The sequence below is a fragment of the Phragmites australis genome, chromosome 23, assembly GCF_958298935.1.
Source record: "Phragmites australis chromosome 23, lpPhrAust1.1, whole genome shotgun sequence".
Taxonomy (NCBI): domain Eukaryota; kingdom Viridiplantae; phylum Streptophyta; class Magnoliopsida; order Poales; family Poaceae; genus Phragmites; species Phragmites australis.
Window position 1 is genome coordinate 21,605,990 of NC_084943.1, and position 132,111 is coordinate 21,738,100.

Here is a 132,111-nt window from a genome sequence, read left to right on the forward strand (position 1 = left end):
GTCGAAGTTGACTCCAATCTTTCGGATTTCTATGAGTGTTGTGTGGGTAATTATAGGCAGCCACCTGAGCAGTAAGGCAAGCAATTAAGCATATTGCACATTTGTTCAATTAAATAAAGTTTAAAATTGATAAACTATGCTTATGTATGTTTGCATATGTCGAGTCGAGATCGTTACAAGTGGGTAGATCCTATGTTGAATACATTACTTCTACCTTGAATTGTTGTTCATTCTTTCCTTGTCGCCTTGAATATGTTGTTGTTGTCTAGATTCCAAGTTAAATCGAAATGCTTAGCAATGCATAGGTCATTCGGTAGAAGTCGAGCAGTGAATTGTTTCATCGTTCGCGAGCATAGGCATTATTTATTTTCGTAATGATCATAATGTTGGATATGGGTTGATGATGGTTGTATAAGTGGTGAGTATGAGACGAGATGTGGGTGGTGCTAGGACGTGTTTATCCTGTTCGGATGTGGAGTTCCCTTAGGTAGGTCGGACCGCTTGCATCATTTAAGTATCGATCGTCGATGTAGTCGGCTTTAGCACTTACCGTATTCACCACGTGCCGATCTAATGGCAAGGCGAGTCGAATACCTTTATAGCTGTGGTCATTTGGGGTCTGAACATCGACGGTGTGAGCGGGCGAGCTTGTAGTGGTACTAGTTTGCTCCGGGAGTAGTTCTAGTACCGCCGCGCCAATCGATGCATGTTTCAAATGATCAGGGTTTATTGGGAAATATTGACATGAGTACCCCTTGTATGGATCTGTGTGGTTATGCAAGGCGTATGATCCTCAAGTCGTGTGGGTCCAAGAGTATCCCCTGTAGGGTGTAAAAATATTTTGAAATGCCGCGCTCTTGGTCATGAGTATGCTTATGTCTATCTGCATCGGTCATAGAGTTTTCACTTGTGGTTGATGGTTGGATATGTGGGAGATGGTTGAGTTGTTCTTTGTTACATGTATGTTCATAATGGTTCCAATTATTTATGTTCAGTTTGTTATTGTCGGAGGATGAACTCCTCAAGCGGGGATCCTGAGGGACCCGCTTTGAGATTCGGCCGGGGGGATGATTCTGAATCTACCTCGTACGTGAATTAAATGAGAGTATGTGGGATGCAGGCGGGACGGATGATCGGATGCTATTGGGAGTAAATGCTCGAGGGATTTTTAGACAGGTTCGGGCTGCACGGAGCGTAATACCCTACTCCTGTATGTATGCTATAAATATTTTGGGAATGCCTCTCTGTAGATCTCTTGTGTTACAAGTTTTTTGTCTAAGTCTAGAGCTTCAGTCTTCAAGTGCCGATCTCTCTGAGCTTGTTTCGGTTTGTCCGAGTCCGTTCAACTTCCTGAACTTGTTCTTCTCCGGGGTGTTCGCCCCCTTCTTATACCGTCGAGGAGGCTTGGCGTGCCCAGAAAGGAGGGCATGAGTCCCTATGAGCCCTAAATGGAAATCAACCATCATGGGCTGCAGCTCGGCGTTACAGGGGTTGAAAAGTGCATCCCCGACCGGTCTTGTCGCCCATTACGCATGGCTTTAGCCGTTTGCAGAAGGGGGGCCCACCGGGCAGCCGCCGAACCACCCCGCATGCCCACTCGGTCAGAGCGGGCCTAACACAGCAGGGGGGCAGGCGATAAGCCTCGAGCCCAGCGACGATATCCCCAAGCCATGCAGGATGACGTGCGATGGGACTCGTCGCATTAAATATCCCCACGCATCCATGCCAGGCGGTGGTAGGGACTGACAGCAGGCGTGGGGGGAGTGGTTGGAAGTGACAGGCCACACTCCATCTTAAATGCAGCATCGGGCCTCTTACCAATTGACACCTCACCGCTGAGCCCTTGTGGGGTCCACCGGCAAAGGGGCTTCTCAAGTCCTCGGGGAACTCGGGTACTCGGGGACCACTGTTTATGGCCCCGAGCGCCCTCTTTCGGAACTGTGTCTTCTCGGATCCTCGGGGAACTCAGGTACTCGGTGACCACTATTCATGGCCCCGAGCGCCTTCTCCCGGAACTGCCTTCTCGGGTCCTCGGGGAACTCAGGTACTCGGGGGGGCACTGTTCATGGCCCCGAGTGCCCTCTCCCGGAACTGCCTTCTCGGGTCCTCGGGGAACTCGAGTACTCATGGACCACTATTCATGGCACCGAGCACACCTCCCGGAACTGGGTATTCTCGGACCTCGGGGAGACAGTCCTCGAGGGAAGGCGCCACGTGGCATTCTGCTGTCTTGGCCTCAGGACTCGGGGACCCCTGGTTCCCATGTCACCAACAGTTATGGCAAGGTAGAATTATGTTGTTATTGGTTGAGTTAGTTGCTCACACCTATGTGTCCATATTGTTTACCGCTTATGTCTAACTTAACTATGTGGTTTTCCCTTGCTAATGGTTCAATGCACAATCCTTAGAGTTGAGCTATGTATATGTGCTCTATATGGTTTAAGTGTTACAAGTACCTTTGTACTCATGCCTGAATTTTCAGGTGCTGCTGGTGTTTGGCCACTTCGTGCGTGCCGATCAAGGTGGCAGGCAAGAGTAGTGCATCCTACTCTCGGAGGTCGTGCTTTTGGGGTGGAGCCTAAGGGCATGTGGCTCCACTCTCTTTTGTTGTATAGGTTTATGTTTCCGCTGTGTAGATGTTGTTATCTTTTGATGTAAATTATTGAAAATGGTTGTATGCTTAAGAACTTGTAATATAAATATTAATTACTTGCTCTTTCTTAAGCTATGTTGTGATGCTAAATGTTGAAAGGAATGTGTTTCGATCTTGGGCACAAAACACGTGTCGGAACTATCGGGATGATATTCTGTTTAATCATCGAAGTTGTGATTATGAATAATGATCCTCCTAGTGATTAATTAGAATATTATTTGGACAGTTCCCCACAGTATCTTGCCAACTTCAAGCCGAGCAAACCTTCTCTGTAAACTTCTTCCAGTGATCATCGGGTCATCTGGTGAAGCACTATAGATCATCTGGTATGAACATCATATCATCCAGTGCATGTATCATTTGTGACTTCTTCACTTGATCCCTCTTTGAAAACTTGTTATGGTATAACCTTTCGGTATTCATCAGATAATTCAATGAAGCTTTCGGTGAGTACAAATCGACAAAGACTTGTCCAATTGAATCCAAATTGTGTCCCCACTTCGATGGCTTCTTTTTCTCGATGTATTGAATCTTCCTCTAGGTCTATTAATACTAGATAACCCTACTATGCATCACTACTAGATAACTAACATAAAGACACTAGATCAAATTACTAAACTCAAACATCTCTTTATAGTACTATTAAAGAGAAACAAACATATCTACAAACATCATACTCTCAACACAAACATATCTACACAAGAGACTACATGATAACACAAACACAAATACTAACGCATGACTTCATAGCTTGTCACACCACGTCGCAATTCATGGTGTTAGTGGCCCCACCAATCCACTGGCAGTTCCGATGGAGAGCTGCTTCCCCGCCGTGATTTTGTTCCCCCTCTGCCGTCAACATGTGCTTGACTTAGCACGCTAGACGAAGAGGATAGAGAGCAAGATGCTGATAAGGGCAACGAGGCTCCCAAACTGAAATTACATTGGTGCCGATGAGGATCCAGAGCTGAAGTGGTATTGGTGCGGACGGGTGGGGTGGAGAAAGACAACCCCAGGGCGCATCCCTCGTGAGTAAACCTATTACATATGGCAGCACACCTAGGACTATAAGGATGGATGTACATAATGTTCTATCTTTTAACTTTTGTTCATAAATATATGTCACTCTAGCTCCAATTTTCTTTTTCCAAAATGCATGCAATCCTTAAAGTACATGATGTTGCAAACAAAATAATTCACAAGCCATTTCTGCTCGACCAATATCTCAAAATAACTAGGGCCCCGGTGTGACCATCTCTAAATCTCATAGGCTAGGTAAATTTTTTTGCATTGTCTGTCATATTACAAGAAACCAAACTCTTTTTCGCATAAATATCTTTTATCTAGAATAATCTCCTTAAAATATCAAACTCTACAGAATTTTCTCCCCTTCGTATTGGTGATGTGGTGTTGGTCCCACCATAACTGCAAGTTGTGTGCAATTCTTTACTGTTGTGGTCACATCGCTTGCTGCATGACACTTGCTTAAATGGATAAAATTGTTAGTATTCGAAGGCACAATTTTCTCTTCTTTTTTCCCTTTCTTTACTCTAGCTGGACAAAATTGTTAGTGTTCGAAGGCACAGATATTCTTTACTCTAGCTGTTTGACGGTTGACACTCGTCTCCCAATCTTTCAAACTTTTACTTTGTTCGAGATGAGCTATGCAAACTGTGAAGTCATGGCCGGCAGCATGGGTCGGTCAAATCAAACCTGTGACCTAGGTAGCCCCTTCCATATATTTGAGCCTCTCATCGCGTTGGTTTGTTCAGTTTCTTCTACCTATACGTTCCGGAGTCGTGCGTCAGATCAGAGAAAGAGACTGATGACCGGTCGTTGCTTCAGTCGATTAATGCCATCTACGCAAGGTCTCCACGGCATCCATGGTGTGATCGATCTTTTGGAGGCTGGAGCTGCACGCGCGCGACGTGGCGACGACTGATCGATCAGTGCTCTGCTAATTTCTTGGACCACAGATCGGTGTACTATGATCACAGTTCAGTGCTGCTATATTTTGATTTGATCACACTGTACGTACACTCTTGACAGCAAAGTCAATGCGCGTTGGTATGTTTCATTCCAGAAGCACGATCAGGCATGCAATTGCATACGCAGCAAGCAACATTGATTTTGATTAAGTGCGATATTGCATTGTACTCCCTCTATTTCTTTTGATGGGGCGTATTAATATTTGAAAAAATCTTTTAAAATATGCTTTGATCATTAATTCTCTTATAATATATCATCAATTGCTGCAACACTAATATCTTATTAAAAAATATGTGAAATAAGAACCTATTGTTACATCTTTTATACATTAAATATATACATAATTTAACTAATTGTTGATAAAAATTTATGAAGTTGATTTTTCATAAACCTGGTACGTTTTATATTTTGATATGGAGGGAGTACGAGATTAAGTGCAAATTGCATGCACCTAATGAAACTTAAACTTTGATGTGGATGCTAATCAACATGAGACTAGAGATGCAACGTGACCACTACTCTTAACTCTAAAGAGTCAAGTGGACAGGCGGAGCATTGTTGTAGTTAGAGCGGACGTGGCTCTCTCTGACCTAATAAATTTTATGTATTTTTAGTATTTTATAGTGTATTGTAGATTCAATCGCTAATATTTTATTGATTCGACATCTATGATCAAATTGAAACTCATTTAGTTTTATCGGCCCATTCTCTGAATTTCGATTCAAAGTTTCGCTACTGCCAGTGGCACTCTCTGATGTTTCAGAATTTCCTACAGGTAGCGCATGACTGCATGATCAGGAGCAAGGTATCCAAAAGAGTTAACTCTGATATGCATGCTACCAGCTACAGTGGCTGCCCGCTAAGTTCGCAGGGGAGCTCGGAGCTCACCGGGACGTGAAGCTGGGCCTCGCCGGTGGAGGAGGGCCCCTGTGGGACGTGAAGGTCGTCTCAATGACGACGGCATGTACCTCGGCCACGGCTGGGAGAGTTCACCCACGTCCACAACCTGCGGGATGGCCACCTGCTCGTCTTCCGCTACGATGGCGCCGCCGCGCTCAACGTCATGATCTTCGACAGGAGCACGCGCCGCAAACGTTACCCGCACGCCGCCGCCGCCGCCGCCGCCGGTACATCCATCTTTGATCAACGGATTCTGTTCACATCATGGTTGAAGACAAAGAAAGAGAACATGAGCTTTTTTTTTCCCGTGCCCAGGTGGCGGAAGCACCAGCGCCGGCCGAAGCTTGCTGTCCATCGTCGAGCAGTCGTATTTCGTCGTGACTCTGAGGCAGTGCAACCTGAGAATGAAGCAGGAACAGTACCTGGTGATTACGTAGCAGCAGTACCACATCAAATTCTTGTATAGATTGATGACAGTCGCCGCTTGCCTTGCCTGGTGGTCACTGATCATGCCATGTCGTCTCAGCTGCGCCGACAAGCTCGGCGGGGACAGGCGTCATCACATCAGTGCCGACAGCCTCGGCGATCTCAACGGGGACGAGTGTCATCTCATCAACGGCGACAACCTCGGCGATCTCGGCGGCGTCGTCGTCCTGCTCGGCGGACAACAATATCTCGGCTCGGCCCGTTCGGCTGCATGCAGACTCAGAAAACTTGCGCTCGCTCGGTTTGGCCCAGTGCTTTGAGATCACTGTTGCAGCCACGTGGCGGGCATCCGGGGCGTGCTGCATGAGAAGAGCTGTGCAGCACGCCCATAAAAAAAATTTCCCGATAGATCAGCAGCGCATACCGGCCGGATGCCCGGATCGATCAGTAGCATGCACACAAGCTAGGCGTGACCGTGACAGCAACGCCGAGCTACGCTGGCAACACAATTCAATGGCGGCTACCTAGTTTCTGCATGCTGGCTGCACAGGCTACTAGCTGCTGCTGCCATGGTGAGCTCGCTTTCAGTTTCAAGGATCGGGGCTGCAAGCAGTATAGCTACACCCATCTAGCTAGATCAGGACCACCGTTACACAAATGAGAGAGAGAGAGAGAGAGGAGCAGCAGCGGCAGCGGCAGCAGCACTGAGCAGGGACGAGGCTGGTGTTTCTGGTGTTGGTTAGTGGCATAAGTTATGGCGTTGTGGTTAGGGAGTTATTACCGCAGGTTCTGCAATCGTGGAGAACGGTGCTTGTCAGGGATCGATGGATGCTGCTGCTGGGTTAATGCATATCGCCGTCAGAAATCCTGAATACGGCAAGGCAACAGCGATGCCCCAACCCTCAACACTGTTAATGAGAGAATATGGGCACCAACTAACCGTACCAGAATTCAGAAACCTGCTTGCTGCCTTCTCGGATCTCACCTAGCCGAGTAGCCGGGTGAACTGCTGCGTGCGCAGTGTAGTTTTCTTATCAAAATTAATATTGTTTGCTTGAGATGCATTTCTTTTCTGGAATCTGAAACTTTTTTTTTGTCTGAGATCTGAACCGAAGCTATGTATGCTCCACAAACTTCACTTGCTTCCAGCAGTGACGATTAATCCACCTGTTCCCTTTCCAGATCGAACGGCTCGATCTGACACGCATCTCTTACGGCTGCAAGGCGATTTCATTGGAAGCTGCATCCTTCTTCAGAAACCGTTTGCTGAAAGAGTACATGTATTGGTCAGAAGTTAATATTTCTGACGCGGCCTGCAGCTAGATTTACACCACCGCCTAGCTCCCGTTTAGAAACCCGTACGTAATACTCCTAACTCGGCAGTTATAGTTATATAAAAATTAGTCAACTTTGATTGATTTGCTTATAATTCTGCAAGCAATTAAGCATGGACACACGCATGCACCTGCAAGAGTACTAGTTTACCACAACGCTATGCACGCGTGCCTGTGTAAAGTTGCGAATGTATAAATATACACAAGATACTCCCAGAAAGATCTTTGGTTTACAGATTTTAATCCATTGGATGCATGCAACAACGTAGTGGGAGTAGTGTGCTAGAGTAGTAGGTAGCAAGGGACAAGTAGCTGGAGCTCGCGGCCACGGCTTTTGCTTGTCATGCGGGTAAAGAAGCGCGCCACTTGCATTTGTAAGCATGCATGCATGGCATGGCATGGCATTGGGCAATGGCATGCACGCCCCACCCCTTGACCTGATGGACCACTCATGCAATGGAACGGTATCACCTGACTTCAAGCTGGAGTGAAGTGAGATAACTTCGCCTCCATCCTGAGGCGTTTGATTCCATGGAGGCATTGGATCAAAGTTGAACGGTGAGGATCTAACGCAATAGTTACTCTGTTATAATATTTGATGTCAGAATACGGTTTACCTCCTCTCAATTTATTGTTCAACTCCGAAATATTTGGCACACCGTGTATCGAATACGGCACTGTAGCCTATATTCGACACACCGTGTGCCGAATATCAACCGTATTCGGTATATGTTGTATCGAATATAGGCTACAGTGTCATATTCAACACATGGTGTGCCGAATATGGCATTTACCTGCCGTGCGGTCTTTGATGGCATGTAAAGTTCATATTCGACACACTGTGTGACGAATACAGTACTATAGCCCATATTTGACATACGGTGTACCGAATACGGTTAATATTCGGCACACAGTGTGCCGAATATGTGAATATGATCAGGTTCATGGTTTTTCAACATACAGTGTACCAAAATTTTATTTTTGGTAAATAATATGCTGAATACGAATGCTAAATTGTAAATATGATAATATGTTATCTATTTTGATAAATACGTTTATGTATGTTGTCTAATTTTATATTTTTGCCGTATTTTTAAGGGACCTGGCATGCAGTGCTGTTGTGGAGCGATGAGTTCAAATTGAGGAGCTAGCAAGGTGGCTGTGGTCAGTGAGCTAAGAAAGGACCACTGCGTAGAGGGGTCCTGGAGCTTGGTGAAGGTGGTTATATTTCTACAAATATGTGGGATCGTGATGTGCCAGATTGGAAAGCGAGGATGCATTGCAGTGCAGTGCAGCTAAGCTAGGGTTTTCCTCTGGGCCTTGGGAGGACTACTGAGCTCCATTTCAAGGACGAGAATCTTTACCAGTTATGAACAGGATGCTCAAACCTCGAGCTTTGATGGGACCTTTCATCTGCTAGTAGGTGTATGTACATCATATAGCAACTTGGTCAGCTTATTACAGCCTTACAGGTACCTGCAAACTGGTCCTAGGCAGCAACATCGATCTACTTGCATTCAGCTAGCATATATAGACCATATATGGTTCTACCCAAAGATTAGCTTGCTTATCAATTTCCTGGTACTGCTAGATTACTTAACCTAGAAAATCTCTAAAGCCAAGCCCCGAATCATGCATCACACATGTCTTTGTTATACAGATTTGTCTCATCTTCTTGGAGGCGCGTCTCCCCGGCCCACAGGTACATATCTGAAGTCACGCGGAATAACAGTCACTGACAAAACAGGACCTGGTTGGTCGACTTGCACTAGTCAGTTCTTTTTTATTTCTGAACGAAAACTTGCACTGATCAGTTTCTGTCGATATTTTTGCACAAGTATTTCATGCAAGAAACCATTCCTAAGCAAGTAAGCATATATACACAATGTGAACATAGCTAGTATACTGTAGTGAAAGAAAGAATCATTATGTTCTTAATTCGGTCCATGCACCATTTGCGAGCTATGGCATGCTGGACAGTTGATAATCTTAAACACGTTTGCAGGAGAGGAGGCAGCAGAATCGATGGATCAACAGCACCATGCTAGCTTCCTCTGACTCTAGCTCGTCATGCTCAACATATATAGTAGTATTTTTAAGGGAGCTAGCATGCAGTAGTGTTGTGGAGCCATGAAGTTCAAAGTGAGGAGCTAGCAAGGTCGCATGCAGAAAGGTTCACGGGGAAGGGTACAAGTGAGAGCGTTGGAAGCATAAACTAGCTATCATAGGCCTGCGTCTGATCCTATTGTTACGCATGCATGGAAAATGGCCTTGACATGCATGTCTCGTGCACCGGTTCAGCCTGAAACTTTTTTTAATACTTGCTGTACATGGATTTCAATATCAGAGAGAAATCAATTTGAATTGTATTTTAGTTTATATGGGATGAGTAATTGATAAGGTTATGAATTTAATAGGTTGATTTATGAGATTATAAAAGTATGTATATTATGATCATCACTAGCCAAAGTTACAGAGAAAAAATGAGTTGGTGTGTTTGTCTCTGAATCCAGAAAAATTATACACGCTAAATAGTCTGTTGCGTGGGATTTTGAACACACTAGATGGTCTGGCGTTCAAATGGAGTACATGCTGAAGCATTTCAAACTAGAGACAGAAAATGAAGCGCACATCGGATGATTCGGTGATGAAGTTACGTGTACGCTGGACTATTTCTTGTAAAGAGATTGCAAAATGGATTTTGATAAGAATATACACGCGAATGGTCCAGCGATGGAAAAATATACACGCCAGAGTATTTCATCCTAGAGGAAAAAATTGAAGAGTACACAGGATGGTCTGGCGATAGAGTGAAGTGACTTTTCTTACAGAGAGGTTGCAAACTAACTCTGGTGAACTTGTACTTGCCGGATGGTCCGACGCTCAAAGAGATGAATGTCAGATGCTTCGCCAGAGCATTCTTGTAGAGAAGTTGCAACATGGCTGATCCACAGAAGAAGTACACACCGGATGGTCCGACGTTCAGAAGCTGACAACACCGGAACATCCAGTGTTCACGATTTTTCTGGAATATATTTTAACTAAGGATTTTAAATTATAGACTAATCTATAATGAATGTGGAGATATGTGCTTGCTTGTCTAATATTGTGTAGATGATGGATGCAACTAGTTGATCGACGGTGGAATGATCGGGGTCAAGTAGGGTGCTTAGTGTCGGACGATCAAGGATGCCGGACGGAGTCGATGGTGATAATAGCTGTGCATATGGAGGTAAAGCAAAGTATGAGGAGATGAATGAAGACGATGTGCTGATAAAGTCAAGCGAAGGGGATGTCGAGGCAAGTGACAAGACAGTTTGAGGGATCAGAAGCAGGAGAGACTTGTCGGCGATCAAGATCGTAAGATGGAGTACACGTGTCGACATCGGATGCTTACATAAGGTGTATACAGGTGTTAGTGAGTCATGCTTTGAGAAGCATGAGAGACAGTTTCATGGTTTGACCTTCAAACCGGGGAAGACTCGAGTGCACATGGCATCATCGTGAAACTTGCATCGAGACGAATCTAAGTTATGAAGGTGCTACATTTATCTGATGGATGGAGCGAAAAATTGATCAAAATACCTTAATGGTAAATAGGAGACCATTGGAAGTGAGGGTATTTTAGAAATAAGAAAAATTAAGGGCTAAGCTACCTCTCTAGTCCTATAAATAGAGGGGTAGGATTATGTGGAGGGCTTGAGCCAACCATTTGAGTTTGTATGCTATAGTTTTAGAGGAAAAGAGATATATGAGTGTTTAGCCTATGTGTAGTGAGAGCTTTTGTGAGTGAAACCACTTTATAATCAGCCTAAAAGAGGGTTGACTTTTATAAGAAATGAAATGGTTGTTTCCTCCAATGCTTGTGTTCATATTCTTCTAGTTTCTTTTTTATTAGCTCCCTTACTTTGTTGCAAGTTTTTTCCTTTTTATTGTGTTTTTCATTTTCGGTTCAAGTCCAAAGTTTTTCCATCTTGTGAAGTTGTTTTTCTTGTTATCAGAGGCATAAAATTTCATCAACGTCAACGTCAAAAATTGAACTACCTTGCTTCTAGACCATCAACGTCAAAAATTTCATCTTCCGGTGATCTTTGTTTTGGAGCAAAGTGTTCTTCCTTCAAGTCACATTCTTCTTGTGGCTATGACATGTGGTAAGAGTTTTAATAGAAGCTAGTATTCATCTGGATCTGTGAGAGCCAAACTTTCTTTGAGGATCTTTTGTTGTAGCATGTCTTTCTTAAGTTTTTACTTCCACTCTTGGTTTTGAGGTGAGTTGGGTGACAAATAGGAGAAGGCCATTAAAAAATTTATGAGGCATCTATTCACCCACTCTAATTGTTATTCTTGATCCTACAATTAGCAACTACCTTCTAAGTTCTAGAAATTTCATAAATATTAATTATGATGTGACTTTGTGTGAAAAACAAACACAAATCCAGTAGTATTAATATAACATCATGCTTGAACTCGAGCCGGTTGAGAATTGTACAAAAATTTGAGTAGTGAAGGTGTACACCACACCCCACGCCTCTCATGAACTAAGCTAGCCTAAGTTTGGCATTTCTAAAATTGTGAGACATGGTCAAGGGCGGACGCAGACCAAAATTATAGGAGGGGCTAAACATACTATGCTAATATAGTTCAAATATGTCTCATATATAAAATTAGCAAGTTCCATTCTTCAAGACAATTTCATACGCAAAGATAAAGGATGAAGTACAAAATACATCAAAGAAAGAATAAAAGACGGATAGGCAATATGTTCGTACCAAATCAGTGGATAACACGTGTGTACATGACGATAGCCCATTAAACTTCATGAGAAGCAATCTGTAAAAAAAAGATAAATTATTTATAAGTAATGTCTTTCAAATATGGCGTTCTTTCAAATTAGAAGAGAAATACAGAATGAAGCATACCACTAAATTATTTTTTGGCACTAACATATGGCGTTCTTTCATGTCTTCGAACTCTTGTATAATTTTTTCATTGCTAATGCTTCTAAATATCTCATTCTCAGTGTAGCATATTAAAGTCATTAAAATAAAATTAATCTTTGCAAGATCTCTACATCCAAGAAATTCTTTAATTCTCCTAATGTTAAAAATGAAGCTTTGAAGTTAATTCCTTAGCAAACAAATAGTCAACTACTGTGAAATCTTCAGCAAGTCTTACAAGATTATCCACATCAAAACTAGAGAAGGAGTTCCTTGGATTAAGAGAAGTCATGCATACTAATAACTCCAAACTAACTTCATTAAGCGGTGATTCATCTCTGACAAATGGCATTGAAGGCAGCAATGAAAATCTCAACATGGTAGAAAATGCATATTTGTTAACTTTTTGCCTTCTACATGAATACGACCCTCTAACATTTACTTTTCTGTCCATTTTTAGCACTTTAATCTCATTTTTGTCACAGAAGGACTCCACTCTTCTGAATAATAACTCCCATCCATTGTCCCTCATATCCTGCAAACGATCTTTCACATCCATAATTAAACTCATTGCTTGAATGATGTCTTGATCATTCCTTTGCAAAGCACGTGAAAAGTCATCTCTAATGCTTAACAAGTCTATCATCAAAAGCACAATGAATACAAAATTAAACTATGTATTTTACTAATTAAACCAAATTCTCCACCATTACATGTGAGTTTAACAGAATCTTGCTTTACAATCTCAAGCACCTCCAAGATAGCTTCCCATATTTCGAAAATACGAAACAATATTTTAAGATGTGAACCCCATCTAGTATCTCTAGGTCTAGCTAGGCTACATTCCTAGTTCAATCCTCTTCCAATGCTAATCTCACCATTCTCCATTTTTTTTTCTAACAACACATCATGATGCTTTGCAAGTAAGACATCCTTTCTCATACACGATGCACCCACATTGTTCACTATTAAAGGAATATAGTTAAAGAAATATGTAATAAATGGACTAGAAGTTGCAACATTAGCAACCACTAACTGCAATTGATTGGCATAACAATGCACATATAAAGCATAAGGATTTTCATCTCGAATCAATTTATGCACACTATTAAATTCACCTCTCATATTTGAAGCTCCATTATAACCCTCCCCTCGAAACCTAGAGATGGTTAACTTATAACTGGAAAACATACTGACCAAAGCTTCTTTCAATACAACAACTGCACATCTGTTGACATATTGAAGACCAAGAAACCTCTCTATAACCTTTCCTTGATCATTCAAAAACCTACACAACCCAATTTATTCTATGTTAGTATACTTAGTAGTACATAAAACTTAAGTTATACAAAAGCAATAAAAATGCAAAGTAAAGTATGGACTACTAACCTTAAAATCATAGCCATTTACTCCTTTATTGATACATCTCAAGACTAATCAATAATCATAGAGAAGTTCATCCATAATCACTATTGTGACTATTCGTGCACAAGCTTTCATAAGGTCCTTCTGAATATGATGAGATATCATTTGATACGGTGTAGAACCTTTCTCATATGCATCCTTAACCTTCTTCTTTTGGTTTTTGTACCAATTAGTCATCTCTCTAAATTTACCCTTATTGAGAGAAGTATCAAACTCATCATGTCCACAGAAAGCACCACCTTGATCAATGAGATATCTTCAACATCTAAACAAGAAGTCAAGCGAATCTTGTAACGAATTTCATCTTCCTTGCTGGTATTAATAGTTTTTTGCCACACTTGTTCTTTGGTTCATAAAGTCATCACACTTCAGCCTTGTATTGTTATGAGTTTTTCAATTATCGTGTCTCTCAAAAGTACAGAAAGTCTTCTTCCAATTGACATAACCAGACTTCGCAAAGACATCACTCCTAAAATTTTCAAGCTTTCCTGGCTCAAAGAAAAGATAACAATACAAGCAAAATGTTGCATCATTTGAGAAACTATACTCCAGCCAATCATGCATCTCAAACCAGATTTTTTGAAAAGATCTTCATTCACCACTTTGTCATCTACGAGGAAATGTATGATTAACAGATTGAGTTAGACCACTCAAAGCATATGCCCTTTTTTACTTGATCTCTAATTTTAAATGCATAGTTATCAATTGGTTTGCAATTCCCTTAGATCACCAACTATATCCGAGAAATGAAACTCCACTTTAGACTTCTTTGGTGGACTTGTGCCCTCATCAGTCATCAATATTACTAGTGTTGGTATGGCTTGAACTTGAATAATATGTGAGCAATGTTCTTTTGAATATGTTGCAAATCTACATATTTATCATAAATATATCATAAATCACATGCTATAATACATGTTATAGTTACAGAGTAAATAGTAATAAGCAATTTGGGATTTGGTACTTGCGCACTGGCACTACAATATGACATTAAGCATTATGTACCTAATATCTTTGCTTGCTTCGCTTGTTGTCGGCCATGCCGCTGCTATGGCTGTCACCCACGTTGCTGCTCTGGTTCGTCGAGCAACCCAGCACACCCTTGTGGGCTCATGGCCTCGTCTAGCTACATCGTTCCCACGCCCACGCCCACGCCCCGCCGTGCTTGTGTCTCATCGCCACGCGCCCGCAGGACCAGCCTCGACACCGCACGGTTGCAAGACTAACCAATTAGGGATTTTGAATTTCTGATATAGTGTTGTTAGATGGTTGGATGAGTTATAGATGAAATAAGCTATTGCCTATTGGGCTATCCCTTGTTGGGCTCGGTGGAGATGGCCCAGTTTTGAAGTTGCATCCCAACCTGCCGATCAGCCCATTCTCTGGTTGTCTTCAACCTCCACCAAGATCTCCATTTTCTTGCCCCCTTTTCTCTCTTCCATGGTCGTAAACATGAAGGGGGGCTCCAGAGTGCGGTTGCCGGTTGGGGCTCGAGCCCCTACTACTGCCCCGTTCAATTCGCCACTGGACACGATATATATAAGGTTGGAGAATTGTCTCACGCCATGATACGTACTACTCTCTCTAGTCAAAAATATAACATTTGTGTATAATTCACGGTCTTCAATGTATAACTTTGACCACTTTTTTCTATTAAAATTAATTTGTAACTAATAAATTTACAAGATTATGAAAATATTCTTCAAAACAAATCTACATATACGGTTTTTATGTTTTTAAACTAAATATTTTAAAAATTACTGATAATCAAAATTTTAAAAATTTAACTCAATCTTTTTCAAAACCTCGAATATTTATAATGGGAGAGAGTACGTTGAAGATGCCCTAAGCTTATGCCGTTAGCATAAGGTAGGACAAAAATAGGATCGAGTGTGCACATATATTATTTAAGCAAATGTCCTCACCTCGTTCTGATAAAAGCTGTTAAGAATAAGGAGGTCTAGGTGTACGTGCCATGCACAGGCAGGCTCATTGCTCAGTCTTGAGCCTGTGCACTGCATTGTGCCGCACCCTACTCTCTGTCTCTGCAGGCATGCATGCCATGCAGCTACCCTAGTGAGCTAGCCGAAACACTATATATCTAGCCTTTAACTATAACCGTATAAAAAAAATAGGAGAGGGAAATATGAACTAACACCAACTTGCTTGCCATGGACACTACTGCTGAGCTGCTATACATTGCTCCCTCTATAAATACAGGCCCCCTTGGCCCAAGGCGAATATCAGTTCTCCCGTTCTTTTTTATATGAGATGAGATGAGACTAGTGGTGTGTTCTTCTTGGATTTTTTTTCTCGAAAGGACGTTCTTCTTGGATCTCACTATGTCTTTCTGTTTGATGCTACTGATGTGCGAATCGAAGGGCAACATTGCTATTTGGAGTTTCCTCTTGGATCTCACTTTGTCTCGATATCTTCATTCTCTCCTGGTGGCACCTTCCATTAGTTTGAGTTTCTCCATGTTTTTGCACTTTGATTTCTTGGTTTTTAGCATGTTGAAATTAAGTGAGGGATTGGATGTTAATTTCTTGAGAGAGGGAGGAGACAAGGTGGGAGACAGACCGGGATGGATGACGATCCTGGATGCAACACAGATAATGCTCATGTGAATGAGTGAAGCTGCCAGCATGATCTAGCTTTGATTGGCATTATTGGACATGTAAATCATTGTTAGATCATGCATGACAGCCTCATTTCTTCACAATGTTGGGCATATATATGTACATATCTCTGCGGAAGGGAAAGGTTTTTAGGGTAAGTTTATGTCTTGTTGCTACTTTGCTCCATCTATCTGCTGTAGTTATGCTGCAGGTTTTGGAGGGCAATCCATGGTGGAGCAGCAAGGGAAGGAGGTGTATCCTCTTCAATATTTCTGCTTTTAATTTGTTTACGAAAGCAATATTTCAGCTTCGGTTAAGTAGTTATATTATTGGTGAGGACTATTAACTCAACGTTTACAATTTTTCATGTAGCATTTCTGCAATGAAATAGCTTAGCCTTTCTTAGATCATGTTGAAGCGTATAATCATGCCAATAATATTGCAGCTGCTAAACATCCATGCAATAATCAATCGAAAATTAAAATGGAGCTAGCATATTCGGGGTTTTAGTGACCCTACGTACCACCTAGCTAGCTATCTAGCTGTCTCTTACTAGGCCAGAAGTTTGATTAAAAGTCTAACAGAACACTTGACCATAGTTACCACTACATTATTATTAAACTAGTATACAGATGATGATTTGATAGCTACACGTAAGTTCTAGCTTGTTCCACATATGATAGATACTGCTTTTAATCTGGTAGATCTAGATCCTGTCATTTCTCTTCTCTAGAAACGTTCCTTCAGAAAGAAAAAAAAAAACAGCGGTAGCTAGATTTTATTTTGAGAATCACAAGTATAAAGTACTACACTGTATACTGTATAGTGCCAGGTTGTATTCGGCTGACATATTCAGCTTAAAGTCATAAAAATAATTTGGTTATTTCGTTGGAAATTTTTAACTTGAGCTTAGATATATTTGAACTATTTCTTTTTCTGTATCTTCATTTGGGTGTAACAAGAATGGTACTATTAGTTTTTTTCAGAAAAATAATGGTACTACTAGTGTTTCACGGTTTTCTCTTAGTATGTGAACTTAAAATCGCTTTGGAAAAAGTCACTATAAATCAGCACCTTTTCTACTCCAAATGACTTGCAAATTAATTTCTGCAACGCTCTGTCGCTCTCTCTCTCTCTCTCTCGACAGTCGACACCAAGGCTTATCCTTGTAATAAACGTAATGCAAATGGAAAATAAAAGAGAACCGTTCCCAGTTTCTCACGGGTGCGTATATAATTTCAAAATTGTAGTTGTGTCAAGTTTCAAATCTTTTGATGGCTTCTAGGTAGGGTTCTACGGAATTTGCATAATTTCTATTTTTTGAGCCATTTCTAGCTGATATGTACCCGCTTCTCACTGCTTGGTCTCTTTTATATATATCCCCTCTCTTCCCCTCCTCCAATTATTCCCATCTCTCTCCCTCTGTCTCTCTCTCTGAGGTTCTTATCTTCTTCATCCATGAGGAGGTAGTGGTGCACCACAAGTTGGTGAAGCTGCCAGCATGATCTGATGTACCTCTCTCTGATTGTAGTCGACGAGGGGAGAGAGGAAGCATCAGGTCATGCTGTAGTTTCATCTGCTGGTGGCAGCACATTGAAAACCCTAGCTGATTCAGTTCCGTCTCTCAATCGAAGGATAGAGTCGCATCAAGTTCTTGCAAGATGGATGCTGCCCGCGTGCTGAGGAGCTGTGTAATCACATAAGGTCAGGTCCAAATTACATAATAGGTGTATCGCTAATCGGTCAGATCGGTAAGTGATGAGTTCTGTTGGTGTTTCTATGGAAGGATCCTATCGGTTTCTTTTGTTGCTTCGCTTGCTTTCTTTCTTTTGTGCACAAAAACGAATTTCGAATTCATGGGGATCGAAATTATTCTGATTCTCTCTCTCTCTCTCTCTCTCTCTCTCTCTCTCTCTCTCTCTCTCTCTCTCTCTCTCTCACACACACACACACACACACAGCTAGCACATCGTCGAATTGATGCACACATGCCGGTAGCATCTGATTTTTTTCTTAGTTGCAATCTTGAGATGTTGGGATAGAAATTTGATATGCATATATACATGAGCTGATCTATACTCTAGATCGAATGGTACAAGTCTGTGCTTCTTGTCAATTTCTTTTCTAAGTATCACATCTCTTCCTACTAATAACTGCAGGTTTAATTTAATTTCCTTTTGTGGCCGAAGATCAGCAAAGGAGGAAGTGAAAAACTAGTTTTAAGTGCCCGATCTAGTATCTGTGCTTACCCCTATATATTTGTTTTCTTGTTGTAGATACCATTTAGAAGGTTCCAGTACCCATATTTGTTATCAGTGTGCCTATGATTCACTATTTATCTAGTTAACAATAACTGTGATGACTGTCAAGTGCCGATTGTTCAAAAAAATCAATAATTGTGATGCAAATATATAGATCTCATCATGGTATCACAAGAATCCATATAACTAACTTGTTGATCCATATAACTAACTTGTTGATTAAGGAATCACAAAAAAGTAGGGGGCGGGGGTGATGAAACTGTGCTTGTTTTCAACGCCCTAAAGAAAAAGGGACGACTTTCAGTGATGCTTGCTTGCAAGATATGCCTACAAGAGTACAGTTGAATGATTGCCTCTTCGCTTCAAGGATGAAATTGTCCATCTTTTCACGACCCTTGCATGATTGTCCACACTCTTGAGTTTGTACCATGGGATATTCACTCCACCAAATGTGAAACAAGGACACCCTCTCTCTCTCACTCTCTGAAATTGGTTGCGATTTTTGGTAGGCATCTCTAACCACCGCCCTCTCATGGCTCATGCCATGGCCGGGCATGGATCCAAGTACTACTACATCTGCCACAATGCATGCATGGTCCCTCGGAAGATTCATGGGCCACGCATATGCACAAAAGCTTGAATGCAAAGCTCCAAGCCCTCCTTTACGGCGATTTGGTTGGGCAGCAGGTTTGTTACAAGATGCGCACAGGCTTGTCGTTTCCAATATTCTCTTGTGTGCCTTCGTGTTTGTGTGTGTGCAACTTTCAAAGCTAGTGGAGGCATGATGGTATTGTATACTCTTTTCTTTTTTATTAGTCACATTGATATGGTCTCCAATAAACATATTGTGTTAAACATAGTCATGAAAGTATTTTTATGGCTAATTTACTCATACCATTTGTATGTAGAGTTATAATAGTTTTGAGTGTGTGAATTATTAGAGTTTTTTTAAATTTTAAAATGACATTTATTTTAGAACAGAAATAATATCATGAGTGCCCTCTTCTTCTTCCGTCTTCCCCGTCACATCGTGCATGCAATGTCGGTAGCCTTTGGAGCCATTTCCGCATGAATAACTCCATCATGACGAGGCCTTGGTTGCTGGTGGTGGCGTGGAGCGCTGGCCATGCAAATGCAATCGTGTGTCTCCAAAGGGTTGCCGGCCGCCTGCCTTAGCTGCCCGGCCTTTTTCTCCCAAGGATCCATGCCTTTGCTTCATCCAAAACCACCGTCGTCTTGTTCTGAATTTCGTTTCCTAATTGCACATAAGTCAATGGATCACATACGTGGTACATATTCTTGCCGTGCCATGGCAATGAATCATTGTCGTCCTCCTTGTAGTATGAGACCCACGGGTGAATATCTCGCGAATTAAGTTAGTTCTACCGAATTGAAATACGTTGTCAAAATCCTTTGACGCAAATAGGCTTTTGCAAAAGATACATAAGGTCTGTTTGTTTGAGCTTTTGTTTTTGATTTCTTTAAAAAGCTGTGCTTTGGTTTTTTTGAAAAGTTACTTTTGGATTTCAGCTGTTAGATTTTACAATAATTTTTTCGTTTCTCAGCCACTATTTCTCAACAAAACTACTCTCAGCTAGCTTATATCCTCAAAAACAGTAGACTTCTCCAAAAATCATTTTCGAATAAACCCGTTTATTTACGTTTTTGACTTCTAATCTTCCGATAGAAGCCAGAAGCAATCTGAAACAAACATGCCTATAGTAACCCTGTCTGCGACTACTGCCTCTCTAAATTTGATTACTAGCTTAATAATACATGCTTGCATTAATTGGTCGTATCACCATAGTATTGTTAGATTTACCGTGAAATGGTATTGTGTTTACAAATTTTATCATAAATTCTGTATAAGTTGTATCTTCACAGTTGCATATTGAAGACCTTATCGATGACAAACAGGCGGAGTAATGCAAAACTTGGAGTGGAATTTCATTTCATCATTGGACCTGTAAGTGCTTCCTTTCTGTGCAATGTTCTGAGGTGTTGTGGTGACGTAGGCCCATATATGTTATTGTACTGTGTGGAAGTAGCCTCGTAAATTCGGCCCACACAATGGCACAAATGCTGGTACGTGCCGGCTACTACTGGGCCGGATATTTGGGCTGTAACGGGGCCATTCCCATACCGAATCGTGCTTAGGGTAAATTTGTTTTAACTTTAGATCGTGAGAATTCATTTTAGTATGTAAAATTGTAGATTATTGATTGTAAGATTTTGTAAGTATAATTTAACTTATAGATTTTGAGAATCAACTTTTATATTATAACCGTTTGTTTTTTCTTTCAATTTTAAGGCTAGAATCCATAATCAGAATTAAAACTAAATTAGGTTTTAATCTCTTTACACACTGATAATCACTTCTGTCTCTCAGTAGCTGAAAAAATCTACAATTTCACAGTAGATGATCTTGTTGGGACGACCCAGTCCCTCAATCTTCTTACCAGTGATGGTTCGCGAAGGATCGACCCATTTCACTCCTCCAACCAAATCACAGAAGTTTGGTCCGAACTCTGAAGTTGGGGATCAAACAAACCACAAACACTTGGCGGCCAGCATAAGCAGTGCTAGTAAGTACAACTAGTGGATTGACGTGTTTACGTCGTGCTTATTTTTTTCACATAGCATAACAAAAAGAAGACGACTTACCAATTTTAAACATCTCAATATTTATTTATGAATTTATCAATATTTAACATATTTATTTAATTATGAGAAAATAATGGTATTTTCATGTATGCACATAATTTTAACATGTAGACGACAGTAATACAAACCTAATTAAAATTTTCATATTTTTAGAGTATTTTGATATTTTTCTGTGCATTTTAGATTATTTCAGCTGATTTATCAATATAACTATTACTCCTTTTGCTATTTTTCTAGAATTTCAAAAAAAGTATACATACATAGATGTATACATATATATACACGTGTGTGTATATATATATATATATACACGCACGTGTACATTGTGTATGTATACATAAATAAATATGCATACATATTCATATATATATATAAGCCGTGGATACAGTACTTGCCCTCCTAGAATCCCTCTAAATCCTGACAACAGTGGTACTTTCATGTATGTACATAATTTTATACATGTAGACGACAATAATACAAACCTAATTAAAATTTTCATATTTTTTGAGTTTTTTTATATTTTTCTGTGCATTTTAGATTATTTCATCCGATTTATCAATATAACTATTACTCCTTTTGCTATTTTTCTAGAATTTCAAAAAAAGTATACATACACAGATGTATACATATATATACACACGTGTATGTATATATACGCACGTGTAAGTTGTGTACATAATATATGCATATGCATATATATATGTACATATATGTATATATATATATGTATATATATATATATATATATGTATATATGGGGCCATGGATACCGTACTTGCCCTCCTAGAATCCCTCCCAATCTTACCCTTTAATATATGTAATACCCGGCTTTCGTGAAATCATCGCAGCATCCAACAGGTACGGGAAGAGCAGCCGTCCCTCGAGACGAGCACAATGGTATCCCAAGTTCCAACGAAATTCCAACTGATTTCAGAGTCCAAATCACCGGCTGTTCGCCTGTTCTTAGACCACCTTTTGACACTTTTCAACACTTTACAGCGTACACAAGTATAGAAAATGCGAAAAGTTCTTTCAGTTTGCGAGATTATCATCCAATTCTGAAGTTGTGAACTTGCCCTGGGTGCACTGTTGGCAAGCCTAGCTGCTAGCCAATGAGAAGTGATGCCCTGCATACTCCAAGACCTGCTGCTACTACTACTGCGTCTGCTTACACCTGCGGATGCCATGCTACAGCTTAATTTCGCCTTGCAGGACTGGCTCTAGCTGTCCAATCACGTCTCACAAAACAACTGACTGCCTCAACTGATCATCATATGAGATCTTAAAGTGTGTCTGTTTGTTAGAATTTGCCGATCGTCCGGTAAATGTGTATAATATTTAAAAAATGTATTTACTTATCTGTATCTACTGTTTAATTTGGTCCCATAAATACAAATATATGTCTTCAGCTTGATTCAAGAGTGAAGTTTGATTCAAACTTCACTCCGCAGTTTAGGTCAACTTATGCAGTCTCTTACATCTGCTCAAATAGATAGGTTCAATTGTCAGTGTCATAAAATTATCTTCATACAAGTAACTAATCACAATCTCAACCCTTGTATCCGCTTATGCGGTATCAAATCCGGTCAATCAAATATAAACTCAACTCAATCTATCCATAAATATACAACCAACCAAATACTTATCTTTTCAATAAATATGACTCTACTTAGCCTGTTTCCACTTAGACAGATTATACGATTCAACTCTATGAAATCCCATCTTGTAATTTTTAATAAATCTTAAATGCCTAACATGCGAAAGGATATTGTAGTTCTTTAGTCCTGCGTCTCCTTCACCTTTTAGTTCATGAGGACTAGAAGTACACGCGCACTCGTTCATCTTGACATCTGCGTGAATAGTCTACTGAAATTAGGTCCAGCTGTCTATGCTGGTGCGATCTTTTTTTGCAGTTTAATTCTTTTGCTACGTGGGAAAATGGTCAACTGGCGCGCCGTATGCTGGCATGGGCTGACGTTACACCATGTGCGGGCATGGGCACGGGTGCTGGACCAAAGCGAGCGAGCTGTGCGGCAGGCGTCGCGCCACATGGCGTGCGTGAGCTGTGGGAGATGTGTGTGTATATATAAAAATATACTCTCAGGTATACATACTCCGCCTCTAATAGGTGCTCTGACTCATCGTCCTCGAGATCATGCATCAGGAGAGGACTGATAAGATTTTAAAGGAGCGCTCCGTGCAATTGCTCGTGATATGCTTCCTCGTCGTCATAGGCTTCTCATGGTATGCCTCCTGTTTGTCGTCGTCTTCTGCGTCGTTATCACGGGGACTTCTGCGTCTCTCACTGTTGATCGATATGTTTGCTACGATTAATCTTCTGCTAATCATATTTGTCATGATGAGCGATACTCAATTGTTTCTGTTATTGAGTATATTAGAGATGTATAGTTTTATGTCTAGTTTATACTTTTGCTGCAAAATAACGATGATATATCAGTTCTTATTCATGATTTATCTAGGAATTAAATTAAACTTAAAAATAAGTTTCTATCCAACAACGCCACCTGTTGCTTTCTACTCGATCACAGTCAAAGATTTTGGCTAACATCATCTTGCTCCGCAGTGGGAACTGAACATTCAGCTAGAGCAATCAGAATTCAGAAATGAGATCAGCAGCTAACATCAGAGCAGAGCACTTGAGATTTTCCTGCAGCGACCACGAATTACAGATGCTTGTTTGTATTATATTACCAGCACTTGAGAAACAGCACCAACACAGTGCAAAGGTCCTCTACTCTAGCAAGCAATCTAGCTACATGATCCTGTGATCAATCACTCACTAACGATTCGCACACCCAATGCCAATGCCAATGCCAGTGCCCATGCTGCTTGGTCGGCTGCCACCAGGGCCGACCGAGGAACCGCGTCAGAACTCAGACGAGCCGGTTCCGGCCGTCGACGATACTGAGGAGGCGCGCCACGCCCTTGGTCCACATCTCGTACTCCCTCTGGCTGGTGCACTCGAACTCGATCACCCGCTGCTCCGCCGTCCGGAGGCCGAAGTAGCGCCGGTGCTCGCCCCTCTCCAGCAGGTGCCGGCCCGGCCACGCCGCCACGTCCCTGCACACGTCCACCACCACGCCTGCAGTTGCACAACGGCACGGTCCAGCGTCAGTGTCAGCCAGTGTCACCGGCGACCAGGACACAGAGACAAGCGTACCGCCATCCATGGTGGTGCACGGCTTGTTTGGAACTTACCCTTCTTCTTCTTGGTGATGGTGCCTCCAACGTGCCGGCTCTTCATCTTCAGCATCACCTGCGAAAATGGCGAACGTAACTGAGGATTGGGAATTGTCGCAGATTACAACGCAAAGTTATGACGACTCGAGAGCATGAGCTCCATGCCGTACCACGCCCGTCCGGTTGATGTACACGGAGACAACCTTCCAATGCAACGCTCCTGCACATTATCAGCATCCTCATCAGCACGCGGCGCCGGCGCGGCACTAATGTTCATCGTGCGAAACCGCGAGGAACATCGATCGGTGTGGTCGGGGTACCTTTGCGGGTGCGCTTGAGGAGCTCGGTGCCGCGGGCGAGCAGCTCCTGGGTGCAGATGCCCAGGAAGCTGTTCTCCTCGGTCAGCACGAGCTCGTCGCTGAAGCTGCTGCTGCTGCTGTCCAGCTCCCTGTGATGCTGCTGCTTCCACTGGCCATTGTGCTTCTGGCTGTGGTAGTGACGGTCTCCCCTTCCTCCTGCTCCTACTGTGCCCTTCTCCACGGGGATTACTGCCGCGACGTTCCACGCATCCTTCAGCGCCCTCGCCTTCAGCGTCGCCGCGCCTCGCAGCGCTGCAAAGATCAAGAAACGCAACGCGATCATGTCACTCACTGCCGCCGGTCGATGCGAACAAGGTGCTGCAGGTTTGGTTGCCATGGCAATTGGCAAACCTGTGGCGGCGGCGGCCGTGATGGTGACGACGTCGCCGTGGGTCCTGACGCTGACCGCTGAGCCGACGACGGCGGCCAGGTGCCCGCGCTCCGCGCCCATGGCCTCCGCGGCCTCGACGCACTGCGCGGCCACGAGCGTCGCCGCGGACGCCACCGCCATGTCCGTGCGCGCGGCGCGGTCGTCCTTGCCGGACCCCGAGGAGGCCGCAGCGGTCGCGGCCGCCACGGCGGCCACCGCAGCGGCCACCGCCGCCACCGAGACGGCAGCGTGGACCTGCGCGTTGTGCGCCCGCGTCTCCTCCTTCTTCTTCTCCTTCCGGTCCTTGAGCCACCGGCCCACTGTCTTGCCGCCGCCCCGGACAGTGCTCGCCACTCTGCAAAACTGCAATTTTTGGGCATGACAGTTGCACAGTTAGCTTCCAGTAGTGTACTTCAGCTCATCAGAGATAATTGCTTCCGTTCATCCTACAATTCTAACAAAACTTTGATCTGCTTGGAACAGCTGAACTGAAATACTATCAAAATACGCCTAATAATTGATAATACACACAGTACGAATAATTCGTGCAAACTGCAAAAGTGGGGCCACCTTTTACTGACCACTGCAAATCATTGCGTTTCCATGACATTAATATAGGCTACTAGGGCACATTGATGGAACTGTGAGGCGTGCATGCACCAGTGACCACTGATCAGTGTGCCATGAGAAACACAGGAAATGATCATGGAAGCAGTAAGCAGTAGCTTTTTCGGAGAACAAGATTAGCCATGGAGCAGACAAAAGACTGAATCATTGGATTAGAGAACAAAAGCTGGAGGAATAACACTTGATTAGGGGTAAGAAAGGCAGGAGAGTCATGGCATGGGCAAAAAGGGGGCAATTAACTAAAGGTCAAAGTGAGAGGGGGAGCAATCGTGCCTTTTGCTTGGAGAGAGAGAGAGAGAGAGAGAGAGAGAGAGAGAGAGAGAGAGAGGCACTGAACATGTTGCAGTGTTTGCTTGTGGAAGGAGGAGACCAGCAGGACAGAGCTGCAGCTTGCAGTGCTGGAATGGCAGCAGCTACGTGCTCTAGAATCAAAGCTTCTTCCACACCAAGCAAGCACCAAAGACCATCACATCGCACCGCATCATGGTCAGAGCTACAACAAGGGTACAGTAAAGTACAGTACAACAATTCAGAAGGCAAACACCACATACACACCACAACAACAGAGGAGAAAGCAATGGGAGCAATGCAGGTCACTGTACTGAGATCACAGCCTGGTTTTCTTCAGTTTGAAATGGGCAGCAGAGTGAGGCAGAGGATCATGTGGCTATCTGTGCGGTGCCAAATTGCACGATCTCATCTTTGACCATGACATCTCATGAGATTTCTGTTCCTAGTAAGGCCAAAACTTGACTAGTAAGAATTGGTCAATGGTAAAGCCCAATCACTGAAGAGGCCTTATCCTAGTCCAAACTGCTATAGTCCTATTCATAATCCGAGTGGCTATTTCATATCTGCTTCAATTGCATGAGTCAATTGCTAATCTTGACTGTTGATAAGCTGTGACAGAAACTAGCACTGGTAAAAAGGTAGCGCACGCCTATGAAATGATAAAAGAAATGAAAATGAGCAATCATCGTTGTCGGAGCACAAAGGCTCACACTGCAGCAGTGACAAAGAGAGAAATGTAGCACAAGGAGAAGGCGAAACTAGGGAAGGTAGAGGCCGGCATGCATGTAGGCATGAGCAAGAAGCAACCATGGAAGAAAGGCATTCCCATACATGTCTTGTCTGTCAAATCTTAAATCTACAATGCATTGCCCAATGATTTTACATGCACTCACTTAGCCTATAATCTGTAAATCCACAGAGAAATAGAATAAAAGTGAAGTATTTCATCGGATGGAGATAAAGGAGTATGTTCGACAGTTCGAGTTCTTTTTTCTATCTTTGCTCCTTTTCCCTCTCTCTGTAGAAACTTTTGCAAAGAAAAAGCTGCATGACTGCAAGATCAAGGCCGGTGTTTTTGCTCCAGCTAGCTGCACAATTTCTGCTAACTAAATTTATTTACCAACATGAATGTCCACAGCTTTTTTGAAACTGTCTTTGACTTAGGATGTTACAAGTAGCAAACAAACAAGTGCTCCATTTCCAAAGAAAAAAGAGCATGCCCCCGTTGGAACAAAGGAAAAATGGATGAATTTTAAAGGATTTGATTCCTATAGGAAAAATTCTTATGGAGGCCTTTGGAACAAAAGATTGAACCTCTAGAATTCCTATTAAATTCCTATAGAATGGCTTGTTCCATAAGAATTTTGAAGGATTTCTAGCATGAGGTTCAACCTCATGGAAAAATTCCTTTGATTTTATCTATCTTCTCTCGCTCCTGTGTTTTTCCTTTGTTGCATCCAAGTGATCTACTAGAAGTTTTCCTGCATTCTAGATTCCTATAGGATTGCAAATGCCAGACAACTATAATCATGTGTTTTTCCTATTCTTACATTTTCAAAAATCTTACGTTCCAAAGATACCCTCAATCAGAGGGACCAACATCAACCAAATAACCAGCTCATACAGACTACAGAGTTCAGTGGAATGGTCAAGACAACCACAAGACAGATACACCATATCTGAGCCCAGCTGCCCAGGCTAACAGAGATACCAAACAAAAATCCAGTGCTTAACAAGCAGAGGAGATATCAATTAAGCAGCTAAAAGTACTACTGCTACCATGTGTCTTTTGCCAAAGTTGTAAATTGAGATGTCAGAGATGCCGTTACAATGCTGTATTTTTAGCCTAAATTGAAACAAGAAAGTCCATGTAGATTGCAGGGACAGGGGGAAGAGAGACCTTGGTGTCGTCGATCTCCGGCGAGACGGGCGGGCTGTCGGAGAGTGAGCCGCCTCCATTGAGAGGTCCGCTGCTGTGGGAGAGCCGGCCGGAGGTCAGCGGCGACACTTCTTGCTGCCCAGCGAAACAAGACATTGATTAGCCTCAAATTTAGTATCCCAATGGACGGAAACAAGCATCAAAGGCGCAACAGGAACATAACAGTTCGTCGGTGGTTTGATCATCAACTCGGATTCAGCTGCGCAACTAAAAAAAGACGCTGTTTTCTTGGTGCTCTATTCTGGTTTGGTTGTGGAGAGAAAAAAATCTCATATTTGTCTGCTTCTTGTTGTCCTCAATTTACTCCAGGAGTACAGGGAAGTCAGATATCAGATAGTAGCATCAAAGAAAGCAAGTACTAGCACTAGTCGACGAGGAAAAGTAGGAAGGGTATGTGAAATCAAACCAAACATTTAGGACGACGAAACAGAATCACACCAACCATTTAGAAAAAGGACTCAAAGAACGCCGTGTTGAATTTAAAAAAGACCAGATTTTTGTTTGTTTAAAGAAAAGCAGGCAAGAACGCACCGATTGCGCCATGATTCTGTCCATGATGAGCTGCGAGGTGGCCGCGGACGCGAAGGAGAAGGAGCTCCCGGGGGTGGGTGCTCCGCTTCCGCCGCCGTCGCCGTCGAGCTCCCCTGCGACGTCCTCGGCGATGGACCCCGCCCCGGCGCCCAGCGGCGGCGCCGGTGGCGCGACGGCGAGCGCGCGGGAGACGTCGGTCGCGGACGCGCTCCAGGACCGGGACAGGAACTCCAGCGGGTCCCGAGGCGGCTCCGGCGGCCGGAGCGGAAGCTCGCCGCCCGCTTTTCTGGCTCCGGCGTCGTTCATAGGAGGACGGAGCGGCGGCCGGCCGGCGGTTGCTGTTGGTGCGTGCGCGGTGCGGCCGTGTGGTGCCGGTGCGTGGGCGCGGAAAGGTCGTGGGAAGCGGAAGGCAGCGGTGGTTGCTTTTAGGAAGTGGGCGGTTTTATAGAGGGGAGAGTGAGAGCGTCGGAGACTGGACTCCGAAGATGGGTTAACCGTTTGTGCATAAAGGTTGTGTGATGTTTGATAGCGTTTTTTTACCGCTTTGGATCACGGACAAGGCTAAAAATTCACTATATTTTTTGAGAGATGAGACATTATTTTAAATTTGTAAGTATATTATGATGATTTTTTTTAATATAGCGTTCGTAGTTGATCATATAGTGTCGATTATATATGTTTGGTTGCTCCTAGAGTATAAACTCATAGGTAGGTAATAGCTCAATAAAAGATGCAGAGTATGTAGAAGTAGACTTTATTAGCTAAGGGTTTATATTTGATGGAGTGGATGGCGGTTGAGTGATGACAACGATAAAAGAACCATGGTAGAAGGTGATAGAGACAATTATTAATGGTAGTTGTAAAAAGTGATTACATAGAAGAGGTATATAAACTTGGTAAGTAATTAAAGAAGTGATTTTAATTTTGTATGGTTAACTAGTTTTGAATTTATCAGTCAAAGGTATGACGATAGAAGCGAAGGAAGTTAATGTATTGGTGACGATAGAAGGTGGATAGGGTTGAGTAATGGAGACACCAATATTGATGGGTTGCCGATAGTAGTAAATTAACAATAACATTGCATATTTTTTTGTATGACAACATTGCATGTTAGAGGTTGCAGAGAGCCAAAGACTATAAGTCCACATATGAGACTATACCTACTCACGGAGACAAAGATACAAATATGAGAAAAATCAAAATGTAACTAATTGCACAAAAAAACATGAGTCCACATATGAGATTGTACCTACTCACAACAACAAAGATACAAATCGGAGAAAACGTAAACAAACAAGCTAGTGATACATTGCTAAACTTTGCCAACAGTATGGAGTAGTTAGATACAATATGATGTAGTAGTACACTTAAAATACGCTTGCGCACAAGACCTCTGCGAAAACGGCAAGAATGGAATAATAGATGATATACATTGGCGTATTTACTAAAATAGATAATATATTAGCATATTTATAAATCTAGCACTTGTATTCGGCACTCAAATACCTAAAACTAGATTTTGAAATCTCAAAAACCGAAAACAGGCCAGCCCTACATTTTTCGGCAACAGAGGTGCCAAATATAGCACTGATCACTGTATTCGGCATCTCAGCTACCGAAATCTCCGTGTATTCGGCAACTGAGCTGTCGAATACAACAAACAATGTCGTATTCAGCATCTCAGTTGCCGAAATCCGCCGGGCCCGTGTGCCGTCACGTCGCTGCCGAAAGCCGCTGTCGTCTTGTCACCGCTCAGTCACGTCATGTTGCCCGGTTTCGATGCTGTGCATCTGTGTGCTACTGTTTTTTTGCTTTCGGTACGTCGCGTGGTGGCCGCGCATGCTATAAAATGAGGAGAGCAGTAGCGCAACGCAAAGGAGGAGAGCAGCAGTAGCGCAAAGAGAGAAGAGCAGCAACAGAGCGATGCGAGCAGAGAAGCAGCAGCGCGAGGCTAGAACCGAGAGGAGCAGCATCAGTGCGAGGCCAAAGAGTGAGGAGAGGAGAAGCATCAGCGCGAGGAGATGAGCTCTAGCGTTTGTTGAACAGTTTGAGAATGTTACCTCCAGTTACAGTAAGTACTTAAATTATATATATAATTAATATTTATATTAGTAATAGTAATTAGAGTAAGTAGATTATTTAATCCGTTTACTTATATTTATTAAATTATATGAAGATGATAAAATAGAGTATTTAGATTATTTGAATAGTTTGATTATATGAATTTCATTAGCCAGTGTAATTAAATTATTTACCTTGTTTAAAAACATGAAATTTATTAATAAGTGTAATTAGATTATTCTCATTATATAATTGTATGCATGTCATTAACTAGAATAACTAGATTTTTTACATAATTTAATCAGAATTATTAGAGCTATTTGATTAATCTTATTAATTAGTGTAATTGTATTTATTTGATTAATTAGTTTAATAACTTAGATTAAGTAGAGTAAAATGATTAATCGGATTATTTAAATAGGGTGAGTATTGTTACTTATTATTTATCGAGGGTGTTATTAATTGTTTACCGTACATACATTTAAGTAGTTATTTTATTACATGTATATTTGTTTATTACATGTATATTTGTTTAGTAAATATGATATGGCTTTTCATATTTATTATGGAGAACATCCTACTGTTTTGTACGGGATGCTTATAACAATTCAGAACTGGCAGCATATAGAGAGTCCGGTTAATTTACCTATTGACCTAGACGGCCTGAAATCATATGCTATGAGCTTTTTACGTGTGAATCGGTAGTCTCATACTGTTGTCCTAGAGGGTGTGCGGCCACGAATTATTCTAAACAGCTCGGTCGTTGTTCATACATTGTTCGAGATGAGTAGGAATAACACATGTGCTTTGTACTCACATAAGATATTGGAGAAGAACTTTGATATAGGGGTGTACGTAAATATAGTGCCGTGACTTGTGTAAGGTGATGCAGTGACTATCGTGGAAGGATCGGGCCAGCAGGTGATGCATGAAGAGGATGGAGGGCATGTTAAGGAGGGCAATTCCAGTAGAGAGTGAGCTAGAGTGGACCCTTCGAAGGTAGATGCAGGATGCATAGATAATGAAGTCGGTGGTAGCGGGGATGAAGAAGCTGCTGACAACCATAGATAGATGACTCATTCTTTAGCTCTCTCAACTACAATGTCTTTCTCGGCTCCACAAAGCCCACCCAAGAAGCATCGGAGGATTTTCATCCCCAGAGGGTCAAACCGCCGATGTGCTTCTGTGGTGACCCTTATAGGCTTCGTGAGTCTCAAGACATCTCCTACATATATGACCCACGCTTTTTCATGCGTGCCAACTACTAGTACGACAAGGCTTGATATGGACCGTATGAGTACCCACCGGTATAGCAACATAGATCACTTATGTGGCACTTTCTATACGATTTCATGCACTATCTTACTAATCTCCGATCTTATTTTATTTGTCTAGTCTCCTCAACCTATCTGTGACTTCATGGAATGGTTTAATATGGAGCAAAATGAGCATCAGAAGTGGTAGGTCGATATAAGCATGTAGTGGAGGAGGGAAGCGTACGAATATCGAGAGTACCAGTAACAGTAGGAGGAACTATGGCTGAAGCGTCAGGATGAGGAGCGCATGAGGAAGGCAGTGGAGGAGCGCACCGCGACTGAAGCTCGCGAAGAAGAGAAAGAAAGGAAGCGGGAAAGGACTCGTCGCGCTAAGGCGGAGGGCCCTGATGCACTGAGAAAGGGCAAATGTCCTAGGTGCACTCAGTAGAGAACATCTATAATAACTGGTCTATTTTTATTCCCTAATACATGATAGGTTTAGTAGTAACACGCTATTAAGTTAGTCATTAAGCTTACCATATATGCTAATGTTTGTTTATTATTGTATGTAACCTCTATATCGGATTATAGGATAATTGTCCTTTACAACTACTATTGTTTGATAAATTCAAATTTGTATCATCCTAATGTTACTTCACAAAATTACACCCATCAATTTTCATCAAGTGGATAAAGAAATGTGTGAAAAAATCTCTCATCGCTGCTAATTTAGCTAGCTACCAGTAGGCTGCAAAACTCACATGCACCCAAAGCACGGACAATACGTGACTCGACCGGCGTGATTTCGGCAGCTCAAGTGCCGAATACGGCATTGTACGGCATATTCAGCACCTCAGTTGCTGAATACAGAGAGCTTTCGGCAACTGAGGTGCAGAATATGGTGAGTAGTACCGTATTCGGCAGCTGAGTTGCTGAAATCAGTGGGCTCGAGCTGCTTTCGGATTTTAAGGGATGGAAATCGGGTTTTCAGATTTTGAGATGCCAAATACAGATACTAGATTTATAAACACGCTGGTATGTTATCTATTTTCGTAAATATACCGACTTATATTGTCTATTTTTTTAATTTTTACCCTAGGAAGACAATCATAAACACCTGGGTCCTACACGTGCGAGGTTGGATCCTACTCACGGTGTGACACGTTGCAAACTAAGCTTGAAGCTAGTGCTCTTGCAGCGATAAAAAGCCCCTGCTAATTACACAGTGTCACCAGCAATGGCTCCGTATCCTCCCGAATTACACGGTGAAGCTAAGAACAATACCATAACGTTTAATTATTCGCATTTTTGCCAAACTATCCACTCTCCAAATGCAACGATGTCACGATGTGGTGCTTAATTTGTCAGTTGTCTTGTTTGGTTTGACGATTTTGGATCCCTGACTTACCCTTCTTGGACGGGTCCTCCCTGACCTCTCTTCACCCAGAAAAGCTTCTGCTTTTGTTCTCCCCCTCTTGGTCGCTTCTGCCGTTCTGGGAGAACCGGACACTGGCTTCACGTACACACTTGGATGCTCGTCGCAACGGTGACGCTTTATGTTAGGAAAAGCTGCAGATGATACAAAATCCGGGTGTTGAGCTGCATTTTTGACTTTCCAAAATTGCAAACTGCAGTCGTACGTCATGATGTTTTGTGTTGTTCAGGGTCGCTTTTTCGGCTTAGTTGGAGTAGTTGAAGGTGCTGGAATGAAATTCTTAAAGCAGCAACCGATTCTTATCCATGCGGATGGCAACCGCTGAGCTTTAAAATATGGCAAAGGGATTTCTTTTATGGTCTAGATTTTTGCTGTGAAGGTATTTTCGTTCTCTTCAGTGTTCTAATTGTTTTTCTTCACAGTTCCTGTCACAAAGGGATTTTCAAGATTATTCTATTCCGAACGTGGTTACCTTATCTTTACTTTCACGATTCATCTCGAAAAAAATATATTGAAGATGAGAGAAAATAAAAAAAATAAAAATAAGAAATAAAATCGAGAAAAGAACGAAATGAAGGAAATATAATCAGAGATGATCTTAAAAACCGACCAAAACATGCCATGCATCCAACAACGCTAATAATACAAGTTCCTAGATGAAGCTGAGGGCATGTCTGGTCTGGATAGAGAGGGTTTGGAATTTTTTTTAACACCGAGCCCTTTCTCGGAACTTTTTTGGAGGCTTTTTAACAGGATGCGACGCATGGATCGACCCCGGCAGGCTCGGCTCATGCATGAAACTCTGCCACCGGGCATCATGCCCGTTCGCAGAGAGGGTTTGGATTTAAATCGTGAACTCGAACCAAATTTCGAGAATTCGTCTGTTCTCTCTCTGCTATCTGTTCTTGTTCGTGACCCACAGTCTTGCTGCGACAGCCATCGTACGACGACACAACACACTTGGCAATTGGCATCGGCAGGCATCTCTTGCTCCAGTCTCTGTCCGCTAGCTAAGCCTAGCCCGATCGGATCAGGTTGGCCACTGAAACGCTCATGCACAGTGCTACGCAGAACAGCTGCTGCATCGGATTTGCTGGTGCACGAGAAAGGAGCTAGGGAGAAGACGGTGCAGGCCGCAGCACGAAAGGAGGAGGGGAGAAGAAGCGCGCGGCGATCGTCGCCGGACCGGCAAGAGCAGTCGCATTCAAGCCATGAATCCTGAATGATAGAGCGAGCTAGCTCTCTGTTCGTCCAGCTGCAGCCCCATGCGATCACTAATCAGCCACGGCCGTCCACACGTCCGCGCCACGCATTCGTCCGCTCGGTGCTCCTTGCTCTGCAGCCGCAATGGTCGACAGGTCCGTCGCTCCGGCCCCTTCATGCTCGAGCTCCATCAGCTAACATTCAGCTGATCGATCAGCTAGACCTCTATCTAAATCGACCGATCTGCACGAGAGTCCCGCGGCGGCATGCACGATTGGCAGGGTAGCTTCAGGACCACCATTTCGATGCGCCGCCATTGATCGCCGATCGCCAAGGATTCTTCAATTCCTCGCTTGGTCGGATCTTCGTTCGCTCCTCCGTTGCGGTGGATCTGAGTCGCAGCTTAGATTATTGGAATTAGATGGTGTGAGATCGTGAATGCTAGATTATTGAAATTAGCGTAGTGTTTGGTATTTTGATGATGTTCATGTGTGTTTTTAATACGTGCAATACACTCATGTAAGTTATACTACGTGCATTGACGCGGAGGCGAGTCCATGTTGGACGAGGAACAGGACGAATGGTACTGCGCCGATAGTAGTACTGTAGCGACCGAGACCAGTAACCGATAGATCAGAGAGGGTTCTTCTTTTTAGGGGAAAAAGATGAACTCATCTTGGGTTTCGTGGAGACTCTCTTTTAGGATACTTTGAAGATGCATCTGTAAGCTCATACACGCGTTAACGATTAAATTTTGTAAGTTGATGGATTGGTAATTTTGTTCATTCTTTGTGCTTTTTTTTTTTGTCGCTCCGTGTTGATTTTCAATGGATCTTTTGGTTAACGTGATTTGTCTTGATTTGATCTATCTAAAATCATCTTAGAGTATCAAGACAAGGTTTTGAAAAAAAAAATTGGTTGGTTAGGTTTTTTAATTATCTCATAATCGTAATTTTATGGTTTAATCTATTTTCGTCGCTATCTGTCATAGTCTATTTGCGAAAATCATAACTCTTGATCTATATATTCGATTGACTTAGATTCTTATTGAAATAGTTTTATATCTTTGTCTAAGTTTCTACTGTTAAAATTTTAGAGCAATCGGATTATCGAATCTTTTTTACATTATTTTTAGTGACGTGATAGCAACCTATCTTGAACTGTTTTTATATTAAATTGAATATTAAATTGTGGTGAATTAAAATTTTAATTTAGCCTTCGTAATTATTCACCCCTCTAATTTTATATTTTACGTGTAATGGATCATACAGATGGCCACCTGGTCCCTGTGTTTTGGTTACTCTCGCACGTGTGGCGTCCATGCGTGTGTGATCTCCCACTACTGCAGCAGGGAGGAGAGGCAATATCCTTTAGAGTAACCATCTTCAGTTTGAGTCAAGGTCTGATCACTCGAACGTCAAACCCTCAACACGAAAATTTTACTAGGACGTGAGGATGTATAGTTTATCGGGATCGTTTATTTACGTTGAGATTTATATTGAAGAGGTAGATAAAAAAATTATAAAATATATGAAAAAATTAATAGATAAATGAATATTAGATGAAAGGATAGATAGATCGTGAGTACGTAAAGAAATATGAAGTTGCATTTCTCATCGAACCCTACCCTTTCCTGGGTCAATGGGGGAGAGATCTCGCGCACTGTCAAAGGACATAGCTAGATTTGTCGCATGCTGTGACATATGCCAGAGGGTTAAGGCAGAACATCAGAAACCAGCAGGATTATTGCAACCACTTCCTATCTCAGTATGGAAGTGGGATGAAATCGGGATGGACTTTGTTATGGGATTGCCCCGTACTCAAAGAGGACATGATTCTATATGGGTCATAGTAGACTGTTTGACCAAGGTAGCTCATTTTATACCGGTAAAAGTAACTTATGGAGAAGATAAGCTAGCACAGTTGTATGTGGACAACATCCTCAAGCTTCATGGTATCCCAAGTAGAATTGTGTCAGATCGCGGCCCCCAATTCACCATAAGATTCTGGAAGAGCCTACATGCCACCTTAGGAACTAAGTTGGACTACAGCTCAGCCTATCACCCACAGACCGATGGGCAGACAGAACGAGTGAATCAAATCCTGGAAGACATGCTAAGAGCTTGTGTGCTCACATATAGAAAAGATTGGGAGAAAAGTTTATCTTATGCAGAGTTCTCTTATAACAACAGCTATCAGACAAGCTTGAAGATGTCACCCTTCGAGGCATTATATGGGAGAAAGTGCAGAACCCCTCTTATGTGGTCTGAAGTCGAAGAACGCTGTCTCTATGGACCAGCCTTGATAAAGGAGGCTGAAGAGCATGTAGCCAAAGTAAGAGAGAACTTGAAAGCAGCTCAAAGCAGACAAAAGAGTTATGCCGACACTAGAAGGAGAAATCTTGAGTTCGAGACAGGAGATCATGTGTATCTGAAGGTATCGCCGATAAGAGGCACACGACGATTTCGGATTCGAGGAAAGTTAGCACCCCGATACATTGGACCATACAAGATATTAAGCAGGATTGGTGCCGTGGCATACCGCCTCGCACTTCCAGAAGAAATGGCAGACATTCACAACGTCTTCCATGTATCACAGTTGAAGAAGTGCTTAAGGATTCCTGAAGAGCAAGTACCGATAGAAGTGATGGACCTTCAACCGGACCTACGGTACCAAGAGCGACCAATAAAAATATTGGATACAACAGAGCGACAAACTAGAAGATCTGTGGTCAGATTCTATCAAGTACAGTGGAGCAACCACACGGAGGCTGAAGCTACCTGGGAGCGTGAAGATGATCTTCGGAAGGAGTTCCCCTATCTCTTCGAAGAAGAACCTCAAATCTCGAGGACGAGATTTTCCTAAGTGGGGTAGGTTTGTCAAATCCCTAAAAATTTCCCCCCCTTTTTCTCCCTCCTCTCTCTCTCTCTTTCCCTCTTCTCTCTCCCCCCGTGACTCGCCGTCCCATCGCCGCGCGCAGCGCCGCTCGCCGTCCCGTCGCCACCGGCAGACCTCGCGCCCCGCGCCCGAGCCTCGCGCCCCGTGCCGCTCCGAGCCCCACGCTGCCTCGCTCCGCGCGTCGCTCCGAGCCCCGCCGGCCGCTATAAAGCGGTGAACAGTGCCATCCCCTTCCTCACTTCACTCTCTCTCACATCATCTCTCTCTCTCTCTCTCTCCCGAGCTCTCTGTGCCGCCGCCCTCTCTCCGAGAACCTTGCCGCCGGTGAGCACCACCCTTCCCTTCTCCCTTCCTCTCTCCTCTCTCTCTTCCCTTCCCCGAAGCGTACCTGGTCCTTCGTCGCCGGCCGCCGCCGTTCTCCGTCGTCCGGCCGCCGCTGCCTCTCCGGCCGAAGCCGTCCTCTCTCCGGCCGCCGCCGCCCCCGGCTGGTGCCCTGCCGCCGCCCTCCGCCGGCACGGCCGCCGCCGCCGGCGCCCCGTCGCCGGCCTCCGCCGACCCCCGCCGCTGCGCCGCCGTCGCCCCTCTCTCTCCCTCCCGATTCCTCTGTGCCCAAGCCGAGCCGGCCGCCCTCTTCTCTCTGCTCTCTCTCTCTCTTTTATACTCCCCTCCTGTGTGGCTGGCATGTGGGTCCGGTTAGAGCCGAGCCGACTCCACCGAACCGAGCTGCGAGCCGAGAAACCGAGCCCACCGACAGCAGCCGAGCCGAGCCCGAGCCGAGCCGACCCCAGAGCCGAACCCGAGCCGAGCCGCGAGCCGAGTCCAGTCCGAGCCGACTCAGCCAAATATTCCTGGAATATTCTCCCCTTTTCTTTTTCTGATTTTTCTCCCGGCAAAACTTCCGAAGCCCGTTTCTCCTCCGTCCTAACTCCGTTTTCGTCGATTCTTCCACCGATATTCATCTAAATTCGAGATCCATCCAATCATGTCAATTTCATAATTTTTGTAAATTGTTTGGTCATTATTTTAATTGCTTGTTTGATTGTGCCTTTGTCGTTGTTGCGGCTATTAGAGGAAGGAGCATTCGAGGACGACCCCGAGGACCCGGAATTTGAAGGAGCAGGCGAGGACTTCAACGAAGGCAAGTCCTACAACCGTTGACCATGTTGATCCTATGTTTTTAAACACAACCAGTAGAGCTATTGTTTCAAATAATAGGAGTATGCATGTTTAGATTAATAGTTATGATTCTTAAAGAAATGCTAGAATAGTTATAACCCAGCTTGTTTATCCCATGCCTTGTCATTGTTACCATTATTTCGTTGAAACTCTAGAAGATTCCCAACATCAACTATAATGATTGTTTGGAAGATTGCTTGTTTACTAGTATGCTTAGGATTGCTTTGCTCAAAAGAAAGAACTAGATTATTTACATGTGATAATCATGCTTTACAAAATGAATGGTGTGTGCTTGGTGCTTGGTGCGTGTAAAACTTGTGTTCTTGGGAAAACTTTAGAGTAGTGTTGACGAGGGTGAGTAAGGTGCCCCACAAAGGTGGGAGCCACCTTGGAGCAAGGTTCGCCTTTGTGGTGTTCTTGCTGGGAGACTCTTACCTCGGTCATATAAGGACCGGTTCGCTGTGACATCTCACCTAGTATCCACTCGTACAACCACATGGTCTGTATGGGCAGGACTTGACCTAACCCCTCTGACTTAGTGCGGTACCCACCCGGAGGCCGGTAGTGGCAATGGGGACCAGGAGAAGACTTGGGTAGTGTGTAGCCCAAGGTCCGGCTGGTGATATTGTTGAGGCTAAGTCAAGCCTTGGGATTGCTAAGTGATCTTTCCCGTAATTCTTCTAAAGCCCCTAGTATCTTAGTGCCCCAATGGGTGGATATTGTGGTTTCGTTGTGAGGTCGTTACATCTCATTATGACGGCTACACCAGTTGCTAAGGTGGGAGCCTGTGCATATCTTGTGGGTAAAGTGTACAACCTCTGCAGAGTGTTAAACCTATCCGGATAGCCGTGTCCTCGGTCAAGGACATGCTATGGTTTGGTCACAATGATTAGCTTTTTTGGCGTGAGTAACTCCTTGACGTGTGAATGAGCTGTGTGCCAGTGTTTTCTAAAAGAATGGTTTTGGCTTTGTGCCCTAAGCCTCCTGGACTGTGTGTCCGCTGGCAAAGTCTTGTGGGAACTGACTGGACGGGCGTACCTCCCCCAGGACCGCCAACCCCCATAAGCTCAACTTATAAATTTCTCTTGAAAGTGTTTTTTTTAATTAAAAGTTAGTCTTTACAAAATGAACCCTGCATCAATAAAACTAGCTTTCCACAAAACCTAAAAGACTCTACAGCCTTATCCTTGAACTACCCTTAAGCATCTAATTTCTCCCCTTGAGGTAGGACTTGTTGAGTACCTTATGTACTCATACTTGCTAATTATGGATCCAGATGATCCAGAGGCCGACTTCGCCGAAGAAGGAGATAAAGATTAGAGAAGCCGGTTTCGTCTGCACTCAAGCTGCCTGTAGGGCTTGGGTCGCTTTTGTGTATTTCCGCTGTGTTTTGAGGGTTTGTAAGATTATACCTTCGGGGTTCTATTGTAATGAACTCTGTAATGTGCTTTATTATCGTATTTATCCGATGTATGACTATGATGTCTACTTCTGTTAGAGTTCGTGCGTACCAGCTACTGATCTAGGGACTGATATGAGCTACACGAGATGACCTCAAAGGAGGGGTACGACACGCACGGTTGCAACGTACAACTGCAGTTGGTTGAGCAGCAGAACACCCAGCACGCACCCATTCAGCCAGCCGGCCTTGCCTTCCATTCCAACCAACACTCTCCGTGCTCTGTCCTGATCCTGACCAGAGAAGGACATGCAAACACCATTGGAACGGATGAGAGACGGTCAGCTCACGAGAACCACCATCCGAGCCCGAAAAGCCTTGTGCAAAATTTGATGAGGTTCACTCCAGGCTGTAAATAAAGAAGCCTAACAGTTGTCAGTACCACTGGAAGCTGCGCTGCATGAGCAACACTGGCCCAAAATCCAAAATTAGATAACAAACTTGAGCAAATTTGTCGAAATAGATAATATGTAATTATATTTATTAATTTAACATTTGTATTCGGCACACGGTGTATTTCGACACATGGTACCGAATACGGCACTGTTGCCTGTATTTGACATACCGTGTGCCGAAAAACACTTTTTCGGTACACAATCATGTCGCGTCTACTTTTTCGATACACGATCATACCGGTACCTAAAAAAGTGTTTTTCGGCACACGGTGTGCCGAATACAGCATCATTTCCCGTATTCTGCACACCGTGTGCCGAAAATGACTTTTTCGGTACACCGCGTATCGAATACAGATACTAAATTAATAAATACGATTACATGTTGTCTATTTTGGTAAATACGCTCATATATATTATCTAATTTTAGATTTTTACCATAACACTGGCATTTTCAGTGATCTCAGACAAACGAGGGAGGGAGCAGAATTTCAATTCCTGGCTTCGAATCAAATTCTCCATTCCAACTGAAGCAGAACCCCAGATTGATTGCCCAGCTCCAATTCTCCACTGACCTGTACTCGTCCCTGACACAGTTTCCCCAAGGTCCACCGTAGCGCCATAAACCCCACTCCTCCGTGTCCACTCCACCCTCGTAAAACCCCTGCTGCGCTGCTCGTACAGACCAACGAATCAAAGGCACACGCTGCTAACGTAGTGCAGTACTATCCATTCATCACCCATCAGCAGAAGATTCAGGCTCGTCACTCGGCATCAGCGTTGCAATGCATTGGATCATGAGCCAGGGAGCAGTTGCTCAATTCTGGCGAATTGAGGATCATCGGAGTAATAAGGAGAGCAGCTTGATTTGCGATCTTCTGCTGAGTTGCCCCATGTGTGCCTTCTGGAAGATGAGTGAGTACTGTTGGTTGCACTGTTGCCATTGGCCATTGCTGCGGACCATGAATCTGTAGCCGTGCCAACATTGATCGCTTGGTTCATGGAAGAGATGGTACTCACCAGCCAGTCACCACATGCAAGCTCTGACCGGCCCTTAAAACCTACAACCTCTGTTCCATCTCATACGGGGACCCTAATTGGCTGGCTAGGACACTATTCTTTTGATTTGCTTGTTTCATCGTTGTAAAAATTTAAGTTGCGAGTCATTTGTGGTGGTGGGTACAAAAATCACAGATATTTGCTCAGTCCACTGAACTCGTGGGAGAACTGTAAATAGTTGCTCACATGGCTGAAGCAGCAGAGAAGAAGATATGCGAGGCAGTGGAAGAATCGAGCAGTGAGCCTGAGAGTGATGAGTGATCAATCATAGTAATATGATTCACTAGATCACTTTCCACTTCTCAGAAAGCCCCTGCTGCTTCATTCTGTTATCTCTGCATTTGCAGCTGCCGCCGCCGGTGCAAATGCTTAATGGCGGAGTAGCAGCAACTGCTGCTTTGTTCTTGTACTAGTGCGTCTTCTGCAGATGGGCAAGGCAGGCAGGTGGCTCAGAAGCTTCCTCGTGACCAGCGGCAGGAAGGACAGGGACAGGGACAGGGCCGAGACCGACAGCAGTCGGTGTCGTCGGCGGCATTGCCGACGCCGGCGTCGACGCAGTCCGGGAGGGAGAAGAGAAGATGGAGCTTCCGGCTGCCGGCGGCGGCCACCAACGGAAAGGTCGACACAGGCGCGTCCGTCCAGGGCCCGCTCGCGTCCTCGTCGTCTCAGTGCCTTCGGAGGCGGAGGTGCATGTGGTGGCGTTGCAGGACCAGCAGGCCGTCGTTGCCGTCCCCGAGGCCGCGGCCACCGCGGCCACGGTTGTCCCGCTCCCGCCGCCGGCGTCAGAGAGGAGCTGCGATGGTGATGATGAGGAGACCGCGGCGGCAATCAAGAGTTCAAGACTGAAAAGAGAGAACGATGATTTAAAGCTGTATCTCGCGCACCAAATAGTGTTTTTTAATAAAGGAATGTCTTTATTCTGGCCTATGTAAAAAGGTTTGTATTTAACCATTCATTATTACACGTTCTAGCTATATATTTAAAATAAAATAGTGTAGAGTCCGGTTTTCAATATATTGGCAGTTGTGTGTCGTATCATATACAAAAGCCTCACAACAACAGAGAGATCTATCGCTAATACAATTATACAACAAGTCAATGGTTTAAACTAATCCATCGATACATATCTATACGTGCATATCGATTCAACACCCTCCTGCAATCACAACGTCCTTGAAAAAGTGTAACTGCTTTACCGTGAGTGTTTTTTAAGCCGTCAGTAACTTGATCTTATGATGGAATAAATCTTATGTTAAGTATCTTTTGAGCTACTCGATTTTGAATAAAATGATAGTCCATCTTGATGTGCTTCGTTTGAGCATGAAACACTAGATTAGCTGAAAAATATGTGACATCAATATTGTCACACCATAGACAAGGTATTCTAGGCTGCTCAATATTAAGCTGCTTTAATAGTGATTGAACCTATATAACTTCTGTTGTTGCATTGGCAAGAGCTTTATACTCAAATTCAGTGCTAGATCTTGATACAATATATTGTTTTCTTGCACTCCATAATATGAGATTGGGTCCAAAGAAAATAGTAAATCCTCCTGTTGATCTTCGGTCATCAGGACACCCAACCTAATCAGCATATGAGAATACACTGATTAATGTTGATAGCGACTTTCAGATCACTAGACCATCTGTCAAGGTATACTTTAGATAACGAAGTATCCTTTTTATTGTTGTCCAATGATCTTCTGTTGGAGCACTTAAGAACTAACAAACTTTATTCACTGAAAAGGCTATATCAAGACGTGTCAAAGTGATATACTGCAAAGCTCCAACAATGCTTTTGTATTTGGTTGCTTCTACAGGATCAAGCATCTTCCCTCATGTAGCTGAGAGTTTCTCTAAAGTTGTCATATGACTAGTGACTGGTTTACAATGAGTCATGCTTGACCTTCTCGATACATCATTGATATATTTAGTTTGTGACAAACTGATGCCGCCACCACACTTCTTCACTTCTATTCTCAAGAAGTAACTTAAGTCACTAAGGTCCTTCAGTGCAAAGTCTGACCGTAGTTTAGCAAGAAGACCAACAATGGCCTAATCTGACAAGCTTGTAACTATGATATCATCAACATAAATAAGCATGTAAACCACAACCTTGCCACGGTTAAAGATGAACAATGATGTGTCAGCACGAGAAGGCACAAAACCAATCTTCTGAAGCTTAGCACTTAACCTTGACTCCCATGATCTAGGCGCTTGTTTTAAACCATATAAGGCTTTATCAAGATGGCACATATGTTGAGGCAATTTCTTACTTTCATACCCAGGAGGTTGTCTCATATATACCTCTTCTTCCAGAACACCATGCAAGAACGCATTATATACATCCAACTGCCGAAGACTCCAACCCCTTGACATTGCTAGTGACAAAATAAGTCTAATAGTAGATGGTTTCACGACAGGACTGAATGTATCCTCATAATCAACTCCATACCTCTGTTTAAGGCCCTTCACAACCAGTCTAGCTTTATATCTATCAATGCTACCATCAGCTTTTCTCTTTATTTTGTAAACCCACTTGCAGTCAATGATGTTCTAACGTCGATCTTAAGGAACAAGCAGCCATATTTGGTTACACATGAGAGCTTTATACTCCTCATCCATTGCTCGCTTCCAATGAACATCACCTAGAGCGGCTTCCAATGAATCAGGATCCTCATCACGGGAGCATGAGAGTGCATGAGGACGCCCTGAAATATCTGTACGGATAGTCCCATCAGTATACACCTTGGGACATGTAATCTTGTTTTGGAGCCGTGTTACAGCACGTCTTGGAGGATCAGTTGCATGCACACCAACATGAATAGGCGCATGCACAGTAGTAGCTGGACTCTAACTTGGGCTCCTTCCATTAGACTGCATTCCAACATCATGTCCCTCTATTGGGTCCAGCCCATGTGATGACTTTACACTAGCTGATCGAAGATGGGACTGGACCTCAAGCTCGGGTGACGCTGGATTAGAAGCCGCAATAGCAGGTTGCCCAGGAGCAGGTAGATGCACACACGATGATGGCATGCATGGATTGTCTGTTCCTGTACACAAGGTCGATGTAGAGCTTGGCGATGCATCTGCATGCTGATCAGAAGACTGCAACGAAGAAACAAGCTCAACAGAAGCATTAGGGTTAGGCAATACATTAGTATGTTGGTCATCATTCCCATTGATCAAAGATTCTTCAGAACGAAGCCGAGGGCTGGCCATTAGACCTAGAGCCGCAAAAGGAAAAACATCTTCATCAAAGATTACATCACGCGAAACATAGACTCGGCCATTTGACATGTCCAAACACTTATAGCCTTTTATGAAGAAGACTATAGCCTTCTAAAAAACACACATCATTTGGAACGGAATTGGAGTTTACGCTGATTATATGGTTGAAGATTTGGCCAACAAGCACAACCAAAGTTTTTAAGAAAGGAATAATCTGGTTTTTCGCCGAACAATTTTTCAAGAGGTGCTGAGAAATTAATCGTTCTAGTGGGTAAACGATTAATGAGAAACGTGGTTGACAAAAAAGCTTCATCCGAAAATTTTAAAGGCATTGAGGAATGCGCAAGTAAAGCTAAGCCAACCTTAACAATGTGACGATGTTTTCATTTAGCGGAACCATTTTGTTGATGTTTGTGTGGGCAAGAAACTCTGTGAGTAATGCTAATACTATGAAAGAAGGGGTGTAGTTTTTGATATTCACCACCCTAATTTGTTTGGACACAAATGATTTTTCGTCAACTAGGCGTTCAACAAGTGTTTGGAACTGGAGAAAAATACATAGCACATCAGCTTTACTCTTAAGCAAAAGAATACATGTATACTTGCTGAAATCATCAATAAAACTAACATAATACTAATTGTTTCTAGCAGATTGAGAGGCAAGTCCCCATACATCAGAGAAAATAAGTTCCAAAGGAAAAGATGAAACTTTATTAGACACTGAGTATGGCTATTGATGACTCTTAGCCTATTGACTGACATCACACATTGACTCACTACTTGATGTGCTAACAAAAGGTAAATTATTTAACCTAAGAACTTGTTGAACGATATTGAACGATGCATGACCTAGACGACTATGGCACCTCTCCTTGGTAGGTTTGGCGATACAGAGAGCACTTCGGTGTGTGGCTACCGAACTAGACTTGATAGGGTAAAGACCACCTTCACACGGGCTACGAAGAAGGGTTTGCTTCGTGTCTTGATCCTTAACAAGAAAGTGATTCAGGTGAAACTCAAGAAAAGCATTATTATCAAAAGTAAGGCGATGAACTGACATAAGATGTTTTGCAGCTTTAGGTACATGTAAAATTTTCTTAAGATGCAAATCACGATCTAGGGTTTTGATCTTAGTATTACCAACATGACTAATACACATACCTAACCCATTTGCAGTTTGAACTTGTTCATGACCGTGATACTTGTCACGGATCATAAGCATGTCGAGGTCACTTGTGATGTGGTCAATTGCTCTAGTATTCGTGTACCAGTTTGTGTCAAAATCATATGTCGTAGTCGTAGCCAAATTCACCACTCAACTGGTTTGATCTTCATCAAATTTGTACCAGCACCGCCCCGCATTGTGACCGATCTTGTCACAAATTTGACAGACCGGTCGATTATTGTTGGAGCTACCACCATGTTGGCCACGTACTTGGTTGTTACGCCCTTGATTACGACCGCGACCGCCGTTGTTTCGGACGCGAATGCGGCCACGGTTTCCACCGCGTGAAGATAGGTCAGCAGAGGATCCTGACATCGCTGAGAGACCTGACGAAGCATGAAGCTGTTGCACCATGCTCTGCGACTCAAGCCGAGCCTCGAACGACAAGAGGACTTTTACAGTACACCTAAATGAGTGCATGCCGTTCATTTTTCTCATCCGGTGGTTTAGATTGGCCCAATGATACTCTATCGCCCATCAGTATCATGGGTATCATTAAAGAGTATCATGGGTATCATAAAGGTAGGATTGGAAACAAAAAACTATGATAAACTTGTAAATTATATGTTTAATTAGGAAAGGTCAAAACATTAGTTTATTCTTCGGATAAGCTTTCACTTATTCTGTTCATTTCATTTATTAGGGTTTTCACCCTCCGTCGATCGGTCGATGATGAGTGGTGAAGGTCCGAAGTTCGGTCAGTCAATGACGTAATTACCCCTAAGGGTATCAAGATAATTACAATAATACCTACTAAAATGGACGGTTGGATCACAACAATGATACTCTCCACCATCTAGTATCATGGTGTACTGTAAAGGTTCTCAACGACAAAAGATGCGCATACAACACATTGAGACTGACTCCATCGAGCCTTGTTGTCATCGAAGTGATGACAGGATTATAATTTGCATCTAATCCAGAGAGTATATAGGAAATCACTTTGTCTTCACGAAGTGGCTGCCCTACGGAATCCATTGTGTCCGCAAGTGGCTTGATCTGATTAAAGTAATCGGCTGCTGAAAGATCATTCTTCTCGAGGCTACTTAACTGCATTCGAGTCTGCATGACTTTTGCTCTAGATTGTGAGGCAAACATGCTTGCTAGCATAGCCCAGACTTCAGCAGACGTGGAGAGCTCAAGGACATGCGTCAGCACCTAAGAGGACAAGGTAGGGAGGAGAGTGATGAGCAAGAGTTGGTCCTGCTGCATCCATGCGATGTAGACGGGATTGTGCACCTCTATCTTGACGCTGCCTTCTTTCGCAGTTTCGGTGATCGTCTCCGGTGGTGCAACCACCGTGCCTTCCACAAGGCCAACCAACTGTTGCGCACGCAAAAACGACATCAGCTAGGTCTTCCATATGAAATAACTACCTCGCCCTAGCTTCACGTTGATAAGATTGCTAAACGAGGGAGCCGCTGGAGTAGGGAGGATACCGGCAGACATGGAGAAGACAATAGAGGTTTTAGACGTGGAGACACTCGATTTGGAGGAGCTTTCAGTTGTCATGGCTGTTGGAGGAAGAGAGAGGCTCTGGATACCATGAAAAGAGAGAACAACGATTTACCGATGGATCTCGCGCACCAAATAGTGTAGAGTCTGGCTTCCAATATATAGGCAGTTGTGTGCCGTATCGTATACAAAAGTCTCACGGCAACAGAGAGATCTATCGCTAATACAACGAGTAAATGGTTTAAACTAATCCATCGATACATATCTATACGTGCATATCCATCGGTATTTCAACAAAGATTCAGTCGGCCTTCCGATCGTACCTGGTAAGCGCGATTCTTGCGTTGCATTGCGCTGCGTCAACCGGTTCTTGGTTTTGTGTGCAATTCGATGGAGTGAAATGATCGGCGATGCGCAGGCGAGGAAGGCGCTGTGCGCGCTGAGAGGGATGGTGAAGCTGCAGGCGATGGCGAGGGGCCAGCTGGTGCGGCTGCAGGCGAACATGACGCTCCGGCGCATGCAGGCGCTCGTCGACGCCCAGAGGCGGGCGCGCGCCGAGCGGCTGCGGCTCCTCAAGGACGACGGCAGGCAGCTCACCACCACCACCACGCCGCGGCCGCCGCAGCACCCACGATGCCGGAAGCCACTGGTGAGCACCGCCGTTCTTGAAAGCAATTGATCAATGATCATGGCACAGGAAGATGACGACGTGCGGTTGGCCGTGCAGAAGGTGGTGGAGAGGGGCTAGGAGGAGAACGTCAAGATCGTGGAGGTGGAAGATGGAGTCGAGGCGCAAGGCGCGCCGAGGGCATGCGCGCGGCGCAGCGGCACCTGCTACTCCTGCACGGCCAACCGCACCCCGGCGAAGGCCGAACTGTACCAGAAGGTCTCGCCGACGCCGTCGGCGCTGACGGACGCGAGCACGCGGACGCTCAGCGGCCGGTACGACGACCTGTCCTTCACCTCCGCGTCCGAGCCGAGCCGGCGCAACCGTGCGGCGGGCAAGGCGTGGCACGCCGACCACGTGCCGCTGTTCCCGAACTACATGTCGAACACGGAGTCGCCCCGCGCCAAGGCGCGGTCGCAGAGCGCGCCGAGGCAGCGCCCTGCGGCGTCCGAGTCCGCGGCAGCCTCGCCGTCCCCGTCGTGCGGCGACCGGCCGCCGAGTGGTAGCGGCGGTGCATGGCGTAGAACATCTCTGGACCCGCTCGATCTTCCCGGTGCGCGGCGCGCGCCCGCGCCTCGCTCCCCGGCAGCGAGTGCGGGTCGTCGAGCACCGTGGTGTCCTCGGCCACCGCGGCAGCTCGCATGGCGTGAATGACCGTCTCATATTCTCATCCGTCTTGGTGAGTGAGGAGAGACTGAAGTATCAATGTCTTTGCAGTAGAAGCTGCAGGACCTGAAGAATGGAGCCTTCAATTAAAGTGTCTTTGCAGTTTTTGCCAGTTTTTGTGTTTCGTTTCTTGCAAATGTAGACTGGAACAAATCCATTTTATCAGCAAATGATTCCATTGACTTTGACTTTGACAGCAGAAAGCTGAATCTTTCTACAGTGGCTTTTCCATCATGTGCAGTGTTAAGCGTATTGGAAGGAAAGAAAACCGCTAGAGCCGCCGTAAGTCAGATTTGGCGAGAAAATTTGATTAAAAATTGCCCAAATCACATACCGGTAGCCGGTAGAGTTCACCTTACTGTGGATCGCTAACACAATCCTATGTGCAAAAAAATATCAGTTGAAAAGAATAATATTTAGTTAGTTGTATTATCTAGATAGATCGAGCTAAATTTTTATTTGGTTAACTGAATCGATATTATATGAGTGGATGTAAGAGTTAATATTATAATTGATTATTTGTATGTAGATGGTTTTGTGTCATTGACAAGTGGTCCCGTATATTTAAGCATATGCAAAGCCTGTATCCAATGGGCCAGACTACGGAGTGAAGCTCGAGCTTCAGTCTTAGGTTAGGATGATATTATATATTTGCAACCATCGAGCCAGGCTGCAATTGTAAATGCACTTAACCAAATGAGCTTTTTTTAGATTCTAAGCATCTGTTGGGCTAGGATGTTAGAGATCCGAGGAACCAAACACATCCTAACATGATTGCATTAACCGTCTGATATTGTGAAACCTGATCATGTGTGGTCTCAGTCGTTGTAGACATTCAGATTTCAAGACAATTCCAATGAGCAAGATTGTAAGGTAATGTTTGGTTTAAGGAGTGATAACGCAAATGAAAATGAAATCAAATCACACGAGAATTAGAGGTGGCACAGGCGATTGCAAGGTTTGTTTGGTTCCATAACGTAATGGTATTAGTTATATACCAGTTTCGGTAGAAAATTGCAGCAACAAGCAAGGCTTGTGTCGGAACCTCTGTCCTGCTCCAGGTGCCAAAGAGTGAGGTGGCCACTAACCTTCGTCTTGCTCTAGGCGCAAGAGAGTGAGGTGGTCGTGGGTGTCGACCAGCGCAAACAGCGGCGACGTGAGGATCCACTTCGCATCGAAGACCTGGCGGCCTCCATCATGTGTACAAGCCGAAGCTACAGGAAAAGCATCCCCCGTCTACCACACTAGCATAGGCGTAGAAGAGCAACACGATACACATCTAGTCCTACCCCTGCACGCCTAGGTAGAACTCTACCATGTTGGCGTTCCCTTTGAAATAACAACATATCAAATCCATCCCTAGGTCTCTTTAGTGGTGACGCGATGACAAGAGTCGATCTTGGCCTTGTAGAAGAACACATCTGTGCTTTGGGGTACTACTACCATATGAGTACGACAAAAAGGAGAAGGTAAAAGCAATTGTTGAGGTTCTCATCATCAAGGTGGCAGCGTCGGTTGCTGGTGGAACTGTTAGCGTGGGGAAGGTGGAGGTGCAAGCGAGTAGTGGCATTGTCCTGAGTCTCCTAGTAACATCACGGTGTTCTAAGTCTCCCAGCGACAACAGTATTGTGATGCAATAACAGAGGATAACGGGGTATCAATTTTGAATGGATTGTTATCTAATTACACGACAACTGATTACAGGCCATATCGAAACAAACACATGTAAGTCTCCCAGCGACATCACGGTGTTCTAAGTCTTCCAGCGATAGCAGTATTGTGATGCAATAACAGAGGACGGCGGAGGTATCAATTTTGAATGGGCTATTATCTAATTACACAACAACTAATTACGGGCCATATCGAAACAAACACATGTAACATAATCGGTTACTATCTATAATCTGATTACGCTACAAAATGGTGAACCAAACACTAGCTAAGTGTAACTAACTAGCTACATGTACATGTTCTTTGCGTTTTCAACCGAAAACCTTCTTCTCGTTGTCGAACACGTATTCCCCACGTGAAGGCGGGGCTCGCTTATTACGTAAACCATCCAAGTACGTGCAGTGTCCTCCAACCCGCCGGGCGGAGGGAGGGACCGAAACGCAATACGAGGTTCCTATCCAGGGGGGAAAAGCGAAAAAAGAAGCCCGGAGCCGCGGCGGTTGGCGGGCCGGGGGGGGTATATATAATATATGCAAACAGGGGAGGAGGCCCTTGCCGCGCGCGCGCATCGTGCTCCCGCGGAAGGCGAGAGGCCGGACAAGTGAGGCGCGGTAGCGCGTGATCGATCCGGCGGCCCGGCGCTACCATCGCATTCGCTCCACTTCCCTCGCGCGACGGACGCCGCGAACCCTGGCGCGGTCGGAGATGGAGGAGGATGACGCGGCGGCGGCGGAGGCGGTGCAGCTGATCGACGGCGAGGGCGAGTTCGCGGGTGAGCCGGCGGAGCGGTTCATGGCGGCCGCTGGCGTCGCCGGGTGCGGACTCTCCTACGCCGTCGTCTCCATCATGGGGCCCCAGAGCAGCGGTACGCACGCACCCACGCGCCCGCGCCATACATCCATGGATCTAGCTATCAGCTCGATTGGTTGGCCCGTCCGATCCTGTGGCCCTGTGCTCGATCGGCGGGCCCATGCGCGCGCTGCCCACCTGTTTGACGAAATGTTTCGGCTCTGGTGAATTTCTGTAGACATTGCGTTAGCGACCGTGCATTTGGAATTGATATGTTTCATGATTGTGTCGTCGAATGCTATTCATACGAGGGGTTTGGCACGCTGGGGTGATCGATGCTTGTGCATTGGTTTTGCATGGATCGTTGGTGCTGTGTCACTGTAATTCAGTTGATTTTGGTAGTATCATGCAGTCAAACGACTGTGCGATCAAACGGTCTTTAGTGCTTTCCCAAGGCATCGCTCCATAATGCATGTCACATCTAGATCAATTCGGGAATGGGGAGTAAGAACATGCATTGTCAAAACTGAGAACTTAAACTGGCTAATGTTACCCTGCAAACAAAAAAGACCTGCAAATGTTTCGTCGAAACAAAACCTAGAGAATGTATGATTGCTTTATTACATTAGCTTTGCTAGCTAGTACATCAGTATTAATATGTACGCCTAGTATATGACATTTCTACTTTACTAAGGGCTCGTTTGGAACGGAGGTTTCGTGGAGAAATTTTGAAGGAATGACATTCCTGAGGACAGAACACTGTTCACATGCTTGGAATGGTGGAATGCATCTGCCAATTCCCGAAATGCAGGATTCTGAAAATCCACTCTAAGCTCGTGGTTTCGCGGAAGCCCGAAGGCGAGCAGCAACAGAGAGAGGGGATTAGAGGGGCGAGCTCATAGTCTAATATTGTTTAAGAGTACTCAATTAGTCTGATGAGATTATAACTCAAGGCTAACTTTCCTGTACTATTTCTTTTCATGTGTTCCAAACACCTAATCTGTAGAATTCCTGCATTTTCCGTTCCTTTATTTTACTACCACATCCATTTCTCGTTCCTGTGTTTTTCATCATTTCTCTGTTTTACATTCCTTTGTTCCAAACGGGACCTAAGCTAAGGTGCCATTTTCACAGCCTTCTTATTCCTGAGTCACCAAGGTTTTTGTGCTTTTGTATCGTCTAGTGTTATTTTCGCTAAATGTGGGTAGTTTATAGAGCGCAGGGAATGGAATACGCCCCAGTCTTATGATAAGGCGTGAGAACCGAGGCCCGAACTCTGGCCGGCCAACCCCTAACTCTATTTAGGGCACTCAACCAACTGAGCTAACACTCAGTTCTAGAATGTGGGCAGTTTGCAACCTTAATTGGTTACAGGCGTGTATTTTAAAGTAGGGTGCTTGTACATGCTTTTTTTCTGTGAAGCTGTAAATTTGCTAACATGAATATGATATAGATTGAGCAAACATTGGGCGATGTTTTTCCCGGTACCTGATCTCTACACTCTACTGAAGTATTTTGTGATTAACGAATAGTGTCAAATGTCTTGCGATTCTACTTAGCAAGCAGGAAACCTTTTTGTCTTTTCTGAGATTGAACTATAAAAAGTTCTTTTCAGTACATATTCGTTGGCTGAAGCCCACTGAGCTTTAACATGTATTTTTGGCAGACGTGTAGGCTCTCTGCCCTTTTACACAAAAAGATAATATAATGCATGGATTTTAGTAATAAGGATTTAACTTAATCTTACTCATACCTTATTACTTTGAGCAGGAAAGAGTACACTGTTGAACCAACTCTTTAGAACTAACTTTAGGGAGATGGATGCATTCAGGGGAAGGTATATACCATTTCCTTTTCTCCACATGATTATAAATTCGTACATTAAGTTGTTTATTTCATTTATTCGTGACTAAATAATTGCTCGACTATTTCTTTTCCTTTGCTATCCATTTTCTCCATTTATTTTTCATTAAAGTGCAACTCTAAAGTGTCCACATGATGATAAATTCGTATATCAAGTTGTTTTATTTCATTTATTTGTGACTAAATAATTGCTCAACCAGTTCTTTTCCGTCGCTGGACACTCATAGCTATCCATTTTCACTATTTCTTTCCCATGAAAGCGCACCTATAAAGTGTAGGTGCTATTAAATTTCAATTTCTATTAACTTAAGCATAAAGCATTGTGTTCTATTTCTGTTTTTAGGAGCCAAACTACCAAAGGCATCTGGATAGCACGCTGTGTTGGTGTTGAGCCTTGTACCGTTGTACTGGATTTGGAGGGTACTGATGGAAGAGAGAGAGGAGAGGTATGCATCTGTACATAATTTAATTACTATATTCAGTGTCATTTAGCAAAACTTTTGGAGCAGCAGTGTGCAACGGTAGAAAGCTGTTGGAAGTTTGTAGACTTACTGAGTATAGTTGTCCAGTTTACCTGATATGGTTTTGCATAACAATCACTAAACATCGGAAGTTGGACCATGCCCGGATTAGAAACAAGTAGTACTATATTTTTTCATTTGATATTTCCTTTAGTGCCCAGCGAGAAAACTTAGAACTTAGATAATGAAAGCAGAGAAGTTTAAGAAATTATACTTGATATTAACATAAGATGTTCTGTTTTTGTCTTTTGTGCTAATACGCATGTGATGCATGCAGTCAATACATGTTCCTAACAGTAAAAAGATATTCAAAATTCATGCTCAGTTAGTAATAGTGCTTCCTTTTCTCATGTAGTGATTCTACCGTCACTGAACAGCTCAAGCTTGCAATATTTGGTTTACGAAAATATTATTTTTACATTGCATTGTCACTTATTTTTACGTTCTTGTCTTCAAGTTAATGCTATTCATCTTCCAATGAACGAAATAGAACTTAAACTTCTTGATTAGCATAATGTTTTAAAAGGTTCCCTTACATGAGAGATGAGTTAAAGCAACTTGAGAATGGCTTGTGGATGAGGCTTTTTTATGCATGTTGCTTTAAGGAGGCCATTGGCTAAACTTTGTTTTGATGTCTCTCTGTTTCTGTCTCATTTTAGGATGACACTGCATTTGAGAAGCAAAGTGCCCTATTTGCTCTTGCAATTTCAGATATAGTTCTAATTAACATGTGAGTCACTGTCTGTGATCCAACTATGTATAAATGAGCTACTATTTTGATATTTGTGATAAATTCCCCTTATCGACTTATTGGTTTAAGCTTTAGTTACCACAATTATTACTGATTTTCTATTACCGTCATGTGTATGTCTATAGGTGGTGCCATGATATCGGTCGTGAGCAAGCTTCCAATAAACCACTTCTCAAAACAGTATTTCAGGTACTGAGGTGTAAGTGTACTTTGTTCTTTCAGGTCTACCCTTACGTGCAGATGGGATATACAGTCCTGGTGTATTTGTAACATTTGGACATCTGAGTTTGTAGGTCATGATGCGTTTGTTCAGTCCTCGGAAGACAACACTACTATTTGTTATACGTGATAAAACCAGGGTTTGCCTCTCCATTGTTATCTTGCTTTTGTTGAATGAATTCACCAAAAGTATTTTTGTAAAATCTATTCCACAATACAATCTTTGCTCCATTTACTTGGACTAATCTCAGACACATCGTTGTTTTCATGTAGACTCCACTTGAACATCTAGAACCAGTTCTACGGGAGGATATTCAAAAGGTGCTGGCATCCTTTTTCTTTTCCTTCCATCTTTGTTCTAGTTTGCTGGCTTCCTATAGTTCTAATATTGTCACAGATTTGATCAGATATGGAACTCGGTTGCCAAGCCAGAGGCACATAAAGACACCCCTATCAGTGAATTTTTCAATGTAAGCTATATATTCTTGCTGTACAATCTTGAAAAAGAAAATTATGATTTTACTAGAACATCATTTGTCAATATGAAGGTGGAAGTCACTGCATTGCCCAGTTTTGAAGAAAAAGAGGAACAATTCAGAGAGCAGGTACTTTAAAGATCGCTTGGAACTCATACTGAAAAGAAATTTCTGTATGGAAAGCACGGCAGAAAGTTTTTAAGTAATTATTTTCAAGAACCTTACTTTTACCTTGACCAGGTTCAACAACTTAGGCAGAGATTTTCAAATTCAATTGCACCAGGAGGTCTTGCAGGTGATAGAAGAGGAGTAGTTCCTGCTTCAGGTTTTTTGTTTAGTTCACAACAGATTTGGAAGGTTATCCGAGAGAACAGGGACCTTGATCTTCCTGCTCACAAGGTACACTTCTCTTTCCTGCTAGGCACTAATACCCATGCTGGATCAGTATTACCAATTCTCGTTCAAGGGAGGCTAAAAAAAAACTGTTTCAAAGGGTCCTCTGAAAAATTGTGGCTTAACAGTCATAGAATCTTCTGGCAAACAGATGGCACGGCACTGGCAGTGACTTGTGTCTACCTGCATAATGCTGATACTGTTGATGCAATGTCTTCTCACACTTTTTTTTATACTCCTAAAGAAAGGTGCTCATCTTGAGCGCGACACAAAATCAATAACTCATACGAAATCTATCAAATCTGACCAGTTCAAATAGTTAGCTGTGAGTAGAGACCTGAATGTTGTGCCTAAGTAACATCAACAATTTAGTTAAAGAGATTACTCAAACTTGTTTATTGATGATTTATTTCCATTTGCTTCATCGTGCAAGGTAATGGTTGCTACAGTTCGGTGTGATGAAATTGCAAACGAGAAGTTTGGCTGCCTAATATCGGACAAAGTAAGAACTTTCCACTTTAAGATAATGCAAGTTTTGTAGAGGTTTTGGGTTTACTAATGTGTTTGCGATCTTTTAGGAATGGCTAGATTTGGAGAATGCTGTCCAATCTGGTCCCGTACCCAGTTTTGGGAAACAAATTAGCTATATTGTGGACGTTCACATGCAAGAGTAAGCCCTTGAGTGATTTGAGTTGACTATCTGGTGGTTTGTTAAGCATGATTCCCGGTGCTTGCGACTGTACAAGCTATCAAATACCCCTTTTTGTTCTATACATCTGCTGATAGACTGATACACATGCACTTCATACAAAAACTTTCTACATTCCCAATACTTCTGCTCAAATGTATTTAACCAAAAAGAGCAGGCCGGTGCTAAGATATTATCAAATGATTAATATTAGTTGGTCTCTCTGTTTTCTGCAATTGTATTTACAAATGCCTGCATATTTCTTTCTCTGTAACCAAAGTACTGCATTTAAGCTAGAAGTTGGTCCTGATTGTTTTGGCTTGGTCCTAGAGAATTCAATATTTAGCTATGACATAAATCTTTCGTTCATGAATAAAACATAGAGATGTGGTTCATTATTTTTTAGGTATGAAAAAGGAGTTAATTCAATATTTAGCTATGACATAAATCTTTCGTTCATGAATAAAACTGAGAGTTGTGATTCATTATTTTTTAGGTATGACAAAGAAGCTGTCTATTTTGATGAAGCTGTTAGGAAAGCAAAGCGACAACATCTGGAATCAAGAATACTGAATGTAAGGCAGTCTTGTACATTATTATTCTTTTCTCACTTAAGAACAGTATATCTTCTTCTTTCCGAAGATAAATAATAGTGCATATCCTTGTGAATTAATTTTTCTGTAAGAGCCTTGCTACTTCCAAAAATCCATCTGCTGTTAAACAGTAGATGCCAAGATTCTTTCTTACGTGTACCTTCTGCTAGTCGTTTTTGGCATTATTTCATTCAGTGTCTTTTGCTGTACTGTCACTAATTTTGCGCTAATTCCTTGCAGCTTGTTCAACCTGCATTTCAGAAAATGTTGAGTCATCTGCGCACGAAAGTTCTAGAAAAATTTAAAACTGACCTTAATCTATCTTTGGAGAGTGGAAAAGATTTTGCAGCATCTGTTCGAGACAACACTGAATCCTGTCTCAAAGAATTTGATCAAGGGTGTGTAGGTAAAATTCTTACACTCTTGATTTGTACAGTGGATAGTATGTGTAAATATTGTATGCCCAGTTGATCGTAACATTTATTCCACACAGTTGATGGTAGTCTTTATTTCCTGACTCTTGTACCTATATGACCATCGAAGGATGTACTACCCATTGAATCCTTAAATCGAAGTAGCCTGATGTCCTGCTTAGAACAACAGTAATTTGTATATTGGATGATGTTGCATCTTTTCTATCCCTATATTTAGTTAAGCTATGCAATATGCGAGGCCCTTTTTTGCCTGCCTTCTTACATGAAGTGACACAGTAATCTGATAAACCCTTTATTCTAGATGCTGTAGTGAAGCAGGCGAACTGGGACTACTCGAAAATACTAGAGAAAGTTCGGCGTGATATTGAAGATCATGGAGTTTCAATTCGTAAAAGCAAGCTATCAGAATTGACAACCCATGCTAAGGTTAAGTATGGCAAGCTGAAAGAAAGTTTTTTTGTTAACTTATCAATGCATAATTCTCTTCTGGATTTATCTGCATATCTGACATCATTTTGTTTACCACATGGCAATAATATCAGGGTTTTTTTTTACATGCAGGAGAAACTAAGAAAAGCACTCGCTGAACCTGTGGAGTCTCTTTTTGATGCTGCAGACCAAACAACCTGGGCATCAATAAGAAACATTTATAAACACGAGACGGAGTCCATCCTACCAGAGTTTCTGAAAACCCTTTGTGGGTTTGAAATGAAATACGCGCCGGCTGAAGAAATGGTGTCAAATTTAAAGGATTATGCCCGAAGTGTCGTGGAAAATAAAGCTAAAGAGGAAGCTAGCAAAGTATTGATTCATATGAAGGAGAGGTTGACAAAATTCTCTTTTGTTTGTTCCTCGTATCAATCCCTTTCTCAACCTTCTGACACTGTTTCCTATTGTTGCCAGGTTCACAACGGTGTTTAGTCATGACAAGGATTCAATTCCAAGGGTCTGGACAGGAAAGGAAGATGTCCGTGCAATCGCAAAGGATGCTCGATCTGCGGTACAGGACCATGCTCTTCCAACATGAAAAATAAATCCTCGGTTCTTTTATTTTCTTTTCTATTTGTAAAATGCACTTACACTTATGTTGCAGGCTCTCAAACTTCTGTCTGTAATGGCGGCCATTCGCTGGGATGACGAACCAGATAGGATTGAAAGCATCCTCACTTCAACACTTCTGGACGGCTCTGTTGTATCAAAGATTGCAAGTGCTGCTTCTGCCGATCCGCTTGCTTCTACTACATGGGAAGAGGTAAGTTTGTGTTTGTTTGTTCTTTCAGCAAGCATTGAAAGTGTATGTATGAAGTAAACATCACTTTATGGAACTCTGGAAACAGATTCCTCCAAAGCATACAATGATTACTCCTGCTCAGTGCAAGTCACTATGGAAGCAGTTCAAAGCAGAAACTGAGTTCGCCATTACACAAGCAGTATCCACACAGGTGTGCATTTCATAACACAGAGCTTTGATTTCTGATATCAGTTATTATGATGTGAGTTTTTTCCTAGTGGGTGAAACATATTTCTACTTCTCTTTTCAATATTTGACTTGATCTTTTGTCTTTCACTCCAGCAAGCTCACAGGCGCGGCAATAGTAGACTGCCTCCTCCTTGGGCGATTGTTGCTATCGCTGTTCTTGGTTTCAATGAGATAATGGTGCTTCTGAGGTACTTGGCAGCACTACGCTTTGTAGTTCTTTACATGCTGAACAATTAGATGACGCTGCTATTCTTATGTGCTGTGCAGGAATCCCATATATTTGTTCTTGCTATTTGTGGGATATTTATTGGCCAAAGCTCTAGCAGTGCAGCTAGATATCAGCAGAGAATTCCAAAATGGTGTGGTAAGGTTTGAACACTTTATACGAAGTTAAGCTTAAGAACTGCAGTTATTCTCATCGTAGTATGTTAAATTCTGTAAATAATTTGCACAGAAGCTCAACTCCTTCCTGATGCCATACACCCCTTACGTAATATCGGCAGCATAGTGGTGCATAGGCGCCCAGCGACCGGAAACCTGCACCACCAAACAAACTACTTTGCCAAAAGAAAAGTTGATGCATACTGAAGAAAACTCGTATCACCATTGCTTCTTTCTTTCTTTCTGAGGTTTTTCTATTGTCTTGAAGAACAACAACAGATGGTCCTAAATATCGATAAAACTTCTGAGCAGAACTTCAGGATAAATGTTGCGCATGCGCATTACTAATGACAGGGCAATGTCTTCTTTTTTTCAAAAGGACGACACCAGTGATGCTGATGTTATTAAAGAATAAGAGAGTTGATCTAGTTTATAAGAGAAATTAGATCCGAAAACTTTAACAACGATATAATTGATTTAGGGTCAACTGACAAAAAACCCAACAACTTGAGCGTCCAGACAAACAAAAACCAAACTCTACTACACACCAGAACAACCAAACGGAGCCCGCAACCAGATCATCGTTGTCAAGCTCGTCGCATAAATACGACCAAGCAGCTCTGACTTCCCAACATAGACCTTAGCCTCTGTCACAATGTCCTCTTGTCCCCGCTCACGGCCACCACAGAACAGCGTCAGGGGAGAGAGCTACAACGTGTCACCGTTGCCAAGCTTGTCGGATGTCCCGATGCAGCAGCTCCGATTCCACCACAACCCACTTGATCCAACGCATGTCAGACGACAACCGTGAGGAACAGGCGCAGCACCAACAGAAATAGAGACCTCGTCGATAACTTGCCCCCGCAGAGGCCCACTGTGGTCGCAACCAACGCCAAAAGGAGGTCCCCGCCACAACAAAGCCGACGGTCACCAGGATGTGATGTGGGATCCTCCGAGACAACGCCTTCAGGGAGGAAACAACGCCCAAGCGTCATCGTTGCCCGTCCGGCACGGACAAGGTTTTCACCCGAGAGATCCCACAGCAAGAGGAAGAGGGGTGGGGCACTTTCAACAACGCCTCCATGGAGGAAAGCGGCGCCAATAGGCGTCGCCGTCGTCAGCCCGGCCAAATGCCGGGCAAGGCTTTCACCCAGTGCACCCACACCCCCACCAACATCTAAGACTCCGCGAGCATGGGCACCCCAAGCCCCCACCCGCCACGAGGCTCCCCGTGGGTTGGCCCGGAGAGAATAAGTAGTCTAGCAAGGGAAGGAGCCGACATGGCACTGAGGGGCAGAGGGCAACCTAAGGCGGGGCTGGACGAAGCCTCGCTATGCCTCGCCACCGGCCCGCCATGCTGCTGGCCTGCCAGAACATTAGCAAGCGGAAGCGATAGCCGCCATGGCGGGCGTGGAGACCGAGACACTGACCACGGTACACGACAACTATGGCCGAACCCTAATCGCGCTACCACCGCCCCGCATCCACGCCGCTGAGCAACATCAGGCAGGCACCACGCGGATCCTGGCTGCACTGGCACAAAGGCGGCATCACTCTAACACTAGCAACGAGGAGATCCACCGCGTCACCGCGTAGCCAAGCGCCGCATGACCGCCACCACGTAGCCAGGCCACAACGCCATAAGACCGCCACAAGCGTAATGCCAAGGTGTGAGGTGGCGCGCGGTAGCCGACGCGACAGTGACGACCCCGACGTGCCACAGCGCCGAATCGCAACACCTGGCCGGAGACCTCTTCGATCTACATCGGCGATGAACTCCACGGCGGATCTAGACCGGATCTCGGCCACCACCGGCTGGATCAACAGCCGCTGCGCCAAAAAAAAGAGAGGGAGGGAGGGGAGAAGGAGAAGTTGGAGGGAAAGGGAGGGAGCCGGCGGTGGCTGCCGGCGAGGATCAGGTGGCTAAGTGGTTTTGAGGCGATGTTTCACCCCTCACGACGCCCCACTTGCGGGGCGCCGAGGGGTTAAATTTTTTTAATGTCTTCTGAGTCAGTGTCTTGTATTTATTAGCTAAAGTATGAATGGTATGTCAGTGCTTCAGACCTTCAGTTGCCTCAGCTCTGTTCATTCTGAAATAAGCTAAATTGATCTTATTACGCAGGTTCCTGGAGTTATCTCTGTCTCAACAAAACTACTCCCGACAATACAGAACCTTGTAAACAAAGTCGCAGCCGAGCAACAAGCAGAGCACCCCCCTCAGGCTGCAGAACCGCCACAGTCACAGTCGCAGCCACCTCCACTGCTCCTGAGCCCAAGAAGCCCCATGAGCGAACTGCGGAGGCTGCATATGGCGTCGAGCCCGGTGCGCAAGGTAGCATCGTCGTTTCCATCCTCACCATCATCGTCGTCCACTGTGTCATCACCTAGGAACAGGAACATTGCTGAGGACCAGAAACTAAGGCCGGTAGTAGGAGAGCCTGACAACGAGTCCAACAGCGCTGACTCTATAGTTTGATCCATCTGGGGGGAGGGGGTTCACTTGGTGTGTGTGTGTGTGTGTATACTGTCAAATTAGAAGGTATGGGCCTTTTGTTATGCCCATTTAAATGCATATAGTACTGATCGTAGCAACTATCATTCTTCAGTAGATATCAAGAGAGAAATAATGTAACCCTTCTCTTGCAATTCTTTTTTGCAAGGAGCGCTAATCTGTAGATGGACAATTGCTACCTGACACCATTTTTCAGCATGTATAGAAGGAACTACCAATTGAGAATCCTAGGATCTTTTTAAATGGGTTAAGAGGAACCTATATCCACACTTTTCAAGTCTTTTGGATGCTAACATTGTAGTCTCTAACTGTTTAAACGCTACTGAGAGTTGCTCTTCCATGTATTACTATATTCGTGCATGGTTATTAGTTATTTTGTTACTCCTAGGCCCTCGAAAAAACTTAATTACCAGGATCAACGCTTCAAAAAATTACACATGGACTGTACTACTCTTACTCTCCCGAGATGCAAAGGACAAAGTCACTCACTGTTCTCTACATCGTGTGTGCCTCTGGGACGCCTGCAAGGAGCCAAGACATGCCCCGTGCTCCCAGTCTCCCATGATCCACGCAGCCATTGTTTTCTCCTCTCCTGGCACGGAGATAAGCCACAATGTCACGTACAGGTGAAGATTACGGGAGACGGCGCGGCAGGGCACATGGAGAGATTCGGCGTGTACAAAGCCACGGTTTTTCTGTGTGCCCTGCCGCTGCTTCGTCACATGGCTGCTGCCGTTTGGTATGGTACCTAGCTAGCTGTGGCTGACTGAGGTCACAGCTTCTTCACAAGCATGGCTTAGCTTACCTACACATATAGCACATACAAAGGCTAGGTACATTGTATGTGCAGTCTGTGATGTCTATCCATCATCCAGGCATGCACTGATAAGTCAGAAATTCAGAGTGACATAAACATTTATTCTCTTATAATTGGAGTGTGCCTTGAGAAGAAGGCATATATGGTTTGTCAGAGGAAGCTGGGATCAGGGGATCCAAGCATAGGATTGATTCTTCAGCCTTGCCTTGAGATGGGACAGACCCAACCTACTGCCAACTGGATCTCCAGACCTCCAAATTAGTACTACATGATTGCAAGTGACACATGATTACAAGGTTCAAGATCTTTGCCAGATCCCGGGTTCATCTTATACAATTCTAAAACTACTGGTGACTGAATTTCCTACTGCAAAAGGGTGACTAGAAGATGGAAACTTGAGTCAGGGCAACAGCAACACTGAGGTGGTGTTGCCTCCCAGCAGCTAGACAGACTTCGGTCCTAATACCGTTTGAACTACCTGAGCTACGTCTCGCATTACAAAACTGGCAATTATGTCGATGCTGATCCGAGAATGAGAGGTTATGATGCCGTCTCCTTGAAGCTCTTTGTGAGCCAGATGGCGGTCTCCCTAGGAGACGCTGTCTCGGGGCCAAACGGCTTCAGCAGGATCCCCAGCTCCTCATACCTCTCCTGCTGCAGAAGCTGCGCGCTGAACTCCAGCAGCCCTTCCAGTGCCTCGGCGCGCTGCTGGTACGACGAGGTGTCGAACCGCTGCTGCCTGGAGTCATTGGACCCCCGACTTGAGGCGGCGGTAGCATTGCGGCCTGACGAGTCACTTCCGTTGTCCCCATCGGTGTGTGACACCTGGATCGTGTACTTGTCCTTGGTGATGGACCGGTTGATGCAGGGAGGTGTGGAGCACAAGCCGTGAGCCGAAGAGAGCTTGTTGATGGCGACAAAGGGGTCCTCGGATGAAGCTAGTGGGAATTCTGCAATTCTGTCAATTCGAGGTGCATTGACAGAGACATCTGGGGAGTCTAGCCGGTCGAGGATGCTGATGGTGCGCTTCTTTGGTGTTCCATAGGTTGGCAGAGGGAGGGATGCTCTTCGAGCTGTTCGAGCGCTTTTGTTTAGAGGTGTTCTTGAGGGCAGCTGTACAGGGGGGAATACAAGTTCGATGAGTATCGGACTGTATGTTTCGACATATAGGTAAACATGGTCATGCAGATGCAAACTCACCATGAAGCAAAAAATTAGCATAAATACACTTTTACTCAGTAAACAAATGCATCATGATAATAACTTAATTGATGAACATCTACTATGAGGACCACCAGAGCTCAACTAAAAGATAAGGTCATTTACATCAAAGCTGTATGAACATGTGCATCTTGTAATCGAGAATCATGGCAATATTTAAACAATAGAAAGCATAAAGAACATAGAACAAGCTCAATGTCAAAATACCTCGCTATGGTTTGTTCTGGTATAAGATGTTTTTGGAGGATCCAGCCGATTTCTAGTTGTGAATGTGTTGGCTGGAGTACTCTTAGGAGTCCTTAGAATGCCTGATGTCTTTGTTATAATGGCTTTACTGGTAACCTCGTCATCAACTTGACTGCTGTCAATCGATAGCTCTTTGACACTCTGAGTAGTTGTATATTCTTTGATGCTCCGAGTAGAGCTAATAGAGTTTCGCTCAGGAGATGGTTTGCAAAATGTTACAGTCCTCTCATTTCCCAAAGAGTTTCTTCTTGCTGCCCTTCTTCGTATAGAATCAGTTATATCATTAGGAAACGCCATCTTCTTAACTTTTGTTGTCAGAGATTGATAGATTGGAGATACGTTGCGAGAAGGACTAGACTTCAATTGGACTTGAAGCACATAAGGCTGAAGATGTGGGTGCTTTAGCAGTTCTGCAGCCTGTATGACAGTTAGGTAAAAAAATTCTATTAGGGTAAACAAATTTACATCAGCACAAATAGTAGATTAGTAGGTTGGGCAGTTGGGGGGGGGGGGGGGGGACTGAGGAATTACGCTTGGTCTGTGCTCTGGACTTTTCCGCAGCATGCTCTTGATGAGTCCCCTACTGTATGAAGTAAAGCTTTTTCAGAACCATGCTCGTTCAGGCAAGATGACATAAAAGATGAAAATAAAAGGGAATATAATTCAATAACAAACTTACAAGGCACCAGAATATCTTGTGGGCAATGGCGATACTATCGACTTTGTGATCTTGTTAATCAGAGCTTGCATGTCCTACCAAGAAATGATGAAATCAGATTCCAAATTTCATAGGGCTGCATGATTATTAGGACAGAGATCTACTATCCAATTATATGTAATTACGAATATTCAAATTGACTTGGTTACAGCATATATGCAATGTAGCGGGTGTCTAGCAATATGTTCATAAGAATTCCTAATTTACTAATGTAAATGACAGATATCCAAGACAAGGCAAATAATTTTCTAACTCATAAGCATATGGAGTGTTCAGTAATACAAGTATGAATGACGTTTTTGGCTAACCTTCACATTGCAACAACATATAAACTAATTGCATAGATGTCTCCAGAAAAAAGCAAGTAAAGGACTTACAAAGGCTTTAAACGCAGGCTTGAGAGCAGTCATTTCATATACGCAACATCCTGCAAGAAAAGCAATTTAAGTGTTAAATCGCAACTGTGCTATCCAGGCACAAAACATGATTTATGACACTGAAGTGATACATACCTAGAGACCAAATATCGGACTTGGTACCATATGGTATATCAGCAAGAAGTTCTGGGCACATATAACTTGGTGTTCCTACCACCTTTGTTAGAGCAATAGGTACTAAGCAACACCATCGCATACATGAAAGAAAACTCAAATGTTCAAGTATACTTACAGAAGACGCAAGATCATCTGAAGTTAATATTTTTGCAAGCCCGAAATCACCTGTATTTTAGACACTTTGAAGTAAATTATCACCAGAATTGCTGACATCATACATAAAGTATTATACTTGTTTAGAGACTAAGTCACTTACCAAGGCGTATGCTTTGATCTCTGGCAATAAATATATTGGAGCACTGAAACAATTTGAGCAGTTTCAGTAGGCATACTAATACAATTACATTCCTTAGAAAAATAAGTAAAGTTGCATCATGTGCTCCAAATCAAGCACTGGTACTGACCTTCACGTCTCGGTGAAGAATGTGATTTGCGTGCAAATAATCAAGAGCCATGAGAAGTTGCACGAGCCACTTGCAAAGTTTCTGCAAAATGAGAAACAGTTGAGGGTGCAGACATTGGTCGCAGCATAATAACCGAAGATGTCAAAACAAAAGCAAGGCCAAGAAATGCACCTCCTCAGAAAAATGGTTACAGTTAGTTCTTTTAATAGCTTCAGCCCTGGATCAATACAAATTGTGTCAGCTAAGAACCAAATGACCACGAACACGTTATTGAAAAGGATTTATAATCTCATATAAATACATACATGTCTCCTCCCTCACAATAACCTATAACAATGCAAACGTAGCAACCCTGAAAGTTTCAAGAAAATAAATGAGATGTCTAATAACAAAAAGTGAAGCTACTTCATCCTACCATGCAATATGGTACTATTTATTAACTTCCTATGATTGGTCCCTTCACCTACCTTTTCCACCCATGAATCTTTGTACTCCACAATGAATGGGTTTCTCACCGTCGCGATAAGCTGCATCTGCAAGAACATTTCCCCCAGATCAGTTCATCACTTCCCAAACTTAACATGTTATTGTCACAATAAAACATGAATAAGGCAAGCTTGGTGAACAAAAGGCATTCCTTGAAATCATGGCTAGGTACCAAATGATGGAAGAGAGCATACGAAGATGAAGTGGAAGATGCTAACCTCCTGGTGGGCAGACCGGCGAGTGCGGTCGGTTTGTCGTGCAAGACGAATCTTCTTCAGCACATACCTGCACAACAGAGAAGACAGAGCTCAGCAACCTAAAAATGACTGAAAAAAGAAACATAAGCCCACAAGTGAAGAACAGTGCTAGTCAGCCTCACTTCTTCTTCTCCACCTTGTGCCTCACCAACAGTGCAGAGCCAAATGCTCCTTTCCCAATCTGCTCCAATACCTCATATTGATCCATCCTTTTGGAGCCTGAACCTTACACACTGCAAGTTATAATTTTTCTTCACTGTCCTGGAGAAAAATCAACACTTTGTTTAGAAATGGTGAAGGTGGAACAACAAGTGCGTTAAAAATGTACTCTAAAGTCTGAAGTAAGGAACACCTTTAATTATTCTCGGAGAAAATTAAATGGAAGAAGAGGAGGAAAACGTGAGGTCACATGAAAGAAAATGCAACAAAGGACTAGTGACCTGAAATTACGGATGCGAAGACACTTGGTGACAAAACTTGCCGACAACCCCAAAAACTGTTCTGAAAACAAAAGGGGTAGAAAAGAATGGAGCTCTGAGCCGAAATGTCGGCCTCAGGAGCACATCGATTGAAGGGGAGGGGAGAAAATTAGCCCCAACTCCTACCAACTTATAGTTGAAATATTCTAGCAATATATTGACCGAATCCAAAATGCCAGCTCCAGTAACACGCCAAAAAATGTTCAGAGAGAGTGCAATGTGATCCCCGAATCCGTTGCAACCAAAAATCCAATCTTTTTTTCGCCAATAAAGTAGAATCCGAGGGAGTAAACAAAGAAAACAAATGGAAGAGCAATCCAAGCTCTGGACCTGAACCGCCAGCTTCACTGCAAGAACTCACCGAGACCGCCGGAGAGATCCAAGAGCAAGCGCTCCGCAGCTCCCTCGTCAGAACGGAACAAGCTCCAGCGGGCCACGGCGTCACGCGCGACGCAGATCTCACCGCATTTGATCGGAGACGGCGGCGGAGAGAGAGAGAGAACCACGAGTTGAGGCGGCGGCGAGGCAAACGGGAGAGAAAGATGGGGTTTTGGGTGGGTTCAAACTTGCCGCGAGCTCCCTTTCCAATCCAATCTCCGCGAAAGCCAAAGCCTATATAGCCGCCCAAAGGCAATGTGAAGGAGGAGGGCGAAGGCTCCCGAGGAGGGAGAAAAAGAGCAAGGCGAGAGAGAGAGAGAGAGAGGTGATGCCATGATGGCTCTGACTGAAGAAGAGTGTGATGAGTGAGGAGAGGGGGGAGGGGGGGTTGCAGGTGGGCCCCATGGTGTGGGTCAAATTGGTGCTTTTTCTTTTTCTTTTGGATTGCATCTGTTTGATGAGAACAAAAAGAGGTCATTAGTGTGTGAATATACTAGTGAGATAGTGTACTCTACAGAGAACATGATTGCATTGCTAATTACATGAATTTCAGAGCAGCACTTTGGTCAGACGGAAGAGTAAAATTTAGGACATGTTTGGACACACATGAATTTCATCGAAAACAGTAAATCCTAGTTAATGGGGTTTTTAGTTTAGCTGGACTATTAGCAAAAAGCTCAAGCTTTTTCCCAATAATGGCAATATGTCATTGAACAGGGCACTGTATGTTCAAATCAACAACAAAAAATTCAAACACCCATTTACTCTTTTGTTAACTTTTAATGTCGTTAAGGGCATCGACATAGTTTCTAACACGCCTCCAATCACCAATTTTTAAATTTATTTCATAGTTGACATTGTTCCAAATATAGTACGTGATATCAACTTATTTTTCCTTAAAAATATACTAATATCATTTTCATACGTCAAATCCTAACAAATTCTATTTTATAACGGAGGGGTGGCTAGTTGCATAAACTCTGTTCTGTGACATTTTTTATTATAGAAAAGATAAGGTCTATGCTCAAATCCATATGCTTTGTTATATGATACTAGGGTCTTATATGATACTTAAATTTAAGATTTTTTTAGCTGGTTAAATCTAGCTTTAAGAAATCTTTGATCTAAAGGTATGAGTGGATTGAGAAATTTTAATTGAATTATCTGATTTTTATTTTAAACTAAAAATAAAAATTTAAATTATTTTATTTTATTATATAAACTCTAAATTTAATATGGATCTTAGAGCTAGATGCGTGCCAAACAGACCAAGAAGCTACATAGGGGTATAGTGTAGGGGCTCAGGCCACAGGAAAACCATTTCTAATTTTTTTCGTGCAATCACTACCAACACAAGTTGCAGTATTATATAGCATGCCAAATAACAAACTCGCACTATATTATAATCTAGATTGGGTACAGGCATCTGAAAACAAAAATGTATGCATGACAGAAAGGTCACTCACTGGATGTAGCCTTGTTTGGCATCTTGTGAAACCAAAAAAAAAAAACAAATTAAAAACACAAGAGAGGATCAGATCAGGGGCAAACCAAAGCTGCCCTACGTTCCATCTCTGCTTTTGGTTGCATGCCATGGCTCCTTTCTCTCTCTACCCTGACACTTGACATTAGCATTGTACAGCCATTGTTCGATCCATCCATGTCTTCTTCTTGACACGCCATCTGATGCACAGAAAGCAGCTCGATCGCATTCACGCTTCTTGCCGCAGAATATTCATGGTTTCTCGACCGGTTCTTTTCTCCCTGAAGTACCTGTAGTTACAATTCAGGCCTACAATTTGGAAGAATCAATGGCTGGTCACATGGTTAAGTTTAAGTCACTATCTTCCTAGAAAATGACCTGGTGTACAACCAGAAACATGCTAACCTCCAATTCATGACGTATCCTATTCATACACAAAGCACGTATTCTAAAAACACTTTCGCACGCGCCGAATTGTATTGGATAAAGCTGGCGAAGCATTAGCCTAGCTATCCATGGCTGATATCTAACATATATTTTTAAAATAAATAAATAAATAAAAACCGGTGTATTAGTTGTTTATCAACGGGAAATTAGAGGAGCTTGTCGTTGACAGGTTAGATTGAAATCAACGGTAGGGAGATCGAATTTCCTCTTTTTTAATTTAGAAAGCCATATTTTCTGAGCAGAATTTTAGTTGCTGAGAGGCTGAACCAATGACAAATCAATAATATAAGAACTAGCAAGTGCTCATTCCTCTAGTTTCATAGTAAAGTGGTATCGAGAATTGATCTAATACGGATGGAATGTCCGGTTTTTCTTTTACTGGAAATTTCATTGTTGAAGTGACCACAGTGCTTCTAGCTTAACATGGTCTAAGAAAATGAAAAAAAAGGAAAATTATCCTCAAATAATAGAAATGACATGAGATCGACAATGGGCTAAATGCGTGATAGGAAATGAACTCCGACAGGGACCGAAGCAGGTCTCACATGGACTGGCAGTGGAATCCAATGCACAAACACCATTATTAACAAAACAAAATTAGATGCATCTCATGATACCATAGATCGACGCAGCCTGAGACAGCGTCCCGTATACTTTACACACACACACTATCTCTCTCTTTCTCTGGCACTGTACTTGGATCCGATCCTATAGCTTGAGAGTGCAACAACAGAAAATGGAATGTCAACTCGAGTCATCCTCAGATCTACTGGTCTGGTTGCTTCAGTGCTTTATCAGGTTTAATTGTTTACGCATCTTGCATTTGTGCCCTTCTTACATGCATATTTCATTGAAGCCTCTAAAAAGATATATAATGTGATTAGCATTGTGATAAAGATGCACGTGCTAACTCAATTCATAGGGTGGTGCGCTGCAGCCGTTATTTAACCCCAGTTTGGATGGGTTTAAAAGCGGTTTTTCTCTTTACAAAGCCAGAAGATATCCAAGCGGCTGGCTTTTGGTTCTGGCTTCTGGTGTTTTTTAACTGACTGAGGAAACAGTTGTAGCTGAAATAAAATAAAAGCTGGTAAGCAAGTTGAGATGAGTTTTTCTGACTTTTGGTGTGTTGAAAACCTAAGAGTTTATTGTAAAAGGTAACAACTAAATTCAATAACCATAACTACTTTCCTAGCTAGCAAGAAGCTCCAAAGTTACATCCTATCCAAATGAGACCTTAGTGTCGTTACATCTATAAAACACTAGCTATGAGATTCATAGGGTGATAACCAAAAATGCTTGAGAAACAACTCAAAGTCCGTTAAAAGCTCGTGTAGAGACAACTTAAAAGATAACACAATTAATTAGTGGTAACATAGAATGTCTGTTAAAAGTTCTTAGGAGATTATACCATGAAAGATAACTTTTCCTTTACGAAAACATCATAGATCCGCACTGGATCCAGAATAAGTGATCCATATCTCTCTACCCAACGCTTGTTTGATATGTCGTGTTACCATTCGAGAGACATGTAAGAATAGTGACAGACTAAGGGTTTGTTTGGCAGAGCTCTCAGAGCAGCTTTCTGTCTGGAATCTGGAGAGCTCTGCCAAACAGCAGCTTTTAGCTTTTAGCTCCCTGAGTGGAATCCGTGAGAGTGATTATCTAAAATAAACTAAAAGTTGAGAAACTGAAAAAAGCAACTTCCTCTGATTCACTTCCCGCACAGAATCACTTACTCAATATATTTTATTTTAGAGAATTACTAGAGAATCACTTTCAACCACAAAATCATTTTCTCCAAAAAATCACTTTCCACAAAAATTTAAATCAGAGAGACCCCTGCCAAACACACTAAAAACTAATACGGAGGAGCTCTATTCTTCTCCCTCCTCTTTTCCATTTTTTTCTTCTTCCTTTTCCACTTTCACCCCTTGTTTTTTCTTGTGTTCCCGCGGCCAGGGGGCTTGAGCCCTTCCCACCCCCTCTGAAGATCTGACCCATCCATGCAAAACTTGTAATGTACAAGAGTTATTTGCAAAGAAGACCCTTCACGTTTTTGGCTTTATCCGTTCCCCTTGACCAGGGTTCACAGAATTCGAGTAAAGATCGATTCATCTATTCACTAGTCTGTCGTCTCTCGAGAATTTCGTTATTAAAAACAGATTTTCGTAGTTTCTCAATCCTTTGACTGCATCCGTCTTTACCTTTTACCTTTTGCCTTCGCTTTGTTGGACAAATGGGATAATAACCCACGATCTCCGGGCATAACCGTGAGTCCCGCTGACACTGGGGTCCCACAAAAGTCTCTGCCGCTATTTCACACACCAAGGTTTGTACAGCGAACAGCCGGAGAAATTAGAACGTTGCTATTTGTTTGAAATTGGATAAAATCTAGTCTACGAATGTAGTCTGTCTGATTTCCATCGTATAGTCTATCTTTTTCCTTCTTTCTTTGAACTAATTAATCCATCTTACCGGCATCCACCTGTCCCACCAACCTCCACAAAGCAGGACTCCTTCACTCTTCCAGACTCTACCTATCTTCGCATGGTCGCCTAGCGCCGGACTAACCCAGCTCCGCTCATCTCTGCTCCGGCACCGCCCACTGACGGTCCTACGTTGCCCGTGGCCAACGGTGTCCCTGTCGCCTCACCGCCTCGTCTCCTCCATCAGGTCAGCCTACTTCCTCGGACATCCCTCTCAAGCACACTAGTGAATGCCTCGAACCCTAACCTCCTCTCACCAGCGCAAATGGTACGTCGCCTGAGATCTTTTTGCCGATTTCAGACACTTAAAAAAATGTATTGCCATGCTCATACAGCTCCTCTCCATTATGCTCGCGCTTACACCCTCGTGGCAGCGCTCTACCATGCTCGTGCTGTCCCTCGCCGCTATGCTCGCGCTGCTGCCAGACTCAATGTCATCGTCCTCAGTCTCATGCCCATGTTTGGGCGTCTGGGCACTGGGAGGTAGTTGTATATTTAGGACATTAAGGATCGGCTGATAGGACGTTGACTACCCGATGCTAGGCATTGGGCTACCAGAGCGTTGCCGACTTGCGCATTTGCTTGGCCCCGTTACACCCATGCTCTCACTTGGGCTGCCCTTGACCGAGCGTATACAGTATCCTAGAGGTCAGTCAACTGGGACGAGAGCACCGGCTAAGTACGTGGCCTGGGTGTAGCCGACGCACTAGATCGATATGATGGCCCCACCTCTATTTGCATAATGCATGCTATAGTCAGCTCTAACCTCTTAATGCTAGTCTATGTTATACGTCAATATATCTAGCTAGCTTTATCGATCTCGTGCATGCAAAGAACATGCATGGTCGGTGCACGTCCATTTGCATGGCGAGGAGGTAAATGTCGATGCCGCTGGCGCGCCAAAAAGAGGAGGAGAGAAGCACCGGCCGCGAGCCAGGCGACGACAGCTGATGCATGCTGCCCTGGTGTCATGCGCTCCGTCTGATGGATGCAGTCATGCATGACTGCACTTTTGCTCATTTGTTTGATGAGCGTTCCTCATCCTCCGCTTTTACTTCCTTCACATAGCATGGATATCGCGGTCTCATAGCTTACATACACCTTCTCTCTCACACATATCCTTGTAAACAAATTTTATAGTATCATATCTAAAAAGATTCTATCTAAAAAGATTCTCATAAAATTTTATTCACGCTACTTATCTTGTAATCTAACGACTGAGCTGAAAAGAAAAGAGATGGAGTAAAGATATATCATCATAGGGAAGAGAGTTTTTTATAGAACAAGTTACTACAGAATTTGCTTCTCATATACTCACTTTTTCTTGGAGAATTTTGGGTCTCATAATCCCCTTTGAATCTTGTGGAGCCAAACCTCCAAATTAGGGACGCCTTCCTCCAAAAAACTCTATGAACGCCTGACGAGTCTTGCTGGCCCTGCTGTTCCGTATCTCAAGGTGGCCTAATCTTTTTTTTTAACATTCACCGTTAGACCATCATAGGGGAGTTCTTTTATGGACGGGAATCTCTTTACGAAGAGATTTTCGTTTCCTTCAGCGTTCTAATGGTTTTCATTCATAGTATTCGTTATGAAAGGAATCCTAAGACCATTCCCTCTATAATAGTATTCTCTCTCATTTTCCTTCACGAATCACTTCAAAGAGAAACTGTTGGAGATGAGAGAAAATAAAATGAACGAGAACGAAGAGAGGAATTAAGAAGGAAACGAAATGAAATAAATATAGTTGAGATGATCTTAGAGATATCAATTATATCAATAAAATAGGAGAAAACAAGAAAAAGTTACAACAATGCAACACCAGTTTAGAGAACTTTACACCCAACGGACAAACAACGACACGAGAGTCCACGTCACTGGCACAACACAACCAGCACAACGCCGAAACCAGCCGGCACTAACACACCAACATGAAGAAGCAACTGACTGTCCTCCACTCGACACACGAAACCTTCGAGCTGGATACGGGCTCGCTGATGCGGAGGATACACCAGCGTCGCACAAAGCTCCAGAGAGAAGAATAAGAGCAACGGAGGCGGCTCAATCTTAAGCGACTTTACTAGCTGCAAGTGGGCTGTCAACCAGCTGAGCTCAAGCGAGCTTGTTTGTCAGGTTCGAGAGAGTCTACGATAGCGGTAGACCTTGTGGATAGGCCCGAGCTCGGCTGGAGTCAAGCTTAAGTAGACGAAACAAGAGTTATGTTAATGTAGAGAGAACAAACATTATGCCAAATTAGTAGGAAATTAGTAGGATTGAGAATGATTTCTCCCTTAGGATCCTTGTAATGATCTTTTTAGGCCTTGAGACTTGAAGATACAACAGAAAAGTGTTTCGCGCAAAGAAAACTCGTGTCGTCATGTGTTTTTTTATTACTTTGAACGTAATATTGCGGACGTGTCGGTATACATATATAAGAAAAATAGGAGAATGTAATAATCGGAAACATATAAACTTTATTCATTCATATCGAAATCATAAAGTACAGTTTCTCTCATTATATATTTTACTCCACAACGTACATGCTATCTGACTATCTCATGTGATCTAGTGATTGCTTTGTCTTGGTTCCTGTGGCTTCGTAAAATATCTACGGTTAATTACGCTCGTCTTCGAGCTACCTCCGATTAAGCTACGCTGACGATCGTCATATCGATGTCGTCTCCGAGTATGCAAGGTTGTAGTCACAAGCAACAAAGACCAAGCAAAGTAAGCGTTGGACACAAAATAATAAAGAACGGGATAACAGTCTAGCATGAGCTTTTTAGACTGTTTATCTATCTCAGATCATCATCGGTTACGTATGACCTCAGAATTGTGTATGTATGTATGAAGAGGTGGGCTAGGAGCGCAGCACGACATGTAGCTACAATCAGAAGTGGCAGCTTGGCCACAACCAGAAGTCTGACGTCATGCTTGACTCACTAACTCCCTTTTCTAGCCTTGGACTTGTCCTCATTGACCATCTCCGAAGACAATAAGCAACGAGCCACACAGACAAAAGCCACAAAGACGAGAGTGGTCACTATGGGCCACGAAGGCTCCTAACGCAATGGCACTATATTTTCTGATGAGCCACAAAGCCGGTAAGCCACATAGGCAAAAGGGTAATCATAGTGAGCTGCTTTCCTAATAGAGAATAGTAGCTCGACTCCAATTGTTGACAGGAGGGCAGCAACATGATGGGCAGCCACATTCCTTTTTTAGTCATAGATGAAAAGCATCATCACAGTCATATGCTAGCCCAATCATAAAGGAGCCAAGCTCATCCAAGCCATAGAGAGGTGAATGAAAAAGCATCACAGCTCAACCAGTAAGAGGCAATGGAAGGGGCATGATAAAGGATCAGAGCCAACACTTTAAGAAGCTGCCCACAGGTGCATAAGAACAATATAGCAACAGAGGGTAGCATCATAGGTATTAGCTCAGCCGTAAGAGGGAACATAAACCAAGAACAAGCAATCTTGATGAACCTCTCCGAGCGACAATGCCATCAATAACACATGTCACCAAGATCTAATCAATATGACTGGAAACAGGATAATCACAACCGGGCTCAAATACAGGGAGCACAGCAGCACATCAAGCAATAAGGCCACAGAGAGTGCAGCCCTAACACATATTGGTCACCAGAACAAACAGCAACACCACCATGAGCCAAGACGCAGCAGCTGGGGTTACACAAAGAAAGCACAACGGTATGACGGCAAGGCTATCGCGACTCGTGGCAGAGCCCAGAGTCCACTACCGCATGGCCAGAGTGCAAGACTTCGATGGCATACGGCTGAAACCCGGTGCTTCTTATAGCGCACACATAGCACGATAAACGGCCATCAACACACGACAGGCAAGCACAAACGCAAGCCCAACAGTTACCCAAGACGTGATGGGCGGTAGCACCACAACACGATGGCCGGGAACAAGCACATGTGCACCTTGGCACATTGGTCGGCCACAATCACAAAGAGAAAAGGAAAAGAGCATGCGGCACAGCCGGAGCACCGGCTACGACGGCATGACCGGACTAAGCTTGATGGCGTGATGGTATTACCTTGCTTCTTGAACGATGGCGACAGCGACGGCAAATCGCAGCATAGCTTCCATGCTGCAAGGCCTATGGTGATGGGGCAGCAGGGCCTCTAGGTCGTTTTCTCATCGATGGTGGTGGCAGCTGGGGGATCCATTGTCACGTCCCAAATTCATAATCGCATGATTAAGTTTAATTATATGTTATTAGTGTCATAATTAGTTTTGAGGTAATTTATTTTGGAACGCTAGTGCAATTCATTTAAAGTCAATTAGGAGAGAAAAGAATAAAATTCGCAGTTAAAATAGACCCATTTCTCCAACACGTGGGACCACCTGGCTGGCCCCACCACCTCTCCCTTCACTTGGGTAGCACCCACCTGCTCCCCTTCTCTCTCCCTCACTCCACTCCCGTGCTCCCTCTCTCCTCAACTGGCCAAGCAAGGAGCTCCCTCCCTCTCTCATTCTCCCCCAAAATTCCACCTCAAGAGAAGGAATCTGAAAGTGCATCTAGGCCCTCTGTGGGTTTTGGCTAATTGATGATAAATAATTAAGGGACTAATGTGTTTGTTGAAGTTATGAAAAAGTTTTAAGTCTTATTGGATAAGTTAAGAGATGTTGGCGTCCCTCAAAAAGAAAAGAGAAGCGGCGTGTAGTTACTCAATAGGCTTTAATTCATTTTATTTTAAATTTTAGTTAAGGATAGCCGTACTATCAAGAGGGATGCATATTGATAATCTTGAAGGTGTCTCAGTGCTCAAAGTATTCTTTTAGAACCAAAAGTTGAGAGACACAATCACCTACGGACACCGGTGAAAATATTTTTGTTGTCTGAGCTCGGAGTCTCTGGGTTAGCCTGGATACTGCGGACTCTGATCAGTTGGTCGGAGTCTCCGGGTGAGACTGCAGCAGAGAGTCTCGGTTTGAGCTTGAGAGCTCAACCCGGAGTTTCCGGGTTAGCCCAGATACTCCGGTGTCTGGTATGTGGCTCCGAGTGAGACTCCGACAGAGAGTCTTTTATGTTTATATTGTATGTATATTGTGGGAATGCACGATAAATATTGTCTAAAAAAGTTACAACCGTATAGATTTGGTAGGGTGGCAAATAAAATAAAATTTTCTATACACATTAACTCGAGTCTTATGGAGCTCGAACTTGTGAGGCTCGGGAGCATTGACCTAGGCTCAAGCTTGCGTCGTTTTAAGATCGAGCCGAACTCGAATCAAACGTGGAACGAGTTGAGCACGAGTAGCTCGCGTTTCGAGCTTTTTTGACAACCATAGCTGCAAGTCCGTTCACACGCTTGTCACTGCCATAGCTGGTGTGCACAAGGTAAGTAAACAGTGCAATTAGCTATCAGTTATCACAGTCCATGTTGGTTTGAGATTGACAGAGCAACTGCCGCCATTTGCCACGAGACGCCGATGTCGTATATCGACGGCTTCATCTTAGCAGATCGCCTTTCCTGTGCCTGTAATGGAAGAAGCACTGCTGCAAATGTGAAGCGGTGCAGTATATGCCGGCAGCGGCAGAACTGAGCCAGCCCAGCCATTACTGCGGCGAAAGCTTCCCATGGCCGGGGCCGGTGTGTGTTGCAGGCTGCATCGATCGCACCCGCATGTAAATACCGCCTGCCACGCGCCCGCCATTAATACGACGAGGAGGTCGACCAGCAGACTGGCGCCTTCCTCACGTGCTCCTCGCTCCCTTCGCCGGCGCCGGCCTCGCCGGAACGAAGGCGACGGCGACAGAAAAAGCAGCAGCGGCAGCAGCGGCGCTGGATTCGCTGAAACTACAGAGCAAACGAGAGAAAGCATGCATGTTTTGAGGTTGCATCTTTGTGCACTTGTGCTAGTTTGCGTACAACTTCCATATATCATGTCGTATGATGTTCAATGTACATTATCTTGGTATAATATTCCCTCCACTCGCAAAATGTGTCGTTTTAGGTGACGTGCAGCCCGGCCATCTGAACTTTCGCGGTTTCGCCGTCGGTAATGGTCCTTCGTTTTTGACCGTACCACCGTACCATCACCGTATGGTAAGCAACTGAACTGATGGAGATGTGTTGCCCGATGCCCATGATTCTATAACGTGGTGGATGCAGATTGTAGAGTGGTCAAGACAATGGCGAACTAGAGCGAAATGAAAGTGTATAAGTATCTTATCTACGCACAATTTTACATTTGACATCAAGCTGTATGGTCTACTGTGGGCGCACGATAGAGGTAAAATTCCAAATGTTAGTATTAATTTTTTATTTTTGTGTGGATGCATCTGCACCCTGCTCTCCATGTACCTTCACCCCTGGGTCACGGAATAGCTAAGGCATGTCTGGTAAAGCTTGTATGTGGTAATTTTTTTAAGGTAGATTGTAAAAAAAAAAATGATTCTATATGAAAAATAAATTAAAAAAAAAACTTTTTTCAACTCTCAATATCTAGTTTATTTTAAAGAATCATTCTCACAAATTCCACTTAAAAAATAAAAAACTAAAAACTATTATTTGATAGAACTCCTTTAATTCCACTTAAAGAGCTACTCTAAGAGCTCTACTAAACAAACTCCTATAGCCATTGCATGAATGGATAAGCGAAGTACAGAGAATTTGATTTCAGCAAAAAGAAAGACTACATGCATCAGTGCATCACGGACGTATTACTATTCATCAAACAATCCACCTAGGTATATAGCTGTACCTTCTTTATATCACACCATCCGCCTGATGGTGACATGTCACTTGCCATACTGCAAGGGCATCAGCAGCACCCATGACATGTAGATGCCAGTACTTGGATGTCATCAAGATATGAAAAGGTTGTTTCTATAATCAGAACAATGCATGATGATCTAGTATATAAACTGCCGAATTTGATAAGTGAAAAAGAAAAAATAAAGGATTTGCACAACCCTGACAAGGCTTTGTATACACTGAATAATACAAAGCTTACTGCATACAGTAAAAACCCTCTAGAGCAGCAAAATTGTGTCCCTCGGTGTACAAAAAACTGATACAGATACAAAACCTGGCATGAGAAAATACACCCCGTTTTCAGGCGTATAATGACCATGTAACAAAGGTAGACCATGAAGCCATCGATGGTTCATTCTTCCTCAAACTGTTTCCTTGAATATACGGGGAAGGACTTCATGGATGCTGATGTCCAAGGTCTCAGGACTCCTGCACAAGTAATAAAGAAAGCTTGTGACTACCATAAAGAGGAGGGAAGGGAGATGGAGGACTATACTGCTGCCTGTCCAACAAGTGAAGAAAGCAAACCAGAAGTCATGAATGAAGGGTGCGTGCAAACTGTAAAGTACATAGCGGTGCAACAGATACATCTAAGGTCACAAAAAGTGGAGAGCGTCACAAGATAGTGGATAATGCAAACAGCTGGTACATCTAAGCGAAGGTGGTAGCAGATGAATGCAAAGTTTGTCCTTTCCGTTTTGTAAGCACAATTGTGGGCATAATTCTCTAGTGGTAAACTAACATCAACAAGTGAACTATTGTTTCATATTTTGGTAAATATGATCATCTGAACATTGCATCAAGTGAATAATGCACTGGGGCATAGACAGCTATGAGCCTATGACTAGTTGACCAATGTTTTCTGAAGATATGTCAGAGTTGTTTAGCCTAAACTTAAGAGGAATCTTAAGCCCTCAGCAACGTTTTAATCATTTAACATTTATAAGATACTAAAGTAGGAAATGCTGATAAGATGCTACAACAGACACCTATGTTGTATTAAATAATTCAAACTTTCAGGTACTCAGGTAGCAATAAAATGTATACATCAATCTTATCTCACACTGAAAGAGAGAATTACCTGCACAATGTTCGGCCCTTTTCTGTTGTGCTAGGAACAAACCATATCTTCCGTAGAGTTGGTGATTCAAATTGTACAAAGAACCCATCACTCTGGTCAAGCTTCCATTTTCTTGATCCTTGCCCTTTCCAGACCTGTATGTAACAGAACATGTTAGTCTATCTTTTTCATTCTGGTACACACAATACAACGTATAGCATCAATAAACTGACACAATGCTAACCACCAACCACCGACTTGTCAAGAAAAACAACATGCAGCCATCAAAGAGCAGGAGGGGTTGAATTGGACCTGTGGGTAGGAGATGATACTCTTAGGTGCCACCATACATGCGGCCTTCGCAAAAGAATCCTCGGAATATTGCCGCAAAAATGTGAAGCAGTTGCTGTGAGTGTGGGGTGACTCAAAGGCCTAGGGAAAAAAAGCATAAAGGTGTTGATATAAAGGTTGTTGTAAGTTTGGAGTGCAACCTACAACAGAGAATTCAACAAATCCAAATATAGAATCAAAACAGATCCTAAGTACACTAAATTTGATTATACATTTCTTTGTACAATAAATTTATGTCAAGTTACAAAATGAAGTAGCCTGTAGCAGTATAGTACCTTGTCAATGTTAACTACTGGGGCATATTTTTCAGTATCAGTATTTTGATCATCGAGAAGAAAATTAACCCTTGGATCCACTTTTCCTGTGTCATGCCAAACCTTTATTGCTGATTCTATCACATTAACAACAAACGAGAAGACACTCTGCCCTGTTTCTGCATCTCCATACTTTGCAACCTGAAATGGAAATACAGAGCTTAGCACACAAATGATGAAACATGTCTCGTCTAAAATAGAAAAATTTTCTTATGTCATGTCTGCAACACTCAAACTGATAGCATAAAAATGGACTTCATGAACCTGATATAGTCTACACTCTACAAGGTGCATCTGAATATACACTAGCATTTTACAAAGAATATCTCCTCTATTAAAGGTTTGTGTCTCTATTATCATCAATTAAAATATGTATATACGAAAATTTGAAACATCATTGAATAACATACTGGATATATACTTGCATTGAACACTACAAAAATGAAGTAGCATTGGCATTTGGGGGAAATGGTACGCAGCTTAGATATGGAAAGAAATGTGTGCACTTGTGGGTTATGAGCCTTTTTCCCTAAAGATCATTACACTCATAAGCCATAACAATAAAACTCACCAACTCAGTTTTCAGTGATTCTAAGTTCTTCCCGATGTCAATATTGGAGCGCATGCTCTCCACATCAAGAGCTCGCTTCTTGTCCCTTGCCAACTGAGTAAGCCTCTTGATTTTTCTCGAGACTTCTGTATTTTGTGGATTGTGCTGCAAAGCTATCTGAAAAGCAGATATTGCCTACACCAGAAAAAAGAAGAAAATATGAATCAGATAACTCTCCATTTCCTGCAGATCAACATCAAAGAATGGTTCATTTAGATATTGTAGATGATATAAAATCTGATGCTATGATGAAAGAGAGCATGAGGCGTCATGTAAACAATTACGACACAAGGGAAGATGAAAATAGCAACAAAGAAGAAAGTCCATGGTTCAAGCACAAAATAAACCCAATTTTAGGCATCGATATAGGTTAAGCTTAATAGTCAGGTAAAAGAACAAGTTAAGTTGTTGTTTTATTAGAAACATGTATAATATAACATAGCAAACTGAAGAATTGCGTAATTATTTGAAGACTTCAGTTCATCTGATTATTAGTTTCACTACAATGAACATAATGAGTCATCTGAGCTCCATCTACTGAACTTTATTTTGATTAATTGCAATCAATATGAAAATAATTCAAACTTGGAATTTCCATGATATTATTATTTCTCAGTTTGCTAGGACATGGAAGACTTTGTTGAAGTCTACAAAACAGAAAGGAAAAATGGATAGCATCCCTCTGTCTTATCGTTTGGAAGTAACAAGGCATTTTCCTTTTAGCCTCACCTCTTCATAGCGCTCCATTGCCTCTAAAACGCAACCCTTCCTGAAATAACCCTATATTACAAAAGAGGACATGGTGTGAAATCTGAAAGCTGAGTAAATAACAGGATGTAAATCGGAGAGCACTTTGAACATTTATATACCTTCTCCCACCGTGGCTTCAGCTTGACTGTTGTCTCAGCATCAGCAAGTGCCTTACTAAGTTTAACCAACTGCAAAAATGCTGCAGCTCGGTTGCTGGCAGGGATTTAAATGAAAAACATAAATCAATATTTTTTGGACCTTGTACAGCGCAACACAAGAAGTAAAACATAGATACTCAAGCACATAATTTCATAACAATGTCGTAACAGGTTTTGGGTTTAGAATACCATGTAAGTTTTGTGCATAGACCCATAACATAAGTGGAACTGGACATATGAAGTAAGGACTCTTTCAATGCTTATTCAGATGTTTCGTGTAAGTTGGTGTTGCATTTATAATCTCATAGAAAAGAAAGAATAGAGGTGCAGTATTTGTCACATACATATATAAATAGTCAGCTATACAAAAAGGAAGGACTCATTTATTTTGAACATGGAGGATATTTCACTGTTAGAAAATACCAATTGTATTTGCATCCAAAAGTAACACCTCTTGAACCAGTTACTTATAAATCACGCACAATGAATGAATTTTATCCATATAGGCATGAAGAAAGGACATCCTGGAAACATGCTCATTTTGCCGTGCAGTTACGTGGCCAGATCTTTCTGTTGCAGAAGCTGACTTGCTGAAACTATGTCACCAACAAGTAACATTACATCATCAGGATGTTACATCACAAGAATGTGAATACAATTCTAATTTTAGAGCACTAGGAACCATAAGCCTAATGAGGACAAACAGACAATGTGGGAAGTTGGGTCGAAGTAATGGATGTTCAGACTAAGACAAAGCGACCATTTTATTTTGCTTAATTTGTTAGCTCTGATAGTCGGCTTCACTTGTATGGTTCACGAGTTCATCCGGCCCTGTATATGAGTGGTTTACTTTTGGTAGTAATTGAACTTCTGTAACTGCCGGTGGTCTGGTTTTGCTAGTCAAAACTGGGGATCACCCCCGGTTCTAAAAAGAGGAACCATAAGTCTAATTGGCAATAACACCCAACCCACCACAGGAAAAGGCCAAAGTAGGTATATAGTTTCACCAATGCAGCCACTGAAACACCTAAGTGCAGCCACTTATATTGCATCTTTCAGCAACCTAAACAAAAATGATCACCGCAAACTTGCACCGCGACAAATCAACCACTGACGCAGTCTTATTCTCAGGGCTTTTCAGTCCCTAGAAGCCTGAATCCCCACTACCGCTCAACACTTGCGCCGCGTAAAAACGCAACCTTTCGACCGAACTACAGAAACCTCCCGATCAGGTACACCGCAAGGCGCGGCCTTTTCAGCTCCCCACGCGAATCGGCGACGCCATGCCACGGAACCCGTCACCACCCGCAGGGCCACGAACGCACTACGGGGACGCGCGGAGATCGGCCCCGCCCACCACTAGGGTTCCGCGCACCGCACGACGTGCGAGGAGGAGGAGGAGGAGGGGCAGCGAGGCAAACCTGTAGAGGGTGGCGTTGTCGGGGTCGAGCTTGATGGCCTGCGTGTAGAGCGCGGCGGCCTTGAGGTAGTTCCCCGACTTGAACTGCTCGTTCCCCTGATCCTTCAGCGCTACTGCCGCCGCCGGAGGTCCTCCTTCTCCGCCGCCGTCCGCCATCGCCGCCGCCGAGGAGTCGGGGGGTTAGGGTTTTGTGTACGCGAGCTCCTCTCACACTTCTTTTTTTCTAATTTTATTTCTCAACATTTTGGTCGGGCAAGAAAGCACGTGAGTGCTACAACAGTGTGACCGTGGTATATGTCAGAATGGCTACTGTATGTGCACCAGCGTATAAGGTCCTGTTTGTTTCGAATTATAAAATCTGAATCGTGATGAAAATCTAAAAGCTAAAACAAACAGCTAGATCGTAAAAGCTGGATTCTGATCACAATCTAAAAGCTGAAACAAACAGCTAGTTGGAAAAGCTGGATTGTTACAATCCAACACACGGATTGTAACAATCCAGTAATCTGCTTTCCACCAGATTCTAACAATCCACAATTTAGCATTTTACAATCCAGATTTTACAATCCAACTTCTTACAATCCACAATCTATAAACTGCTTTTCACAATCTACAGCTGAAACAAACAGGACCTAATATACTATATCCAGTGTTGTACCGTACAGGGAAGAGCTGGTAAAGTAGAATTTTTGTTTGGCATAGATCTGGTAGCAACTTGTCGATTGAAATTAGGTGAGATATATTAAACAAATTTTTTCATTTTTAGTTTTTAAAATAGAATTTGTAGGAGTAATTTTTTAAAATAAATTAGATGGTATTAGTTAGAAAAATAATAATTTATCTAATTCACTTATAATATAGAATCACTTCATTTATACAGTTTACATTAAAAAAATCACTTTCACCTATATAATCACTTCTGGAATCACTCATTCTATCGAATCTGGATTATGAAGAACTCTACCGAATAAACTATTTATTAAACAGTTTACGGTTTTGAGCTGTCTAGACGAATCTTGTCCGTGATTTATATCTTTTCTCTGTTTCATTCCATTTCTCTTTGATAGTTTCTGTTTTACTATTTGAGATGAAAGTGAACGTAGGCTGGAGTTTATTCATGCCTGTTTGGAGCGACGGATTACTATTTGGAGCGAAGGAATTCTACATGAAACAATCAAGAAAATCCAGTTCCCATGTTCCAGTTAAACATTTCTGGATGAAATATTTCCAGAACGCAGCAAAAACATTTTCTGATTTTCAGTTGGTGAGATAACTTCAGGGTAAGCGAAGCACATGAACTGGAGATAACCGTCAGAATTTTGCAAGAACGGCGAAAAATTTACTGATGGGAACAGAACTTGCCATTGCTGGCTGCTACCATTTACATCCTTAACCTTACTTGAGATATAAAAAGACACGAACTAGGATCAGTCCACTTGATTATTTACCTAGAACGCACGAAATAAGCAAGAACAAAGTTACTGCATTTTTTCGAAGATTAAAAGAGGTAACTAAAAGCTTCATCAGCCTCTGATGGAGGAAGGAGTTAGTCGTCGATGGCCTTGGCCCTCATGCAGCACGACGGCCCGCGCTGCTTCTGCTTGGGCCGCCGGCTGTCGCGCCGACGCCCGTAGAGGTACTCCACCAGCTGCACCCGCGACCGCCGCTGCACCTGCACCGTCGTCTTGGCCGCGCGCCGTGCCGCGCGCTCCTCCTCGTACTTGAGCAGCGCGTGCTGGAACCGCTGCAGCTCCAGCTCCAGCCGGCCGGCCTTCTCCGACATCTTCCGCACCCGCTCCAGGATCTTGCGCTGGCTCCGGCTCCGGAGGTCCACGTCCCCGCCGTCGCCCGCGGACGTGAACTCCTCGGCCTTCTTCAGGAGCTTCCCGTTGGCGTCGATCAGCTCCGAGATGGCGTCCTCTGCGTCGACCATCTGCAACTTGATGCCATCCAGCTCGCGGTCCGACGACTCCTCCACGCCGGACCGGAGTTCCTGGACGATGGACCGGAGGTCCCTGAGCCGCTGCGACTCCGAGGAGAGCCTGTCTATGACCTTCTTCTTCCACTCCCGGTGCGGCTCTGTTGTTGCAACGGGCCTCAGGAGGACTTCCTGCTTGTCGACGCTGAGATCCTTCATGGCCACCGGCTCGGAGGAAGACCGCTTCTTTCCCTTGTCATTCTCAGCCGCCTCGCTCTGCGGCGGTCGCAGGTCGACGTCGTGCCTGCGACTGCCACTGCTCACTCTGCCCACGCTCCACAATGCAAGCATCTTCTCGTCGTTGGACTGCGCCGGCGAGTTTTTCTTCTTGTGACGGTGCGAGGCTGCTCTCCGGCTGGGAGTTTGGACGAGGTCGAGCTGGATGTCCTTCATTATCCGCTCGTAGTTCACGTCGCTGGCGTCGCTGTCCAAGATCTCCTTGAGCTTCAGCATCTCAATCTGCTTCCTTGCATCCTGGAGGTTGCTGTTGAAATCGAGCCTCTCTTGCTCGAGAACGACCCCGGTATCCGTCACCACCTTCTGGAGGGCTTTGATGGTTTCATGCAGTTTCATCAGCTCCATGTCCTTCACCATCTTTGCATTCTGATCTTCACTTGGTTTCACAGAGATCTTTGATAGCTGAGGTGACAACTGGTTTTCCTGGCAAAGAAGTAAGCAAATCTGATGAGTAAGAAAAAACAATCCAGGGTATTCTGAATGGTGCAAATGTGTACTACATCAATATTAGATTTCTCAAGTATATCCTAGATATTCAAGCAGGATGTTCATAAAAATACTATTTTCTTGTCTTCAACTGAAGGATAGGAAGAACATGGTTATGTTACATAAAAAAAAAGAATAAACCGTCATCATCCTTCAACATGAGCAGGAAAGGGGAAAATGCGAACATGGAAGAAATAATGTTTACCTCCTTACGGAGCATGTTTGGTGGCAAGCAATCTTTGGCCAGTGACAAGGTTTGTTTCTCCAGGGCACTCACTTCGGTTTGCAATGCTCCTAGTATTGTGAAGTCACCATTCAGGTCAACCTTCAGCCTTCTATTCTCGATTTCAACTGCATTTAGCTTGTCCTTCAGCTCATCCACGTAAGAGTTCCTCCGAGTGATCTCTTCCTTCAAAACCTCCTTCTGCACCATATCACTTATCTCAAAACTCTCGCATGCTACAATGAGCTCAAGAACCTTCTCCTTGAAAAGAGCCGCATTGGCAGTGGCCAATTGCATGTTAGACAGCAATTTAGTGATCTCTGCATCGCAAGATTTGACATCAATCACAGGCTGTTCTTTGTTCCTAAGCACTTGCAATTCACTCTGCAACTTGTCGAGCTCCTCCCTTAGCACTTCGTTTGATTTCTCAAGGTCAGCATTGTCGACTTCTTTTCTCTGTTCCATGTTCACGTCACTCTCTTGTTGGCTTTTCCTGCCGGATTTCAATAGCTTGGTATCTCTCCTCATCGCACGCCTTCTTCCAGTGGAAATTTCTGCACCAGATCCATCACAGATGCTCAAAGTTCTACTGAGCTCCTTCTCAAGATAGTTGTTCTCGAGTTGTAGGTCTCCGAGCTTCTTGTTCATCAGCTTGATTTCCTGATAAAGCTCGTTGCCTGCTGCATGTAGAGACCCAAAATCCTCATGCAAACAACGCAATTGTGATGTCCTTTCATCATGAAGGCTTCTGAAAATGACACCAATGATATCTGTCTTGACCGCTTCACCAAGGAGAGTACTGAAATCATCTTCAGATGACTTCTCTTTTTCCCTGGAGTCATAAAGTTTGCTTGAAAGTGAGGAGTTCTCTTCTATCAGCTTGATTACCTGTGCTTGCAATGATTGCCGTGACTCATGCAGCTCCGAGAGTTGTCGAACCAAGAACTTTGCCTCAGATTTCAGCTCATCCACTTTGCGGTTACGAGCCTCCATCTCCTTCCGTAACTCACAGCTAATCTTTAGGAGGCCATGCCTTTCACTCTGCAGCTGCAGCAGCTCCTCATTCTTTGCTTGCCACTCTTGCTTCAGAACACTCCTTTCTGACCTCAGGTCAGCCACCTCTCGCCCAAAGTGCTCCAGAAGTGTGACAACAAGCGACTTCTCAAGGATCTGGTTCTGCTTCACATCCTGAGCATCAGAAATAGTATTCAGCAGGCACTTGATCTCATGCAAGACGAGCTGCACAACTACGTCAATCTTCATTAGATCCAATGATCCATATTTCTCATCCAGATGCAGTACTTCCATCACAGAACTAATCCCTTCTGTTAGCTTCTGGTTGCTTTGTGACAATAAAGCAATTTTCTCCTCTTGAACCTTGGATGCCTCTTGTTGCTTCCGCAATTGTGCCGAGACATCAGAATTTGCTTCAGCCATGTCGCCTAAGCACCTCTTCAAAATAAAAATCTCAGTCTGAGCTTCAGAAATCTTGTGCTCCTCCTCTTGAAGCTGGTTCTCTCTTCGCCGAGCTTCTTCTAGCAGTAGGCCTATCTCCTTCTGTATAGCACTGAATTGAGTCACGCCTGAGTTGGTGACTTCTTTATGTTTTTCCTTTTCTAGCATCAGCAACTCTCGGAGTTTGATCACTTCATCGAGGACCTTGTTTTTGTCCTGCTCAAGATCCAAGTGTCGTCCTTCTAACTCTGCATATTGGGTTTCCAAACTGAGTAGAGCACTATTGATGCTATCCACCTGAGACAATATCAAAGTATCCAGGGATCAAGTTACATCTTTTTTTACCTACGATGAAAATAAACAGAAAGCAACATATTTCAAGCAACATACCTCACCCACAAGAGTTCTCTTTTCAGATCGAAGTATAGAATTCTGACCGCGGAGTGTGTGTGTGGACTCGTCTAAATCTTTCAGCTTCCTTCTAAGGATCTCAAGCTCAGTATTATTGTCCGATAACAAATTTTCCAAGAATACATTCTTCTCAGATAGCTTCCCCATGGTATGAGAAACACCCTCAATCCGTGCAATGAACATGGCTCTCTCAGACTGATGACCATTAATCTTGGAATTTAGGTGTTTGCATGATTCTTCCAATGCAGCCTTCTTCTCCCGCAATCCTTCGATTTCAGTAGTTGCAGCTGAAAGAGATCTTTCCAAATTAGCATTTTTCTCCAACGTTCTCTCCAGTTGCATCAGATTCTCAACATACAAGGTTTTCCCACCCTCATGGCTTTTTATGGTCTCTTTTAGCTCAACATTTCCATCCCTCACCTCTTGTGCAAGTGATTGGAGTGATTCCACATTGAAATTCACCACTTGTATTTGCTCCTTGATCGAAAAGTGTTTCCTGTCCAAATCACCCCTGTCATCTTTGAGGTGTGAAATCTCATGCTGAAGCACCTTTTTTTCCTCTACATGCCGAGACACTTCTTCCTCAAGGCGCTGCTGTGCATTCTTCAAGGAAATTATCTCATCCTGCAGACGAATAATCACAGAAGTAGAAGAATGGTTTTGGTCATCCAATTTCCGATTCTCTTCTTGAGTTTTTTCCAATTCCTTTTGAAGCACAACTTTGGTTGCTTCAATGTCCTTATTCTTACTTGCTTCACCATGCTTTTCAAGAGACAGAAGTCTTAGCTTCTCCTTTGATTGTGCCAATTGCTTCTCTAAAGATAACCTTGCCATTTCTGCTTGCATTCTCTTGAGTTGCTCCTCTTGTATAGAGATGCTAAGTTTTTCTAGCTCAACATGTTTCTCATTTAGCTCTTCATGCTTCTCTTTCGAGGCATGCTTCAGCTTATCTAGCTCCAGATGCAAATTCTGGTTAGCTTTCTCAAGCTGAAGGCACCGTTCCTCTGCAGTGCTCAAATTCTGCAGTCCGTTTTGCATCTCCTCTTTCAGCCTCTTGAACTCCTCCTGGGTATGCAATATTTCAGACTTGAGGTTCTGTAATCGATCACTGGATTGTTGGCATTGTGAAAATGCAGCTTCCTTCTCTGCTTCTTGTTGTGCAAGGGCCTCCCTGAGACAAAGAACTTCAGATTCAGCCTTATCACTCTTTTCTAACACTGATGATATCTTCTTTTTGAGGTCTTGATTTTCCCGTGACAAGCTTGATATTTCTTTCTGCAGCTTCTCATGGTCCTGGTCATCTGCAATATTAGTACATTAGTTTGATCTGGCAGTTACTAGGATACTGCACTTATTGAGGAATTAAATTTGCGTAGCATACCTTTAGCGCATTTTTTTGAATCACCAGCGTTGATGAATGAAAGGAAAAACGGAGTCATGTCGCGACTGTCAGTTTCAGTTTCTGTGGATGCAGTTTCTGCTGGCAGGTCATCATCCAAGTCTAATTGAAACTCATCAGGAAATGCTTCTGCCATTTTCCGATGGGCCTGTCGGAGTTCCCCAGCTGCATGATCGTATCTTTCGGCTAAAGCTCGATAAGCACGGTACAACTCCTCAAGCAAAGACATCAGCTCTGGGCGCCTTTTATAATACATTTCTGCTCTTCTTGCGAAAGAGTCAGCATCCTCATCAATAATCTTGATCATCACTTCGATTTTGCTATCCATATCTGTGCGATCAAGCATTAATAAACACTAATCCAGTACAGGTTTAAAGTAAATGTAGCAAAAGGAGAAACAAAGCACCATACAAGTACATGAGAACAACACTTAACAGTCACCAACATCAATTTGCTTTTTTTATATAAAAATGCTAGCTCTCATAGTATCAAGTTAGGTTTCAATTTCTTCGACCATATTTAGTGATTCAATTATGAATAGCTAAAATGGATGCCATGAAGTTATATGCCAGCAGTGAAGTACTTCATGTGCTTTTCCTCAACAAATCTCCTGATTTTCAACAAAAAACATGAGGGGACAAGTCTTTTTCATGTAACAATATATCACAATAAGGGCTTCCAACTACATCTATACTTTATCATCAAGCCCTTCTGTTCTCACAATTAAATCCTTGAAAATACACAAGACAGTGCTAAGATAATTGTATGATAGTCCAGTGTCCCCTTAAGAGAATCGTTCAATAACCCATTATGTACCAGTAAGGCAAGAGACATTCTGAGTTGAACACAAAAGATGCTGCAAAAGGCAATGTGGATGCTTTTCCTAATTCCACGACGCAACGACCCCTAAGCAGACCGGTAATAGAAGCCTAATGTTAATCTTGAAATACATATTTGCATGTTGCTGATTTTCGCCAACAGATAGAATCACCGTAATTTATAGATTAAATGAAATCACCACAGTGACCCAGTAAAGTTTACCTGTCAGATTTTCCTGGAGCCATTTTGAGTTCTTTGGGGATATGTGACTATCCCACCACCATGAGTACTTGCGCATTGGATTGGATGGCGACATTGCCATTGAAGCCAGCTAAAGCACAGAACAGGACTCCCTGGCCTCTTCAGTCTGCTCGAAAATCTATTAGCAACCGACTACCTACAGAACATTAGAAACTTCCAAAATTAGCATCTTATGCAAAAGAACTTTCTTAGTTGTCGGGCACTACACGGTAGAAATGAAAATGAAATCCAGGGGCGAGATGGCTCAGATCACCCTAGGAGACCAAAAAAGTTCATAGATCAAAGTTGCAATCGATAGCAAGGCTGACTCTATTTTTCATACCACATCTCAACACAGTCCAAGAGGCATTAATAGCATCAAACAACGGTCAAAGATTAAGATTAGCAACATGTTCGTGCAATAATAACTTACTCCAAAACTCGGTGCCCAACCTGGAACGGTCTTGATACAGCGAGAAAAAAAATATTTTTTCCAAAGATTATGGTGTTATGGTTTGACCGTATGAGGGGAAGCAATGACTAAATCCAGGAGCATCAATAACACCTGGAGCACCCCCAAATATGCAGAAGATTTCTTCAATATCAGAAAATATGCCCAGATTTTGCCACCAAAAAGACCCAAATTCAGCGGGAAAAAACACTTATCAGAAGCAAAATCAGAACATTAAAAAATAGAAACAAAAAATGAGAAAATAATTCAAGAAGAATCAGAACCCTATCCTGTAGAATGGCTCAAATCTCACCTTACTACACCAGGGCAAAGAAACAAAATCACTGCAAAATAGAAGCTACCTCCATTACTACGATTGGAGCATCAAATAATGGGAAAATTGGTAAAGAAAAAGGGAAAGGAGGGCAGTGAAAAGAAAACCCAACCAACACAATAAAGATACACCCCCAACTACCCCAGGCCTCAAATCGCCAAAAGGACACAACTAGAAATCCACACCTGCAACAAGAGATGGAAATCACATCGCAGCATTCCATCAACTGGATGCTGGAGGCAGGCGCAGGAAGTTACTAGTGAAAAAAAGGAGCAACTTTAGGACGAACGAGCTCTGAATCCTACCCAGGCAGCAGCGCCATTTGCTGCTGTTGACGAGGAGGATATGAATATGAACGCAAGAACCGTAGCAGAAAAGGAGGAATCACGTCGTTTCCAAATGTGGGTTCACTAGGACCAATCTCTGCGGCAAAAAGGGGGCGAAATGGGGTCCAGAAATTACCAAATAAAAGGGAGAAATTGTCGCGTTCCCTTCCTAAAAGAGCAGAAAGCAAAATCTTGGAGTCACGGAGAGGGCATCAAGAGACGCATTGCCCCCATTTTCCTCAAGAGCAGTGACCAGAACGAAAAGCCACAGTTTTTGCAGAAGAAGAACGGCCATTGTCGTGTCTGTAAATACTACCGAAGAGATAATTTGGCCAAAGATTGTTTAGCATGCCTTCTAAATGATCACGAGGAACACGAGAAGCAAGAGCCAGGGCTAACAATAGCGAAACAAGCACACAAACAACGAAAAAATGGCATCTTTTCATGCCCAAGATAAATGTAATCACCAAAACGCGCTCACACAAAAGGAAATAATACCAACTTTTTCCAGCCCAGGATGAGGATAATCACAAAACATTGCCTAAATTACGCGACGGAAATCGAATAAATGCACTTACCATCAAGGGAAGAGGAGGATCTTGACCGGCTGCAGCCCCGAGAGAGATCCAGCTGCTCCCCATCCCACTACCCCTAGGCCATCATTCTCACCAGCACATTAACACCATCTTGCATTACCGGCGAGAGAGAGATAGAGAGAGAGCTCCTTGGCTGAGCTGAGCAGCTGCAATCATGGGATGCAGGAGCAGTAGTGTGGGGGTCGGGGAAAGGAGTGGAGTGATGGGGGTATTAATTGTTTATTTATTTTTATTTTAATATAGAAAAGTAAAGGACAAAGATTAAGGCACATACTACAATTTTTTTAGGGGAGTACTTTGTTCTGCAAGAACAACAGTGTGTTGGTCTGTGGGGCTTGGGCACATAATTCACTTTGTTACTTTCACTTTTTTACTGGTTCTGAAAATTGATCAGTAATGGTGCATCAGTCACATATTTTGGAGGAATATTTTCTTTTGCATGACTGGTCAGTGTGATGTGTCTGTGGGTCTTAGGCGGAGAAATTACTCTGTTACTGTGATTTTTTACCGTTGCGGTTTATTTGCAAGATTAACGTTAGTGTCTGTTGTGATCCATTTGTTAACGTTGGGATTTGCTCTTTGACCCTTTCAGTAATTTCTTCGGAGAAGATGCGGAGGAAACGGTCGGAAAGAAGCGGTAAGCAGTTTAACTTGAGAATTACTATTAGAAGTTGAAGATACTGTCAGATTTTTGGCTTGGTTTCCAATATAACTTACCAAAAAAATAAATTTGTTTTTTTTGGATTAAATATTTTGAGGACTTGTATAAACTTATGATCACAGCTGTAGACTTGTCTTTCTAAGGAAAAAATTATTTATGGTTCTTACAATCATGTACAGGTAAAAAGTTTGCAAACATGCATGGCATATCAATATGGGTTAATTAGATTTATGCCACTGCAATTTGGCAGTTTCAGAAGAATGCCACTCGTATTTTGAAACTTCGAAGAACGTCACTACAACTTTGATGTACTTAAAAAAATGACATTCTCGCCACTTTAAAACGTTTTGGCCCTAATACGACTGTGTATTTCTATTCGTACACGAATACGGGCCCACTTGTCATCGGCTCTCCTCTCTCTCTCTCCAGCTTTCTCTCTCTTGCCCGCGCCGCCCAACGTCCGCCCACACCGCCCGAGCTCTGCCGCATCGGGACGGCCAGTTGGTAGTGCGCACAGTGCGCAGTGAGACAGAGGGCGACAACAACTTGCGGCAGTCTTAGTGCTGAACCACTGGCAAAAGAGCAACAATGGGGCTCTTACAACCTCGGTGAAGCGGAGGTGCAGCGTTCGGTGGTCTAAATTTGTGCGACGATGGGCACGTGAGGACGGCTCGGTTGACCATGAGGCAGGGGAAATGGGCACGCACATGAGCACCCTAGGGTCCTTAGGAAGCTATCGAGGTGGTCGGCGTCGATGGCGAGTGGCGAAGATGGGCGGGCGATGGTGATCCTGACGGCGGAAGGAGGCACGCGTGGATAACCCTCCTCGGAGTACTGGGCACAAATGTTCGGCATAGTTGGGTTTCTGCTAGCCTATAGATGGTTCAATCATGAGCAATCGAATGGAGACTCACCGGCGGAGAAGATAGCTCGACGGTGGTGGTTTTAGGCCGAAATTGGGGGAGAAAGTTGTTGGTGGTCTTCGGATACGCAAGAACCCAAATTGATTGGTGAAAAGGCTCAATAGGGCATGGGACATGCTCAACGATGGCAACAACACCTAGTATCGGTAGAAGTACCTCGATGGCGATGACATGGGGGCACGTGAGCAGCTCGGCGGCGGCGTCTCTCTGCGTGCGCGAGCTGTGCTCTGTGTGGGAGGCAAGAGAGAGGGAGAGAGACGGGAGCAGAGAGGGGTAGAGAAGGGAGCAGAGAGGGGTAGAGAAGCGAAGCTCAAGTGACGGAGCTCGGACAGCGCGAGCGAGAGAGAGCTAGAGAGAGAGAGTGAAGAGAGCCGATGACAAGTGGGCCCGCGAAGCCATATTCGTGTACAAATTGAAATACGCAGCCATATTGAGATCAAAACGTTTTAAAATGACGATAATGATATTTTTTAAAGTACATCAAAGTTACGGCGGCGTTCTTTGAAATTTCAAAATACTAGTGACATTCTTCTAAAATTGTCAAGTTGTAGTAGCATAAATCCAATTAACCCTGTCTATATTGACATAGACCTGAGTCATGATTGCGGATGCCATGGACAAGAAACAATTTACAGGCTGTAGTTAGTCACCGTGGGAGAAAGATTGTGTACCAAACCAGCAGCTCTAATCATTGTTTAGAGCAAGCATTTGTTGTGTAATCATGAGCTTTAGTGGAGGCAGAATGAGAGCTAAGAACTAGGAAGGTGGTAGAAAAGGCTGTGCCCATTAAGTATTTTAATTTTAAGCAAACAAGCACACCAGTTTCATTGCAGATTTCAGGCCAGTGCATGGGTCTTGCTGTCTTTTGTCTTCGTTTCTGCCCACTTGGAACCACAGTTGATGGTTGTTGTCTGCCTTTAGATTTTTTTTCTCTTTTCTAGCAAAAAGCACCTTCTATTCTATACTATCTCACTACTCCAACCACATTGCCAATATGGCAATTCATAATTTGAACAGAGCATCAGTCAGTAATGTAATGGACAGCAAGTGATCAGTGAATATTCTCAAGGAATAAGGTAAACTAATTCCTATGTATATGCAGCTATTGTTTTGTTTCTGAAGTGCTCTCCCATGTCTCATTTATAAATGTTAGTACCATTTCTGAACAAAACTATTGGAGAAGTATATGTCTACAGATATCAAGATTACCTATTTTGGCTCTCACGGATAACGAAGAAATGACTGTGTCCTGAAGAGAATGGTCTACCTCGGCACTCTAATTTCAGCGCAAGAATCCAGTTCTTCAGTTTCTCTGAAGTGGCAGTACAAACTTAAATGTCGCGAACCAACAAGCAGGACTTCAACTTCCTGGTGCACATGTTTAAACAAACTTAGAGCATATATAACGGGGCGTCTTTAATCCTTTTTAAAAGTTTAGAGACGTCTCTAATATATATGAAACATAGGGTCTTTAAATTATATCTTTAATGTATCTTCAAATAATCCTACAAATATTTTAAGAATTGGTTTATGAGCTTAAGAGATGACCATTTCTATTTGTCCTTACTCATCGGCGCTGAATTTTGTTGGTGTAGTAATGCTAAGAGACGTTGAACCACTGTGCATGCCCTCAGTGGCATATTTTTTCTTCAAATGGACGGTAAAAGATTTGCCGATTTTTTATTAGAGGAGTAAAAAGGATGAAAATATAGAAATACAAGAGGGCTGCAGTAACCCCACGTAGAGCTCCCCAGATGCGAGCTCAACGCACACACCACCACCAATGTAACTACAAAGATGTGAATTAATTGTGATTACATGGGAAGAACTGCTATTGTCTATCCCCGAAATGGCATCTTCCTTTCATCAAAATCTTCTTTGATGCCCTGAGCCACATGCATTGGTGGCTGGGCTTGGTTTTGAAACTCCGCCTGTTCCGCTCCTTCCACACATTCCACCAAAAATAAGTCACCAGCCCAGGACTTCATCTCTATGCTATTTATCCGCCCTTCTACTTCTCGCCACCATTTTTTGATCGTGCGGTACACTGTTAGGCTTCGCAAGGTGAACCTGTGAACAAGTCATTGACATACTAGTGAGCTGAAGCACCACATGGGACATGATAGAGATATTATTGCCAGATTCTATGTTTAAATATGCTGGAATTGTACAAATTATACGTTGGAGAATTATTAAATTTATAATATAGATTTTGGTTAGCTCCCTTTATAAAGCTAAAGAAAAAGGAAATTCTTTGATGAAATGAATCGTGCGGACCATGGTACTTTAAGTCTGCGCAAATCCTAAAAGTGAAAAAAATCAGTATATAGTAATGCAAATTGTAGATGATATGATAAATGTTGGTGACTGAGATCAACAAACATATCATTCAGGGACGCATGGTAAACTCCAAAAGAAAATTATCATGGTGAGGGAGAGTTCATAACTTCATATATATATTGTTTCTAGACAAAAATATAAAGTTCTCTGTGTTCTTCAGGGTTAATGCTAGTTTTCATTTACCCCCAGAAAAATGCCAGTTTTCATTTATCTGACTTGAAACTATGATGTGCAGGATTAGTTATTGGGAAAGCCTACCGCCCCTTTTATCTTGGGACAAAAAGTAAGGCAAATATTGCTTGCAATGGGGGACTGTCGGCTTGACCTTGCCGGGAACTACCTAGCTAGTAATCGTTCCTCCGGTGTACTGTCAAAGCCCAAACATTTACCTTTTTCGAAAGCAACTTCATAGGCTTATGACTCCCAGTAGCTTTATTTAGTCACTTGACACACCGCGCAAGGTTGTCAGTATCTCGATCCGTATGGTAGATCATATAACATATGAAACCATCTCGATCTCGACCAGTCCAAGTCATACATTTCCGAGTCATACTAATTATTAATGGGACATTATACTTGATCCTACCTCGAAGATAATGGGTACAAATTGTGTGTGAAATTTACATATTTTAAACACGAAATGATAGAAATCTCATCGTGTGGTGTTCAAATATATTTTTCTTGAGTGCAAGCATTTTATGTGGACTAGCAGCATGTGCAAGTACAGCGGAGAAGACGAGTCAGATGTAGCCCCACATTGATATTAGTTGATACACTGACGGGTACCCCCTTGCGTTTATATGGAAATAGCAGCATGTGCAAGCGTTTAGTTTAATTTCCCTACAGGGTTATTACTACTATATATGTTAGGCCTTCCTTTCGAGATAAAAGGTGACGAAGAACCTACGCTGTTCAAGAGTTAAACCGGAATTAGGCATGCAACAGGGCACAATGGAACCATCTTCTGACTTAAGAGAGGTAAATCATCTCGTGAACAGTAACTATGAATTATCTATACTACAGTAGATGGAATAGAGCTGCTGCATTTCCCTCTGTACGGTAAGATCACTACAGTGATTCATAAACAGTATTTCTGCTACCGTGTTTACTGTATTGCGTATCGTTGTTCACCCTCTCACGAATCACTATTTATTCTACTGTTCATTGTTGATTTTTGTCCTTCCAAGTCAGAGGATTGGGTTCCGGGCACAAATGTATAAGCAATTTGATCATGCACCACTTTACAAGCAATAGCGTCAATCAAGCATGCTCGCATGCGATTAGGGAGGCCATGTGATGCGATCGAGCAAGCAACAGAAAGCGACTGATCTTCCTTTCCTCCCCAGCCAGTGATCTTGCTCATCTTTATCGTCTTGTGATCTCCTTGAGTATCTCGCAGATCAACATCTTTTTGGGATGTGCACATGAAAAGGTATCACCGGCATGGTTCACGTAACCGACCGGACCGACCTCCGGCGGTAACCGAAAAACCGCGGTAACCGTGATTACCGGTCAAAAATTCAAAAAAAATCGGAGAAAATTCATTCGGCAAATTTTAAATTTTTGCGAAAAAATCATGTTTTTGCTCTCTCGGTAACCGAGCGGTTTGGGTCGGTTACCGAGCGGTTTGGGTCGGTTACCGAGCGGTTTGGGTCGGTTACCGAGCGATTTTCTCGCATTTTTGATTCGGTCGGTTACCGAGCGGTTTGGCTCGGTAACCGCTCAGTTTTCTCGATTTATCGAGCGGTTTTATCGAATTTCAGCGCAGTTCAACAAAAAACCTAAAAAAGTGTTCAATCTTGTAAAATTAATAACTAATTCATCCGAGCTTCAAATCAAGTGAAAAAAATTTTGTTGGCTTCCTTGTAACATGATCTACATGATAAAAGTATTTATACTCATAAAAAAGTTCAAAATTTTCTGTGAGAAATTTTATTTGTTAAACCAAGGTAAATGCATAGTTTACTCTTTGCTAATCCAAAAATCATGAAACTAATTTTGTTAGTCTTCTTACATGATCCTATATCTTTTAAAAATATATGAACTCATGAATTAGTTATTGTAACATGCATGATTGTGTAAATATGTTGCGACTAGATTAATTCATAACTGACCCATCACACCTTAAAAATTAGTGAAACCACTTTCATTAGCTTATTTATATTATTATTTACGTAGAAAAAATAATAGTAGACATGAATAAATTAATTACAGTGATGTTTCTTAACATATTCACTTTATGCTTGTGAACTTTGTAAAAATCATAGAGAATTTAATAAAACTCTAAATAAAGTGAAATCAATTTTAAAGGTTCTCTTAAAATATGTTTTATACAAGAAAAATATGTGTTTGCATGTTACACTTTTCCTTAACGTGAGTTAATAATTGAGCCGCACGCTTCAATTTTTTTCATTTTTTTAGACTTTCTCCCTATAGAATATGATGCAAACGACATTATTTTTGAACATTTTTTTCACAGAAGTTCTTAGAATTGTGTCTAGTTTTTTTAAAGATTTTTTTTGATTTTTTTTTATTTTTTCGAATTTTTTGAATTCAAATTTCGGTTACCGAACGGTTTTTGAAATCGGACCGGACCGGGAAGGTCGGTAACCGTGATTTTTGAGCGGTTACCGACGGTTTTTTGAACCCTGATCACCGGCTGGCCATGTATGTGCATACGTGTAAACAACGTCTGCTTATTAAAGGGAGCTTAAAACACTTTGTTTGACCTAACAAACTACGGTGTTTGGTTCTGGTCACACTTTACCACACCTTAAGTGGACAAGTTTGACTGATTCTGGTTAGTATTTGGCTTGCTATCATATTTTTTGGCACACCACAAACCTTAGACCAGTGGTTCATCTGTCGTAGACATAATTTCTTGCTGGGTTTTTTTGTCTATGTTGTTAGTTGTATTTCTTAGCTAGTCATGAAAATTATGGTGCGCCACGCTCTGTCATAAGAAGTTTGCAAAATGCGGCTTGCAACCAAAGATTCATGCACAACCGGTAAGCCATTTCTGTTTAGTCCTTCGATAAAGCTCACCTTAAACATTATACTCGATCCAACAACATTAACTTCTTTTTTTTTACAGACATCTCCCCACTAGTGATCTATTTTGGAGATCTTTTAGAGTGCGGAACAGGAGTCGAACTCTCGCCAACTCCCTCCACCTATAAAATTTTGCCATTGAACTACCAGCCCGTCCGTCCAAATGTAACTTCTAAATCCTCCAACACTGCGAGTTCAGAGATAATAGACGGCTATGTGACTAGGTTAGTTAAACTAGTTCATTTTTCAAGCTTGGTTAGGCTCTCCATTTTATCAAACAAGAGAACAATTAACCTAAGCTCCATCTTTTTTTTTCACAACACATATATCTTGTGAAGGGGAAGAACTAAATTTTGTAAAGATACAAACATGAAAAACGAAGGTGCAATGGAAAGGTTGGAATCATGGACGGGTGGAAAAGTGCCAAGGGAGCAAGCCACAATGATGAGTGCCTGCGTGCAAGTCTGTTTCTATGGCCAGGTGGGCCACACACTGCCCAACACTGCTGTCCAGTCTCGTAGTGGGCCCACGGCCCTTACTCGGCTGGAGCATCTGTGGGCCCCGGACCCACCAGCTTATGTGAGAGTTGAGCAGTAAAAAAGTATCAGGTAGATGAGTTTCATTGAAATTTTACAGGAAAATAAATATCCAGGGCATTTGACCGAGAGTTACACGTTGGCACACTTACTGATTAAATGTATGTTTGTTTTAGCTTTAGATTATAAAAATTCAATTTATTTTGTAGAATTTATGAAAGCTCATTTTTACTTGATTAGATATTGTGAAATTTCGTAGCACAATTTAGCTGATGGATTATGAGAACCAACTTTTATATTATGATCGTATGTTTTTGCTTTTGGGGGTCTAAGACGAGTTTAATCAGATTAGATTTTAGTTTCCTTCGTAGCCATGTGACATGTCATGCTTTTCAAGTAGTTTGCCCTCCTTACCTTTTCTCGAACCGAAGCAGTAGGAGAACTGTCTGAAGAAACCTCAACAGGTAAAATAACAAAAGTCACAAAACAAAAAAACAGAGACCCAGACAAGGAGTCTAAAGAGGCAACAAAGCCTATTCTCATCTTGTCAAGCGACCTAAATGCCGTACTCCCAAGATACCCCAGATGGGAGCTTCATCTTTGATCCTTTGCGTAACATAGAAGGACGCCCCTTCAGCGGAGTTGAAAATTTTCAGGGGTAACTGTTATAGATATATTTGGATGTGTCGGTTTCCTTGTACTCGTATCTGTAAACGAAGGATTACCCAAAGCAAGCTAATTTCAGGTGGCAACTCAAAAAATCCTTCAACACTAGACGACCTAGCATCTTAATCCAACGAACACTGTTTCTCCTGTTTACATGCAGAATATATACAGTTTTTCTTGGACAACAAACACACTTTCCGACTCTTGCAACCCACGAACATGCAATAATGCAATGCCACACCTGAAAACCTTGCCTCTATTTTCACTTTTGCAAGCATATGCACCTTTCAAACTTGTAGTGGCACTCATGTAAGCTTCATTTTTTTTATATATATGTACTAAATCTAACGCATAATCGTTTCTTTTCCTAAAAATAGTACCATGTTGAACCAATTTGCTATTGAAAACAGCAAAAGAGGAGGGGGAAAAGAACTAAAATGATCCTGCCTTCTGGTCCTCCAAATCGAAATGTCGGCACAAAATAGAGCGGCGTGCAGCCTTTCCCAACGCCCATTGCTATCAGTTGTGTGCATCAAGGTCGTCGCTCGTCAGTGCGCCACAAAAGAAATAAAAAAAAAGAAATTTGCCGAGCAGTCAGATCATATGATTCTGCTGAAAAGATTGGGGAGAAGACCTATTTTGTCACGCATTTTTTTATCATAACATGTAAAAAATGTGTTGAGTGGATCAGATCAAAACCATGAATAGATAACTAGAGCCATTGAGAAGAGCATATTTGAATCTTGCAAATTAGGCAATACACTAATCGTTTTTATCTTCTTATTTGATACTCCCTCTGTCCTAAAATACAGGACGTATTAGAATTTAGAAAAGTCTTAAAAAATATATTTTAATTATTAATTTATTTTACAATATATTACCAATTACTACAAAATCAATGTGTATTAAAATATCTATAAAATATGAATCTATTGATATAACTTTTGTGCATTAAAATATACGTATAATTTGACCAATTATTGATTAAAATTTACAAATTTTGACCTTTTCAATTCCTAATAAGCCTTATATTTTGGGACAGATGGAGTATATGTTAGGAGTGCCAAAGTTTTCCTTTTTTACTTCATATTATATTTTTTAAGAAATATACTAGAGTGCGCATATATACCTTTTTTTTTTCTCTCGAGAACGTGAGTGCACAAACAGAGTTGCTCTTACATTTAACAAGACGAAATCTTTGTTTAGTGGTCACTTATATTACATATTACTGGTCTAGGAGACAAACGAATTTTAATTAGGTAGCTTACATAAGGTTACTGGCAGTGCAATCGACAAGGAACTCAAAGAGCACGAGATACCTGTTGCCTCAACTCGTCCCTCTCTATCTTTTGGCTCGTCCATTCCACATCCTGGTCTCTGATGGGTGTGGACGCATGATCGGTCCATGGGCGCCGCCGGCCGACCAATCAGTTCGCCGTTCAGGTTGGTGAGGCCGGTCGGTCCGGCACCCCATCCGGGGGTGCCCGGCCATGGCTCACATGCTCCCAGGTTTGTCTCGTTGGGCTCAGGAGTCAGGGCATGCATGCATGGTTCCTGGCCAAGCCTGATTGGCAGAGACATGTCCTGCGTGCTGTTGGTGTCGCCTGAGCTGTTTGCATTTGCACTTGCACAGCACACTGCTCCTACTGTTCAGGGAACACAGGGCACATCGATCGCCTTCCTCTCTACTAGCCACCAGGCCACCTCGTGGGACGGATGATGCATCCATGGTGTGGCTCGCAGCCAAGTTTGCAGTCTGAGGTTCCATACCTGAGGACTAATCACTGACAATGCCACATAACGTGGTTGTACAGCTGAATTCCTGGGTAAATGCATGCATGGTGTGATGGATGCTGCAAAGTAGATGTTAGATATATATGTATTTTCTCTTTTGGTACTTTGTATTATCTCATTATAAAAGGGGCTTTCTACATATTTGCCCCCACCTATACCTATATATACGGTCCTATGATGAATATAAGTAATATTCATAACATTAGAGGCGAAACCAAGCCCATAGCAAGATGGGCTTCACTTCGGAGCATTGGAATTTCGCTAAAGTATAGCTCAGATAGTAAAAGCCCAATCCGAGGTGATATTTTGACATTGGTTCTAGATTGTTAAATTTTAGTCTAGGGTATGACCAAATCCTGGTTCCGCTCTTGCATAACATAGTACAGAGCCAAAACTAGTGTTAGGGTTTTTCTCTCCCCTAGTGATCATTTGCTTGCCCGCATGTTGCACTTTCGTGAATCCCACCTTCGACATCGTCGATGTGTTCATCCTCTTGAGCATGTTGCAGGCACTTCGTTTTGATGCTTGTGTTACTTTGTCAATCACACCGCCTGCCGCCTGATTGGATTCCTTTCCGCTGCTTTTCGTCCTAGACGAGTGCCCTGGGATCTTCTTCCATGGAGTTGTTGCACCATGCTGCAGTTCATCATGTCGCCTCTATGTTGTCGTCTTCAGGTTGCCTAATGTGGTTCTCCGCTACCAGGAGTCACTCACTATCGTCAAGATCCACTCTGGTGATGGGGGCATCCACTCGTTGGAGCCGGGATCCAATATGTTGGGACCACCTTGCCGCCACCAGAGCAACTCATCACCATCCGTCGGTCACACACTCTCCTCTACTCCATGTCTGAGCAGAGGCCACTGCCACTCAGCTGCTTGAGCGGAGCACCACCATCGGACCACCGGCCTTCGGCTTCTATTGTCGGGCGTAGCCGCCTCTGGTCTATTCGATTTGATTGAATAGATCTATTTTAGTATTAGGTTTTAATGTAAAAAAGGAAAAAAATTATGACCATCAGTTGTTGTCATATTGCCACTTATCCAGGATGTCGTCCTCTTCTGTTCTTTCATCGAGCCATGTTTCTGCTCCTTGTTGCCTATTAATTTTTTATAGACTCAACTATCTGGATTGGGCTCTTCACATGCACTTGTACATGCGTGGTATTGCGACTTTGGAACTTTTCCTACTGGTGAGCTACCTTGTCTGTCATGCCTTACTGTTGCCCCTAAGCTTGTGATTCCAGAGAAAGCCATTGAAGAAGAGAAAGAAGAAATTGGCTACTGATCATGAGGATTCTTTGGCGTCTTTTAAGGCTCACTTTGCTACACACATGATATGGAAGGATGAGGATGCTCATGTTGGCTCTGTCCTTGTTGCTAGCATGGAGCAACGTCTCAGTGGCGATGTGGTTAGTCTTGACTCTGCACAATTCGTGTGGTATTTTCTTCACTGTTGCTATGAGCCATTTGGTTAGTCTATGTATCTTGCTGCTATATGCCAGTAGCAGTCTTTATAGAAGGGTGGTGCTATAGTGGAGGACTTCTTCAACCATATGTCTGCAGTATGACACCAGCTTGACACACTTGGACCCTGGTTGTCTCCTAGTACATGTCAACACTACTGTAAAAAGCCATAAGAGGGTCGGTTGAAAAATGGCTCCAGTGCTGGTTTTTCAACCGGCACTCTTTTATCGGCACTGATACTCGGCTAGTATCAGTGTCGGTTGCCTATCCAACACTGCTGTCATTTCCAGTGAATAAAAAAGGAGAAAATTGGCGGCGGCGGGAGCGGGATTCTGCTCCCACCGCCGCTCCCACCGGGCACCACCGCTGCCAGAGAGGAAGCCAATGTCGCACTTATGCTCCTGTACAACAATATAATGTGACGACTCGAAGGCTGTCGCCACAACACATGCTTAGCCACCGCGCTCCGCTCGACCGCCATCACCGCTCAGGATCCCGCCGCGCTAGAATCCATCGCCACTTTGGATCTAGCCGCGCTGGATCCCGTCGCTTGGCCGCTGCCGTCGCTCTAGATCTCGCCGCTCAAGTGCTTGGCCGTTGCCCTTCCCTTCCTCTCTAGTGGTATATCGAGACAGGGAAGGAGAGTCATCGTGGACATAGCTCTCGGTCCTCGACACTGACACCATGGGCGTGTCGGATGCCAGGACGGGGCTCTTGGGGTCACTCATCAAGGAGGACAGCCACGTGTACTCACTAGCTGCGGCTAGGGACATGCTCTACATTGGCACAGACTCGAGGAATGTACGGGTGTGATGGGACCGACGGGAGCTCACAGAGAGATTTGGATTGGGAGAGGGAGAGATGGGGGAGTACTGAGAGGATAAGGTCGCGTGAGGATGAGGACACAAGGGTGAGAGAGAAAGAGAGGATAAGGTCGAGAGAGAGAGAGAGAGAGAGAGAGAGAGAGAGAGAGAGAGAGAGAGAGAGAGAGAGAGAGGACTGAGCTGTGAACGAGCCTAGCATACGTGTGAGGGGTGAGCCAAAATCCTATTTCATTGAAATTTTGGGTCCGAATCAGGCTTCAGTGCCTGTTAGTATTAAAAACTAGCACTGACACTACCAATGCCAGTTTTTGTTACAAAACAACACTGATAGTACGTATCAGTACCAGTTCTTAGTGGTTTTACCACGGTTCAAGCACGGGAGGTTAAGAACCGGCACTGATACCTCTTCAGTGATGGTTACTGTTCAACCTTCACTGATGGGACGCTACTTTTGACTAGTTCTGTAGTAGTGCAATTCTATTTTGGTTAGAAGTCCAACTTGGAGGTTTGTCGCACCTATGACTTCTTGGCATGTGTTCGGCCTGAATTTGAGTCGCTTAGTGCCCAGATGCTTCCTGGTGACCCTTTTGTGTCTTTGTTGGATGTTCTTGTTGTTGTTCATATTAAGGAGACTTGACTTCATAGTGCGGGTCTGATACAACACCCTTCAGCCTTAGCTGCTTGTTCTCCAGCTTCTGGACCTTCCGCCCCTCCACCATCAACGCCTTCTCTAGTGGTGCCATCTTATGGGAGTGGATAGAGTGGTGGTCTTCACTGCACCTACTGCGACAAGGATGGACATGTGGAGGCTTATTGTTACCGAAAGAAGCATTATGGTGGACGTGCTTCAAAGGGTGCTAGTGGTAGTCCTAGTACTAGAGGTTCTTAGAGGAGTTTTGATAGTCCTGAGACAAGGAGATTCTCACGTTGCTTCGTCACATGGTTGCCTCTTCGCCCACATGCATTACTGGTTCTGCTACTCAGTTTTCTACACCGCCAGATTCTACTGCTTTTGCTACTCAATCTTCTAGTGAGGGACCACATTCCACTTATACTTCAGGTACCTTTCCATGGATTCTTGATTATGATGCATATTTTCATATGACTCATGATAGTACCAATCTTTTTCCATTAGTCCTCCATCTATTCGTATCAATGTTCAGACTGTAGATGGATCCCCTCTCTTTGTTGTAGGCCGAGGCACTCTTTTGTCTTCCTCTTTTCATGTTCCTGCTTTTTCTTATGTTCCTAAACTGGCCATACAGCTCATGTCTCCTGGCCAGCTCATTGATCATGGTTGTCATGTTATCCTTGATTCCAACTCTTGTTGTGTTCAGGACCGCCACATGGGTCTCATGGTTGGCACTGGCCCTCATCATCATGATCCTCAGTGTCTCTGGGAGCTTGACTGGCTTCGTCTTCCTTTCGCTGCTTCTGCTAGTCTTGTTGTCTCTGCCTTCATTGCATCGTCCACTTCATCATTTGCTCAGTGGCATCATCATTTGAGTCATATTTGTGCTTCGCGCCTTTCTACTCTAGTTTGTTGTGGTCTTTTAGGGTCTAACTTTGATGATGTATCCTTGGATCAACATCAGGGTTGTAGGCTTGACAAGCAAATACAACTCCCCTATTATTCTAGCGAGTCAGTGTAAAAGCGTCCATTTGATCTTGTTCATTCAGATGTATGGGGTCCAACTCTCTTTATTTTGAAAGGGGATCATGATATTATATATTTTTTATAGATGATTTCCCTCATCACCCATGGACTTATTTTATGTCTCATCGTAGTGAGGTTATTTGGGTCTTTCGTGCTGACTTTGCTGGGGAGTATCTTTTTGGAGCTCTTCGCCATTTTCTTTCTAAGCAGGGCACTCTTGTCCAGTTTTCCTATATTGACATTGTCGGTGTAAAGAGTAAGGGGTGTCCTATCATGGGGGTCCACACCGACAAATGCCAGCTAGTAGTTGATATTATCAAGACTGTGGCCCCACTGTGCGATCAGGCGGGACTCGCACGACCAGTCCCTTGATTGCAGAAGGAAACCTCGCGACCAACCCTTGTTGGTCGCTGGGCAGGTATTCACATAACTCGTCTAATCTCATTTAATGTCATCCACTTAAATATTTTCCTTCCATATGTATCTCCTCTCGGTGGGCAAAGTTATGGCCAGCGCAGAGGTTCAGTGCCCCGTGCTGTAGATTTAAATGATGAGACAATGATGGGACGACTTTGTAGGCGAGCATGCGACGCGCGGTGACGGGGCAAGGCTTACCGGTCGACCAGGGTAGGGCGAACCTACCTACTGTTCATCTTAATAGGCTATGAGTAGTTGGCTCCGTTAGTATAAGGCCGGTCTTAGGGTTTGACACAGTCTGTTTGTATGTATCCCTCTCTTCCTACTATATAAAGGGAGGAGGACTGAACTTGTGTGGGATGAAACTCATTATCTGTAACAAGTTCTTCTAAGCCATAAGAAAATACACAGGACGTAGTATTGTTATCCTACGGGAGACCTGAACCTGGATAATTCTTTGTGTTCTTGAGTTTCCTTCGACACACACACACATCCACCGAAATCATTGATCATGTGCCCGTCATCCAGTATACCTTAGAAGCATTGTCAGAGATTAACCCTCGACAGACGCCCATGCTCAAAATGGCGTAGCTAAGCATAAACATTGTCATCTTCTTAAGACTACCTGTGCTCTTATGTTTGATTCTTCTGTTTCACCTCATTTTTGGGCTAAGGTTGTTTCTACTACCACTAATTTGACTAATATTCAACCTTCGTCTACTCTTCAGGGTGGGATTTCTTTTGAGCTTCTATGAGGTAAAACACCTGACTATTCTAGCCTTCATCTTTTTGGTTGTGTGTGATATGTGCTTCTAGCACCTCGTGAGCATATCAAGTTGACTATTTAGTTTGTTGAGTGTGTCTTTATGGGGGTATATGCTGAGCATAAGGGGCATCATTGTTGGGATCCTACTAGCCGACGGATGAGGATCTCTCGGGATGTTACTTTTGATGAGTCATGTCCTTTCTATCCTCGAACTTCTTCTGATGCTTCTTCAACATCTCTTATCGAGTCACTTTCTTTTCTGACTTTTCTTGATACTCACATTGCCACTATGCCCTCTCCACAGTTGGTGCCTTCTACCATGGCATCCCTTCATGTTGCACCTTCTCCTAAGGTGTCTTCTTCGGCAATGTCTTCTTCTGTGGAGCCTTCTCCTATGATGTCCTCATCCGAAGTGCTTCTCCCTTTGACTCATCTTGGCACTATTCCTAATTAGCAACCTCCTGTGACACATATCTACATGCGTCATTCGTCGGTGTAGGATTCTCCTGATGTACCATCTTCTCTTAATGAACCATCTTCTTCTAAGGAGTCTACTCCTGAGCCTCCTCCTCGATATGCCCTTCACGATCGTCAGTTGATTCAGCCTCATGAGTACTTTGGTTTTGCTGATGTCGTTCTTGATGAGCTGACTTCTTACTGTGATGCTATCGTTCATCAAGAATGGCCAAATGCTATGGTGGAGGAGCGTGTTGCCCTTGAGTGCATGAGCACGTGGGATTTGGTTCCTCTTCCTTCATGTGTTTGTCATATCACCTGCAAATGGGTCTATAAGGTTAAGACCCACTCAGATGATTCTCTTGAGCGCTACAAGGCTTGTCTTGTTGCACGTGACTTTCAGTAGGATCATGGTCATGACTACAATGAGATATTTACTCATGTGGCTTAATGACCATTGTTCACACTTGAAGAATGATTTTTTTTTTAATGTTGAGCTGCATGAGAAGGTACATATGCCGCCACCACCTCGGTATTTTGTTCCTGAGGGCATGGTTTGTCGTTTGTGTCGCTCTCTGTATGGGCTCAAGTAAGCTCCTCGTGCTTGGTTTCAGCGCTTTGCTTCTGTGGTTGTGGTCCCTACTGCTGGTTCTTTCTGCCAATACTCATGATCTGGCGCTCTTTGTCCATACCTCGTCTTGTGGTCGCACTCTTCTCATTCTTTATGTTGATGATATGATCATCACTGGAGATGACTCTCAGTATATTGCCTTTGTAAAGGCTCTCAATGAGCAATTTCTTATATCTGATCTTGGTACTCTTCGTTACTTCCTTGCGATTGAGGTCTCTTCTAAAGGCTTCTACCTATCCCAGGAGAAGTATATACAAGATCTTCTTGATCATGCTTCTCTCATTGATCAGCACACTATTGGGACTCCTATGGAGCTCAATGTTCATCTTTGTGCCACTGATGGTAAGCTTCTTGCTGATCCTACTCGTTATCGTCACCTTGTTGGGAGTCTTGTTTACCTTGGTATCACTCATCCTGACGTTTCATATCCAGTACATATTCTTAGTCAATTTGTTTATGCTCCTCCTCAGCTCCACTATAGCCATCTTCTTCGTGTTACGATACTTTCGTGAGACTATCTCTCGCTGTCTTTTCTTTTCACATTCCAACTCTTTACAGCTCTTGTCATATTCTGATGCTACCTGGGCTAGTGATCCTTCTGATCGTTGGTCTCTTTCTACCTACTTTGTTTTTCTTGGTGGTTTCCTTATTGCTTGAAAGACTAAGAAGCATACAACAATTTCTTGATCGAGTGCAGAGACTAAGTTGCGGGCTATGACACTTTTGATAGCAGATGTTACTTGGTTACGATGGTTACTTGAGGATTTTGGTTTTTCAGTTTCTATGCCGACTCCTCTTTTGTCCAACAGTACATATGCTATCAGTATTGTCCGAGATCTAGTGAAGCATAAACTTGCCAAGTATATTGGCATCGATACTTCTTACATACGAGCATAGGTACATGATTAGATTACTGCTCTTCAGTATATGCCTTCATAGTTTTAATTGGTAGATTTCTTCATGAAAGTACAGACCACAGACTAGAGCTCAACAGGTTTTATATCTTCAAACATAGTGTTGTTGATCCACCTTGAGTTTGGAAGTGTTAGTTATATATGTATATTGTCTTTTAGTCATTTGTATCTCCCTATTGTACAAGGGGCTTTCTGTATATTTGCCCCTACCTGTACTTTTATATACACGGGCCTAGAGCAGTATAATGAATACAATTGATATTCATAACAGCAGAAACTCTGGCATCTTACCTGACCTGATTTCCAGTGGCACTCAAGGAATTGTCCTTAGATTTTGTGGACTTTTTCTTGCACTCTAGAACTGTTACTTTTCTAGCCGAAGATCATAACCAACTTATTGATGTTGCTAATACGCTGGGTTCCAACATAACAAGCACCATAAGTTAGCACTAGGTACATTACTTCAGAACTCGTCAAGCTAGACATATCTACAGTACATCACATGTTTATCAAGTATACGCCGGCGAAAAATTCCATGCTATGTCTAGACAAGGCTCTTCATCTTACGCTTCAGCCAAATGGTCCTAATATCTACACTCAGAGAGAGGAAGATCTCCCTGTTGCTCGGATCCAAGAAGACGTCTGGTGCCAACGACTTCTCCATTGGCGAGAGATCTGTCATGGCGTTCATCACCTCGATGCACCGCGGGATGCTGAACCTGTCCACGCGGCTCTCTGGCTTCTTATTGTCCCTCTGGAACTTGGGGTCGGCATGCCCTTCCATGACATCACATGTTCCGTCCGCGCTAGGCCTTCGTGAAAAGCGCCATTGTTCTCCCCGCACTTCCTCAGCAGCGGGCCTCCTGGAGAGCTGCCATGATGACGGCTCAGGCCGCACTTGAGTCAGTGGTTTCGGGTATAGGTGCCCATTCATGGTCTGGACTTCAACGCCAACTAGAGTCTCCTGGTGGAAAGAAGACTCTCTGGATACTGGAGATGGAGAGATGGGCGAAAGTGGACGATTCATGTAATAGTCATCTTCATCATCACTTGAGTCAATTTCTGTCCCATTTCTTTCATTCAGTGTAGGTGCAGCAAAACCACTTTTACCATCCAAAATAACTCCAACTGCAGAACATGAAAAAGAAAACAATATTTTAGTTCCAGGAACAGGCTGAAATTCAAACTTCAAATCATATCAGTTTCTCCCATTATGAACCAATAGCAACTTAGCAAGCAAGCCACCCTCGAAAACATTATCCAACATGTTGTTCGTCATCAAAATGAAAACTATTAAAACATAATATATCAGGCTGAAATTACAATTTCAAATCATATCAGCCTCTCCCATCAGGGAACCAATAGCAAGCAAGCCATCATCGAAAACAATAGCCAAAGTATTATGTCAACAATCTTCATCAAAATGGAAGCTATTACAACATCACATATCAGGTTAACTTCAACATGTCCAAAAATAATATGCAAAATAAAACAAGCTATTCCCTAGGCCCGAAAAATACCATATCAAATCATTCTCTACTGTACCCTCATATAATGGGTTACTTTTATAAAGTAAATTTGCACTATTACTTAATTACCACTGTTATTTCGGAGACTCTAGTTCTACGTTACCATGGTGCTCTGGCAAGTCCCAGCAAGTCTCAACTAGGCTCTCACCAAGATGAGAATTAGATGATGTAAATAAAAATGATAAATAATATATATGACACAGAATTAAATAAACATACCTCGTCCAACAAGAAATTAGGAGAAGCAAACATAACAGCATTCCAAATATGACCAAATCCTCCACTCTCTAGATAACAACATTAGTGCACTTCTAGTCATATATTATCTCAATTTGTGCCATGATGTACCACATACTAACACTTCTGCTCTTTGTGCTGAGCCAATCCGACATATATTAACAATTCTAGTCTTCTACACGGTGTCATAATGCCATATATCAAAACTTGACAGCTGTCACCTAGCATTAGCTAGTATCCTAGGGCACACATGTATAACTTAACAGAAGAACACTTAGCAAGCCATATATTAACACCTAGCAGTTAGCACTTAGCACCGAAGCAAAGAGGCAGAGCACAGCAGCGCCCTGAAGCACCTGCTGACTTGAAGGAGAGGGGCATTCATTCATCAGAGGACATGGGCGATGGCTAGGAAACAGCGCAGTCAGGCCAAAGAGGGGCAGGCCATGGCAGAATTGGGCAAGAGAGGAGCGAGTGATGGTGAACTCAAGCTGGAGAAGGGTGTGCACCTGTGGACTAGGGCTAGCGAGAGGCATGAAATGACAGGTAACGACATCTAGTAAACATGGTGCGCACCTCTCTCACAATCGATTCCCAGATCTGAGTGACTCTGGCTTTCACACCTAGGCTTTGACTAAATGACACCGTGATAGCATAGCTCTAGTTGTCGAACAATTCCTTGTACAAGAAATCACAACAGCAGTGGTGGGTAACTGGGTATGAATTCAATTTATAATGCCTCCATTGGCAAATACTTGCCACTACAGACCACTATTCATTTCGAGACCCATAGTCCCTACAGACTCTGTATTACCAACCTCTTTGCCACCTCATTTTTTGTGCTTGTACCATTATTAGAGGCATTCTCGTTCAATTTGATCCAAACAATAGCAACCTTGACTTGTGTGCTTTGGGAAAAAGTTACAAGCATGTGCAAATAGATGGTGGAAGTGCAGAGCCATACCTAGGGCTGGTTCAGCCAAGTGCTTCCATGGAAATAAGTTAATGCGTTAGTTTTCATTCAAGTGTGGAGGTCTTAAGTTTCTTTTTTTTAAAGTGCTGTTGGTCTACTCGTTCAGGCAAGAACGTGAAGATTGTCAGTTCTAACTCTGACTTAGTATTTTCTAACCAAAATACTTAGATCACATGAAGATATATTTTTTGACAAACCAATACTGGCAGGAGCAAAGGCGCAGAACTAACCTACAGTTCGGTAGGCCTGGTCCCTTCAAGATATTAGGTGTTGATGTGTTACTCCATCTATTCTTTCTAAAACAACCTTATGATTCTAGTCAAACTTCCTAAATTTGAACATCAATATGTTAGAACTATCAAATTAGTCATTAAAACTATATCACTACATTAGACGATTAGTTATTTTAGTACTTTGATAAGTATCATAAATAGCATATGTTAATACAAAGTTGTAAAAAAATACATCTCAAATGCTATGGAATGTCAACATCTATCTAAAAAAAGAAAGAACAAAGAGGGTAAATTTATTTTATAGGCACGAGAACTAAAAATAAACAATTGGTTTATTTGTTAAAGCAAAAAAAAAAGGAAACTGCGAGAAGCCTGACTTGCAATCTTTTCTACTTTCCAAAAAACTAAGTAATTTCTCAATACCATACATACTTGTGCAAAACTAACGTAAAACTATACTTCTAAAGAAACATTTCACCAAACTACAAAACAACTTCCAAAAAAACCACAACACTGTCAAGTGAATAGGTTTTGACAGCATGGGCCCACCTGCTAGAAACCAAAGCTACACAAACAGGGGAACTGTTAAGTATACGTGGAGTGAGAACAGCAAAGTCTTGTCAAACTGCTTGTGTGCTATAAGTATACTTCTCAGCAAGGCCACAGCCCACATCTAACATGGACAAAAGCAACACACCAGATGATAGGTGCGAGCTTGATTGTGTGCCATCAAGATCCTTCACAACAAGGCCACAATGGGCATGGACACTAAACAACTTCATCAAGATCCTTCCCAACAAGGCCACATTGGGCATGGACAAAAACAACTTGCTTGATGATGGGTCACATGGCAATCGAGGATGCCTTGTGCCTCTTGCAGGTGGGCCCATGATGTAAGAACAATTTGCCTAAGCGTGGTGTGGTTCTCTCCAATGTGGAATGACGTGGAAGGTTACACAGGCCAATCCTCTCCACTATAGTAGATATAGATGTGCAAAGAAAAGTAGTCGAATAGTTCATTTGTAGAAGTGAAGACCTAGAGATTGTGAGTTTGAAGCTTCACTTCACCACTTGTATGCTTTCTTAAATTTCCTTTTTATGCTTTTAATTTAGACCTCTAATTTTTACACTTGTACACTAGGTTATCTACCTACAAGGGCAATTGATCGATTGCTCTTTCAAACAAGACACTCCTTGTTCTACCATGATGATGAAACTAGTTCGCCCTACAGAGAGATATAGGCAACGAGATGAGGTTGAAAAGGCTCTTTTCTTTTTACTAACCCCTTGATCCTCTTTGTTCTATAATTGCACTGGAATGCAATCCTCTTTGTAACGACAACCCCTAACATAGATGGAAAAGGAGACTATTCATACTTCCTCCTAATTAACTCTATTATGTTGTTGTCGTATCTTGCATGCCTTTCTAATGGTTCCTAATGAACTTGAACCATAGCTTCCCTCCACTTGTCACAAAACAGCTCGTCCTCAAGCTACGGGCCAATGAGCATATAGGACAACTAAACTCTCCTTACATCTTTGGTTCGCGGAGCTGACAAGAGTCGTAAGAGAAGCAAACAATAGGGATGAGAGTGAGTTATTTGTATAGTCACCATCTTCGTCGTCATCTTTCATGATTTCGAGGGAAAAAAAAGTGGTGCTACTTACAACCATGGCAGAGGCACTCATCACGATTGAAGCAGAGACAAACAACTATCTCCGACTCAAGAATGTGAAATGTCCGTGGAGAGAGAGAGAGAGAGAGAGAGAGAGAGAGAGAGAGAGAGAGAGAGAGAGGAGCGCATTGCTTCAACCGATGGAAGTGCATAAGTGGTGTCTTGGTGTTGATCAATAGCGTTCGGCTATTGATAAGGGCGGGGGCCTAACTACTAGTGTTGGTTGGTCCGCTTGGGAACGAATAGAGCACCTCATATCTTTTTCATACACCCTAATCAAGCTCCATCATCTCTAAGCTTGTCAAATTCGGCAATTCAACATCAATGCAAAGAGGTTTTTCACCTCGGTGTCAACGAGTCCACGTCATAGTCACCAAGGATGCGGGTCAATTGGGTCACATGTGTCTAAAAATGTGGGTCAAAGGGGATAGTCTCCTCTGAGACGCTAATTCGGAGCACGGAATGTGATCCCAATTAATCCAGGTCGATGAGCTATAATAGGCCACACACAAGTGGTTACAGAAGATCAATCACAAAGAAATAAAAGCAAAAAGGAAAAAGAAGGATAGGTAAATTGGGCCTAACGTTGGCAACGTAGCCCTAGTCTCACAAGTAATGAAGGCAACCGCCATCTTCCCTTGTAGACTTCCTCCTCGCTTTCTCTCTGCTCCCAGGGAACCCAACACCACCGGTCACAAATCCATCACCGCCAAACAACATCTCACGCCGGTCACAAATCCATCTTCTGTCCGGTGCTCTCATTTTCGTTGGAGAAACCCTAATTTGCTTTGGCTTCTAATGCTCTCCACACCGCATGGTCCTATGCATTGCTAGTGGCGGACAATCCTCTTCGATACCAGCAACCTCTCAAATCTTTGCAACAACGAACTCCTCCATCTTCCTCTTCTCTCCTCTCCTCCATTCCTCAACATCTCGTTTGTTCCATGATATGTCCCTGTAGCAACAGGGCGGCAACCCAGCCTGAAACGGGACGTCAACCCTGTTTGACCCCATCCCTCGATTTGGGACGATGACCCGGAGTCGTGGAACTTGCCATCGATCCCGAAATCTTGTGACTATGGTCCACATAAGATTCCCTAGTCATTTTGTACTAGGGATAACAACCGTGGCCGACCTCTGTCGAAATGTGTCGGGTGGTACAGCTAGCTAGATATTTTTTTCCTCCTACTAAGTGCATGATTCAATCAAGGAAAGAGAGTCCTCCTGATCGTACGTAGGAAACTCCAATTTTTTGGTAGCAAGGCACATCCACATGTTCCATCTAATGTTAGCGCAAGGCAAGCCCTTGACCGAACATGCATGGGAGAGTAGTCTTGGGAGTTCAAAAGAATATTTATTCTCCAGCTATCCTGAAGGATCCTTCGATATAGTCTAGTATGTAAAACTCCTAAAAAGGGAAAAACTATAATTTGGTGAGCAACTAAAGGAAATTTTGACCATACTTATCCTGAAGTAACCCTAAGATCATACACTTCCTCTTGCCTAGCCTCCAGCGGCCCATAGGGTTTGGACGATAACATTAGGCAACCAATTCTATATGTGCATAATTCCCAACACCAATAATAGCTAAAACACTAAAGGTTTATGACATTCAATCTCACATTGTCAGAAAAAGAAAAAGAAAAAACAATGCTTCTAAGAATGCTAGAGCAAGCAAATGGTTGAGAGGTCTACTATTTGAAAGATAGTCAAGCAATAAAACCCCCAACAGCTACTGCAAATAATCAATGATACTTGTGCAATATTAAGGTACCGAACAATTAAGTTAATCCATACATCTGATACAAAGTAACTCTACTTTAAAGGAAAGCAATTTACTACATCGATCAGCTCCTTAACTGCATTACCTTTTCTCCCATAGGGGTTTCTACAATCATCACATTTACAGTTGATGGAACATCCTGCCCCTCCCTTCAAAAAAAAAGGACATCCATAGTCACAAGCTGACACAAGATGCGATTGAAAATCAACAGGATAAAGTCGAATATGGAACCTGGTAGCAATCACAGTATTTCTTAAGGCAGCCTGACTTCTTGCAGGTGCATTTTCTTCTAACAAGATCCATAGGACATCTTATAAGTTGTTCCTGAAAACAAAATAGCTGGATCAGCGAAAAAGAAAGAAAGAGTGCATAAATAGACACAAATAAGGTCATGAAAGAAGAGATTTATACCGCTGAATCTTGACCAGCCTCTGGTGTTTGGATAAGTTTCATAGGCAAAACTGGTGCACTCCGTGGAGCACCTTGAATAGGCTTGTTGAGACAAGGTTCACATCCACAAGATTCAGTACAATGTGATCCAGAAGCAAAGCACACGCAATAGCTGTTGCAACATAACGTAAGTGATGATTACAAACAAAAGTAGCGTAAATCTATCATAAAGAAAACATAAAGCAAGGTGTGTGCACGTATGGTTAAGTGAGTATGCTGTGTGAAATGTGCAGGAGATATGATAGAGTAGGCGCTCACAGTCAGAGGTGTGCGCATAAACCAGCCTAGAGTGAGTGTTCAGTGTTCAACCACATTATTATTCATGTAAATCCTCACTCCCCAAAATTCAGCTCCCTTCATGGGAACAGAGCTATACAGCATTACATGGCACGAATAGGAAGGCAGTTTACAGTTAGATCAGAAATCACAATAGCCTACTCCCTGGCGTTGTTCTTCAAATGTGCAACCTCACATCAGGACATAACAGAAATAGAAGCATGGGTAAATTTAAAGCTGACAAGGGGACCAGTTTCATCTCGCAAATCTATATATGAAGCTCTACAACTCAACAAGTTCAATAAAGCTGCACCATTTTGATACTTAAGTAGTGTGAAATTAACAAAATTTGGTTTTTTGCCATCATACATTTGAAACGTGCGGCCATCAAATCTAAAGCTACCTAAAACAACACCAGATTCGTTAGGAACAGCAAGCTAGATCAGCGTCGAATCAAAATGGTAAGCACATCCTAGGCACGGCACGAATGGTGAGAAGTTGGACTGGGGAAAAAACCCACGCATGGCTCTCTGGCTCTATTTCTAACCCATCTCATTCCATGGTGAAACATGCACTGTTGCGATGAAACAATGGAGAAGACTGCAATCCCGCAGGAAAAAGAGGAAACTCACAGCTTGAGGCACTTGGACTTCTTACAGCTGCACGTCTTGGACCCTTCCCCTTCCTCCGCCTTCCTCCTGATCCACCCAACAGAAAAAAAGGAAGAAAGGGTCAGCAGGAGCCAATCGCACGCAACGAACCAAAAGAGGAAAACGGAGGCGAAGCCGAAACTTTGCAGAAAAGGGAAAAAGGAGGAGGGGCAGCGTACTTCTTCTTCCTGTCGGAGTTGCCGTTCGGCTCCGGCGGCGACGACACAGCCGCGGCGGTCGCGGAGGCAGGGGGCGCAGCAGCTTCGGCGGCGGGCGGGATGGGGGCGGGTGCGGCGGTTGGAGCGGGAGGAGGGGTGCGGTGGGCGTCTTCGGGCTCCGATCCGGCGGGCTCCAGCGGCGGGGGCTTCGGGGGCTCCTCCGTGTCCATCGGATCGGGCGCCCCGATAGGCGGCGGGGGCGGCTGCGGGTTCGCCGTGGCGACGAAGCGAAGGCGAGGGAGGGAGGTGTGGAGCCGGAGCAGGAAAGGGGAGGGGGGCACGACTGCACGAAGCAAACTGGGGTTAGAGAGGGATTGCTTTAAGATTCGTTCGTGGAGGCTGGAGGGCTCAGATTGGCGGTTCCTTCCTTGGATCCGGTTTGGTTCCGTTTCGCCCCGGACCTCCGGCCATAAAACGTGATGTGATTAGCACACGCATATAAATAACAATAATGGTTACCATTTTTTAGCGATTGGTCATAATAATTTTTTTAATGAAGGAATAAGATTTATTTCGACCTTTGCATGAAGTAATGTACATAGACGTTCGTTATTACAAAATTTAATATAACATCTGGTATTTTGAATAAATTATATAAAAATAAGAACATCATTAACATTGGCCGATAAAGCTCAAACACAAAATCTATTATTAGCATCCAACCACATCGAATATAAATCTCCATCACTGTAGTTTTCAATCTTCCACATATATCCTTTATAAGAGGTTGATCTTTAATTTTTTTAGCATTGACCAATAACGAATCTAGTATATGCTTAAAAAGATGTAAGAGTGAACTTTTGCCTCGTGAAAGAGCACTAGCTCCAATCAAAACTTGTTTTTTAAGTTTTTTACTCATTCTATTAAGTCAACTACCAAATATATCAGAGACATTTATTGATGGATTTAAACCAAACGTAACTTGAACCACCAACTAAATAAATTTAGCAAACTGACATTCAAAGAATAGATGTCGTATTGTTTCCTCATGATGACAGTAACAACATTTAGTATTACCCTCTCAACGTTATTTTACAAATATATTTGGTTAGAGTCTTTTCATTAAAAAGAAATCATAAGAATACTTTAAGCTTTTGTGGAAGTTTAAACTCCTAATGTTGCTATGTGCTATGAAATTCAAACCATTTTCCCATGTGATTTGTACTTCGTTGAGCTCCAATTTTTTCCTAGCCACCAACCTTGACGCTCATTCTATCGAGTTATTGTCAGCAGATTCCATTCTCCTCTTACTGCGCCTTAAAGGTGCTGAGGCTAAGCTCGCACGGAGTCGACGCTGATTTGGCCCCTCTCCTTTTGAGGCCCGTCTCGTGGTCCTTAGCGCTAACATACTTCTCCTGATGTGCCGCTGGCCGGTCATCAATGAGCACACGCGTGCCAGGCCCCTTTAAGACAAGCGACTCATGTGGAGCAATATCGCCTGCCAGAGGATTTGCATCGCCCACCAGAAGAGCTACATCGTCCCCCACTTGTAATACAACGGTCGAAATCATGCCACCGCAGCGTCACCCGCCATCTGCAAAACAGCATCTGAGTTATGGTAGCACCTCGTCTCCAACACCTCCTAGCATACATCCTCCTCACCTTCTAAGGGCTTCTTTAGTTAGGACCCTAGTGGAGCTGCTTGAGCCAGGCAGCATCCAGCCCCAGGCGTCACATGGATGTACCCTAAAGGCAGCAGGCTGCAAGCAAACGAGCCCTAAAGGTGGGGTAAAGGCTATCACCGGTTGAGCCACGTCAACAAAAATCCGTTAACCTCTGGATGGCGATAGTCCAGCCACAGGATTGGCCCCAACCATGATGGGCTTCCGTGTCTGTACACCTCTCGCGTGCGTTCTGAAAGGCAAAAAAACTACGACCGCTTGCCTCAAATAGCTGGGCGATTCCATTTTCTTCCCAAGACAGTTGAACGATCGCTCACTTGTCTCTCTCGCCTGCCACACAGAGCACAAGACCAAAGCACAGGTTGCGCGCGCCTCGGATATTGGTAGTATTTTCTGATGTGCATGCCTCGAATCGACCAAGTAAGAACATGTTTAATTACGTATTCAAGTTCTTGCAAAGTTACACTTCTCATATGTCCTTAGCATAGCAAGAGATTTTCTAGCAAATATCCGGGTTTCAATTTGGTTCTTCATTGCTCAGCCTTTTGTGGTCTTAGAAGCGCATACCTAATCCTCCATCTCCCCAAACTGAGCTCTGCTACAAAATGGCAAATAGATAAAAGTAACTGAATTTATCACAAAACAGAAGTATTCATTTTACTTCACATTTTGGAACGTCTTGAAGAAGGACCCAGCCCCTTGAAAGGGTCCATGCTTTATGCAATTAATTACACTTCGCTCTAATTTTTTCCCTCGAACACACAGGAGCATTGCGCGCCAGTCTTGTAAACTTCGCTCTCACCAATGAACATTACCATTATCCTTTAGCATACTTATCATCTGAACTTGATCCTTGTTAGCATATGCTTGATTTGGTCGTTGCTACCGTTTTTCCATGTTCGTGAGATGAATATGTGTGTTCAATTGTTCATTGAGTTAATGATTGATGCATTGTTTAGCCTTGAATGTCACATTGCTTTGGCCATAAAATATAGTTATATATGGGAAACTAAAATGTCTGTCTACAACATTTCAGAGTATTTTGTCAAGAAAAAGCAACATTGTTGAGTGATAGAAATGCAAGGTGTTTTTGGAGCAATTCTAAGTGGTATGTAGATGTATCCTATGGCTTCTAAACAGATGGTTTGATACAACAGCAATTGATTCCGATGTAGTTTATTTTAGTAATTTCTTTATTTTCAGCAATTTTTTCAGCAGCACTTCCACTTGACAAACAATAGAACCAACCAGATTTTGTTTGCGCTTGATAGATTCAACTACATCATCTCATCGTACTTGATGATTTTGATCTTCTTGCTTACCAGATTACGATTGACCAATATCAATGAACTTATTCATAACTTATTCTTTATGAAATGAAGGCTCAATTTGTGGTAAACAGATAGCTCGATACAACAGCAATTTAAAACTAATTCTTAGTTCTGTACAGAAGTTATTGAAGAGGATCCAACAAAAATAAACGTATACAAGTTATCTGATCATAGTATTATCAAAGAAGATAAAACTCCTGATATGGCACATCATATGTGATTCATAGGAATTGTAACATTCTAGAGCATCACTTATATTAGATCCATTTATCTTATATCTATAGGCTTATGGTATACTGCATCAATGACGGGTTTTATCGCGCTCTATTTTATTGTCATTGTCATCCGCCAAGATTTTATTAGCGCACTCACCCAGCACCTTGTCCATGGCCATCTCGATAATTTCATCAACTTTACCTTGGATGAGACTCTGCATATTCGGTGCAGCTGATATACCATGCAGGGAAAGATTTTCCATCATCTGACCACATAAAGCCCTGCCATCTTCCTTATTTTCTTCTTGAGTATCACTCAGTCACTTTTTGATCTCTTTGTGCTCCTATCTGCCATATCCTTGGACAAATTACCACCTTCATTCGCATCATCTTCTTTGTCATATTGGTCTTGATTTGTTTCCATAAATGATGTGCCCGAGTTTTCTTTGTCCCCCACTACCTCAAACTTCAGCTTATAAAAGTGATCACCAATAACAACATCCATCTGATTTGGAATAAGGGCCGGATTAAGGACAGCTACCGAGAATCTGCCATAAGAGTTCATGTTAGTGATCACCATGTCCACCTTTTGAGTGGCTCCAAACATTATACCAATTGCCCACAGAATCTGGAATGTGTGTAACTCTATCGAAAGTCCCATAACCTGCATCCAAACTTTAGGTAAGAGAGTGCCCTCCTATACCGTAGAAAATTCCTCAAACTTAAGATGCACTCCCAAGTCCTTTATATCAACATCACCATACGCCATAGTTCGCTGAAGCTCAGCCTTCGAAGAACCACAAACTCATTGTTATCCTGTTCCTAAACCTCCCGGTTCCACTTCCTAGGAACAAGCAACTAAATGTGTGTAATAAGTTGAGCTAATGTTATTATCCCACAAGCATCTTAACTGATGTTGTCTTATGATCACTTATGACATCCGGAATCGGTGCATGGGGTATGTAATAGAAATCAAGACCGTTAGTTGTATATCCCACATAATGAGCTATTATCTTTGATTCTTTAAGAACAAGACACTTTTGAGCGACATGGTCATCCCTCTTACAAATTTCACAAAACAAAACTGTGGTGCAATCTATTGCTTGATGCCCTTTAGTGCAACATGTAAAACAATAATTACTCTTGGATTTTCCTGCAGTCTTGGATGTCCTGGCCTCCATATTTGCAGCTATAGCATTCTCTAACATGTTTGAATCAAAACACAGGACTACTCAGGGATTGGTTTTACCTTGTTTCTGCCCAACGTCACCTCATGTCTTAGTCACCGCAGGCATGTTCGAGCTCTTGTTCGACACCACCGCAATATCAACCTTCAGTCCCTGTGCTGCATAAGCATCTGAAGTAGCACTCCCTGTTGTTGCACCCTGCACTATCTCCATAAGCCTAATTGCCGGCATCACTTGAGGTTGCATTTGATGTCCTTGTTGCTGGCTCAACTGTGGCACATGTGGCGGCCACTGGATGAACTGCTTGCTGAGCCGCCAAAGGTGCCACATGTTGACCCGCCTGATCCATCGGCCCAGAAGTGGGAGGCACAACCTGTCCCATCGAACCAAGATACCCCTCACATTGTTGTGCAGGTGGTTGATGTGGTACGAAATGTCTATCGTGGGCCGAGTAATGGAGACCTCCAAAACCATGGTGAGGAGCAGCACCTTGTTGACCATGCCCACGTGAGGCACCTTTGTCACGTTGCCCTCTTCCATAGCCAGGGATATAGTCACCGTAGCCGGGATTAAAGCTTGGTCCACCATAGTACCCTCGTTCGCCTCTGTCGCCATGTCCACTACCAAATTTGTCACCGCTTCCAAACCCTCCGCCATAGCCATAGCCATAGTCAGGATCTTCGAACCCAGAGTTACCGCCAAAGTTACCTCATCTGCCGCCAAAGCCTCCTCCGTACTGGCCATGGCCACTGCCATAGCCACCACCAAAATCACCCCGGCGACCGCCATGATCGCCACCAGAGCCACCTCTTTTTGTCGTTGCTCGGTCTCCTACCTGGCCAGCGATCGACCCTCCTTGGTTTCCGTCGAAGGCCATGTCGTATCGCAGAATGTTAGCGTAAGTCGAGCAAGCCATAGATCAAGCTCCCAAATGGCTGAGATCGGCCAACGCTGAGCTACCGCCCTCTCCCTCTAAAACTACAAAGGTGGGTCCGCCTCGGATTAGCACAGTAGGTGTGGTGCCTGAGCGATTAAGGACCGAAGAGCCAGGATCTAGATTTTTTGAAATTTGAATTCCTTCTTCTTCCTTCTGTCTCGCCATGGCTGCGCTCGCTGGAGAGACATGCTCGACACCAGCGAGATTCACCAAATCCCAAAGTATAGCCTACTGCTGTGACATATTCGAGCGACAATCATGGACAACCATGTCACCCAACATTGCCACCGGAGAATGCCTAGGTAGCGGAAGTGGGCCACTTCATGGCCGAACCCTGGACGTCTGGCGTTGTGCGATGGACTTCACGATTTTTCAAGCCAATGAGACTTTAGAGTTGATGCTTGCTGGAGAATCCACCGAGCTAGCCTTGGCTTGTGTCGATGGTTGTTGCTAGGCCGTCTCTGCCTGAAAGACCTCGTCCACAGTGAAGCCCTCCTTCACTACAACGCGTAGCAATGTCGACGTAGATGTGGACGCCGGCGTTAGAAATCTCCTCTTCATCCGAAACATCTCCATGTTCAATCGACCAGAATCGTGATCGAGAGCAAACATGTCTTTGGCCAATTAAAGGATCCGGCTCTGTTTTGGCCACCGCATGAATGGCCATCGACGTCCACCCATCATCTTCCTCAAGAGAGGTCGATGCCATGGAACGAATGGCTTGCTTATGTTTCGTCGGTGAATCTTTGAGCAGCACCAGATGTTCCATCATCGCCTTCATCTCCCCCTTGCACCTCCTAATTATCGCCTCATCCGCCTCCATCTCCACACGATCGACCATGACCGCCAGCAATCCGGCTCGGTGCCGGGCCACCGGAGCCACGGTCAACCGTTGCCGCCCTCTCATCTCCCTACCGTCCCCTTTATATTCATTCGGTGATAATAAATTACTGCCTCAAATTCCAAATCATAGGTCAGTCTGTTACATATAAGGACCTCCTAAATTTTCATGTCATGGGTTGAGAATCAAGTGTTGTCTTGGATGGTTGGTGATGGTGATAGTATTCTCTAGGCTTGCTTCTTGTGTGTCTTATTGAGGGATAATTTTTTTAATGGTAGGCGACGTATTTATTGACAGCGAGGTGTCGAGTGACTTCGTCAATCTATAAGCTATGTATCTTCGATCTTCAATAGGCGATGTGTGTAGTGATGTGAGTGTGTGACTTCGTTAATCTCAGCTCCGCATCTTTGATCTTTAGTAGACGATGTGTGAGTATATACGTGTGGTGGTGTGAGGGTATATGAGTAGTACTGGTGTTTCTCAAAAAAAATGTCAAGGGTACTCTCCTCCCCAATAACAATACGATGTTTGGTGGTTTCTTCATATTTCGTGCATTAGACGTGGTGCCATATCTCTTCCGTAGCTATCGTGCTACATTACATTTCACCATATCGCTGATGTACCCTAGCGGTGCAAGGGAATCATTTTTATCGATGAAATGGCCATATTGCACCTCATTTACCACCACACCTATGAATTTCTTGGAATGCGACGAGTATGCTCCCCTACTAGTAGCATTTATTTAGCAAGAATAAATGGATGAAAAAGAAAAGACGTCTCTCGGGCTGGGCGTGCTTGTGCTGTGTTCATCACATCAGCAGAGGCTGAAGATGGTCTCTTCGCGTGGTGCAACCTTTCTCTTGGAAGATAGTGGCAGTGAACACTGACAATCTGGCATGATGATCGTGTATATTTTCGGCAAAACCATACAAAAGAAAAGGAAGGAAAAGAATAAGGGACACGCTTCATGCCGAATAGGTGAAGGGTGGCTGCATGTAATGTTCCGTCGAGGTGCACGAGTGACGCTGGTGCATGGATACGGACAGCACCAAATCTAGCTGGATCAAATGGAAATTACAATGGGAATATGTCTATTTGAACCAAAATGGAGAACACCAGGCTCAAACGGATAGCAGATGCAAGGTCCCAAACCATCAGGTCAGGTTCACCGATAGAAAAAAGGTACAGCAAGAATTCTTGTACAAATCTTAACAGTTTGACCTCAAGAACATGGAACGACATAAGTTTAACAGTTTGGTCATCAAATACATAAGTGTCACATTTTTTATCCCAAGTACATATAAGTCTTAATAGTTTGATCTCAGGAACATAAAAGACATGAAATTATACAGACAGACACCGATAGGCAACCCAGCAATAGAACCTCAAATCTGGACATAATTACCAGCATACCAAATGTCACTGGAGGCTCCTGAGCAGGGTTTCCGGACAACATACAGTGGATTATTGAACGGAGCATAATAGCAATTAATCAACATCAAAACGGAATCGACGAAACAAAACTCGCTAGTTTGATCATGAAATCAACTCTGATGCAGCCTGCCAAACATTGGCAATCTGGGGAACCAACAGGTAAATAAGGAAAGAGCCTGTACAGGAAGACATTGATTAGACGAGTGGAGATTGGGAAAGGATTGACATCTCAAGTTCTCAACAAGAAGCAATGGTTTACCGCAAATGCCAAATGGTGGTGAATCAGGGGGCTGGCAACTTGCTCTTTGGATCATCATTGTTTACTTCACCACCGAGAGAAGGGAAAGAAGGGATGGACTTGAGGATCAACTTCCTGCCACTCTTACAGATTGGAGACAATCCGGTACCGATCCGCGGGGGAGAGATTCTCTTCTTATTAGGCGACACAACCTTGATAGAAGTTTGAGGAGATGAATTCCCTTTCAGGATATCTGACGTGTTAGTCCCAATAACCATTTCTGGACAGCTTTCGAATGGGGAGAGCTGAATGTCAGACTTCTGAGGAGCTTGGTGATTGCACAGCCAAGAAGAATGTCCAGTGAGTTTTGTCGAAGATCGTGGCTTCTTGTTCTTGGAACTTGGGGGTGGAAGAGCAGCCAAGGGTCTGGTGAGACAAAAATGCCTAAGAATTCAGTATCTTACATAAGAATTAAGAGGCAAGATTCACAGTATGTGCACATGTATAATACACCAACCTGCAGTCCACCACAATTGGCGTTGTCAGTACATTTTCCGCTGGAGCAGGATCAGTACCTTGATAGATAACAAGATGTTTATCGTTTTCACATTTTTCTTCTTTCACACCCGCATTCTTTTCTTCTAATGGCTGCTTAGCTTCCTCTATGCTTAGCATAGCAACTCCTTGGATGAGAAAAAAAATACCATAAAAAATGGTAGCTATTTATGATTTATGGATGGCAAAATGTAGCAAAACTGAAATAGCTATACAAGAAAGCTAGCCACAGTTCATAACTTCGTATAATAACCAAAAGTTTGGGTCTAGTACGATTATTATTAATTTTGCTTACTCAATGTTCTAAGTGCCACTAGTGCACCCTTTTAGAATGATATAGGTAAATGTAAGCCTCTTGCTTGAAACAAAAGAACATCATCAGAGCACAAGCAAACCTTAGGATATCTTACTATCTTCGTAGTGGAGTTTCAGTTCAAAATAATACAGAAGCACACAATTAAACATCATCAGAGCACCAGTATGGGTATGACTTTGTTTGAAAGTGTAATGGGGCCATTTCCAGCAGAAATGTTATATGTCAATGCAGGCAAAGGCCCCACTCCAAAGTGGAGCTGCGTAACCAGCCTACTGATGTAACTGGTCAGTGGTCACTGTTGGTGATTTAAAAGACAAACAAATTAAATGAGGTAGCAAGAGATGCAACTTTAATAGGTCCACTGGTCATCTTTTGAAGCTATTGCTAGTACTCTTGATTGAAAGATCTCTTGACTGCTTATTGTACTTTGTAGATTGAATAAAACCGCATAGATGCAACTATGAGATATGATCTTGGAGCATGCAGGTTGATGTTGCGGTTTTTATAGAAGGAAGCTTATGAAGATGAATTTAACTCACCCTCCCTTCTTCCAAAAGCATTCTTACAGCCCTCGCATCTGCAACTCATGGAGCATCCCACACCACCCTTAATGAAGAGTAAAAATAAGACAGATGCAAAGGAACTAAAAAAAGGATTAATAAATCATTGTAGGAGTTGGAACCTGAAAACATTCACAGTATTTTTTTAGACACGACGACTTCTTGCAGTTGCAGCCTCTTTTGTGACGAGCTGAAGCAGGAGTTTTGTTGGAGTAGTCCTACAATAAGATAGTGATATCAGCAACAGTGCAGGAGAAAGGAAGTACACAATTAAGGCCTGTTTGGAACAGTCCAATCCCAGCCCAAAGGGGTGGGATGGGAATTTAGTACAAATTCCCAGGCCACCCGTGTGGATTGGGCCAGGATTTGAGGACCCAAACAAGGTAGTGGCTCTTACCCCTATTTCATGGCCCGGCTCAGATGTGTGAATTACTTTAGGAGCAAATGCTAATGGATTGCGAGATTCAATCTGCTCTCGAGTAGATAGAACTGTTTCCATATGACTCTGGTTATTCAGACAGCCTTGACATGAACAAGGCTCCGAACAATAGACCCCAGCCGCAAAACACTCACAGTAACTGCATAACAATTAACCCAAAAAATATCATCATAACATATACCATAAATCTATCAGTGTGAAGACAGAATTTGCCAGAAATAGTTTGGGAAGAACATGGGTAACTCTTCAAAAGGGTCAACGTTTTAAAACTAGTTCAGAACAGGTAAACATCCGGTAGAGAGAGCCAGAGAGGTCAGGTCGGACAGCGACGACTTGAAGTAGAGTGGCACTAGGTGGAGGAGTGCACCACTTGGGGAGGAATAGGTCTAGAACAACCAGCCAAAGAAGAGGAATATGACAGGTATTTTAGTGGCTAGGAGACTTAATTATTTCATCTTTGCTTGATAAAAGAAGATACGATGCTATCCCATTTGTAGGGACGACTTGACTTGACCTATACAAAATAATAATCTAACCTAAGTACATGAACTTATTGATAAACATCATAACCAACCAAGTCGATCTTATCCCTAACAAAGGAAGCTAACCACATGCGAACAGTATCTGCGAGGAACAGTAACCAGACACATAATAGTTAATAGTCAATACAGCAACAGATAGAAACTTATCACATGCAGCAGATAGAAAAAAACATTTAAAGGAAAAGGTACCTCAAAGCAACCAATATTCAAACTTTTTTTTTCACTTTTCCATTAATCTTGTCACATGCAGGAGATAGAAAAAACATTTAAAGAAAAAGGTACAAGAGACCTACAGTTTCAAGCATTTTGACTTCTTACAGCTACAACGCTTGCACGAAGTGCCATCAGTATTGTCAAACTTGTGCCTGCAAAGTACTATTGCATTTCATGAATTTTCCAAGGAAATAATGCTTTTGACCTAAAATAATGGGCATACCGTCATAGACATTGTACCTTTTCTTCTTGGGACCACCCTGATCAGAATCTTCAGCACTTGCGACATTCGTTGTTTGAGCGAAATCGTCATTTATAATATTTTGTTCAGATTGCGGTGGAGAAGATCCAACAGTGCATGGTAAGTTGCTGGATTGATTTATAGTAGATTGAGTGTCTTGAGGGACTATTTTGTCTTTTGGTATTGTGGCAAGGGCATTCAAATGCAAGCCAATACCAGGCAATGCACATGGAGGGGTTCTCATAGGCTTTGAATTGTTGTCACCAGAAATAGTTTTGCCTTTGGGGGTTGTTGAACTTACTGAATGACGATCTGAAGCTTTATTTGCACTTTTATTAGTAATCTCAGCCTTTTCGTTGAAAAGGCTGCGCCTACGCATGCCACGTAAATGCTGTGGCAAGGCCTGCGAGAGCAGAAAACATATTCTTTTACTACCATCAGAAAAAGCATTGATACTACAGTCAAATTAGCACTGTGTTACTAAATAAGGCACCATTATGCAAGATCAAATTCATTTGTGGGAGGGGGGGGGGGGGGGGGCTGTACAGTAAAGAGTGTTGAATCTTATACAAATAAGAACAATACAATGTACAAGGCACACGAAAGGAAGACCACTGATCAACATAGGTTGCTAAATCCATCCTGCTACATATAATTTCCAAGTTTGTAACAACATGTATGTGCAAATAGAATGCATTGATCATCAAATTGAATTCAACCAATTAGCAGTTAGGTACTGCACAGTAGTAAAGTCAATATGCGAACATGTCCAAAACATTTAGATAGTGACAAGACGCATACATACATTTTGCTCGGTTGGCATGTAATCACTGGGCTCATCGTGCTCGTTACAAATCTGATCATTTGGCATCCACTGACTTTGCATAGCACCAGGGAGCAATTGGGGAGTATAATCTACTGCAGCCCCTTCAACTGCTCCAGCCCAGTAAAGATGAGGCTCATGCACAGAATTTTGGATGTAACAGCCACTTGACTCGCCATTCATCAAGGATTTACAAGAGTAGGAATTATCACTTTTCAGTGTATCATTCACTAACTGTGTTTCCGCCTCAAATGGCACAGCTAATGTCAGCATATCACTACATGATTGGTGTGTAATCATGTAATCCCCATTATATGCTGCGAGTTTACCCTTATCTTGTTCAGATAGCTGGTTTTCACGAACATCTTTCCCAGAATGTAATGAGTCCATTTTGTCTGGGCCACTCTGATCAAGGATAATGCCTTCTAGGTCTGTACACTCCTGGGATATAGTAAGGTCTGTTTTAACATCAGCACATTGATTCTTGCCACTTTCCACACTGTCAACACCATTCTTGATGGACTGAGGCAATTTACTTTCAGATTGTGATTTATTATCTGAAGAATCAATAGTAGCCTCATTTAGTTGACAAGAGATAATACAATTCTCTGAAACAATGTTTCTGCATCTAATCAATCTAATAGAGCTTGAGGTTCCTATCCGAGTTCTCACACTATTGGGCGAGTGTGTTTCTTCAGCAAGTTGAACAGAATCATCCCTGGTTAACATGAAAGGCAATTAGTAAGGCATCAAGACAGATCAGTAAAATTATACATTAGCTAGAAAATAATGTAAATTTACCTGATCAGAAGTTTAGGTTCCTTTGCTGGATTGACATGTGGTGATGCAAAGATTGAAGAAACAGGTGCCAAGTCCGATGACTTGAAAAGCTGCACATTATGTGCTGAGTCTGAAGGTTTAGGTGGTGGTATAGGTGAGAGATTGTTGATGAAATTAAAGACAGGAGAGTCCTGCATGCAGTAAAATCCAATCAGAAAAGTAAGCCGCAGGTTTTCATTTCATCACAACTTCACAAGTATAAGGTGAGCTTAGCTGCCCAAATGTCAATCAATTGTGGATTGGCCAAATCCAGGTCATGACTTCTAATAGCAAATACACATTGTCACAATCTCCTCTATGAAGGAAATCTGCTAAACCCAGTAACTTACACAAAGTTTGCCCCAACCAAACCCATCGCACCCCAGAGAACTCACACACCCACGTAGACAAAATCCAACCAACAAACCCAAAGTAACACATGGAGTTGCTTGCATTGAGCAGGAACCAATTTTATCTCTTACGAATTGCGATGGCAAGAAGATCAGTTAGGTATTTGCTGACTAAGACGCCAATCTTTCAAGGAATCCCAAGGTACTTCGGAAGGCCTATATGGATGAGGTAATCAATTTAGCAGGTCTGAGACATATAATAGTTGCAGAAGGAAATAAAGTGAGGCACTTGATACAAGCAGATCCTAATTGGCAAGCAAGTATCTCCAGGACCAAGTAATAAGCACAAACGACCCACTGATCCAAGCTAAATGCAGGAGTTTGCCGATCCGAAGCACAAACGACCTCAAAACCCGACGAGCTCACATTCCCCATCGACAAGCATACCAGCAAATGTATCAAATTGACCAAATGGGCAGACACTGCAGTGAGGCACGGATATACACATTAGTTAGGCATCCATTTCTCAACAATGCGCACAACAAATTGCCCCATAGTTTGCGGACACGATGAGGGAACAGCCGCCCTCGCAGAGCTCACCAGATCAACAAGCTAAATCGGAGCACCAGAGAAGAACCCTTGAGCCCCTCGAATCCAACATCGCAGAAGGGAGAGGGGGGGGGGGGAGGACGCATCAAAACCCTAATCGCCCAATCACCCATCAAAGGCGCCATCCCCCAAACAAATCACGGAAAAAGTCAAGCAAAAGCGGGGTACCAAATCCGCATCGGCCGTGCCGCAGCCGCCGACCCAACCAATCCAGCCACGGACCCCTAACCAACGAATCGCCCCCACCCCAGCCCCCCAAAAAACCCCATAACAAAAACCCTAACCCCAAGGGGAAAAAAACAACAGATCGAGAAAAACCGGAGAAAAAATCAGCGCAAGCGGCCCCGACCTCGAACCCGGCGGCGGCGCGGGGCCTATCCGGCGTGTCCATCTCGTCCGGCGACCCCGCGGGGGACCTCCCGCATCCGCCTCCCCGCCGCCCCCTGCTGTATCGCCCGCCTCCTCCTCGTCCACTGACGAGTGATGACGAGCGGCACACCACACCGCCACTGGTACTAATTTTTACTGGGCCGAGGGCTCCGACTAGTTATACTAGTACCACTGCCACCGCCGCGTGTGGTCGGGTGCGTTTCAAGGAGGCGGCCATGGGCGGGAACCCCCCAGGTTTTCGCCGGTGGGGCAGAGGGCGACTTGTCAATGGGAATGGACGCTTGGGCCTTGGGCCTTGGGCCTTGGGCCGCCGCCGCAACAGCTCATTTGCAGTTGGGCTTTCCATATGGGAGGGGAGCGAGCACACGCGTTTGGCAATATATTTCTCTCTCCCTAAAAATGGGTTATATTTCTGAAGAGTTATATTTCCCTAGCACACGTGTTTAGGCAACGTGGTTATTAATTTTGGTTTGTCTCAAAAAGTTATTAATTTTGGTTTGTCTCAAAAAAGTTATTAATTTTGGTCCTCTAAAAAATGTTAATTTTTGGTAGGCGATCGCAGAATTTCTAAAAATGCAGGAGCAGACAAATAACACAGGCCATGAGTAGTTTTTTTTTTTCCCTTTTAGAAGAGAGTAGTGATTGTGTTTTTTTTTCGAAAGAGAGGGTGTGATGGGTTTGAATAGGCGAGTTGGTCTAATTGCTTTACGAAGCTTAGATTGGATTTAGATAGGCTCGAGGATACCAAAGAGAATGGTTGGTTGTATATTTGGTGGCATGCAAGATAATATGGGAGACATCAATTAACTTTAGGATAACTACGTCGACGATTGGTAAATCATCGATCAAACGAACTTGTTGAAGAATGAAAGATGCTTTCACCGATCAAACGAATTTGTTGAAGAATGGGAGGATATTTTGAGTAGACGAATCATAAGGGAAACATATATGGGTTTTTATAAAGGTTCGGACATCCCTGATGATAATAATCTTACGTCATATTTATCTTGTATTGATCTGAGCCTGTTACAAGATGATGTGGCTAGTCTAGATGGATCTATATCTAGTCGGTGACTTCTTTTTTAGCTTATGTTAGATTGTATGGGCTTGTGGAACTTGTATTGCTTGAGACAACTTGTTCTCACTTCTCCTCCGTAGGACCCCTCCGCTCTGTATATACATAGGGGTATCGTACATTCTCTGGACTCTCCCCTCCTATCTTTGGAGATAGACCTTCTCGGGTACGAAGCGTCTTGGGTACCTACAAGTAGTTTACTTTCTCCCAGGGATCCCCTTCTGAGAGATAAAGATATACTCTAAGGATTACAGGACATCTTGGGGTCTCCGAATATGGTAAAGGACATCAATCGTCTTGGTCTGCTGGAGGCTCTGGCTAGCACGGAACAACATCATCTTCGACAGAGTCCACATCAGTGCCGACGGCTTGGTGGCAA

General features: G+C 43.2%; 7 protein-coding genes, 1 long non-coding RNA gene, 1 other non-coding gene and 1 pseudogene across 18 annotated transcripts; 3 read left to right on the forward strand and 7 right to left on the reverse strand.

Annotated features, from left to right (window-relative positions):
- The first annotated feature begins 17,273 nt into the window (after nucleotides 1-17,273).
- On the forward strand, nucleotides 17,274-24,177 carry LOC133906188 (uncharacterized). 6 transcript variants are annotated; one of them, XR_009907743.1, is made up of 6 exons: nucleotides 17,274-19,230; nucleotides 20,428-20,509; nucleotides 20,960-21,128; nucleotides 23,090-23,451; nucleotides 23,792-23,954; nucleotides 24,046-24,177. It is a non-coding gene; the product is annotated as an uncharacterized LOC133906188 (long non-coding RNA). The 6 variants fall into 6 exon arrangements; XR_009907742.1 differs by lacking the exon at nucleotides 24,046-24,177 and having other exon boundaries at nucleotides 17,275-19,230; nucleotides 23,792-23,967; XR_009907745.1 differs by lacking the exon at nucleotides 24,046-24,177 and having other exon boundaries at nucleotides 17,276-19,230; nucleotides 20,461-20,509; nucleotides 23,792-23,967.
- Nucleotides 24,102-29,002, reverse strand: LOC133906187 (VAN3-binding protein-like). 2 transcript variants are annotated; one of them, XM_062348002.1, is made up of 7 exons: nucleotides 28,526-29,001; nucleotides 27,956-28,069; nucleotides 25,119-25,500; nucleotides 24,729-25,019; nucleotides 24,579-24,628; nucleotides 24,427-24,484; nucleotides 24,102-24,310 (listed from the first exon to the last, which is right to left on the reverse strand). In XM_062348002.1, the coding sequence occupies exons 1-7, from the start codon at nucleotides 28,829-28,831 to the stop codon at nucleotides 24,102-24,104; spliced, it is 1,410 nt and encodes a 469-aa protein (XP_062203986.1). In that variant the 5' UTR covers nucleotides 28,832-29,001. The 2 variants fall into 2 exon arrangements, with proteins under 2 accessions (XP_062203986.1, XP_062203985.1); XM_062348001.1 differs by having other exon boundaries at nucleotides 24,729-25,500; nucleotides 28,526-29,002.
- Nucleotides 29,003-41,891: 12,889 nt separating this feature from the next.
- Nucleotides 41,892-48,854, forward strand: LOC133906069 (protein IQ-DOMAIN 19-like; annotated as a pseudogene).
- LOC133906839 (small nucleolar RNA Z247) lies at nucleotides 46,746-46,883 on the reverse strand. The gene has a single exon (XR_009907850.1). It is a non-coding gene; the product is annotated as a small nucleolar RNA Z247 (small nucleolar RNA).
- Nucleotides 48,855-51,039: 2,185 nt separating the features above from the next.
- Nucleotides 51,040-61,692, forward strand: LOC133906342 (protein ROOT HAIR DEFECTIVE 3 homolog 1-like). The gene is made up of 22 exons (XM_062348215.1): nucleotides 51,040-51,247; nucleotides 52,942-53,008; nucleotides 53,378-53,480; nucleotides 54,215-54,285; nucleotides 54,432-54,495; nucleotides 54,600-54,665; nucleotides 54,799-54,846; nucleotides 54,933-54,995; nucleotides 55,074-55,130; nucleotides 55,242-55,400; nucleotides 55,828-55,896; nucleotides 55,973-56,064; nucleotides 56,579-56,657; nucleotides 56,916-57,081; nucleotides 57,411-57,535; nucleotides 57,671-57,933; nucleotides 58,013-58,109; nucleotides 58,203-58,361; nucleotides 58,447-58,551; nucleotides 58,683-58,777; nucleotides 58,857-58,953; nucleotides 61,093-61,692. The coding sequence occupies exons 1-22, from the start codon at nucleotides 51,088-51,090 to the stop codon at nucleotides 61,444-61,446; spliced, it is 2,559 nt and encodes an 852-aa protein (XP_062204199.1). The 5' UTR covers nucleotides 51,040-51,087; the 3' UTR covers nucleotides 61,447-61,692.
- Nucleotides 61,693-62,386: 694 nt separating this feature from the next.
- LOC133906664 (serine/threonine-protein kinase Nek2-like) lies at nucleotides 62,387-67,372 on the reverse strand. 3 transcript variants are annotated; one of them, XM_062348628.1, is made up of 15 exons: nucleotides 67,026-67,372; nucleotides 66,308-66,441; nucleotides 66,147-66,213; nucleotides 65,910-65,975; nucleotides 65,748-65,794; nucleotides 65,614-65,659; nucleotides 65,443-65,523; nucleotides 65,295-65,337; nucleotides 65,154-65,203; nucleotides 64,997-65,078; nucleotides 64,862-64,911; nucleotides 64,446-64,519; nucleotides 64,298-64,349; nucleotides 63,728-64,183; nucleotides 62,387-63,412 (listed from the first exon to the last, which is right to left on the reverse strand). In XM_062348628.1, exons 2-15 carry the CDS (start codon nucleotides 66,391-66,393, stop codon nucleotides 62,840-62,842), a joined length of 1,773 nt encoding a protein of 590 aa, XP_062204612.1. In that variant the 5' UTR covers nucleotides 66,394-66,441; nucleotides 67,026-67,372; the 3' UTR covers nucleotides 62,387-62,839. The 3 variants fall into 3 exon arrangements, with proteins under 3 accessions (XP_062204612.1, XP_062204611.1, XP_062204613.1); XM_062348627.1 differs by having other exon boundaries at nucleotides 66,308-66,446; XM_062348629.1 differs by lacking the exon at nucleotides 67,026-67,372 and adding an exon at nucleotides 66,626-66,714 and having other exon boundaries at nucleotides 66,308-66,446.
- Nucleotides 67,373-78,308: 10,936 nt separating this feature from the next.
- Nucleotides 78,309-83,168, reverse strand: LOC133906536 (uncharacterized). The gene is made up of 8 exons (XM_062348479.1): nucleotides 82,917-83,168; nucleotides 81,457-81,550; nucleotides 81,317-81,367; nucleotides 80,549-80,722; nucleotides 79,939-80,118; nucleotides 79,625-79,744; nucleotides 79,334-79,467; nucleotides 78,309-78,681 (listed from the first exon to the last, which is right to left on the reverse strand). The coding sequence occupies exons 1-8, from the start codon at nucleotides 83,069-83,071 to the stop codon at nucleotides 78,615-78,617; spliced, it is 975 nt and encodes a 324-aa protein (XP_062204463.1). The 5' UTR covers nucleotides 83,072-83,168; the 3' UTR covers nucleotides 78,309-78,614.
- Nucleotides 83,169-84,214: 1,046 nt separating this feature from the next.
- LOC133906241 (protein NETWORKED 1A-like) lies at nucleotides 84,215-92,064 on the reverse strand. Of its 2 annotated transcripts, none has more exons than XM_062348078.1 (6): nucleotides 91,853-92,064; nucleotides 90,146-90,320; nucleotides 89,087-89,434; nucleotides 87,685-89,006; nucleotides 85,822-87,591; nucleotides 84,215-85,553 (listed from the first exon to the last, which is right to left on the reverse strand). In XM_062348078.1, the coding sequence occupies exons 2-6, from the start codon at nucleotides 90,243-90,245 to the stop codon at nucleotides 84,462-84,464; spliced, it is 4,632 nt and encodes a 1,543-aa protein (XP_062204062.1). In that variant the 5' UTR covers nucleotides 90,246-90,320; nucleotides 91,853-92,064; the 3' UTR covers nucleotides 84,215-84,461. The 2 variants fall into 2 exon arrangements, with proteins under 2 accessions (XP_062204062.1, XP_062204064.1); XM_062348080.1 differs by lacking the exon at nucleotides 91,853-92,064 and adding an exon at nucleotides 90,928-90,999.
- A 17,227-nt stretch (nucleotides 92,065-109,291) lies between these two features.
- LOC133906570 (protein tesmin/TSO1-like CXC 6) lies at nucleotides 109,292-117,296 on the reverse strand. Its single transcript, XM_062348515.1, has 6 exons — nucleotides 116,957-117,296; nucleotides 116,760-116,825; nucleotides 115,813-115,963; nucleotides 115,633-115,725; nucleotides 115,487-115,550; nucleotides 109,292-110,098 (listed from the first exon to the last, which is right to left on the reverse strand). Exons 1-6 carry the CDS (start codon nucleotides 117,163-117,165, stop codon nucleotides 109,515-109,517), a joined length of 1,167 nt encoding a protein of 388 aa, XP_062204499.1. The 5' UTR covers nucleotides 117,166-117,296; the 3' UTR covers nucleotides 109,292-109,514.
- A 7,047-nt stretch (nucleotides 117,297-124,343) lies between these two features.
- LOC133906253 (protein tesmin/TSO1-like CXC 2) lies at nucleotides 124,344-130,849 on the reverse strand. Its single transcript, XM_062348104.1, has 11 exons — nucleotides 130,617-130,849; nucleotides 129,291-129,460; nucleotides 128,472-129,207; nucleotides 127,666-128,069; nucleotides 127,506-127,577; nucleotides 126,629-126,809; nucleotides 126,354-126,449; nucleotides 126,211-126,277; nucleotides 125,318-125,483; nucleotides 124,822-125,226; nucleotides 124,344-124,738 (listed from the first exon to the last, which is right to left on the reverse strand). The coding sequence occupies exons 1-10, from the start codon at nucleotides 130,656-130,658 to the stop codon at nucleotides 124,845-124,847; spliced, it is 2,316 nt and encodes a 771-aa protein (XP_062204088.1). The 5' UTR covers nucleotides 130,659-130,849; the 3' UTR covers nucleotides 124,344-124,738; nucleotides 124,822-124,844.
- Between the last annotated feature and the right edge of the window lie 1,262 nt (nucleotides 130,850-132,111).

Excerpts from the sequence above, each read along its gene's own strand:
- LOC133906253 (XM_062348104.1), bottom strand. The coding sequence starts at position 130,658 with ATGGACACGCCGGATAGGCCCCGCGCCGCCGCCGGGTTCGAG. Across the intron at positions 128,070-128,471 it reads ACATGCCAACCGAGCAAAAT|GCCTTGCCACAGCATTTACG; the intron begins GTATGTATGCGT and ends CTGCTCTCGCAG. Across the intron at positions 125,227-125,317 it reads CCAATTGTGGTGGACTGCAG|ACCCTTGGCTGCTCTTCCAC; the intron begins GTTGGTGTATTA and ends TTGTCTCACCAG.
- LOC133906664 (XM_062348628.1), bottom strand. The coding sequence starts at position 66,393 with ATGGATCAATATGAGGTATTGGAGCAGATTGGGAAAGGAGCATTTGGC. Across the intron at positions 65,795-65,909 it reads AAGATTCATGGGTGGAAAAG|GGTTGCTACGTTTGCATTGT; the intron begins GTAGGTGAAGGG and ends TGAAACTTTCAG. Across the intron at positions 64,912-64,996 it reads GTCCGATATTTGGTCTCTAG|GATGTTGCGTATATGAAATG; the intron begins GTATGTATCACT and ends CTTTTCTTGCAG.
- LOC133906241 (XM_062348078.1), bottom strand. The coding sequence starts at position 90,245 with ATGGCAATGTCGCCATCCAATCCAATGCGCAAGTACTCATGGTGGTGG. Across the intron at positions 89,435-90,145 it reads GCTCCAGGAAAATCTGACAG|ATATGGATAGCAAAATCGAA; the intron begins GTAAACTTTACT and ends TTGATCGCACAG. Across the intron at positions 87,592-87,684 it reads AGAGAACTCTTGTGGGTGAG|GTGGATAGCATCAATAGTGC; the intron begins GTATGTTGCTTG and ends ATATTGTCTCAG.
- LOC133906187 (XM_062348001.1), bottom strand. The coding sequence starts at position 28,831 with ATGAACGACGCCGGAGCCAGAAAAGCGGGCGGCGAGCTTCCGCTCCGG. Across the intron at positions 25,501-27,955 it reads CGGAGATCGACGACACCAAG|TTTTGCAGAGTGGCGAGCAC; the intron begins GTCTCTCTTCCC and ends CAAAAATTGCAG. Across the intron at positions 24,629-24,728 it reads CCTCAAGCGCACCCGCAAAG|GAGCGTTGCATTGGAAGGTT; the intron begins GTACCCCGACCA and ends GATAATGTGCAG.
- LOC133906570 (XM_062348515.1), bottom strand. The coding sequence starts at position 117,165 with ATGGACACGGAGGAGCCCCCGAAGCCCCCGCCGCTGGAGCCCGCCGGA. Across the intron at positions 116,826-116,956 it reads AACTCCGACAGGAAGAAGAA|GAGGAAGGCGGAGGAAGGGG; the intron begins GTACGCTGCCCC and ends TGGGTGGATCAG. Across the intron at positions 115,726-115,812 it reads AGGCTGGTCAAGATTCAGCG|GAACAACTTATAAGATGTCC; the intron begins GTATAAATCTCT and ends TTTTGTTTTCAG.
- LOC133906536 (XM_062348479.1), bottom strand. The coding sequence starts at position 83,071 with ATGGCGGACGGCGGCGGAGAAGGAGGACCTCCGGCGGCGGCAGTAGCG. Across the intron at positions 80,723-81,316 it reads CAATGGAGCGCTATGAAGAG|GCAATATCTGCTTTTCAGAT; the intron begins GTGAGGCTAAAA and ends TTTCTGGTGTAG. Across the intron at positions 79,468-79,624 it reads GTATCATCTCCTACCCACAG|GTCTGGAAAGGGCAAGGATC; the intron begins GTCCAATTCAAC and ends TGTTACATACAG.
- LOC133906342 (XM_062348215.1), top strand. The coding sequence starts at position 51,088 with ATGGAGGAGGATGACGCGGCGGCGGCGGAGGCGGTGCAGCTGATCGAC. Across the intron at positions 54,286-54,431 it reads GATATAGTTCTAATTAACAT|GTGGTGCCATGATATCGGTC; the intron begins GTGAGTCACTGT and ends GTATGTCTATAG. Across the intron at positions 58,552-58,682 it reads CACAAGCAGTATCCACACAG|CAAGCTCACAGGCGCGGCAA; the intron begins GTGTGCATTTCA and ends CTTTCACTCCAG.